Consider the following 108,462-nt stretch of genomic DNA (forward strand, 5'->3'; position numbering starts at 1 on the left):
CACAGAGGGAGCCGATATTTCTCCGAAACGTGTTGTCAGGAGTGACATTTCTGAATGACCTAGATCACAAACCCACTTAAACATAACAAAATATGTTTGCTGAGTGATATTTAGTTTTAAATCAAATAAAATGACATAGAAGTGAACAATCCCACTCTAAGAAAATTGCACAGCAATCAGGAGGCAGAGAGAGACCAGCAATGAACAAATCCCATTCAGTGTAAAATGAGAGTCTCCCAGATGGCTTTGAATCCTATTCTGTGCTGTCAGTAATAATCTGGTTTCCTCCGAGAGATGGCTTTTGTAATTTCAGGCGAGCCACCTGAAAGGAGTTAAACCAGCTGGATTCATTTCGCTAATGGATTCACGAAGAGGGTGAACAATTTCTCCTCACTGGACAGAAGCATAAAGGGATACAATGGTGGATAATTTAGTGCAAAGAAAGAAAAAAAAATCATTCACCAGACCATTCACTTCCAAATGCACAAGTCTTCTTAGACAGCACCTTCCAAACCCACGATTGCTTCAATCTAGAAGAAGTGTAGCAGATACACAACAACACAACCACCTCAAATTTCCCCTCTAAGACATTCATCATTCTGTCTTGGAAACATATCATTAATCCTTCATTGTCATGGGTCAAAATCCTGGAATTCCCTCCTCAACAGCATTGTGAGTCAACCTACAGCATATGGAATGTGGTGATTCAAGAAGCCAACACACCACCATCTTCTTAACAGAAACGAAGGACAGGCAATTAATGCTGCCTCAGCCAATGACACTCGCATGCATGAATGAATGAAAACAAAATTGCTTGATTAATAATAATTTTCCAAGGTTAGGGTCCTAGACCCAACCATTGTCAGCTACATCATTATTGACCTTCCCTGCATCATTAGATCAAACGTTTATTGATCATTGCACCATTTTCAAGAATGATTGCAACTCAACAGATACTGAAGCAATCCATGCCCAAGTGCATTGCGGCCTGGACAACATCAAGTCTTGAGCTGTTAGTTGGCTAGTAACATTCACGCCACACCAGTGACAGGAAATGACCATATCCAACAAGAGAGAATACAACCATCACTGCCTGACATTCAATGGCATCAACTTTACTGAATCACCCACTATAAACATTCTGAGGGTTACCATTGACCTGAAGCTGTATCAAACTAGCCATATGAATGCTGCAGCAAAATAAATAAAAGCAAAATACTGTCGATGCTGGAAGTCTGAAAATTACAGAAGTCTTAAATAAAAACAAGTGTTGGAGAAACTCAGCAGATCTGTCAGCTTCTGTGGTGACAGAAACTGAGTTAATGTTTTGAGTTTAATATGACTCAGAAAGGAGTTGGAAGATGCTTGATGTACAAGTGACAAAGGAGCAAGTGAAACAAATGGTAGTGTGCCCAGAGCAAAAAACAAAGGTAATGATAATGGTGGCAAAGGAGTGATAGACTTGTAAAATAGGTGTAAATCTTAGCTGTGAAAAGAAGAAAATAAGTGTGCTGTGCTGAGACCAAGTACTGTGACTACAGGAACAGGACAGAGGTGAGGAATTCTGTAGTCAACAACACATCTGCTAACTCCCTAGAACATTACCAGATGAGGAATGTGATAAATCCCCTCCACTTTCCTGAGTATGTGTGACTCCAAGAACACTCAGAAATTCACTTGATTAACAACCCATCCACCAACTTAAACATTAACTCCCTCTGCACCAATGCACATTGCAGCAGTTTTTACCAATTACAAGATGCATTGCAACAATTTAGCAAGGTTTCTTCAACAGAGCGTTCCAAACCCACAACCAATACCACCAACAAGAACAAGGGCAATGTCACCATCCACAAGTTCCCCTCGATGTCACACACCATTCTGAATCAACACCATCGCCATTGCCTCGGTTACTAACAGTACTGTGGGTGTACCCATGCCACATGAACTGTAGTGGTTCAATAATGTAACTCATCAGCCCCTTTTCAGCAGCAACTAAGGATGAGTAGGAAATACCGGTCTAGTCAATGATGCCCACATCCAATGAATGAACAAAAAAAAACTCTTTCAAATGCTGAAACTCATTTGTGTCTTAATTACCTTCAAACCTAGCAGCACTCTTCTTGCTAGTCTCCTAAACCTCAAATAACATTGACCAAACCCTGCTGCGAAATGTCAGCTTTTGTGCTCCTGAGATGCTGCTGGGCCTGCTGTGTTCATCCAGCCTCACATTTTATTATCTTCAAACCCTGCTGCGCATGTTTTACCCTATTGGCCCAATCTGTATTGACCTCCTGACCCAGTAAATTTGTAAGTTCTTCTCTACAATGCTTCCAGAGCTGTTTCTCATTTAAATGCTACAGACTCTCCAAGCCCTACTACCTTCTTGGCATTTATTTGACTCCATCACCATTGGGTTTCCCCACCTCTGCATCACTGCACTTTCAGTGACAGATTTTGCAACTTACCTTGAGATTTTTGAATTTTTCTCCCACCAACATTACCACAGTGACTACATTTCAAAATGCATTTCATTGGCTGTAAAAAAAATCTTGAGGTCATGAAAGGTGCTTTATCTAAGTGCAAGTCTTCCTTTTTAAAGTTTTTTTGAAACTCCACTTCAAAAGACTTCGGGATCAAGCTTTCAATGACCTTTTCTGTACTCTTCCTGCAGTGCCAAGCTTCTACGTTGCCTTATAACTAATTGTAGATCTCTTTGAGCATTGTTGTCACATTAAAGGCATGATATAAATCAAAGCTGCTGCTGACTTTCAAAAATCTGTGCTGTACATGTTTTACTACACTATTAGAAAACCACCACATATTACCCAATGTGATGCTCAGAGGTAAAAACCCTATAATTAAATCCATCCTAGCTAGTTCTCAGACTTCATTAAAGCTACAAAACATCTAAGGGTTATGAATGACAATGCTTAATTTTAAACAGATAAAATGTTAATGTGTGTAGACTGAAGGAATACAATATATTATCTACATTTAGAAAGTATTTTGTTTCATGTAACAAGCATAGAATCGCTATTCTATCGCAATTAATTGTGCACTACCAATGCTGTTAATTCTGTCTAATTGCCGTCAGGACTCACATCTGCAAAAGGTAATAATCCAGGAATAGCTCAGGCATTTTTTATGCTTTACTAATCAATAATGAAGCATGTGCACCACGTCTTTACATTGTATTGACTACTTAACTGAGATAAATGGTAAGACAATTGTTACATGCTTTTACTTAAATCTTAACACTCCTTTTAACCGTCATAATTTCTTCAGTGATCAAAGCTATTTTTCTAATTTTGAATGTTTAGATTTTGATATCAGATACTAGAAAGAATGATCAAAGGCATTAAATGTTGATCAGTTAAATGTAAGAAGTATTGTCGATGATTCCTAATCTATTAAGTGTGATACAAAAGGTTACATCACATGGGTTTTGCGGTCGGCAAAAAACTGATGATTCTCAGGCTAACCTCAAAGATGGCTGCCAATCACATTGAAAGATTTTCAAAAACAACAGGTTAGGGAATGAATGCTAAATGTGTGAATTTTACTTTTTATAAATTTATTGGAGAGCAAATTGGAAATTAGAGTGTATAGGGACAAATGGGAAATTAAAATATTAAACAGACAAAGGGGTAGTTTTAATATCCTTAAAAATGCACGGAATTTTATTGAAATGCATAAATGAGAAATTCCACAGGCATAAATTAATTTTTCAGAGCTAAACAGCTTGCATAACTGTAGGTATGGCATAACATAATCATTGAATAATCATTTAACCTCATTTTTAAAATGAATTTTAATTATAATTAAAATTAATTTTTTTAAAGATTGATTTTTGATGGAATCCAAGCAAGTTGGTGAGGTTAAAGATGCATATCTCTCTTCTTTAGTTTATTGACTTTCTAAGTCTTGACCTTTGCATCTCAGTCACACCGTCACTGTGTCTTTTGACCTTAGATAAAGACCTTAAAGAACTTAATGTGATTAAACAAACATCAACAGGTTCCCTTGCTTCCTTAAGTACAAACATCTGAGAACAATCTTTCCAAAACTAATCAAATAAATAAATATATTTTTCTCTCTGTGTCACACCAACCATTAATTGATCCCATATTCCCATTCATTTCAAAAAGAATGTTTTGCCAATAGAAATAACTAATAAAATATTTAAAGATAAAATTGTTTTCTGTATAGTTGTAGCACATTTTATGTTATCATCTGGATATTTCTGGTTCTCCACATAACAAACAAATCCATTGAACAAAAAAGTGCAAGCATTTCTCTTTGCAAGACAGACTGCAGAAGCAAAGGCTGCAGCATTCGCAATAACCTTCATAGAGTCACAGAGTAATACAGCATGGAAACAGGCCCTGTGGCCCAAACTAGTCCATGCTGAGCATGGTGCCCTCTCAGCTGATTCCAATTACCCACATTTCATCCATATCCCTCTAAACCCTTCCCATCCATGTACCTATCCAAATGTTTTTTAGATGTTGCTATTGTACCTACCTCAAACACTTCCTCTGGCAGCCCCTTTCATATACAGAAGTGGCCTCTCAGATCCTTCTTAAATCTTTCCCCTCTCACCTTAAATCCATGCCCTCTTGTTTTCAATTCCCCATCCCTAGGCAGAAAGACTATATGTTTTCATCCTATTCTATGCCCCTCTTGATGTTATACACCTCAATAAGGTCACCCCTTATTCTCCTACATACCAGGGAATAAAGTCCTAACCTGGCCACCCTCTCCCAAAAACTCAGAACTACTAGCCCTGGCAACTTCCTCGTAATTCTTCCTTGCACACTTTCCAGTTTAACTGTGTCTTTCCTATAACAGGGTGACCAAAACTATACACAACTCCAAGTGTGGCCTCACCAATGACTTATACAACTATAACATAACATCCCAACTCCTATACTCAATGCCTTGACCAATGTAGGCCAGCATGCTAATTGTCTTCTTCACCACCCTGTCCACCTGTGATGCAATTTTCAACAAACCATGTACTTGTACACCTAGGTCCCTCCGTTCCACAGCACTCCTCAGGACCATTCCATTTACTGTATAAGCCCTACCTTGGTTTGACCTTCCAAATTGCAAAACCTCACACTTATCCATATTGAATTGCATCTGCCAATCCTCAGTCCACTTCCCCATCTGCTCAAGATCCCTGTGTAATTTTTAATAACTATCAACACTGTCAGTGGTTCTTCCTAATCTTGTATCATCTGCAAACTTAGTAATCATGCCTTGTACTTTCACATCCAAATTATTTATGTAAATAACAAATAACAAAGGTCCCAGCACCAACCCCTTCAGCACACCACTAGACACAGGCCTCCAGTCTGAGAAACTTTCAACCGTCGCCCTCTACTTCCTACCATCGAGCCAATTTTGAATCCAGTTAGCTAGTTCTCCCTGGATCCCATGCAACCTCACCTTGATGAGTAGCCTGCCATGTGGGCATTTCAAAGACATTACGAAAGTCCATATAGACAACATCCATTGCCCTACCCTCACCTATCCTCTTGGTTACATTTCTGAAAGACTCAAACATTTGTCAGAGATGACTACCCACACACAAATCCATGCTGACTATCTCTAATCAGACCTTGACTATCCAAATGTTGGTTGATCCTGTCCCTCAGTATTTTCTCCAATAACTTGCCTACTACTTGATATCAGGCTCACTGACCTTTAGTTCACTGGCTTGTCTTTGCTACTTTTCTTGGAGCAACATTAGTCACCCTCCAGTCTTCCCGAACTTCGCCAATGGCTAAAGATGAAGCAAAAATCTCTGCAAGAGCCTCTGCAATTTCTTGCCTAGCCTCCCACAAAATCTGAGGATGAACTTGTTCAGGCCCAGCGGATTTATCTACATTAACACGATCCAAGGCTGCAGACACCTTCTCCCTGATATGCAGTCAAAAACATCCCCACTTATTTCCCTTATTTCCATAGTATCCCCGATTCTCTCCTTAGTAAACACAGAGGAAAAATATGCATTGAAAATCTCCCCCATCTCCTATGGCTCCACACATGGATGGCCATGTTGATCTTTAACAGGGCCTATTCTCTTACTCGCCACCTTCTCACTCTTAATATAGTTATAAAACCTTGGCATTATCTTTAACCTTATCTGCCAGATCCATCTGATACCCTTATTTTGCTGTTCTGATTTCCCCCTTAAGTGTGCTCCTACACTTTTTATAGTCATCTAGAAATTTACTTGAGCCCAATAGCTTAAACCCAACGTATGCCTTCTTCTTTTTCCTGAGTAGAGCCTCACTATCCTTCATCAGCCAGGGGTTTCTAAACCTGCCACCTTTTCCCTTCACACTAACAGGGACATACTGTCCCAGGACTCTTGATATCACACTTTTTAGAAGCTTCCCATTTGCCAGTTGTTCTTTTTTCCTTCAAAGACACACTCAAATGACCGCCAAATCCTGCCTAATGGCCTCAAAATTGGCCCTGCTCCAGTTTAGCACCTTAACCTGTGGATCTGTCCTATCTTTTTCCATAACTATGTTAAAACTAACAGAGTTATGGTCACTGGACCCAGGGTGCTCTCCGACTGACACTTCAGTTACTTGCCTGACCTCGTTTCCTGAGAAGAGGTCCAGTGTTGCACCCTCCCAAGTAGGGCCCTCTACATATTGATTTAGGAAACTTTCTTGGACATATTTGACGAATTCCACCCTATCTGGGCCTTTCACACCCTGGTCGGCCCAGTCAGTGCAGGGCAAAAGTATCCAACCCGTTATTCCTGAAGGTATCTGCAATCTCTCTACACATCTGCTTCTTTAGAACCAACTGGCTATTTGGGAGTCTATAATACAGTCCCAACAGAGTGACCATCCCCTTCTTGTTTCTAAGTTTTAACCACATGGCCTCATTTGATGACCCCTTAAGAATATCCTCTCTAAGCAGAGTTGTTATGTCCTCCCTTACCAAAAGAACAAATCCCACTCCTCACTTACTTAAGCTTCTGTCATGTCTATAGCTTCTGTATTCTGGAACATTGAGCTGTCAGTCCTGCCCCTTCTCTCTGAGTGGATGATCCATCTCAGGCTCCTCCAGAGGTCCCCTACAGCACAGATACCAGTCTTCACCCAATTTGATTCACTCCACATGATATAAAGAAATTGCTGGAGGTACTTTATCCACTGCAAAATCTGTGGGCCCTGACAACATTCTGGCAATAGTACTGAAGGCTTGTGCTTCAGAATTTGTCACACTCCTAGCCAAACAGTTCTGGCACAACTAAACACTGGCATCCTCCCAACAATGGGTAAAATTGCACAGATGTGTCCTGTACACAAGAAGCAGGACAAATCCAAGACACCCAATTCCACCCTATTGGTCTAGTCTCAATCATAAGAACACAAGATAGAGGAGCAGAATTAGACCATCCACCCCATTCAATCATGGCTGATATGTTTCTCAACCCCATTCATCTGCCTTCTCCCTGTATGTCTTTGATCCCCTCACTAATCAAGAACCTATCTATCTGGGTTTTAAATATGCTTAGTGACTTGACCTCCATAGCCTTCCCGGGCAATGAGTTCCACAAATTCATCACATTCCTTCTTGGCTGAAGAAATTCCTCTTCAACTCAGTTCCAGAATGTTGTCCCTTCACTCTGAGTTTGTGCCCTTGGGTCCTACGGTCTCCCACTAGTAGAAACATCTTCTCTATTCCATCCAGGCCCTTCAGTATTCTGTAAGTTTCAATAAGATCCTTCCTCATCTTTCTACACTGCATCAAATACAGACCTAGCGTCCTCAACCATTCTTCACATGCCGAGCCCTTCGTTCCCAAGATCATTCTTGTAAACTGCCCAAACGTGCTTACAATATTTCAGTTTGACCAGGGCCTTATACACCTTCAGCAATATAACTCTGCTCTTTTTTTCTCGCCCTCTTGAAATGAACACTAACATTGCATTTGCCTTCCTAGTTGCCAACTGAACTTGCATATCACCCTGAAGAGAAACCTAAACCTAAGTCTCTTTCTGTTTCAGATTTCCAAAACTTTTTCCTGTTTAGAAAATAGTCTACACCCCTATTCTTCCTACAAAATTGCATAACCTAACACTTTCCCACATTTAATTCCATCTGCAACTTCTTTGCCCACTCTCCTAGCCTTGTCCAAGGCCTTCTGCAGCCTCCCCAATTCATCAACACCACCTACCTAGCTTTTTGTGATCTGCAAACTTCGCTACAATTTCTTTTGTCCAGACTGTTAATGTATTACGTGAATAGTTGTAATCTCAACACTGATTCCTGCATAATTCCACTAGTCACCAGGTGCTATCCTGAAAAAGGATTTCCAATACTCCCTGCCATCTACCAGTCAGCCAATCCTCCATCCATGCCAGTACATTGCTCCTAACACCATGGGCTTTTCTCCCTATTTAACAGCCTCCTGAGCAGCACGTTGTCAAAGGCCTCCTGGAAACCCAAATAAATCACATCCACTGGCTCTCCTTTATCTATTTGTATGTTGGCATCATTCAGTTGGAAATACAACTTTCAGGAATAAAACAAATTTCCTTGGAAAATGTTGGATCTTCTTGGATAAGTGACCTCTTAACTGTAAAAGGAAGAAACCAGTGATAAATTTCTTACTAAATATTTCAGGTCTATGAACTTTTCATTATGTGTTTATATTTCAGACTGAAAGCAATAGCAGTATTTTGCTTTAATTTTGTATAAATTTCTTGTACCCTGCATAGTACTTTAAAAAAATTGTTAATCCATTTGTTCAGACATGTCATGACACACTTGTGGAGCAGACAGGACTTGAACCTGGACCTGAACTTGGCCTAGAGGTAGGGACACTACCGTTGCACCATTACACCTCATAGATACATTTAGTGAAGGATCTCACTGCTTTTTATTTGTATTTTCTCTTAGTTACAACTGCCCTGTTCTGTAATCTTAGATTTTGGTTACGATTTTACAACCAGCAGTCATTATTTTATTCCATTACCATCAAGCAAATGAGGACTTATATTGTGAATTGATGGCACAGTGGTAATGTCACTGCTTTCATAATGCAGAACCCCAGGCTAACCATTCTGGGGATCCTGGTTCAAATCCCTTTGCCGCAAAAGGTGAAGTTTATATTCAATATATATCTGGAATAAACAATCAGCATAATGGTTACCATATAACCAATGCTGATTGTTGCAAAAACAAAAAATATAGTTCATTAGTGTCCTTTAGGAAAGGAAATGTAACACCCTTACTTGGTCTGGCCTACATCTGACTCCAGACCCACAGGAATGAGGTTGACTCTTAACTGTCCTCTGGACAATTGGGGATGGGCAGTGCTGTGCTGAAGTGTGTGACCATGGTACAGTCAACACAGGGAGATTAACAGTATCAATACTAAGTAATTCCTGCCTTTGTGTCATATTTGCAGATGGACATTGTCTAGCTGGCTGACTAAGCACTCCAAGAAGAATGGTTAAGGAAGCTCTGATCATCGAGATTTGAAACGTTAGCTTGCTCTCTCTCTCCATGGATGCTGCCTGACCAGCTTTGATTTCTAGCATTTTCTGTTTTTGGCTCAGAAGAATGGTTGTTACATTCCACCTTCGCCGCCAATCCTGAATCCAAGGACTGATAAGTGTAACTGCGCCTATACTATTTCATTCCAGCTAAACGATAACAGGTTAAGATTTCCTTTAGGTAGATGTCAGCTATGGCTCAGAGTTAGTACTCCCAATGCTGAAGGGTCAAATATGCCTCCACAGACTTGAGCATAAGCTGCAGGTTGACACAACAGTAGAGAATTAAGATTGAAACTGCACTCATATTTAAGATGCAACAATAAACTTGGACCCTTGCTGCCCTCTCAGGAGGACAAGAGGAAATTCCATTGAACTATTTTGAGGAGGAGTAGGGAGGTTCCAGTGTATCCTAATCAAATATATCAATCAATGTCACCAAAACAGATATTTTTCTCACTTATCAAACTTTTTGGGATCTTACAGTGGTCAAATTAGCTGCCCAGCCTGTTTCTTTATCAGTAGCTTAACAATAACATAACACAAGATTCAATGTTATTTCATTGCTATCAGAGGAATTTCCTACAAAATTCAGTTAGAATTCGGGTCAAAATGGCAGCAGACTAGAATGCTCCAACCGGAGCTCCTCTGCTCCTTCTGTTATTTCACATTTCCCTCTCTTTTCTCCACCTTTTTATCTCTTTTCTCCCCCCTTTTTGGTGTTCACTGACCCCGTGTCAGGTCTCAGCCTGGTCTCTCAGCAACTCGAGGAGGGTCCCGGCCTGGTCTCTTGGCAGCTCGAGGAGGCTCCCAGCCTGGTATCTTGGCAGCTCATAGCAACTCTCAGCCTGATCTCTAATTTTAATGGTATCAGTCAAGCATTAGCTAGGATAACCTGGCCAAGGATACTTAAGTGGTTGATGGTGGATAGGCAATCGCAGACATTTAAAGAACACATAAATGAACGTCAACAATTGTACATCCCTGTCTGGTATAAGAGCAAAACAGGGAAGATGGCTCAATCATGGTTAACATGGGAAATCAGGAACAGTGTTAAAGCTAAAGAAGACGCATATAAATTGTCCAGAAAAGGGAACAAACCTGAGGACTGGGAGGAATTTAAAATTCAACAGAGGAGGTCAAAGGGCTGGATTTTGAAAGAGAAAATAGAATATGAAAGGGGCTGGATTTCGAAAGAGAAAATAGAATATGAAAGGAAGTTTGCAGAAAACACAAAAAAAACTGACTGCAAAAGCTTCTATGGATATGTGAAGAGAGAAAGATTGGTGAAGACAAGTGGAGGTGTTTGCAGTTAAAAACAGGTGAACTCATAATGGACAACAAAGAGATGGTAGACCAGTTGAACTGATTCTTTGAATCTGTTTTCACTAAGAAGGGCACAAATCATCTTCAGGAAATGCTAGGGGACAGAGAGTCAAGCATGAAGGAAGAACTGAACGATATCCTCATCAGTCAGGAAATAGTTTCTAGAAATTGATGGAATTAAAACCACGGATGTCCCCACAGCCTGATGCTATACATCCCAAAGCGCTTAAAGAAGTGGCCTTCGAAAAAGCGGATGCATTGGTGATCATCTTCAAGCATTCTGTAGACTCTGGAAGAGTTCCAATGGACTGGAGGGTAGCTAATGTAACTCCACCAGTTAAAAAGTGCGGGAGAGTATATGGGGAATTATAGGCCAGTTGGCCTGGCATTGGTAGGAGGGAAAATGCTAGAGTCTATCATTAAGGATGTAATAATTGAGCATTTGGAAAGCAGTGACAGAATCAGTCCAAGCCAGCATGGATTAACTAAAGGTAAATCATGCTTCACAAATCTTCTGGAATTTCTGGAAGATGTGTCCAGCAGAGTAGATAATGGTGAATCAGTAGATGTTGTGTACCTGGACTTCCAAAAGGCTTTTGACAAGGTTCCACGCAAGAGATTAGTGAGCAAAATTAAAGCTTATGGTATCAGAGGTATTGTATTGACATGGATTGAGAACTGGTTGGCAGACAGGAAGTTGAGATTTGGAATAAACAGGTCCTTTACAGAGTGGCAGGGAGTGACGAGTTGGGTGCCACAGGATTCAGTGCTGGGACCTCAGCTGTTCACAATATTCAGATTGTCTGAGTGGGTAAATACTTGGCAAGTGCAATATAATGTGGATGGATGTGAAGTTATCCACCTTGAATGCAAAAACAGGAATACAGATTATTGTCTGAATGGTGGCAGTTTAGGAAAAGGTGAGGTGCAATGAGAGCTTGATGTCATGATGGAACAGTCGCTGAAGGTTTGTATGCAGGTGCAGCAGGCAGTGAGGAAAGATAATGGTATGCTAGCCTTCGTAGGGAAAGGATTTGAGTACTGGAATCAGGATGTCTTGCTGCAGTTATACAGGGCCCTGAGGAGATCACACCTTGAGTATCATATGCAGCTTTGGTCTTCTAGTCTCACGAAGGATATTCTTGCTATTGATGGGGTTGAGCGAAGGATCACCCGATTCACAGGATGGCAGGATGGTCATAGGAGCGAAAACGGGGTCGACTCCCTTGTATTCACTGGAATTTGGAATAATGCTGGGGGTTCTCACAGAAACATATAAAATTCTGATGGGACTGACAGGCTAGATGCAGGAAGAATGTTCCCAATGTTGGGGAAATCCAGAACAAGGGGTCACAGTTTAAGAATGAGGGATAAGCCATTCAGGGCTCAGATAATGAAAAATTTCTCCACTCAGAAATTTGTGAATCTATTGGACTATAACTTGGTGTTATGTGACTTCTGACATTAATTAAAAATGTTAAGTCAATGAGTTTGTAAAATATGAACTCCTCTCAGACCCTGTGATATAACCTCAGTTTCAAAACTAACATTTGTAATCAGGGATGTAGTGAAGAAAATCATCATCCACATTGGATTCCTGGACTCTCAGTTGGCTACATTTTATTTTTGTTGTTAAGTATTCATTTGCGAAGATTTTCTCCATACCACAACCTTAAAAAAAGTTGTATCTATTGTATCTACTCTGCCAGTGCTTGAAATAATTGTCCCATTTAAACTAATTTCATCCTATTTCTCAAAGGAGTGGGAAGCCAATCTGTTTTATTGCCTTATAATGCAAATTATTGTGAAATGCAAAGAGGAGTTAATGATTGTTTGCTCAGGAGCATTCACCTATTCTTTTCTCGTTGGAAAACGTATGGAGCATTTGGACAGCCATAGTATATTGTGTTACTTCTTATTAGAAACACCATAATGGTTGGAAGTTTGCATAGAGCTGTTTCTGTAGCTGTCTCCAGAGCTTTGCCAAAAATTGTGCTTCCTGAACAATTAGAAGGCAGGAGGAATTTTCCCAGAGAGCCGGTATCATCTGCATTTACCAAATGTTTGAACACTGGAATAACTGGTACAATTTCCCTGGATGCATTCTGAGAAGCACTAATAAAATCTCACCATCTCGTGATGACATTGAAAAAGTGTACTCATCATAGAATCCTTAGAGTGTGGAAGCAGGCCATTTGGCCTGATGACCCTCTGAAGAACATTCCACCCAGACTCATGCCTTCTACCCTTTGACCCTGTATGTCCATGGCTAATCCACATAACCTAGACATCCCTGGATACTTTGGGCAATTTAGCATGGCCAATCCACCTAACCTGCACACCTTTGGATAGAAATTCACACAGACATGGAGAGAACATGCAAACACCACACAGACAGTCACCCAAGGGTGGAATTGAACCCAGAGCCTGGTGACGCTGATGCAACAGAACAAACCACTGAGCCTCTGTATAGTGTCCAAGTAGAAAAATCTCTCTTAATAGCACATATCAACTGCCTCCCTAAACATAGGTTAATATGTTGAACAGCTTGATCATTTAGTCTGGATAACTCAAATGCAATTCCCAAACCATGCTGAATTCTCAGATCTCAGATGGCATCTCCCTAAAGAGAAATTTGATGAAGATTCCTGCTCCTGATATGCTCCACAAAGACAAGAATTATTTTGTATTCATGCGGTTAATCTCCCTGTGTTGACCATACCATGGCAAGCCTGCCTTCCTGTAGGTAAAGCAGTAATAAATTTGACTCTAATAGCCAAACAACAACATTTGTGGCTCATTTATAACAATGGCTACTTCAGCAAAGGTACTGGAGAACAGCTCTAGAACTGTACTGGTACAAATTATCAGCGACATTGGAAGATGCAGGGAGGTAAGAAAAGTGATTTTAAAATAAGCATTTAAAAAAAAGGAATGCATCTAAATTTTAATGATTGTAGGGTCTATAAGAAGCTTAATGTAGATTCGAACAATACACATATTAAGTTGACCTAATAGAATAATTATGATTATTATTCTATGAAAGACTGTGTTCTTGTTCAGACAGATATTTTGAAGTTTATTAACAACACAAAATATTAATGCTGTTATAATACTCCTCAAATGTACACATTATCTGGATTCTGAGCTTATTGCCCAAATAGATCACTGTCCTGCATAATTCCCAATGATCTGGCTTTTAATCTGCTTGTTACTCTGCTGGTAAAATTGCACTTTTCAATTCCATATCAACAGATAAACGGAAAGATCCTATTTTTTGATTAAAGAACGTATTCGCAAATGTTCCATCTTGGTGGAGGTTACTGTGCTGCAGAGTAGGTTGGAGCTTTTTCGTCCTGGATTGTTAGCTGTAAACCTCAGCCCTGAACCGATGTGGACAGTTAGTAATAGTTAGGAAAAGTCTTCACAACTGTCACTGCTGTTGGCACTTTTTCCACAACGTGGTTTCTGGATAAAAGATCACTGCAGTGGTCTGAGTATTATTTGTTTGTTAACCCTTGAAACATATAACACAAAGACTTGGTTCTTCTTGAGACAAAAGTCTTGAAGCTTACTAACAGGATAAATAATTACACTGCTATGAGATTAGTCTTATAAAATCTTAGTTCTGTGCTTACTGACTGCATGGAGCAAAGATATAGTAAATGCAAGCAGGTTATGATCCTGCTACTGTGAGTGAGGTAGGTAGCTTTAGACTGGGAAGTCATATGTTCTGATTGTCATCTGAAGGTCCACTTGCCTGTCTGCATTGGGCTATATGCAACTGTTAATCAGATGCATTATCAAGCATTTTTAATGTTTGTGCCATGCTCCTGAATAGCAATGTGGTTGACTCATAAGTGCCCTCTTGGCAATAATAATGAATAAACATGCCAGACATCTTGTGGCCAAATATAAAAATGACTGAAGTCATCTGCTTTTCCTGCCATTAAATCTCCAAGGGTAAGTCCATGTGTAGAATTTATTTCCTAAAATAGGTACTGATAGCATTCCATACCACTGGATTGATGAAGTCCTGACTATCAGTAACACTGATGGTTCTTCATAAGCAACCCAAATCACAGGGGCATAGGTTCAGTGATGTTACATTGAAAAGAAGATGTGAAGGTTCTCTTTCCAAGATATCAGGGTAAAACCACTTCACCATGGCTACAGAATATCACCGGTCACATTTTCAGACATTGATGTTTCTGGTAGTGAGAGCAATGTAGGATTATTATCACAGGATTTGGAGATTCAGATGCAGAACAATGCAATCTTCTGGAAGGACAACAGCAGCCACAATGCTGCTTAGGGTTTGTAACATGCACTAATTAACTGCAGGATCAAAATTTCCAAAACTGCTGACCTGCTACCCGAGAGGCGCAGTTATCCTATCACTTGTTTGTAAATGTGGAACTTGGGGAGGCAATGGCCTAGTGATATTATCGCTGGACTGTTAATCCAGTGACACATGAAATGTTCTAGTTACCTGGGTTCAAATCCTGCTACAGCAGCTGGTAGAATTTGAACTCAACAAAATATTTGGAATTAACAATCTCATGATGACCATTGCTGATTGTTGGAAAACCCCATCTGGTTTGCTAATGTCCTTTAGCGAGGCAAACTGCCAATTTTACCTGGTCTGGCCTACATGTGACTCCAGACCCACAGCAATGTGGTTGACTCATAACTACCCTCTTGGCAATTAGGGATGGACAATAAATGCTGGCCTAGCCAGCGATGCCCTCATCCTGTGAATGAATGAAAAGCAACTTTCTTTTACTCCATATTCATGTGTTATGCTTTTATTCTGCTGTCTCGACAAAGACTACCAATGGATTGCAGTATGTTTTGGATTTTGATCAAGACTGCAAAGGATTTCTTTGACACTTCAACAATTTTCAAAAGGGAACTGGACAAATGCTTTAAAGAAAAATAGTATTTCATAATCACAAAGAGCAGGGGACTGTATCTGATTGCTAAACTCTTTTGAAGGGCCAGACAGGCATGAATGACCTTGTACTGTGCTATGATTCTTTTTATTCACTGGTGGCATAAGGGCATTGGTGGCTAGGCCAGCAATTGTTACCTATTTCTTTAATGTTCACATTCCTCTTAAATTTCAACCAGTCAAGATTTTCCATTCTCATCTTTAAAGTCCACATCCAAATCTGTACCTGCAAGTACATGTTATTATGAGGTTTCTTTTTTGTTAGGTTCTGCATCTATTCCTAACCTTTAGGTAGCAAACATCACCTCTGTAAGAAAATTTGCCTCCTGTATCTGAGCTGCAAGATCGCTGATTCTGCGATGTTCAGACAACCGCCCTTTTCAAAGAAGCTATGTTCAATATCAGACGAACCTCCTAATTAAAGTGGTTCAAATACATACACCACAGAATGACAGCAGATAGGTGAAAGAATAATTATTGTTGGAACCAAAAGTCAGTACCCAAGATGACTGATCTAAATTGCCATCACTGAATTACCATTTTATCCATATACAAGTAAATTTTATTTGACCTGCAGATTATCAGATTATTTTCCTTGGCAACCTTATATTAAATTCTGGACTGTAGCAGTTTGAAGTCAATACCTGGAGAAATAGATATTAAAATCAGTTAAATTTTGAAAAATACTTATGTTGCAGGTGGTATTACTGCAAAATCTATTCATCGCCAAAAGTGCAATTGAGAATTCTGGATCATTACTTCTGTAACACACCAGACGACAAAATGGAAAATTGTAATGTAGTCTTAGATTTATAAATCTTTGGTATGATTACTATATTTTTGATTTTAACAGCCTTTGTAGAAATGAAGATATTTCATTTTTTTTTCTGTGAGCAAATGAGAAATAATTGATGCTTGAAAGATCATTCAAACAAACTTTGCACAACTCACTGGTAATTGTTATATTTATTCATCCTGGTAAGTGTAATATTTTAAGTTCTGAACATCGATCAGAATGAATTTCACTAGATCGAAGCTACATTTTAGAGAACCGACAAAGAAACATGATATCATTGAACATTAAACTGTAAAACTTGTATCTGACACGCTTCATATGAAGTACGCGTGCATGCATGCATTTGTTTATTCGCTTGAATTTGATAAATAAATGGAAAGGCGCTTGCATGAGGAAGGGAACAGAGAGCTCACAGACAGACCATTTATTGGAACAGTTGTGAAAACAAATAGGATATGTTGGAAAGAGAATTTGTGTAATATTAACAGCCTTCAGGAAAAACAGCAAGTTTGAGGAGGTAGAGGTCTGGAAGAGAATTGTTATTGCAATTCAAACTAACAGGGCCCCAGCAGTGAAGTTACTGAAATCTTTATTATCTTAGTAGTTTGAATAATAAATTCAAGCCGTATTCAACAGTTAAAATGTTTTACTGTTTTTATTCATTAAAATACAAAAAAATGAATAAATAGAAATAATGGGTCTTATGTGGTGCCAAATTCAGCCCCAAAAAATCTTCAGACACAGAAAACCATCAGCTTGATTGAAATCATCTTTGCTACCAAAAACTCATTGAATCTTATTGAATGAAGGCATGGTAATAAAGTTTTATCCACAAACCTTCCTGTTAGCTTGTAACAGGGGTATTTACATTTGTCTCTATGAAGACATTGTTTCAGAAAAGGAAAATTAAACTTTACATTGAAACCAGCAGAATGTTCTCATGCATTCCAGCTTTAGTACTACAACAGCAATCTTTACCACAAGAAAGATTCTAAAGATTCAACAACAATTTTAACCAATTAAGAACACCACAAAATGAGCGTAGTACAAGAAGAACCAAATCATGAAAATAACCAACAACTTCAAGTGTCAATTAACAATCAAAAAAGTGCTACAAAATTCACTAGTACTAATATGTCCATGAAAAAAATTTAAGCTTTGAGATCTATTTGATGGATCAGTGAATTGGCAGGCATGGCTAGTTCAATTCTTAAATTTCAAACAGCTTCTGGATTGAACACTAAATCAACTGTAGAATGGGATAGCACTCCATGCAAAAAACAACATATCATGGGTTACAAAGACAACAGATTGATGAGAAACAAATTATGTTTGACAGCCTCCTCACAGTTTTTGATCAGTATTTCATTTCATGAATAAATAGTATACTGGCGAGATCACTCTTCAATACAACTCCCAGGAGAGTCTGTTTGTAATTTCACTAATGATTTGACTATACTATCTGGACCATAAAACTAAAGAAACTTTTATCAGGAGCTCATTTGCAATAAAATTGTCATTGCCTTGTTCAGTAAATCAGTTATATAACTTCTTCAATTGAAGAGATCCTAATTCTTGAAACAGCAGACCAAATAACTGTGTAGTGTAAAAAAACTATGAAGAAGCATTATGCAGCAAAGATTTCACCTAATTAGATCATTTCACAGATGCTATTGATTACTTAAATCCCAAGAAGTGATCTAATCAGATAAGGCAAGCATCTGAACAATAAATTGCATGTGACACCATCAAAGCAAAATCCTAATCAATCTGATACTGCAGTGATTTATGCTTCCAATATCCCATGTCAGCAATAACAAAACCATCCAGTCTTCTACTCAGAGAATTCACTCATTGTAGCAAATGCAGTCACTTCTCAAAGATGTGCTGCCGACTGGAGAACACACCAAACCAAATCATTTCAAGAGGTACATTCATGCCTTGGAACAGAAACTTGAAGAACAATTTCATACTGCAAATGACCAAACTTATTTACATGAAGAACTACAATGCATGGATGGTTTTTTTCACTTTTTTCCCCTTGGGGTACTAACATTGACAACTAATGCTAATAATGCAGAAGAAGTATAACTGTCTTACACTTCTCATACATTCCTGCAGTTACATTGCATAAATTCCTTCGTCCACATCAATTGAATCTCTGGTACAACAGAGGCTAGTAGAAAACAAACAAAATCACTAAAGTTTATTTCAAGTCTCTCCATAACTTGTAGTAGACTTTCCTTACACAGATGAATCAATTCAGAGACTTGGAGAGGGATGGGAGAAATGAGGACAAAATGTACAGTAAATGTAACAAGAAGTAATCTAGTTAACTTATTTGAGAATATGTATAACTGTCAATCAAGATTTATGACAAGGAGAAATGCTTTGGAGATTTGGAGGGTAGATGTTGAGTAAGGGTTCCAGAACCCTGGAGCAACCTTGCAATGATGTCATGGAGCTGCACCTCACTGGTTATAAATAGAACAGTGTGCGCAGGGTTACAACACTCTAGAATGAGCAGGAAACTTATGAGAGCACGTGGACATGAACTCACAAAGATAGATAGATAGATAGATTAACTCTTATCTAATACAACTATAAATTAATGTCTGCCCAGTGAAGTGGTTGAAGCCACGTCGCTGAATGTTTTTAAGGCAAGGCTAGATAAATTTTTGAACAGTGAAGGAATTAAGGGTTATGGTGAGTGGGTAGGTAAGTGGAGCTGAGTCTCAAAAAGATCAACCATGATCTTATTAAATGGCGGGGCAGGCTCAAGGGGCCAGATGGCCTACTGCTGCTCCTAGTTTTTGTGTTCTTATGTTCTTACATCTAGGATTGTCGTGTGTAGCAGTATTTCGTATGAAAGTACAATAAATAGTGTTACTTTGAAATCTACGCCCTAAAGCGGTTCTTGATTATGTTATTTCTTCAAACAGTCTGTCTCAAACAAAACCTTATAAAGTGACATCAAACCACATGATACAACTCACCATCCATATATGTTCTTGTATCAACTGATCTGCCTTGATACTGATCATAGTAAGATAGATGGTACACTGGTTTGAAGGGGTAGAATGCAAATTAAGTGATCAATATATTATCACAGGGCTTCCCAAAGTGGGGCCACAAGCTGGAATTTTGGGGCAGTGGTGTCTGAGGCAGCAATGACCACCATGTAGCTCCAACCAAGTTATAAATCTGTGCTCTCTCTGTAACATGCCCTCATTGGAGTGGTGACGTTTGTTAGCCTCATCCAGAACTTAACTTTGAGGCTTAAGAGTCCAGTGTCTCTTAGTACAAGGATTTTCCATACAAAACTTTCTTGCAAAATATTAAGCTGTAAGTTACAAGCACGGAAGTGATGTGCACACTCACTTTTCCTACATTTTATAAAGTGCAATTGCTTTTAGTCAGAATCAACCTCAATTTTGACTCGCATTGATCATTATTTTGTAAATTGGTTCAGTTCTCCCATACAACGAAAAAACTTTCCTTCTTTGTACTTTATTTTAAATTGTCATGCCAAAATTTACATACAAACAGAAATATATGGGCCCATTCATTATTATCAACACAACTATGAATAATGGAACAGGTCAAATATCTTGGGAATAATTTTCTAATTGTCCCATGTTTCAGAGCCAAGAATAAATATCTTAATTTCAAAATAATGGCAGCAATGTCCAACTTAACATTGTTTAAAAATCCAACTATCCATGTAGTTAGCAGCTGTTCCAAAAAGTGATTTATATTAAGCTGTAATGCTCAAACCATGAGTTAACACCCATGAGATACATTTCCAATAAAAGTTTCATTCCTGACATATAACTGAGTATGGCCGATGTTTAAACTCTACCAGCTGTTCTCTCTTTAACCACATAGTGAGAATCTTATGCTGTAAACAAAGCTGTTCTCTAATAACTGCACAACCCCCAATGAACAAGAAAACCCAAACTTAATAATTATAACCCCTTGCTGGTACAACAAAGACAATGGATCCACGTTTCTTTGGTGTTTTGCTGTAAAGTTGCATAACTGTGTAAATCTGTAATGTTACTACATTGCAGCATCTTAACCTGTGGTAAATTCAGCTGTAATCCAATTCATCATTTGGAGCTATTGGCCTGACATTCCGAGGAGGAGCAATCACGGTTAGATTGTCAATCTGTTCCTACTTTCTTGTGTTAGGACCGAGCTCCGCATTCCTCACCACCAATTCCGATCCTGGCTCCTTTAGAAATCATCTAACTCCAGCTGTTCCCTTGAAATGCAGGACAGCCCAGGGAATTCATGCCCAATAGATGCCACATTGTGTGAAGTCCCAAAGCTGCCTGCGTGTAATTATTCATTATCACACTACTGACAATCCCTTCATTCAATGTGAACACCCACTTCTCCGACCTTAGCTACCACCAACACTGATCTTTCCCTGACTGACTCTGATTGTCTGTTCCATCACCTCCACTTCCACACCAAAGACAGTGATCACCTTTCCCTCACCCCCAACATTGATCACTCACTGACAGTATATTCCTCCCTTCAACATGCCGCAAAAATGCTTACCCACTCCATGACCTCACCCTCAATAATGCCAACTGCTAGGCTGGGCAGGAGCCACAGATTCCAAATGGTGAGGGGAAGATCAGGTTCAGAACTGTGGATGTCAGGTCAGTGGTGAGGGCTGTCAGGGTGTGGGGTAAGAGGGTCAGGTCACTGTTGTACAGGAGGGCTGTTCGAGCAAGGTCAGGCCATTGGCAGAAAGATTTGAAGAGGAAGTGGTGGGGGGATTCATCAAGCTGGTGGGGAGGTGGGGAGGTCGCTTTGAGGAAGTGAGGGGAGTCAGGACAAAGGTGAGGGATGTGGAGTGGGTCAAACAGGTCCAGAAAAGTGTCAGGTCCAAGAATGGGACAGCAAATTGAGGACAGAGGGAGATCGAGGTCAGTCTGGCAGAAGGTTTCAGTCTGAAAGGTCTGTTCCAGTGGGTTTGGGTGGGATGAGATCAAGTCAGGTCCATCTATGGGTGTGTCTGATCGCTGATGGTTGTCAGAGCAAGTGTAGGTGGGAAGTTGGGGGCATTCCTCATAAAGCTATCCAGGGTTAGACCAGGTTTCTAATCGTCTAACATTTCCCGCACAACTATTAGCTTCAGTGGGGAAGAATCTTCTAAACTCTTTGCCTTTAATGGACTGATTTCGAAGGTTCCAAATGCAGGGAAACAGCCCAATGGAAAGTTCAATTTCCTGAGCAATTCCCATGAATTCAGCTGCATCAGGAATTCCACATGGTCCCAATGCACAACTTCAGACTATACTGCTCCTACAACACACTGGCCATCAGATTAACCGGGCCCTATTTCCTCCTCTACAACATTTCTCACCAACGCCTTGACTTCAATCCCATTTTGACGAAAACACTTTGATGCATTTGTCATCTCAATACTCCATTCCTCCCATATTATTCGCACATGCCATTTATCCATTCTGACTAATTACTAAATTCTACAGTATAAAGCATTGAGTTCTTTTCTTCATTCAATATGTTTCACTGTTGCTAATTTATTTTATTATCTGATTTATTCTAAGCCAACAATGTTTCAGAATTTAATCTAAATAGATCCTAAGAGAACATATTGTGGATTATTTCTGGGAATTGTTTTTATACATTATTCAACTAACTTTACTCAGTGGAAAAATAGCCATCCCAGGAATCTGTCCAGTAAAGCTTCTTTGCGCTGACTCAATAGATAGAACATACTTGCTCAGTGAAGGAGACCAAAATTGCACACAATAATCCAGGATCAAAATCAGAAATTACTGGCAAAACTCAGCAAGTCTGTAGAGAAAGCAGAGTTAACATTTCAGGCCTATTGACTCTTCTTGAGAATGCAATAAACCAGGTGTAGTATTACCAATGCCCTGTTCAATTGAAGGAAGACCTCTCTGCTTCTGTACTTGGATCCTGTCTATTTGAAAACCAATGTACAGTTTGACTTTGCGGTGACTGGAACCAGGTGGACCCATTGATTACAAGGTCCTTGATTTGGTTTGTTAACCTGGGCCAATCAGGAAAGTCCAGGCTGACCAATATTAACAGGGGATGGACTCTGACCTGGCTGGCCACAGCCAGTGTAGTGTGCACCACTAAATAAAATGGGATTTGGTGATGGGATTCCAGCTTCTGTGCAGTTATTTCAGTGGTGACAGGAGAAAATGGTATATACCTGAAGAACAGCTACTTGCAATAGTTGTCTTGGGGTTGGGGTAAGGGTTTCTGGCATCATGCCTTTATTTGGAAAGCTTGTCTTGTTTGATCCTGCTGCTAAAGACTGCGCCCAGTATATGGAAAGAATGCATTTTTTTTCTGGGTAAATGACATTGTAGCAGATGAAAAGCAACAAGTAATCTTTCTGACTGCTTATGGACCTGCAGCATTTTTGGTTATAAGGGACTTAACTTTCCTGGGAGGTACCAAGCACTAAAACTTACCAAGAGTGAATGGAATTGGTTAAGGAATATTACAAACCCAAACCTCCTTTAATTCTGAGATGCTTTCTGTTTTATTCATCTGTTAGAGAACTGGGGAAATCCATATTGGGATTTTTGACTAAGTTAAGATGTTTGGCAGAGGCTTGTGATTTTGGGTTAACCCTGGAAGAGATGCTGAGACACTGTTTGGTATGAGGGATTATTGATGCAACCATGCAACTGGCTTTGGTCATGTAGACTTGAACAGCAAATAAGTTCTACAAGGGCCTGACCTGAGTAAGAAAACTCATAGGCTGGTACCCAGGAGAGTGCACATCCTGGAAAGTCCCACTTTACATGTTGGGTTGGAACAACTAAATTGCTTAATGACATCCAAATCAGAATCAATTAAAATAAATGTTCGGTTACATGGTCATGCTGTTATGTCTGTGGTCGCAAAAGCTGTCTTTAACAAGGTTTGCTCAGGTCTCCAACCCTTAAGTTTGCACAAGACCTCAGCCAGACTGAGAATGTACACTGGGGAACCATTGCAAGTAAAGGATATGACTTTGGTTCCAGTCTCCTAATGAGAAGCAGTTGGTGCAGTTACCACTGATGGTAGTAAAAGGCTCTGGCCTAAGTCTATTGGGGTGGAATTGGTTGAGAAAGATTCACCTGGATTGGCTCAATAACTATTGACTAGAAAATGGCTGCCCAATCAAATGGTAGTGAAATATCCAAGAGTATTTCAGAAAGGCGTTCAGCCTATCAGTGGCCAAAACTACTTTAAATGCTGACCAGAAAACAACTGAGATTTTGCAAGGCCTGCCCAGTGCCATTTTCCTTGTGGGCAAAAGTAGAGGCAGAAATTAGGAGATAACAAAATGTGAGGCTGGATGAACACAGCAGGCCAAGCAGCATCTCAGGAGCACAAAAGCTGACGTTTCGGGCCTAGACCCTTCATCAGAGAGGAGGCTGGAGAGTGATGGTATCATCAAACCAGTGCAGTTTGCAGAATGGGCAGTATTGGTCGTACCAATTGTGAGACCTGTCAGCTCAGGTCGCTTTTGTGGGGATTATAAGCAAACTAGCCATAATCACTTCTCACAGCTGGATAAATACCTAATCCCTCGCATAGAGGATTTATAAGCAGTTACGAAGTTGGACGTGAGCCATGCTCACTTGCAATTGCAACTGGATTTGAAATCCCAGAAGTACACTACAGTTAATATCCATTCTGGTTTATGCCAAAATACAAGGCTGTTATTTGGAGTATCATCAGCCTGTGCTCTTTTCCAGCAGATCAGGGAGAACATTTGACAAGGGCTACCCCATGTTGCCATTTATTGGGATGATGTACTAATAACGAGGAAGCTCAACAAAGACAATTTAGAGAACTTGGACATAGCGCTTATGCATTTCTCCCAGGTAGGCATATGCCTTAGAAGGGAAAACGTGTATTTCAGGTGCCCCAATTGATCTATTCAAGTTAGAGTTGAGAACTGAGTCACACCCATTAGATGATAAAGTGATGGCAATCAAAGGAGCCCTGGCTTTCACATCTGTACCAGAGCTCAGGTCCTTCCTTTGATTAGTTAATTATTACAGAAAATTCACATGTAACCTGGCACCTTACACCTACTATTGAAAAGGCGTTAGCCTTTGAAATGGCTGTGTAGTCAATAAGTAGCCCTTAGGGAAGTGAAAAAGCAGCTATCATCTAAGGTAATGGGAACTGCAGATGCTGGAGAATCCAAGATAACAAAGTGTGAAGCTGGATGAACACAGCAGGCCAAGCAGCATCTCAGGAGTACAAAGGCTGACATTTCGGGCTGAAACGTCAGCCTTTGTACTCCTGAGATGCTGCTTGGCCTGCTGTGTTCATCCAGCTTCACACTTTGTTATCATCATCTAAGGTGTTGACCCAGTACAGCCCGAAGTGAAAGGTACTGCTGACGTGCAATGCCTCCCCATACAGTATTGAGGTAGTGTTGGCTCACCAGTGGCCCAATGGCGAGGAACACCCAATAATGTATGCCTCCTAGACTTTGGCTGAATGCAATATGCCCAGATAGAGAGAGAAAGTTTGGTCATCTTTGGTGTGAGGAGGTTCCACCAGCACCTTTTACAGAAGGTTTGTCAGTTTAAGAAATCTCAAACCCCTGGTAGGGCTACTGAAGGAAGACAAAGCGGTACTGCCCATAGCCTCCAGTAGAATTCAGCTTTTGGCCCTTTATTCTCAGTCTGTACAAGCACAAGTTAGACCATGCAGGAAGCCAAATGCCACTTCCTTTTGGCAGATACTCCCCCCATGGTGCCTCCCCTGGAAGAGTCCATTCTGGTTTTAAACTTCCTAGCCACCCTACCAGTCACTGCTGATATGATTGTGGGCACAAAGATCCTGTCCTTGTGAAACTAAGACAGCTGGTGGTAATGGAGGAATCAGAAGGGCCATCACAACCAGGATTGAAACTGCTCTGGACCCAGTGAGACCAATCACTGTAGAGGATGGCATATTACTGTGGGGAGCAAGGCTGGTTGTCCCAAGTCAAGGTCATCCCCAGATACTGGCTGAACTCCACAGGGTCATCAGGGGTTTCCAAGATGAAGATACTAGCAAGAAGCTGTGTCTGGTGAGCAGGGCCAGATACCAACATAGCTGCGTTGATGGTGTAGTGCCCAGAGTGCAAACAATTGCAAGTGACAGTGCTTCCACACTCATGGAAAGGACCAGGCAAACCTTAGACTTGGTTTCATGTTGACTACGCCGGTCCTTTAATGGGCTCAAAGCTCCCAGTCATTGTGGGTGCCCATTCAAAGTGGTTGGATGTGCATAATGTTCATTTGGCAAACTCAGGAATGACAACTGAGAAGCTGCAAGCATTGGGTACATAAGGACAGCTCCATATCACCCATCAAACGATCTAGCAGAAGTGATCCAAACCTTGAAGGCAGGCTTAAAGAAACAGCCTAAAGTGTCACTTGTTATCAAACTGTCCCAGATCCTGGTGTTCGATCATAACGCCACTCTGCACATTACTGCAGGGATAGCTCCAGCAGTGTTGCTAATGGGGAGAAGACTCCGCACCAGGTTAAACCTGATATTCCCTGACCTGGGGTGGGAGGGTGAAAGTGCACCAGGATCACCAATGCTGGCCACATCTCTCCTCCGAGTGAGAGACCATTTAATTCAGGGGAACAAGTTTGGTGCTGGAACTATGGAAATAGCCTTGTATGGGTATGAGGCGAGGATGAGGAGAGATCAGGTCCCATAACTTACAATTTTCAGGGAGGTGAGGTAGTTCTGAGTAAACCTGTGGATCACCTGAAAGGTGTTACCTCTTAAATGGAACAGGACCAAAATTATACCTGGCCCCTCAGAACAGCCAGGAGGCTGTCAGAAACTGCAGGTTCTCTCCCTCCATCTAACGTCAAGGAAATCTCCAACCAAAATGGATGCAGCCTCATACCATTACCACCAGAAGAGGAGGAAGCTCCTGAGATGCTCCGCGCAAGAGACAGGCCACGATCCGGTACACCACCCCTGTCAGAGTCCAAATCAGAGGATCCAGACCTGAGCCGAAAACATTCGAGGAAATTGTTACATGAGAGAACAGGCCAACATCCCCGGACCTGCAGGGGGGAGGAATGTAACAATTGTCAACAAAGATCCATCTGGTACCAATGAGGTCCTTAGGATCTAGGCCCGAAACGTCAGCTTTTGTGCTCCTGAGATGCTGCTGGGCCTGCTGTGTTCATCCAGCCTCACATTTTATTGTCTTCCAATCTGAGGAAGGGTCACTGGACCCAAACGTTAACTTTGTTTTCTCCTTCACAGATGCTGCCAGATTCCACTTTTGTTCCAATCAGGAAAGCCATGGCTGACCAATATTAACAGGGAATTTGGAATCTGCACAGTTCAGGGGACTGACTCTGAGCTGGCTAGCCATAGTCAAGGGACAGGGTACAGGTAAGTAAGGGGTGACTGGGCTCTGTGTAGTTTTGTCATTTTACCATGTGTAGGCTTACTTTCAGCAATGGTTTATGAGCACATGAAGATCTTCTGCCTTTGCCAATCCACCAACATTTACATAATTATCCTGTCTGTGCTTTTTTTTCTACCAAAGTGGATAACCTCACATTTATCCACATTGTATTGCATCTGCCATGCATTTGCCCACTTACTTTACTTGTCCAAACCTTTTGTAATGGCTGATTTGTAATCATATCAACCATGGGCCCTTTAGGAAAAACAATCCACTCAATTTATCTAAGAAAGCACTGTTAGAATAATTGACTTCTTCAATGTTGCTAAATGTATTGCTTATGGCACAAACATCTATGCTAGAGTATAGCACAGTAATGTGGTTATGTTGTCAAAATAACACTTTAAAATTTGAGAATTTATCTCTAATTATTAAATATGGGAATAAGTGTATATTCGACTGTCACTATTAACTTCAATAGTACTTAATTGTATTCAACTTGATTCTGACTTCCACAGAACCTTATTTATTTAACTGCCATTTGTCAAATGATTATCTCTGATCAAGATGAAATAACTTTCTGATACAAAAAAACTATAGTGCATGATACAAACTAACAAATACTACAAGGACAATTTTTAAAATGTTGTAAATGCTCAAAGCACAATGGGGGAAAAACGTCATTGTACATTAAATCCACACAAGAAGCAGGAAATTCCTGAGTGAAATCATTTGAATGATTAGTAAGCACAAAAGCAATTTCTGTTTTCTGCTTAAATGCTGAATTTAACCAGAATTTTAAATTGACCAACACTTGTTAAAACGATGAAAAGGAACTTAATTTAAGCAACACTAGGGTGATCATGCTCTTCGTCTGTAGTCATGAGAAAACAATAAATTTAACTCCTGAATATGTGCACAAATTGTCAAAGTTTTATTGCATTTTGCTTAGAAAATTGCAAAGTATAGTTCTGTATTTAATCTTAATGGGGAATTTCAAGACCCTTTCAATCTTTGTTTAAAATTATTTGTGAAAATATTTAACTTTTTATTAGGCTTTGATACTTTCATATCTGGGCATAAACCCATGTAATTTGCTTTTCTGACTGTGCAAACATCATGCAATTAAATCACAAATCCTGTAAATTTCCACCTATAGATATAGAGCACATTAGTACAGACGCCTCTTGGTGGCTTAACTGTTAAAGCTCCAAGTTTGACCCTATTCAAACTATCTTTGCTGGAAATGAAGGTGGAGGTGGCAATTGGCTTCAATAGCCATACATAAAAGACCAAGACAAATCAATCAGTGTTTACACTTCTGATCTAGAGAAAATGGTGAGTCCAATAAGGTACAGTTCCTTTAGTCTCGTGTTACTTTCACCCAAAAGTCCAAGAATACTGGCTGGGATTGAGGGGCACACTGGGTTATCCATTACAGCTATGTACAATGTTAAAAAGCCTGATTTCTTATCATGTCACACATGGAAAAATGGCAACTAGAATTAGGTACTGAGAAAACAACAGCAGAGTCTGGAAAACCATTCCCCAAATGCCAATCACAAATTTCAAATAAGGAGAACTTTGGGGGGGGGGGTACTAGAGAGGGGGAAAAAATAGATTGTCGACTATGCCCTTTATAAATGCTTTAAAACCAGAGAAATTTTCACTACTTTGAGAAAACAAAGTGAAGTCCATGGTCCCTATCCTCTCTATATCATCAAAATAAACACTTTGGATTCTTGAGGCATACCTATTTATGCCTCAGGTTATAGTGAATTTACAGTTGCCCCCCCTAACTTAGATACTTCTCAGTCCCATCACTTTTACTTACGTAAAATAGATCTCATTCCACCAATACGTTCTTTTTTTGATTTCTTTTTGGATGGCCATTAACCTGGTGGCACTGTTTCCAGTAGATCATTAACAGCCCTTTGTTTTAGGAAAAGATTTGCTGACTGGAATGTGCAAGAATCAGAGTTGCACAGTTTTTAAAAATTGTTCTAACAGAATCATAGCAAGAAAAAATACATTTTTTTAAATTAGTGTCTGTCAGAAGGGCACACAAATTGATTTTTTTTCCCCTGTATTTCTGCTCTCACCACTTTCCCTCCTTCCCAGAGCCCCAGTTGAGTTCCCCTGCCCTTATCTCACACCTCAGGCTCTACATTCATCAAATGGAATCTCTACCACTATCAAGCACATTTCCATTCTGCTTTCAGCCTTCCTAAAGGGCCATTCCTTCTAATATCCTCCCACAACCCTTTCCAGAGACTAATTGCAGCTTGGAGTTGAAACAACTGCTCTTAGCTCCTTGCTTCTCACCTCTTCAAGTCCCCAAAAATTAACTCCAGCTAAAATAGAAGTTTGTTTTGCTTTCATTTAGTAAACTGTGGTCACTACTTTTTGGGCACAGGGTAGAAGTTAGATTGCCATCCGGCAAGCATGACTGAGCTTCTAGTCACCTGTCACTTTAATTCAGCACCCAAATCCCCCACTGAACTTGGCCTCCACCATTGCTCACATGAGATTTAGTGCAAGCTCAAGAAACAGACTTGAGATTAGATACTTTTGCATCCTAATGCACTCAGGAGAGAAGAACGATTTCTTTCCATAACCTTTCACCCATTTTGTTTTTGAATGACAGCTATTGGTTATTCTGCTTCTATTTAAACTTCCTTCCAGGGCCATCTTGTGTTTCTTAACTTGTCCCATTGCCATCTATCTTTTGCCTTGCTCCATCATCCCTTTTGTAATTTAGTCTCTTCTGCCTTCCACCCCATCAGCAATCTTTTCTATTTGTTCAACTCCCCCTCTCCCATTCCTTGGGGCGAGGGTTCTGAAATAAATAGGGAGAGAGGGGGAGGCGGACCAAAGTTGGAGAGTAAAGAAGATAGATGGAGAGGAGAGTATAGGGGGGGAGGGGATAGGTCAGTCCAGGGAGGACAGACAGGTCAAGGAGGTGGGATGAGGTTAGTAGGTAGGAAATGGAGGCGCAGCTAGAGGTGGGAGGAGGGGATAGGTGAGAGGAAGAACCGGTTAGGGAAGTGGGGATGAGCTGGACTGGTTTTGGGATGCAGTAGGGGGAGGGGACAAGCTGGGCTGGTTTTGGGATGCAGTGGGGGAGGGGGAGACTTTGAAGCTTGTGAAGTCCACATTGATACCATTGGGCTGCAGGGTTCCCAAGCGGAATATGAGTTGCTGTTCCTGCAACCTTTGGGTGGCATCATTGTGGCACTGCAGGAGGCCCATGATGGACATGTCATCGAAGGAATGGGAGGGGGAGTTAAAATGGTTCCCGACTGGGAGGTGTAGTTGTGTATTGCGAACCGAGTGGAGGTGTTCTGCAAAGCGGTCCCCAAGGTAGAGAAAGCCACACTGGGTACAGTGGATACAGTATACTACATTGGCAGATGTGCAGATGAACATCTGCTTAATATGGAAAGTCATCTTGGGGCCTGGGATGGAGGTGTGGGGGCACGTGTAGCACTTCCTGCGGTTGCAGGGGAAGGTGCCAGGTGTGGTGGGATTGGAGGGGAGTGAGGAGCGGACAAGGGAGTCATGGAGAGAGTGGTCTCTCCGGAAGGCAGACAAGGGTGGGAATGGAAAAATGTCTTGGGTGATGGGGTAGGATTGTAGATGGCAGAAGTGTTGGAGGATGATGTGTTGTATCCGGAGGTTGGTAAAGTGGTATGTGAGGACAAGGGGGATTCTCTTAGGATGGTTATTGTGGGGACGGGGTGTGAGGGATGTGTTGCAGGAAATGTGGGAGACACGGTCAAGGGCATTCTCGACCACTGCCAGGGGAAAGTTGCGGTCCTTGAAGAACTTGGACATCTGGGATGTGCAGGAGTGGAATGCCTCATCCTGGGAGCAGATGCGGTGGAGGCGAAGGAATTGGGAATAGGGGATGGAATTTTTGCAGGAGGGTGGGGCGGAGGAGGTGTATTCTAGGTAGCTGTGGGAGTCGGTGGGCTTGAAGTAGACATCAGTTTCTAGCTGGTTGCCTGAGATGGAGACAGAGGTCCAGGAATGTGAGGGATGTGTTGGAGATGGCCCAGGTGAACTTGAGGTTGGGGTGGAAGGTGTTGGTGAAGTGGATGAACTGTTCGAGCTCCTCTTGGGAGCAATAGGCGGTGCCGATACAGTCATCGATGTAACAGAGGAAGAGGTGGGGTTTGGGACCAGTGCAGGTGCAGAAGAGGGACTGTTCCACGTAACCTACAAAGAGGCAGACATAGCTTGGGCCCATGCGAGTACCCATGGCCACCCCCTTTGTCTGTAGGAAGTGGGAGGAATCGAAAGAATTTGTTGAGGATGAGGACGGGTTCAGCCAGGCGGATGAGGGTGTCGGTGGAGGGGGACTGGTCGGGCCTGTGGGACAAGAAGCAGCATAGGGCCTTAAGGCCATCTGCGTGAGGAATGCAGGTGTATAGGGAGTGGATGTCCATGGTGAAAATGAGGTGTTGGGGGCCAGGGAATTGGAAGTTCTGGAGGAGGTGGAGGGTGTGGGTGGTGTCACAGACATAAGTGGAGATTTCCTGGACCAAGGGGGAGAAAATGGAGTCTAGATAGGTGGAGATGAGTTCAGTGGGGCAGGAGCAGGCGGAGACAATAGGTCGGCCATGGCAAGAATAAGAAGAGTTGGATCTTATACAAGTACACCCAGTGTTTCTCAATATTAACATTTTTAAAGTTTCTCACGCTTTAAAACCTATTTCTTCAAGTCTAATGATGACAGTTATTAACATCATATTTCCCTACATTAAACTTAAGCTGCCAACTTGTTGGCCACTCTCAACCTGCTTCTCTGCTTACATAAAAACAGAAATTTGCTGGAGGAGGTCAGTAGGTCTGGCAGCATCTGTGGGAAGAAAGAATTCCTGTTTTGAGTCCAGTGACTGACTCTTCTTCAGTCTCCTGACTGGAAACATTAACTCTGCTTTCTTCCCACAGGTGCTGCCTGACCTGTTGAGTTTCTCCAGCAATTTCTAGTTTTGCTTCAGATCTCCAATGTCTTCTGTTCCTTGTTTTATTTCATGTTTGACTGTTTTAGCCTGTTTGTGTGCCCTTTATAGCTTCTATGTGGCTGACCTTCCCACCCGCGCCCACCTGCATTGTCAACAAACCTAGACACTTATTACTCAACCTCCCACCCAGGTCCTGTTCTCTATGGATTACTCCAGTACTGCCAACCCATTTTTAACTGACTATTAGCACCCATTCAGCATTTGTCTCTCACTCTCTCTCGTGCGCTCTCTCTCAACCACCACCTTGCCCCACTCCAATCATCAACATAAATACCACCAGCTGCTTCTGTTCTGCCAAAGGGTCACTGGACTTGAAACATGAACTTTTTTTCTCTTAACAGATGCTACCAGATCTGCCAAGTTTCTCCAGCTCTGTTTTTGTTCTAAGTGTATTCTTGTCCAGGTATGTAATATCACACCTCTGGAATAGGTAGGAATTGGACCAAGGCCTCCTGCCTCAGAGTAGGGCACTACCGCTACACCACAAAAATGCTTGATCTTTCAGTCTAAGCCATTCATACAGACTCTAAGTAGCTGTAGCTCCAGCACTATTTATTTTGGCACTCCACTACTTGCAGGCTCCCAACTCAAAAATGTTTATCTACTCTGTCATGAACTAATCTGGGCCTGGAGTCACATGTAAGATTTCCTTATCTGATGGACGACATTGAACCAGATGAGATTTAAGAACTGATGGAGACCACAAAACTGAGACTCCTTCTTTGATGCAGATTTATTAACTGAATCCAAATCAAAATAGCTTTCATTCTCCTAGAGCATAAACTTTGTCTATGCTAATATATTAGATCCAACTCAATGAACTCTTTCTCCTCCTGTGTACTTTTATGCAGCACCTTATCAAATGTCATTTGGAAATCAACTCTACTATATCCACAAGCTCCCCTTAATCAAACATTTCCTTAAAACCTGTTGACTCCAATCGTATGATAATTTTTTTGAGTGCTCTGTAAAGGCCTCCTTAACAATTGATTCTGATTCTCACACCAGCTGACATCAAGTTAACTGGATTATGAAGCTTTTTATTCTATTTTTTTCTTTTTATTTGCAATGTGATCATCATGGGAAAGATCAATATTGGTTGCCCAACCCAAATTGCATCCTTGTGCCTTGCTAGATCACTTCAGAGGCCTGCTATGAGTGAACTACATTACTCTGGGCCTGGAGTCACATGTAAGATTTCCTTATCTGATGGACAACATTGAACCAGATGAGATTTAATAACTGATGGAGACCACAAAACTGAGACTCCTTCTTTGATGCAGATTTATTAACTGAATCCAAATCAAAATAGCTTTCATTCTCCTAGAGCATTAGCCTGGGTCTTTTATCAGTACAGTAGACTGATAATTTATTAGCATTGCACTATCTCCCTCCTTTAATGTACTTTATATAGTTTAACATGCACTCCTTAAACATTAATTCCTTGTTCTTTCCATACCCCAACCTCCTTTTTGTTTTGAATGAATTTCCTTTGATTCATTTCTATAAACTGACACTACTTCATCATAATAAAATGTGAGGCTGGATGAACACAGCAGGCCAAGCAGCATCTCAGGAGCACAAAAGCTGACGTTTCGGGCCTAGACCCTTCATCAGAGGCATCTCTGATACTACTTCATCATAACACTGTGTTTTCATAAACCATTTAATACACGGCATAGAGGACAGCACCAAACCTCTTCTCACCTCATACTCATACACCCATGAAGTGTCACTGGACAGTAGTGAGTGAAAAGAATCTTAGTAGGCCTCTCCCTTCTTATCCTTGTAACACTGATTACAATAGTTTAACTGTGAATGAGGCCGTTTTGAACCTGAAAGGATTAACTGATGAGATACTCCATCTAGAATCATAGATTCCAACTAGACCATGCTGACCATTTCCCCAAACTAAACTCGTCCCAATTACCTGCATTTGGCCCATATCCCCCCGCCCCCAACCCCCCCCCCCCACCCCCACAAATATTCCCTATTCATGTACTTACCCAAATTTGTTTTTAAATGTTGTAATTGCACATGCACCCACCACTTCCTCTGGCAATTCATTGCACTTACAACCTACTTTTTTTTTAATTAAAAAAATTGTCCCCCAGGTCCTTTCTTAAATCTTTCTCCTCTCTCCGTAAAAATTTTCCCCATAGTTTTGAACTACCCCACGGAGAGAAAAGAGCCTTGCTATTCACCTTATCAATGCCCCTCATGATTTTACAAACACCTATAAGGTCGCCCCTCAAGGTCCCAACCTATCCAGCTTATTTTTATAACTGAAACACTCTATTCCTGGCAATATCCTGATAAATCTTTTCTGAACCCTCTCCGATTGAATGATATCCTTTCTAGAGCAAGGTGACCCAAACTGCTGAGAGTGCTCCAGAACGGGCCTCACCACCATCCTGTACAACATCAATTCGATTCAGTCCATGTGATATCAAGAAATGGTTGAAGACACTGGATATTGAAAAGACTACAGGCCCTGACAACATTCCAGCAATAGTATTGAAGAGTTGTGCTCCTGAACTTGCTGCTCCCCTAGCCAAGCTGTTCCAGTAAAGTTACAACACTGGCATCTACCTCACAATGTGGAAAATTGAGGTTGGTTGGCCCACTGGTTTTTTCGCAGAAGTTTCATTACCATGCTTGGTAACACCCTCAGTGCAGCCTCAGATGAAGCTTTTGGTGTGTTTTCTCACCAGTGTTTTTTTAAACTCTGGGGTCCGTTGAGATGGATTGCCTCACTTCCGGTTTTCCTTTGTAGTGGAATGTATACGGAGTCGAGTTCAATGTGTTAATTAATAGCATGCTTCATGGAGTGCCACGCTTCCTGGAATTCTTGTGCCTGTCTCGGCCTAGCCTGTCCCAGGATCTTGGTGTTGTCCCAGTTGAAGACGTGGTTCTCCTTGTCCATGTGGATTGAGACGAGAGATTATTGGTCATGTCTTTTTGTAGCCAGTTTGTGTTCATGTCCTCTTGTTGTTAGTTTCCTTCCTGTTTGTCCGATGTAATGTTTCTCACAGTCTCTGCAGGGAATTTTTGTAGATGACATATTGGTCCTGTCCATGGCGAGGAGTGGGTCTTTAGTTTGGGTGAGCGATTGACGTGGGCTTGTGTGCCACCCTGATGCCCAGTGGTTGTAGGAGTCGTGTGGCGAGTTCCAACGTGTTCCTGATATAGTGTAGTGTGAATGTGTCAGGGTGTGTAGTCTCTTTCTCATGCTGTTTGTGTAGGCACCTTATGACCCAATTGTTTGGATATCTATTATCCTTGAAAACCTGGAAGAGACATTCTTCTTTCTCTTGGTGTAGTTCCATGTTGTTGCCCCTTTAAATAGTGTTCACACGCAGCTTTGTGTGCGCTGAGATGGTTACTATTGAAGTTCAGTACCTGGTCTGTAGTTTTTCAGTGCAGTTTCATTTGAGGTTCCCATTTTGTCTACTGCTCTACCAAGACATCCAGGAATGGGAGCTGTTTGTTCTCCTCAGGTGAATTTTATTCCGGTGAGGGTGTTGTATATAATTTTTTGTGTGACAGGTATGGTAAAATTTAACCACACTTTCATGTAATCAAGGGCAGTCCACAAACACTAGAAAGGACAGCCCTTCCGCAAGTCCAGCCAAAACTGTGGATACACTGCGTAGGTGAGACCTTTGTCATTGTTAAACTGACCAAATTAGGGGAGACACACAAAGACTGGTATCTGCAATGTTGGGGACCATGGGGAACCTTTCATGTGGCACTTCTGCAAATTCTTCCAAGTTTAATTTTTGCACTGATGCACTGGACTCACCCATATTGCAAATGGGGATTTTAGTGGAGCCGCCTCCTTCAATCAGTTGTTTTAATTGTCCACCACCATTCATGGATATAGCAGGACTGCTGATCTTAGATCTGATCTGGTAGCTGCGAAATCACTTAGCTCTATTTCTTGCTGCTTGGAATGCAGATTGTCCTGTTTTGTGGCTTCATCAGGTTGGTGTCTCAACTTTAGGTTTGCCTGGTGCTGCTCCTGGCATATCCTCCTGCAACCAGGGTTGATTCCCTGGCTTGAGTGTAATGGAGTAGAGGAAAATGCCTGGGCAAGAGGTTAGAGGTGGTGTTTGAAGACAAAAATTGTACTGTTATTATATAATTTTAAAAAGTGCAGGTCATGATGGAAAATATTTGAGGGTCACAGGCCAAAGTGAGAAGGCTGTCAAACCACACATGATCCTTGGTTTTAAAGGGCACAAAAGCCATGGAGTTGTGTTCAACCATTAAAAGACACTGGTTAGGCTGCAGCTGGAGTATTGTGGCCTATTCTGGTCTCCACATGTTTGTGAAGGATATCTAGATTACAAAGATGTGGCGGAAGAAAACGCCTGGAAATAATTTATGTGGCAAAATTTGAGAAACTGGTTTTGTTCTACAGAGATTGCCTTCTTCCACAAGTTCCCAGTGGAAGGAGTGCATATCATATACAGCACATACAGCAGCAAGTCATCAAGCCTCAAGTGAAAGCACCATCTAAACCCACAACGTCTCACATTGTGGAAGGACAAGGGTAGATGCTAGGAACACTGCTAGCTGCAAGTTTCTCCCACACCCTAAACCACACACCATTCTAATTTGGAACAATATCACAGTTCCTTCACTATCAGAGTTTAACTTCTGGACTCCCCTTCCTAACAGGTACACTACTTGGATTGTAGCTGTTCAAGAACATAGCTGTTTTTTTCCAAGAATTATTATTAATGGGCAATAAATGCTAGCTTTGCCAGCAATTCACATATCCCTTAAACAAATGAGCAAGAAAATCAAAGTATTTTTATAGAGTGAATAAGGAAAATTTATTTTCAGTGACAGGAGGATCAATAGCCAGAGGACACAATTTAAGGCAGTTAGCTAAAGAATTAGATCAAAATAAGAAATTATAAACCTGTAATGCATTGCCTAAAAGATGACACAAGCAGCTTTTAATAATAATGATTAAAAAGATAAGTATTTAGTGGGAAGAGGGTCCAGGCCCGAAGCGCCAGCCTTCCTGCTCCTGTGATGCTGCTTGGCCTGCTGGGTTCATGCAGTTCTAAACTTTGTCATCGCACTTATAGAATGCTTCTGCACAACAGCTGCAAGAGCCATTAATCTAGTACCACGGGAAAGATGCTTTGTGCTCTAGGGCATGGACCCAGCTCATTGAAACATGGAAACAGAAAACAGAGCAACAGCAGGTCTTTCACACTTCAAGCCTATTCTGCCAATTCATTACAATCAGGGCTGATTATCCAACTCCATCATCTATTCCTGTTTTCCCCTATATCTTTTGATCACTTTAGCCCCTAACTACAACATTCAACTCCTCCTTGAAATCACACAACATTCTGGGGTCAACAGCTCACTGTGGTAGAAAATTCCACATGTTCACCACTCTCTGGGTAAAAGCATTTCTCCTCATCTGTCCTAAATGGTCTCCTCCATATCTTTAAACTGATCCCTCATTCTGCACTCTCCCACCATTGGGAAAATTCTGTTATGTCTATGCTTGTTGTATGGTTTTTTCTGCCCAATTTGCATGCCTTTCTCTGGGCTCTAATACAATCTCTAGCACCCCTTGTAAGCCATAGTGCAGACGCCTTTCTACTTGCAGTTTTGCACCACCAAGAAAGAAACAATTCTTGCAATTCACCCATGAACACTTTGCTTTCCATTGCTTTTCCTCTGTCATCCCTTTAAGCAACATTTCCCAGTCTATCATAACCAACTTGGTGTCACATTATCGTAATTTCCTCTATTTACATTCAGGACCCTAGACTCAGAAGCAATTATATCCTTATCCATCTTAATGGGGAATTCTATCATATTATGGCTGTTCATGCTAACGGGGCCCTGCATACCCACATTACCAATTATTCCTTTTTAATTATGCAATACCCAGTCTAGGATGGCCTGCCCTGTAGCTGGATCCTCAAGTTAAAGCGATTGGTCCAGTAAACTATCCTATATACACTCCAGGAATTCCTCCCTGTTGTATGGTTACCAGTTTGATTAATCTGCATTTAAATTGGGCAGAAGTCACCCAAAATTACAGGTGCTCCGTAAATGCATGCATCTCTAATTTCCTGTTTTAACACCTTTCCCAAAATAACCCCTACATTTTGGGGGTCAATAATAACCTCCAGTAATGTTTTTGCCCCTGTGTTGATCAGCTTTGTCCATAGAGTCCACAGCATCCAAGCTGATAACTTTCTTCACTATTGCATTAATTTTCCCTTTAACTAGCAATGAAAATCAACCTTTTACTTTGTCTGTCCTTCCTAAATATTAAATACCCCTGAGCATTCAGTTCCCAACCTAGTCACCCTGCAGTCATGTCCATGAATTCCCACCTATATCAGACCTATTTTCATTTATGTGCGCAATAAATTTGCCCACTTTATCATGAATGCTCCCTGTATTAAGCACAATATCTGAAGACTGATCTTTTTAACATTTCTTGTCCCACTCCTGTTACATTTCACTGTGTCTCTGTTTGATCCCAGCCCTGATTTCTCTGCCTGTCACTTTTTTTTCTTATTTCCCTTTCTGTCCTGTCTATCCTATCCTCGATTCCTCTGACTCCTTGCACAGGTTCTCATGCCCCTGCCATTTTAGTTTGAGCAAATTCTGCATCTAGTGGAGTCATAGTCCTGCTCAGTACTCCCAGAACTGGTCCCAATATCTCAGGAACCCTCCCCCTCACATTCTCTCTTCAACCACGTGTTCATCCGTTATCTCATGCGCTTTCTACCGACGAGTGCAGGTAGACAGGATAATAATGGCAACATATCAGATGCTTACCTTCATTAGCCAGGACTTGGCGTCTAAGAGCAAGAAAATCTTGTTGCAAGTTTGTAGACCATTGATTAGGCCAGAGATGGAATAATATGTGCAGTTCTGATAGCCACACTAATACGGTGGGTTTTGATTTCCTTGGAACAAAGGAGGTTGAGACTTGGGGACCCCAAATTGAGGTACTTTCCTGACAATTAAATTCCCTACAACTATTGTATTCTCACACTTTTTTAACTCCTCCCTTGTGCAGTAGAGCCAGTTGTACAATGAATTTTGCTGTAATTTGTCTCCCAAGAGGCCTATGGACTGGGCCGCATTTCATCTCTGGGCTCTTCACTCATTCCTCACCTTCAATTTATGCCCTTAGGTTTTAGATTCATCTGCTCTGGGGGAATAGATTCTCACAATCTACGCTGTCCATATCTCTCAATTTTGTATACCTCAATCAGATCACTCCTCTGGTCCAAGGAAAACAGCCTATCCTGTCTCTCCTCATAATAGACTTTTCATCCCAGGTAATATCCTGGTGAATTTCCTCAGCACTGTCTCCAGCGTAAGCATATCCTTCCAGAACAGCAAACAGTGTTCCATCTGTCAGTCAGAATCTGCCTGTCACAAGAGGAATGGAATTAGGGGCATCAGATCTTGACTCTTTCTTCCTATGTGGTTTGTTCTGCTTCAGCAATGACAGAGGCAGGTATTCCAGATGATGGAAGTGGGTGGCACAACTATGCGTGTCAGTGGGGAGGTTTCCCAATCAGGTGAGTAAGCAACACAGTGCATGCAGGGCAAGTCGTGTGACAGATTGGTGTGGGTGAGGGTGAGTAGAGATGGGCATGGGAAAGTATTAGCCTTGGTGGAAGTGGATGCACCAGCAGAGGTAGATTGCGTGTGATCTACCTACACTGGTGGAATGAAGGAGGACATTGCTGGACATTCTGCCAGACAGCTGAGTCTGCTCTAACCAGGGTGGAAACAGTGGACCTGGCTGACATGGCCTGGTGACAGGTCCTCCACTGCTGGTCCTTAGAGGTCAGAATTGAGTGTGTACACCACCCTGTGCAGCAGGACCACATCCATTTTGCGCGGTTCCGATTTTCCTGTCTGCAATATCCTGAGCAAGTGTCAGAAACCTTGCAGAGCAACTCCGGACTGACCATGCTTCTCCAAGAACTCAACAGTCTTTTAAATATGGCACCAGTGCCAGGGTTGCAAGTCATTTCGGGATCACCAGTGAGTGACAAAATGCTCTGGTAACAGCACATGGTAAGGTGGGCCAGAAACTAGATGAGAAACCTAACATGCTAATGCCAATTTGTGTGTTCAGTTTGTTGAGCTATGTTGAGAAAACTTCCTTTGCCTCACAATGAGAATTGCACTTAGCGAACAAAAACAAGAATTTAGACTACCTCAATTTTATTAATTTATAAACTTCACAGAAGTAAAAAAAAATTAAATTAATTTTCACTCTTAGCAATTCCTGTAAAATACAAGTGGTGAATCTATGTAAAAATGTGTTGTTTTTCCATTGCAGTTTAATGCCACTCAATGAAACACAGGTTTCAGATTCCTCGAGGTGACAAGAATCATAATTGGCACATAATGTGTATTTTACATCTGAGAGATAGCCTGTTCGATTTAATGTGTGTTAAATAACTAAAGAAGCTATATGAAATCCTATATGAAAAGAATGTACTTCAATATAGATCTATACATATGTAGGATTTGTTCTTCTGAATTAGCTGCATTGTCGATAAAAGTACAAGTAGTAATCCGTGAAGAATATTCCAGCAAAGTTCTGATTTGTTCTGCAATCTGCCAGACCCTATACGATAGAGAAATACTCAATGATTAAGCAGGTAAAGATACAATTTACATACAATTTCTGTTTTGACACGTGCTGCAGTCCGATCTCAGCTTTTAAGTTAGTTGCAGATGGACTTACTGGTGCTGCAACACGGAAATGGTACGTACACTCGTGGAGATGTGCCACTGGCAAGAACCAGAAATGTTGGTACCCCTGCAGGAATATTTAAAAATTTAGTGAGGAGAAGGAGTTCACAAAACACTAAAAGGCGTAAAATACATTTTACGCAAGCCAAGAAAAATGTAGTATTATTTAAATATTTTATAAATTACTTAACCAATTGCTTCAGACATGCATTTTTTAAAACCCCTGGCAGTTCAGTTGCACGCTGTGTGCGTATATATACAGGAACATAAGCAGTAACAGCAGATGATCAAATGGCCTATCAAGCTTGCTTTGCCATTCAATATGAACATGGCGGATCTTCAGCATTAATTCAATTTACCTGTCTGCCCCATACTCCTAGAATTCTACAGAACAAGAGTCTTTCAATCTCAGCCTTGAATATACTGAATAATGGAACATTCACAATACTCAATGAATTCCAAAAATCTCTGCCCTAATGCTCGAAACTCCATAGTCATTGCGAAAACAATCACTTGGTACCTAACCCTATCAAGCTCCTTTCGAATCTATCTTGTATAAAGGGTGACTGGCCAGAAGAATTATATTACATGCGGAAATACTTAAATTTGCTTGTGCATACCCTGAAAACCACAAGTAGACTGCCACTACTGGATCTCCTCATTGAAATGAGGATAGCTTTCTAAGCATGCTTATCTGGGCAGAATTTAGAAAACTTCCACATATTAACTCTTAAAAAAGTTTTTAGGAAGTGACAAGACAATGGTGGGCCATTGGGATCCAGGGAAATTTGGAAAACAGGACACTGACTTAGCTGATTGACAGGAAACAGAGGGTGGTGGTCGAGGGATGTTTTTATGATTGGAAGCCTGTGTCCTGTAGAGTTCCGTAGGGATCAATGTTGGAATATATAAACGATTTAAACTTGAACGTAGGGGAGTTGACCAGTACGAATCAGGATGATACAAAAATTGGTGCAGCGGTAAATAGTGAGGATGATAGTCTTACTTTAAATTACAGGAGGTTATGTACCAGCTGGTAATGTGGGCTGATCAATGGAATTCAATCCCGATAAGCGTGAGGTAATGCACCAGGGCAGGACAAAGGTGGCAAGGGAACACATGACCTTGGGAAGCACAAAGATCAGAGACCTTGGCGTGCAGGCCCACGGAGGTAGTAGTTTTGCTCAGCACAGACATGATGAGCTGTAAGGCTTTTTCTGTGCTGTAGACCTCTATGACTCCAAGCCCTCAACTTGCTTCACATTTGGTAGCAACGTTACTGAAAAGAAATTAATTTCTTCAAGATGTTACGTTACCAGTCTGACTTTTGAGTTAATACTAAATTTACAGTGATGTTCACATTAATGCAGAACCTATTACACAACAGGAGCTTTTATAAACGATCTTCTGGGTCAGAGAACAAGGAACTCCAACAGAAGTTGTGCATTTAGGTAATGGTTAAGAATTTGAATGTATCCATAGAGATATTTTTCTACCAAAGTTTGGACATGTTTTTTGCTAATCTTAAAAAAAAGATTAGCACATGACAATGTTATCCAAGTAAATACCCCTACGATCAGCCTTGGCTAAAACTGAGATAGAGAGGTTCCCCAGGAAGGAATCAACAGTGACTGCTCCCATGGATATACAATGGAATATAGAACATAGAACATAGAACAGTACAGCACAGAACAGGCCCTTCAGCCCACGATGTTGTGCCGACCATTGATCCTCATGTATGCACCCTCAAATTTCTGTGACCATATGCATGTCCAGCAGTCTCTTAAATGTCCCCAATGACCTTGCTTCCACAACTGCTGCTGGCAACTCATTCCATGCTGTCACAACTCTCTGTGTAAAGAACCCGCCTCTGACATCCCCTCTATACTTTCCTCCAACCAGCTTAAAACTATGACCCCTCGTGTTAGCCATTTCTGCTCTGGGAAATAGTCTCTGGCTATCAACTCTATCTATGCCTCTCATTATCTTGTATACCTCAATTAGGTCCTCTCTCCTCCTCCTTTTCTCCAATGAAAAAAGTCCAAGCTCAGTCAACCTCTCTTCATAAGATAAACCCTCCAGTCCAGGCAGCATCCTGGTAAACCTCCTCTGAACCCTCTCCAAAGCATCCACATCTTTCCTATAAAAGGGCGACCAGAACTGGATGCAGTATTCCAAGTGTGGTCTAACCAAAGTTTTATAGAGCTGCAACAAGATCTCACGACTCTTAAACTCAATCCCCCTGTTAATGAAAGCCAAAACACCATATGCTTTCTTAACAGCCCTGTCCACTTGGGTGGCTATTTTAAGGGATCTATGTATCTGCACACCAAGATCCCTCTGTTCCTCCACACGGCCAAGAATCCTATCCTTAATCCTGTACTCAGCTTTCAAATTCGACCTTCCAAAATGCATCACCTCGCATTTATCCAGGTTGAACTCCATCTGCCACCTCTCAGCCCATTTCTGCATCCTGTCAATGTCCCGCTGCAGCCTACAACAGCCCTCTATACTGTCAACGACACCTCCAACCTTCGTGTCATCTGCAAACTTGGTGACCCATCCTTCAATCCCCTCATCCAAGTCATTAATAAAAATTACAAACAGTAGAGGCCCAAGGACAGCGCCCTGTGGAACACCACTCACCACTGACTTCCAGGCAGAATATTTTCCTTCTACTACCACTCGCTGTCTTCTGTTGGCCAGCCAATTCTGTATCCAGACAGCTAGGTTCCCCTGTATCCCATTCTTCCTGACCTTCTGAATGAGCCTACCATGATGAACCTTATCAAATGCCTTGCTGAAGGAGAATGATAGGAAAAATTGCAAAAACTATAAAAGTAGAACACAGTCAGCACTGTGGACATCAGATTATCAGCTCATTATTAATTGAATTTGTAGTGTAACATCAAATTTAAGCCGAGATAACAAAGTGTGGAGCTGGATGAACACAGCAGGCCAAGCAGCATCTTAGGAGCACATAAGCTGACATTTTGGGCCTAGATCCTTCATCAGAAAAAGGGGAATGGGGAGAGGGTTCTGAAATAAATAGGGAGGGGGGAAGGCAGATCGAAGATGGATACAGGAGAAGATAGGTGGAGAGGAGACAGACAAGTTAAAGGGGTGGGGATGGAGCCAGTAGAGGTGAGTGTAGGTAGGGAGGGGACAGGTCAGTCCAGGGAGGACAGACAAGTCAAGAGGGTGGGATGAGGTTAGTAGGAAGAAAGTTGGGAGGTGAGAGGAGGGGACAGGTGAGAGGAAGAACAGGTTAGGGAGGCAGGGACGAGCTGGGCTGGTTTTGGGATGCAGTAGTGGGAGGGGAGATTTTGAAGCTGGTGAAATCCACACTGATAACATTGGGCTGCAGGGTTCCCAAGCGGAATATGAATTGCTGTTCCTGCAACCTTCGGGTGGCATCGTTGTGGCACAGCAGGAGGCCCAGGATGGACATGTCATCTGAGGAATGGGAGGGGGAGTTGAAATGGTTCGTGACTGGGAGGTGCTGTTGTTTATTGCAGACTGAGTATAGGTGTTCTGCTATCCCCTCCCTACCTCCCCACCTACACTCACCTCTACTGGCTCCATCCCCGCCTCTTTAACTGTCTGTCTCCTCTCCACTTATCTTCTCCTCTATCCATCTTCGATCCACCTCCCCCTCTCTCCCTATTTATTTCAGAATCCTCTCCTCCCCGCTTTCTGAAGAAGGGTCTAGGCCCGAAATGTCAGCTTTTGTGCTCCTCAGCCTGCTGTGTTCATCCAGCTCTACACTTGGTTATCTCGGATTCTCCAGCATCTGCAGTTCCTCTCTCAAATTTACGCCTGCCAAGTTTGGCTTCAACTCATGCAACAATCACAATCAGAACAAAAAACAGGAGCTGTAAGTTGCTGTATAGACCCTCAACCCCATTCCATCATTCAGGAAAATGATGTCTGATCTTACTTTGTCCAAACCTCCACCCTTCTGCTTATTCCCCAAAACCCTTGACTGCCCTGCTTCAAGAATCTGTCTTGAATAACTCCCACCCACCCAGGTTTTCTGAGGTAGAGATTGCCAAAGATCCATGACTCTCAAAACAGAAGGTCTATTCCATTGGTTTTCCTAATTAATTTCTTCTCCATTTACTTCAATGTCATCTTGAGTTAAGGATATCCTTGAACTTCCACTCTCTCTTATTTATAAGCTTCAAGCATGGGAGTCATTTTCCGTTAGTAGTAGTGAAACCAAGTTTTACCCCATGACCACATGTCTGCTGTAAAGAGATTGCAAATTGGACTGCATCAAAATTCAGGCAGGATTTCATTGCTACATAAATCTAATGGGATCAGTGGCAGGACTGCAGGACATTGTCCTCCAGCCATTTTTTTGCATTAACACTGTGAGCTGCAGGCAGTTCTGGGCTCGGGTAAAGTTGGCTGGTCCCAAGATAGATCGTTACACATGGTCGATGAGATCGTAAGGCGAATATTGGAGCATGCAGGCAATTGGCAGACAGGGCAAGCAGCGGTTTACAAACTTGACCTGGAAGAGGGTGCAGAGACCCTCTGAGTCTCCAAGATACACATTTCACTTAAGGCGTCGTACAAAAGCAATTTTTTTTCAGTTACTTGGCAATGAATTTCAGTGTTAAGTGTAGGCTAGCATCTGTAAAGCAAATGCTGAAAAGCTCAGTCAAACATTTCCTAAGTGAAGATAATTTCTAACATTAAAATGTATTCTACCAGATTTTGCTGAGATCTCAAGTGTAAAAATTTACCTGAGACATTTCTTGTGATGCACCCCTTTTAGTCAGTTTGGGTTCAGGTGTTACACATGTGTCACCAAGGTTCACTTTACATTTGTAAACAATCACTGGTGCTGTGGTGCTGCAAAGTATAAGTTGGTTAACATTTTAACACTAATTTATACTAATGCTGAGTAAGTCTTTCTGACATAAATTTCATAAAATACAGGTGACCAAAATAGTGGACATTTTTCTCCAATGAAGGATAAGGGAGGGCCACAAAGCTGTGGTAAAACAGAAGACAAATAATTTGGAAATGGCTACTCCTCCCTTCCTACTAATTAAATAAAGCACAAGAAAGTTTCACAAAGCAATCCATCCTAACATTGATGAGCCCAGCATACTTGTTTGCAAATTATTTGTAAATTGCAATTCTCTAACCTATGCACACACAGAACAGTCTAGTTTTGTTTTGCAGATCATGCAAAAAGGCAGTTAAAATTACAGCAAACGTAGGTCGCATCCTCGCTCATTTTAACTGAAAAATTGCTGCTACAATCAACCTAAACTGCACTTTTAATAGTGTTGCTTCGGCTAATACGGCTACAATTCATCAATAAGTTGAAATATCAAATGTACACAACTAAAATTCATATGTTTAGAATTAAGCAAATTGTGCCACCTTGTAACAAATGTTACTTAGTATTCCAAAATAGAAGAATCCACTCAGCGCAATTAGAAAACTTGAATATTCTTAAAATCCATTAGATTATAAGAAGCTTCATCAAATAATTCATTTCAAACAGCAAATTTGAATCAAGTTTAATCCATAAGTACAGACGATATGTTTACCAACAAGCATTAGTACATGCAGGCTGGCTTAAGATTTGATTAGGAAAGAAAATACAAATCTTTATAATTGTACTTACTTCATTTCCAAAGTAATTCTCATATCAATAGGTGTATACTTGTTGATTGGAATTATGTAACTAAAGTTGCCATTCCTGAATGATGAATAGTGAAAAACAAACACTAATTTGACAACAAATTACAGTCGTCTAATCAGTTTTGCAAAGCTCAAACAAAATTGTTAAACTTAGAAGATCCTTTTTTTTGTCTTTGGAATTCATTCTACATAGAGTAAAAATGGTTTTAACAGGAAGTTATACTGTTTAAACAAAAAGGTTCAAGTGAATTTAGCCCTCTCATCTCTCAAACAGAGATGAAGATATCCTTTAAGTGGCATGTGATTGCACAATCCAATGTGACCATAATTGGTATCATTTGATATGCATCCCTTGAAAGCCTTATGAATTGATTATGCAATTATAATCCAAGTTTAAAACTGAAACACTTGGCTTTCAAACACCTATTTTCCCCAAGTTATTCCTCACTCACCACTCTGCCAGATTAGCAATCTAGATATCTTCTGATCAACCTTGTCTGATATTACACAGCTCTGGAGAGGGTGAGGCTTAAATCTGAGCCTCCTGGCTCAGAAGTAGACACGTTACCACTACACCAGAAAAGCCCCAAATTCATAATCTTTGCTACAGATAGACTAAGAATTAGCAAATTAAGCTTGTTAAGTGGGGTGGACCAATTATGTTCCTGCCACATGAACTACTGATTACAAATGCAATGAAAACAAATCCATTGGAAAATGAAACAAAACACAGGTTAGAAATAAACACAAAAGGTTATCTTGAGAGAAAAAGCCCTTCTACAAAACAAAATAAATGAAATGAGGACTAAGAAACATATGAATATAATTAGAACGGGGAAAAATTATTCTCAAGAATTAATGAGTTGAATGAATAATATGTGTCTAACCTATCACAAATACATCCACGTCCAATTTAAATTTCAGTTAACATTCTTTTGATATTTTCCCAAGTGACCGTGAATGAGGAAAATCATAAAATTAAAATATGATTGCCTTCTGAGAAATTAAACAGTTTTATCAATAGTTTAAAGTGACTAACCCACAATGAATTCCTTTAGCACAGTAACGTTGGTCAATTTGTTGCTGACTTTCCATAACTCTTATTGATCTAATGGATGTATCAAACCCTATTAATATCAAAAACAAACCAAAATCAGTGAAATTCAATTTGCAAATCAATTTTTCAACCAACATAAAAGCTCAATATCAACTTTACTGCAAAGCATTTCACCAAACGACCCAACCATTCTTAGTCAGCTCTGTGACATACACATTTCTTTAGAGTTCTTAAGTGACAGTACACTGTGCAGTAAGTATAAATAGCAATAAAATACACATTTTCATGCGTGGAACAATACAATGAAAGTTGACACCAAATTGATATATTTCAGAAAAGATCATTCAGTCTATCAAGACTTTTGTACTCAGAAGTCCAGTAATGATTCTTTTATCACATACTTCAGTCTACATGAGGGAAAGCCAAGTTCTGCTCACTTATCATCTTTTTAGTTTAAAACCCAGCACAGTAATATCATTTATCAAATGTATCATATAATACAGTAAACACATTGACTTGACACACATAGATTAATTGTTTCAATCTCATCTACGGTTATTTATTATGTGAATTGATAGCTGAAGACCTTTGTCCAAGTCACAGTGTGAAGTTGTGAAAACCCACTTTAGACGTTGTTTAGACTGATACACTAATATTAAGTGAATTGGGTAAACTTGGAAATGCTGTCAATTCCAACAGATCACATCTGCCTATTATCATCCTGGAAAAGTTTCAATGTATATCCTTATTGCCCATTAAAGTATCTTCTATCTTTCATCAACTATGCTTCCCATTACCAATCTTTCTCTAGAGATTTATAAAAATGTTTGCTGTTTAAAAACAAGCGGCTGGCTTCTGCTGCCTCTATAATGCAGTGTATGATCATTTTCAAATTCCAGTGTTAGGGAAACATCTGAAATAGATTGTTTACGAAAAATGTAACTAAATTATCAAATAGATGATTCATAACAATATTTAATCATAATAGAGCACCATTTGATAAAAAAAAGTTACCAATTTGTTATTGAAGACAGTAAAGCAAACTAAAGACTTAACTTACAGTCACTATTTTGAATCCCCTTCGTATTTATTTGGCTTGTTGCCAGTTCTGAAAGAAGAATTCAAGACCCTATTATGTATCATTTATGAGTGCAACACACACAATACAAGCATCTTGTGATTTAATGAAATCTAGGAATTGAAAATGAATTATAGTAGAATGTATTGAATGTAAGAAGCAAAACTCATCTTGTGTAGGAAAAAGGCGTGCACACCTTATACCAGTTTCAGTGGTGTTTAAACTCTATGACTGTGAATAGTCAAATAAAGGTTTAAAAATCTAATGGCTCAGACCAGCCATTCAAAGTCACACAACTGAACAAAAGTTCATATTAAGCCACATAGGAAATATTGAGACAGATTAATATTTTAATGTAGAACCTTAAGGGAAGAAAAACGAGGAAGCAGAATGTTTGAAGGAGAGATGATGATGAGACAGCCAAAGGCACATTAACCACTATGGAGTAATTGAAACCAGGATGCTTCGGAACCCAAAATTGAAGGAATACAAATACGTAGGAGAATTGTAGGATTGACAGAGTTTGCAGAAATAGTTTGTGGTAAGGCCATGAAGTAATTAGGTCACAAAAATGGAAATTTTAAAAAATCAAAACATAGCTTAACCAGGAAATATTGTAGGTCAGCGAGCATAGAAACAATGGACCTTTGCAAGTTAGGAAAGGGGCAGTGTTGTGGATGACCTTACATTTACAAAGAATGGAAAATGTGAAGCTGGGCAGGATGGATTAGAACGGCCAAGTCTTTAAGCAACAAAGGCATAGATGCACAGTTAGCAGAAGATGAGTTGAGACTAGAGTCGGTGACCATGTAGAGGTGGAAATAAGCAGTCTACTCATGGCATAAATGTGATCATTGGCATCAAATTTAATGACGTGATAAATCAATGTTGTGAGCAATTTCCATCAGCATTAATCAGTAACCAGGAAGAGAAATGGATTCAGTGGCTAAGTAGGATGGACCAAAGATTTTGGTTTTGTTTGTGCTAATATTTAATTGGAGGAAATTTCAGGCCTTCCATTGTTGGATGTTGGGCAAGTGGGCCAACAATTTAGTGATGATGGTGGGGTCCGGAGAGGGGCCATCTTCGATACAAAGGGATCTTTTGAGCAGTTTAGCCATCCCTTTGAAAATGCTGACAATCAAAAGAATGAGATGGTGGCCTGACATGAACTGAAACTTTTCCCACACACCGTACAGCATGCTCTGTTAAATTGATGTATTGTATTTGATAAAATACATGAAAATGCAGAGAATATGCCCAAATAGGATTTCTTCCAGAAAAACCAAAATAATCTTTCCTTTGCAATAAAATAGCAGAAAGGTTAACTTTCACCCAAACAGAGAAGCAAAAAATATTGTGCATTCTTGAAATAAAAAATAAAAGCAGAAAGGATAAAAACTCAGTAATTCTAGCAGCATTTGTCAGAGAGGGAGAAAGAAAGTCAATGTTTCAGGTCCGTGATCTTTCGTCCGTGATCTTTCATCCAAGCTGAAGTGTCAGAAATGCAATAGGTTTTAAATAGGTATGTGAGAGAAAGAGAAAAGACGGGGAAAAAGAAACAAAAAGGCAAGTTTGAGGTAGGGCAAAGGGCAGGATAGACAAAATGGGAAACAATTTTATGGAACAAAACCAAAGGGGCTAAGATATATCAAGAAACAAAATGTGTTTCCAAAGGTCGTATGAATAACAAAATAGCTGCCATCTGAAGAGAAAGTAAACAAGGATAGTGAGCAGAAAAATAAATCAACAGGAAAACGATGTGAAATGGGAGTAGGGTGACAACCTCAAAGCGATTAACTCAAATGTTGAGTCCATTGGCTCAGTCAAAAGATGAGGTGGTGTATCGTGGGCTTGCATTGAGCTTCATTAGAATACCATAGCAAGCCAAAGACAAAAGGTCAGAGGGGAAGAAAGGGAGAATTAAACTGACAGGGTAACTGACAGCTCGAAGTCACACTTGTAGACTGGTAGAAGTGTCTGCAAAGGTTCATTCAATCTGCATTTGACCTCGCAAATGCAGAAGGCACTGTATTGTCCACAGTGAATTCAGTAAGCTAAAATGGAAGTAGTGCAAGTAAATTGCAGTTTAATTTAGGAAGAGTGCTCTGGTGACTTTGGTGTGAAGGGAGAAGGCAAAACAATAGATGCTGCATCTCTTGCACTTGCATGGAAAGATTCACTGGAAAAAGGATTGGAGATGATTGGGTACTGCAATAGAGTATCTGGGAGGTAAATGTCCATTCAGAATGCTAAAGAGAAGGAAAGTGGCAGCTGAATTTGGTGACAGTATCATGCTGGAGGTCGACTGGTGTATAGATTGGATAGTGAGGATAAGGATTCTGCTGGAAAAGACAGATTGGAAGTGGGAATCACCCCCATATATCTCCTACTGCATTTTCATTTAAAATCTGGTAAGCCGAGAACATGTGTGTCTACATTAGGCCATTTTAGTTAGTTCGCCATTTTCAGTATTTTCAACAGGAGGTAAACTGGTGAAAGAATCCCTCTGAACCAAATCTCACCTTGTGTGCCCATGATCAGAAATCTAACCATGAATGCTGAAGTACAGCTTCTATGCCTTGATTAAAAATACACCGGAGGCATTCTAAACAATTGATACAATGCACAGCTTAATTTCTGAGCACTTGTTTCTCCAACATTAAAAATTCATAATGGAAGAGTCTCGTTTTGGTTGGTGGCAACAATAATAAATACAAATGCATTATTTACATCTATTTCTCAATGCATCGGTTCTAAAACTTTGTGTAAAGTGTAACATCCACCATTTCCCAACATGGTCCTAAGTTACTTGCCGTTTCAAACACCATAATTATTTACAGCTGGAAATGAGGTTAGGACAGATGTGTTATAAATTCTCTGGAGCTTACCAAGAGAACAGAAAAACAAAATCCAGGAGAAACTATACTGGTGCACCAGTAAGACATTTCATTAAGTTAATGTAGTGATGCACAGTTCAAATTTGTTTTCTATACATAAATATATTCAAACAGCAACACTTCTTGAGCATTATAAACAGCTCAAATTGTGGTCTTCATCATCACTATTACTCATTGCATTATGGAAGTTTAACGCAATCCAAGATATGTGCTGTACTTGACTCATCCTGATTCCCAGGATAGGATTCCTGTGAAGGCCCTTTATAATCATTCTTAAACAAATAAAAGGTAAGTTATGTTAACAACTTTTGTCTGTTTCTACCCATCCCTAACAAAAGAGTGGAGTTGCCTTCATTATGTATCAGCAATAGATATTATTGCATTAAAGTGTGCAGTTGGGAATTCAATACATGATACACGTCCTTAAAATCAACTACAGGCAATGCAACACAAGTGCCATCAACTATTGAGATAACAAAGTGTGGAGCTGGATGAACACAGCAGGCCAAGCAGCATCTTAGGAGCACAAAAGCTGACATTTTGGACCTAGCTTTTCTAATGAAGGGTCTAGGCCTGAAACGTCAGCTTTTGTGCTCCTAAGATGCCGCTTGGCCTGCTGTGTTCATCCAGCTCCACACTTTGTTATCTCGATTCTCCAGCATCTGCAGTTCCTATTATCTCTGCCATCAACTATCGGTCTTCTTGGAAAAGACAATAGCATAAATATTTTTAAAATGTAAATGCTCATTTCTTTTAAAAGCGAGGGAATCATAAAATCTTACTTGGTTGAAAATAGTTTTGCACAAGACCTTTGGCAATTCTCCTCTTTCTCCAATCATTAGAGATGTCTTTCCTTTGTAATTGAAGTGCACAACAGTACACAGTGACACAAGGTAGGATATTACAGAAGCTTATTTCACGTTGGGGAATTTCAGTGATTGCTGTTGTATAAACTGAGCTTGCATTTTCTGCTAAAGAATAAGATGAATGAACCATGCTTATGTTACAATATGTTTGATAACGTTTTATTAAACTATATAACACTTCAAACGCTTTCAGTGAAACAACTTACCTGACAATGTTGTATATGTTATAAAGGTAGCATACTTGTTAGTTGTAAACGGCTTGGAAATAAAGCTGTAACAGTAAACATAACCAGTGAGTTAACATATTTTTGGGAAATCTTCATTTACTTTAAAACTAAACATATCGCCAACTGAAGAGCTGACTTCTATTATCTTAAAAACAGCAGTGTGGGCAGGAAATGACCATGTTGTTCTGTAAACAGCAGAAATTTGCAGGCAGTTGTAGTGACATATTAAAAAGTATTTACCTTTCATTCAGCTTGTTAACAACACCTTGCTCTTCATTCAATGTTAGTACGTAAAGTGCAGATATCAAAATCACACTGTCACAAAAAGAATGTGTTATTTGTCACATAGCTAATCTATAAATAAAACTCTATAGATAGACAATTAACCTTTCTTACATGCAGTTAATTTGGCTTAGGTGTAAATAAAGGATTCAACTGATTCAACTTACTTATGCCCAAACTGTCCGAATTAAAAGCTGCTATTCTACTGTCGCTAACTGTTGCCAGAGCTGGGACACTGTTTAAATGCAACAACCCTATGAAAACATTATAAGAGAGCTGGACATTGTATTCTACAAGAGGTAGAGTTATCAGCATCTTTTACTTAAACTCAGAAACTAATATTGCAGATATGCATGCTTGATTTTCAGAAAACAAATGAAATATGGTCATACAAATAACCACTCCTCATCTATTGTTATTTATGGAGCCATAACAATTGTAGTATTATATATGCACTGTCCATCTATCAAGAGACAAAGATTCCGCTGACACTAACGCTGTTAAAATCAAATTCTAATTGACATGAGGAGGAAGTGTTAGGTGACGCATTTGAGGTGGTTAAACAAGGCAAAGGAATAAATGTTGAGGGATCTTAAATGTTCATAGATCCTTGAAAGTAGCAGGATAGCTTGTTAAGTTGGTTGAAAAGGCATGTGGAGTCATTTCGTTTAATAGCCTAGAAAATGAGATAAGCAACGTTATCCTGAAACTATAAAAATAATCAAAGGTCACAACCTAAGTACTGTTTGTAGTTCTAGACTGGAAAATTGCAAGTAAAGACATACTGGATAGGCTAAGACTGTTATCATTGGAACAGAGAAGACTTGGGGAGATTTGATTGAGATTGAACCTCAAAACATTGGTTTGTAGGTGCGGTGGGTAATTAAGGCGGCAAATGGAATCTTGTTTATTTGCTAGAGAGATGGAATTTAAAAGCAGGGAGGTAATGCTGTAGCTGTACAGGGTGCTGTTGAGGTTATAACGAGTACTGTCTATGGTTTGGGTTTCCTTAGTTGAGAGAGGATATACTGGCATTGGAAGGCATGCAGAGGAGGTTCACTAGGTTGATTTTGGTGTTGAGAGGGTTGGCTTATGATGAGAGATTGAGTAGCCTGGGTCTATACTCATTGGAATTTAGAAATAGGAAGGGAGATCTGACAGAAACACATAAAATTATGAAGCGACTAGAAGGCCCTGACCCAAAATGTTGACTCTCCTGCTCTTCGGATGTTGCCTGACCTGTTGTGTTCCTCCAGCTCCTCACTCTATTGACTCTGACACAGCATCTGCAGTCCTTGCTATCTCCAAGGGAATAGATAAGATAGAAGCAGGAGGTTGTTTCCATTGGCAGTTGAAACTAAAACTAGGGGGCACAGCCTCAAAGTAAGGTGGAGCAGATTTGGGACTGAATCGAGGAGGAACTCCTTTACCAAAAATATTCTACGGAATTCCCTGCCCAATCAAACCGATGAGGTGATCTCATTGAATGTATTTAAGGCAAAGACAGATAGTTCCTTTAGTGTTGAAAAAGCTAACAGCCATGGTGAGCAGGCAGGTAAGTGGAGCCGAATCCACAAAAAGGTCAGCTTTGATCTTAATGAATGGCAGAGCGGGCTTGATGGGCCAGATAAGTAATAGGAGCAGGAGTAGGCTATGTTCTTATATGAAAAATTGTGAGGGGCTTAAAAGTGGCAACAGGGCTTATTTACTTTAGCCGAGTTCGGGCCTTTGGGGCATTGACTTATAGAAAGATTAGAGGTGTGATGAGGACACATTTTTCACCCAGAAAGCAGTAGGGGTCTGTCTTCAAAGATAGTAGGAGCGGAGAACCTCAGCTCATTTAAAAGATGTCTGGTTGCATACCTCAAGTGTATTAACATAAATGTAATGCTGAAAAATGCTGGATGGCTAGTGCAGCTACAATGGACAAATGATCTTCTGTGCTGCAAGCTTTCTATGATTTCGATGATAACCAGAGGTTTTTCTCATGCCACAATATGAAGAATGACCATACAACCAGCATCAATGAGACAATTTTCTGACTCATCCAGTAAACCTTGCTTTCATTGGATACAAAATTTTAAAATGGTGGGAAGGAGCACATATGTGGGAAGTTACGATTTAAATTCTTTCACAAGATACAAGTGTCACTGGTTCACAAAAGAATTCCCTGCCTGTGGCTAGCTCTTATAGCCACAGTGTTTATATGGCTGACAGTTCAGTTTCTGGTCAATATTAACCCCAGAATTTTAAAATGAGGGGATTCAGCGATGAGAATGCCAATGAATGTCAAGGGGACTTGGTTGTATTCTCCCATTTTGGAATTCATCATTACTTGACGTTTGTATGGTGAAAATGTTGCCTTCCATTTAATGGCCCAAGGGTGGTTGGTGCCCAGTTTTGCTGCATTTGGGCATATCCTGCTTCTGTGTCTAAGCGGTCACAAATGGTGCTGAATATTTGTGAAAACACCCACTTGTGATCTTATGTTGGAGGAAAGGTCACTGATGAAATAGTTGAAACTGGAACACTACCCTAAAAAGCTCCTCAGGATTGAGATTATTGACATCCAAAAAACAACAACGTCTTCTTTGGTGCTAGGTACGAGTCAGGATTGAAGAGAGTTTTCCCCAGTTCCCATCAATTCCCGTTTTGCTGGGATTCCCTAATTCCACACTCAGTCAAATGCTGCCTTGGTGACCAAGGGCAGTCACTCTGACCTCACCTCGGGTTCAGGTATTTTGTCCACATTTGGACCAAGGCAGTAATGAGGTCATGAGACGAAGGATTGGCAAGTGCCAACTCAGCATCAGTGAACAGATTAATCATTTTTCCCTGCCCCAGTAAAGCAGCTTTCTCCAATCATCTACTTCTAAGTTTTTAAAAATAGCATCATCTAAATACTACTTCATGTTGTTACATCTTGTATTTTTAACTTTGTGGCATTTTGCACTAATTGATGAATACTAAACTAGATGTTGCACACCTATTTACTGTAATAGGAGGTTGCTTGCAATCCTGGTCAGGAGAAACAGTGAATAGATTCTTCATTAGAAGATAATATGAAAATGGAAGATCATTTCTTTATTTACATTGCTGCAATGGATGGAGTAAAGAGCAGCCATTGACAAGATTTGGAATGGATTGCTTCTCTCATCCAAGAAACAGTAAGCAGGATGTTATAAGTAGAACAGCAAGTTAAATATGTTTTCTTTAACTCCCTGGCTGGGGTAAAAAATAAAGAGTTAACAGACCAGGGGCTGCTATCATAGTCTTGAACTAGAAGCTAAAATATGTAGAACTTTGATGACATATTGAGAAACTGCTGCATAATATATACCAGGATTAGTTTCTTACCAAAACGCCATGAGACCCAATAGAGACATGATGACAATATGGAAAACCTTCTGCAGCGAGCAATGTTGGTTAAAGTAGGCCTGGATTACAAATAATTTGAAAAAAGGAAACTGTTTTTACATTGAGATTAGCCAACTTTCTAATACCAGAAGCCTCTGTAGAATTTTAAGAAAGGTCAAGTTTCACAGGTAGTTTAAAAGATTACATGTTACTAACAAGAAAATTAACATGTTGAGCAATGATACCATTAAAAATTATATCATTTTCATGCATTAGGGAAATACAAAACAAAATTCTAGTGAAAATGGAATAATACACTTGCGCTGAATTTCACCTGCGATATGGGTAATACATGCAAGATTGTGTGTGAGAGAAATGATTCTTCTGGAAATTTTGATAAAGCCACACTCAAATGGTTTATCAGAAACTAATCCACATGCTATTGCCTCAACAACTTTACTCCGTGTCTTTTCAAGAACACTTCCTTAATCCATTTTCACAATTTGTGTGTTGGCTTCACCAGTCAACAAGATTTGAATTTAATTTAATTATTAGGATGTACCTTTTTCTCTATTGGTTTTCAACTGGAAGCAAATAAGTCAGGTATGAATAAGGATGTAATCTAATATGGCTCGGCTACAAGGCAGGATGGGAGGCTGGATAAACATAGAACCGGGAGGAGCAGCACAAAGATTTGATGCTGATTCTAAATTTTGCCAACTGCAGGAGACCTTTCAATGTGGAGTTATGACTACAATGTAGCAGGAAACTAGCTGTGCATGTTATGTAGGCAATTCACAATGAACCAAATGCAATCAAGTGAGATTTAGTGCAGTGTTCAGAATTGAATGAACAACACATTGGGATCACAGGCATTCAAATTCCTGATCACAGCCTAATCAGAGCTGCCTCCAGTGTGCTTTGAATGGTGGGAAGGAAGGAGAAATCCAACTCTGGGGCAAGAGGCAGAGGTCCAAACTTAGGGGAAAAGAGCAGCTCTGCGGAGCAGAAATCCGCGGGCCGAGAAACTGAGGGACGAGAGTCAGTGGGTCATCTCAAAGGAGAATGGGAAACAGTTCTCAGGATCCACGGTTTCAATTGTGGCCATGGCTTCACAGCACTGCAGGTGTAGGTGTGATGCTATAGTGTCCAGCTGGATTCATGGGAACCAGGGAATAAAGTCCTGCAAGGACATTGTGCGATAAAGGACAATAGCATCAGGGTGACGGATCCAGCCAGGCTTACCGCAGCAGATGTGTCATAAAGTTGCATTGACCTTTTATGTACCTAACTCCTTCCAGGGATCCACCGGACACAGGTGTGCAGGAACCCTTGGCAACTCATTGCTGCACTAAAGACATTACCAATGCATAGATCAAGATGAGCAGAGAGTTTGTGTACTATCAAACTGACCCTAACAGCCAGGCAGAGAAGTCCATTGGCTTCATTGGGTCCATTGCAGTAATTTCTCAAGTGAAGTGTGTAACAGATTGCATGCATGTGGTTCTCACAGCTCTTTCAAATCAGCTGTTTTTGCTGCTGTACTCATAGGCTTTGATAGTCTCATGGTTGCTGACATCCATTGCTATCCCCATCCAGGTTTCTTTGCTCTGGCAGGAAAATGCCATCTTCCAGGCAAAAAGGAAAATTAGCTTCCATCTTTCATTTGCAGCCTGGAGGAGAACCTGCACCTTGTGTTTCCCATAGGTGTGTTGGCAGCAGCCTGCTTGGCTCCTCAGTTGAGCTAAAGTGGGTAAAGGGTCTTCAGAATGGCTCAGTGGAGCTTGAATATTAAGGGAGCACTGTATGCAGGCCAGTCAGTCCTTTTAAAGAAGTCAGTCTCTTTCTTTCTTCCAGAGTCAGGTGGTGCTAGGTTCAGTGCTTCATTGCCCATCCCAGACTCAGTACATCAATCCACATGAATTGGCTGACCGTCTCAAGACTGCAGTTGGTTACATTCTCTGATTGCAGATGGAACCTACTTCTGGCTTCACTGCTGAGACCTGCACAACAGGAATTAACATTAACCTAGATATGCGTACACTATTTTGATGCAGGCTTTGGGCTGGAGTTTTGTGAAGTTTAAGATGACTCCGAGGGATTTAAAAGTTGGAGGATAGGACCTGGTTGCTGAAGTCCCAGCTTCCTTTTCTACTAAGAAATTGGCCCCATTTGCATCAGATTCTATTTGCAATGATCAAGCAGACAACAGTTCTACCTGATCAAGGAGCTTTCTAATGTGCAGTAAGGAAGCCAAGTATTAATAGAATAAGTGCTCTTTAAGTGTAGTTAAGATCTATATAACTGTCATGTTTTGAAGTCGTTTTTGAAATGCCCTACTCTAATTATTTTCTTTTTCTGCCCTATTCTATTTTTTTTAAAATACATAATTTATCATCACACACAACTGAATAACTTTTCCACCACCAAATCACCATGTCCTTTTTTTGATCTTTAAACTTTTAACCATCACCAGTAATCTTCCCAGCAGCCAATTTGAAGTTTACGAGCAAAGCCCATTATGGGCGATGCAAATCATCAAAAATGAGGGGGCGCCGGTATGGAGCGAGGGAAGGAACTAAATCAAAATCGAATTGGAGGAGGAAATAAAGGACTATATGCCCATGTGGTGCCTAGCTCTCCTTAAAGGCATCGAAAGCATTGATGGACAACACATGTTATTTCTCCTATAATACCCAGACGTGAACAGAACAGCAGAAAAGGGACAAAACAGTCGGCAGATATGACCCTCTTCACAGTCCGCTGCCTGAGCCTGTTTATAGCAAGCCTGGTATGCCTACTTTGCAATTTTTCACTTTTCTTTAGTATTATCACACACAACGGAACAGCTTTCCCAACTCGAAATCACCATGACTATTTTTTGGGGTTTTTTAAAAACTATTAATGATCACCAGTAATCATCCTACTCTAGCTATTTTCTACTCAACCTGTTCAAAGATGCTGTTACACACTTCTGGAGGAGGTGGGACTGGAATTTGTTATAGGTGGCCCTGGAGGAGAGGTGCAGTTATGAGGGCAAAAGGACGTAACAACCTTCGTCTCACTTGTTTTAAAGTCCCAGGGAACCTGCCCCCTAGAGTTACCTACTCTCAGCACTGGGCTTCACCCTCTCCTGCATTCACAGTCCCACTCCCTCATAATTCTGATACAAAAATCCTGGAATTTCAAACAAAACCTCTTCCACAATGCTCACCTCTCCACAGGAAAGGAACTCATGAAATAACATCATTTATACATGCTCACACATACCCTGTGTTTGGCCATAACAGGCTTCTTTGGTGTCATTGTGCTTGTCCGATGAAATATGCTTAAAAAGAAAAGAAAGTTAACGAATCTGAGCTTCTCTTTTGACATGCTAAAAAAAATCATTTTTAAGACAAAAAAAATGCATGCTACCCAGCAAATTGTGTTTGAAGAGTCATGTATCTGCAACTCAGCACATGATTGAAGATGAAGGCTTGGTCACATAGGAATTGAGAAATGGAATTGGCTGGGTTGAAGAGAAAGGTGGGGTATAAGCAGGATAAGAGAGTGTGATAGATAGTAATAACTGCTGATGCTGGAGCCTGAGGTAACACTGTGGAGCTGAAGGAACACATTAGGCCAGGCAGCATCAGAGGAGCAGAAAAGCTGTCATTTTGGGTCGGGACGCTTCTTCAGAAATTTCTGAAGGATTTCTGAAGAAGGGTCCAGACCCAAAATGACAACTTTCATGCTCCTCTGATGCTGCCTGGCCTAATGTGTTCCTCCAACTCCACACTGTATAAGGGTGTGAGAATAATGTAGGAATTCACAATGGAGACCTAGCAGTGAGTTTGGCTTTAATTTCCCTTCATCCCATGTAAATGACTTTTAAAAAAGTAGCTAGAATTGGCAAGATTTTAAAAAAAACCACAATCAGCCACACTAAACTCCCAACTTTCCCCAGAATAAAAGGAAGCATTCAGCAGGATGCCAGCTTCTTGCAGAGATAGAGTTTCATGGATTTGTACATGAACATCTGAGGTGATGTCACTGAGATCTCAGAACTCATATGCTCACGCTCTAATAAGCTGTTGGACACTGCACAGCATAGGACTCTGTGTTGATGCCTGAACCAGCATAGTGCAATAATAAACATGTCGTTTAATAGTTACTAAGAAGTCTGGACTGAGCTTAAACGAGGACTCAAAGAACCCACATAAAAACACAATCATGCATTCTCTCAATCTACGATCTTATTTATACATTTTAAATAAATAAAACAGAGAGAAAGGAAAGGTTTTTAAAAACATGATGGTCACAGAAATTTGAGGGTGCATACATGAGGATCAATGGTCAGCACAACATCGTGGGCTGAAGGGCCTGTTCTATGCTGTACTGTTCTATGTTCTATGTTCTATGAATAAAGCTAATATTATCTCTGATTTGAGAAAGAATACAGAATATCACGGGCACATATTCATTGTTGTGATGAATTATTAATATGCTGTTTCACACAGCCAAATGATGTAATTAATCATATTATAGAATATGTTTCTAGCAATATTTTAGTAACTTTTACAAATTAGTTGAACAGTATAACAGTATATAATTGTAATACTACGATGCAATGGTCATAGAAATAACCTGTTAAACAAAATGCAACCTTTCTTTTAATTTTTTTTGCTACATTAATTTAGTTTCCCTCTCTTTTGCTGCATGGACACTCATCCAGCTTCACGGCAAAGAGGACTTTGGCATTCCCCAGATAATTTTAGTGTGAGTGATTGTCCATTGACTGATATTAGACTACTTTACTCCTCTTAACATCAGCCTTCCGTAAGCAATTTCAGCACCAAATACCAATAATAATTAAGATGGGAACTTCAGAGAATTGCTTCATTCCAAAACCTGGGAATACATGGTCATTTTTGTGGATTTCTCTCTTCTTCTGGCTCGACTTGCCAAATCACTACAGAACTATGGAAATTCTTATGTGGTCAAATGCCACATTCTGCAGTGAAATTGCCCACTTAGGGCCACAAAGATAATTCTTTTTTCCTGTGAAGTTCATTAACACAGGACATAAATTGCAAAGTACTCGGGAATCTTTAACTTGTTTGTCTTCTCTCTACCTATCATCTTCTCTATCCATCTTCGATCCACCTCCCCCCGTCCCTATTTATTTCTGCGCACTCTCCCCTCCCCCATTTCTGATAAAGGGTCGAGGCGCGAAATGTCAGCTTTTGTGCTCCTAAAATGCTGCTTGGCCTGCTGTGTTCACCCAGCTCTACACTTTGGTATCTAGTATACACACCTGCCGTGTTTATCATTTGTCCTAGATTTCACACTCCCAATCCACTTCAGCTTGGCAAGATTTTTGTTCCAGACTTCTAATTCTTGAATTCTTTTTTCAAAGTTGTCAGTTAGCTTACATAATTCTTTCACTGCTCCCACATTCTCCATGAAAATCTGTTCCTGTGGGAAATAAACAACATTCTCCTTCAGCTGACAAAAAAAGGGGAGAAATCCACAAATCTGCACAACAGTTGGAGTAACAGTAGGACTAATAGCAGCATCGATTTTCTTTACAATCATTAACCCCCAATCAAATGTCTTGTAAACAGAGAGAAGGCTTAAGTTGTCGTCATGACAACCACTGGGCTAAAAATATTCGAATGAGAATCTGCTTTAACTTAAGTAACTTTTATGTGTGTTTGATAGTTCATTCATAAGTTCCCTATGTGTGCGTTTGGTATAAACAATGGTGGTATCAAAGTAAATTTGCTGGATTTGTTAAGGCTGGAATCATATAAAATGAGTCTTTTCAAGGTGATGGTCTGAATAATAAAATAGAATACAAGAGGAGTTTTAAAGCCGCTGAAATAGACTGACAACTAGTGCAGTGAATGGAGTCTTGGTAAAGCTGTTCAGTACAGGAAAGAGAATATTCTTAATTAGAGAGTGCAGAAATGCAAAATTAATTTTAATGCAGGAGAATATTGAACAAGCCTTGGGCATGATCTTAAGAAAACAAATTAAGTTGAACAAACATCCTCTTGTCTTAGTCTTTTGTGCTAAAGGCAGGTCTTTTGGAGCATGCTGGAGTAAATTGCAAACCATATTTATCTTAGAATGAAAAAAGGCTGAAACCAATAAGCAATTATCGTATTAGAAGTTAACAATTTCACATTCTTCACAATGAGTACTTAAACAATGTTATAAAAATGAATGAGTGAAAGGTGTCTTACAACTCTACATTCATTTGATCTTCATTAGATATTTGTAAATGTCGTAGCGTGCAATCTGGCTTTAATTTCACTAAAAGTCTCAACTAGTTTCTCAATTATCAAATACAAATTGGGTTCCAATCACTCCCTTGTGATTTTTTTTCAGAAGATCTTTCATGGCAAGCATATGTCCAAACAGTTTTGTTAACATGCTGACAGACAGCTTTTCAAGAGAAGAATTAAAGAATTAAACTCAGGCATCAGTGTTGATTCAAGTACTAACAGGCTAAATGCCAAGGAGTCTGTGGATTGAAGTCAAAGGAATTGCCAATATTTTTGAATGATTTGTAATCTGAAATAGTCACAAATATTAGAAAATCCAAATTCTATTACTTTGTCAACCATGAGGAAATTCTCTATTTTGTCACCATTGGTATAGGTGATATCCCCGACATCCCTTACAGCAGTTGGTAGGATTTCCTTCACTTCCTGCGCTATTATACCTGTTTAAAACAAAGATCATTAGGCATGAAGCTTGCTAGACTTGAAGATTACACCATGCAATTAGCATTATAAGCATTTTTATAAAGTCATTATAAAAGTGAACCATATTAATGTATTTCATTCATATTTCAGAATTAGATTAAAATTTTATAAGTTGTTTTTAAACCTGATATTGATTCAACAGTTTAATATTTTATAATCTCATCTTAAAGATTGTCATATGTAAAAGAAGTCCAGTTTCCTTAATTATTGGTGTAGCAAGCATCACTAAACGTGACATCAATTCAACACTGGTTTACTTTTAGCCATTGAATTAATTGCATCCCGCTGAATGAACAAATTTTCTACAACAGTATCACATCCCGAAATAAACAGTGTGTTGGTCAAACAAATTAAATTCCATCTTAAGGAATTCAATACAGTCACAAAATATACCAGCATATTTGTTGTTATTTAATCATAGAATCCCCTATGGTGTGGACACAGGCCCTTCAGCCCAACAAGTCCACACTGGCCCTCAGAGCATTCCACACTGACCCATACCCCTCTAACTCTCATAATCTACACACCTCTGAATACCAGGGGCAATTTAGCCTGGCCAATCCACCTAGTCTGCACATCTTTAGGACTATGGGAGGAAACCTACGCAGACACAGGGAGAATGTGCAAACTTCACACAGACAGTCGCCCGAGGGTGGAATCAAACCCGTGTCCCTGGTGCTGTGATGCAGCATTGCTAAACACTGAGCCACCATGCCGCCCTCCCCTAAAGTGCAGGTTTGATATTTACATCACCTCCTCCATCTGGTAGAGTGGTCTATATTCTTATACCTCAATTGAGTAGTATTTCTGAGTTTCTTGTTAGATTTATTAGTGACCTATACTGAAGGCTCCTAATTTGAGACAGCCAGAAATCTTCTCAAACTTTTAACACCCAGAAAACAAGAGATACTTTACATGTAGCAAAAGCACCAAAAGATGCTGTGTAAATGGTAACAAAATGCTTTTGGAGAAACTGTTTGCAAGGACAAGAAATTAAGATAAATGGGCAAAGTACTACGGTGCAAGTGAATGGTTAAAATTTGTTCCTGACCAAAATGTATACAGAGACATCAATTTTCCTAGCTCATTAACCTGCCATTACTAGTTTCTGGATTCTGTATACGCTATGTATTTCCATGACAGGTTAAAACAAACAGGATGAAGTGGGAATTTGTCACATAATACATTAGTAGAAGGGGTAAGCTATGTTGTTTTGGCAGCACAGTAACAAACAAGTGCAAAAAAGGATACAAACTGAGAGATATTAACTGACAATACAGTTTGATAGAAGATAAATTAACCCAGTTACCCCATGTAAAAGATGTAGAGATTAACCATTATTGCAGCTATGTGTGAATTTTCAACTATTGGAGAATGGAGGGGGAGGTGAAGTAGATACACCATCATTGCTTTCAGTGACTGAGTTCTGAGAATTTGACTCAGCAGCAGTAAAAGGAATGGTAATGTAGATCCAAGTCAGGATGGTGCTGCTCGGACTGGAACTTGCAGATGCTGATACCACCTTCCCTGACCCCGCATCATCTTGGTGGAAGAGTTTGGGTTTTATAAGGTCCTGTTGAGGGAGCCTCAGTAAGTTATTGCAGTACATCTTGCAGGTAACACAGCCTGTGCTATGTCTGGCAGTGGTGGAGGGAGTGAATTTTGAAACCAGTAGAATAGGATTCCCAATAAGCAGGATACTTTGTCAGATTTTCTTGAGTGTTGGTGGGGTTGCACTATAGCCTGTTCTGCCAGGTAGGTGGAGAGTATTCCACACTCCAGTTGATAATGGGAATTGCAGATGCTGGAGAATCCAAGATAATAAAGTGTGAAGCTGGATGAACACAGCAGGCCAAGCAGCATCTCAGGAGCACAAAAGCTGACGTTTCAGGCCTAGAACCCGAAACATCAGCTTTTGTGCTCCTGAGATGCTGCTTGGCCTGCTGTGTTCATCCAGCTTCACACTTTATTATCTTCTATTCCACACTCCAGCTTTGTTTTTTGTAGATGGACAAAATCGTGAGTTAGGAGGCAAGTTACTTGCTACAGAATGTCTAGCCTCTAGCCTACACTTTTACCAACGGTCTCATATGGTTGGTCTAGATCATTTACTCGTCAATGGTAATGTCTTGTTACCCTCTCCCACCCCAGCATGTTAATAGCAGGAGATTTAGTGAAGGGAAATGGTTTGCTTCTCTCATTAGAGATAGTTATTGCCTCGCATTTGTGTGGTGCAAATGTTACTTGTTACTCAACAGCCCAGCCTGAAAGCTGTCTGGTCTTGCTGCAAATGGAGCTGGACTGCTTCAGTATTTAACAAATCACAAATGGTGCTGAAGATTGTGCAATTATCAGTGAACATTCTCACTTCTGACCATGGGATGCAGATAATATGACTCTACTTAGAAAAAAAAATGAGTAATATCATAATTATCAAATAAGATGAAACCAAATTAGATCATTACACAAAACTACGACACAATTATAATTGATAATGCACATAAAGCAAGTGATCCCTGAACATTAAATATCTCATGTGTAGAAATGGGAATTAGTAATTCTGTCCCTCTAGCCACACTGAAATTATTATGATCATTATAACCCCAACCTAATATGGTTTCCTGTTGTGATATGCCAATGATGCAACCATTAGACAAGCAAAGACAGATTACAGACAATAGTTTTGTGGTCTGTCCTCTTTACCAATTAAATGCTTATCACACTGGTGCCTGTAGTCATGTATGTCACTTACTGTATTTGCTTTTACATGCGCCCATCACACCAAATTAACAATAATAGCATGAAAATAAGATACTCTATGGAATATTTTCAGAACACTTAATAAAACTGAGCCATATTACCAGTCTCATGAGGATGGTCTACTCCCATTTTTGATGCAAAGTCAGGCTTGTAATCGTACTCCACCAGCCTCATTTGTGTTATCCGTTTTAGTTGTTCTGTTGTATCAACCTACAAGATAAAATGCTTGCAAGGAATCAGGTCCTTACATTTTGTAGAAGTCACGCAAAGACAGCTTTCCATGACAGTACTGGCAAAACTGATTGTAAGGCATGAAATTCTGAACATATTAAAAGATTCACATTTTTCTTCCTCTGGAAGAAGCTGTCTACTCTTTTAGTGCAACAGCAGCAACAATTTCTTTCACTTCCCTAATAGCAAGCTCTCTCAGATGTATGCGCTACCAGAAATGTTTCTGATGACCTTACTCTTCAGCAAAGTAGGTTAGAATGTGAGGGAAAGGGAAAGAGAGAAAATGCCCTCGTTCTGACAGCTGACAACTGCACTGAAGTAGTAAATCAATTTCTTTGTACATTGAATGCGTACTCACCTCATGAATGTTCTGTTTAGCTCGCATATCAGATGGATGCATGACTGATCCCATTACCTTTACATTACCACACACAACCAATGCCTCATCTGGAGTATCTGTATTGATTCCCACTTGACCATGGCAGATAATTGTGTTTGGAGCATTCCCTTGTTGCCATGACCCCACACGTTCATTTTCAAATTGACTAGGATTTGAAGCCTGAAAGACGTCAAAGTACAAATCTTCAAATTCCTGAACGGGAGCTCTAGATATTATATCAAGACACAAGTAATCAAGGAATAATTTTGTGCAACTTTTTATGTGTAAAATTAAATTACAAGACCATTGCTATCTTTTCTTTCATTGCAAAAGTAACATTTCAAGATAATCCTTCATAACATGCAGAAATGATTTTCTTTCATTGCATCAAGCAGCAAAATTAATCCTGACTAATACCACAGTGTTGTTTGTAAATACACTGGTTTTTCTTTTACTCTGGTTGTGAACCAAAATGGGAAAAGGGATTCAGCCTTACAAACTTATAAACAAGCAACTTTACAATTCGAGCCTTCCCTATTATTTAGTAAGATCATGGTTGATCTGATTTTAACATCAACTATATATTCCTGATAATCTTTCATTCCCCAGTTAATCAAGAATCTATCCACTTAAGTTTTCAAATATTTAAAGACTTTTCAACACTGTTTTTGAGCAAGGAACTCTCAAAGACTCTCAAATCTCAAAGAGAACATGTTTCCTCACCTATATCTTATATGAGGGCAACAGCAACCTATCTTTGTGTGTCATCAGCAAATTTAATTACAATACCTCTGGTCCCTTCATCCAAATCATTTTTATGTAAAGAGTTGAGGTCCTAGTACCAATCCCTGCGGCACACCCCTTGTGACTTCCTAACAGCCTGAAGGCAACTCTCTGCTTTCATTTAACTAGCTAATCTCCTATCCATGCCAAGTTGTTAACCCCAACACGATCTTTAACATGACATCAAATGCCTTCTGGAAATTTAAGCACAATGAAACCACAGGTTCTCCTTTATCCACAGGACAAGTTGTATCTTCAAAGAACTCGAATAAGTTAGTTAAACAGGATTTCTCATTGACAAAGTCATGTTGGCTCTGTCTGTTCACTTATCTGATCTACCAAGGAAATTGGGGAAAGAGATGTTGCAGTTTTACAACAAGTTACTGGAACACACTGGGAGTTGTATTTGTAGCGTTGCCTTCCTCCAGTATTGAGACTGGTACAGAGAGATGATGCTGGAGACTCATCAGTGTGTGTTCAGGGCAGTTTTGTCCAAAGGCAGACTGTTGTTTCTTTCAACCAGGACTGGTTGACAACACATTTCAGACTGGCTCCTGGACAGGTGAACATTACTGCAGCAGAAAGCCTCAAAGCCTTGTAAAAAGACAACACATCTCTTTCCATACAGAACAGTAATAAAGAACTGGAAGATAGCTAGCTGTTTTCACTCACCATTTGCTTATTAGCCACTACTTGTAACCACTGATGGAAATACTGAACAATTAGTGTGCCAACTGCCCTCTGTCTTCAGGAAAGAATTGAAAGGACTTGGAAGAATAAGACCAGACACTAGAAGGACTTAGAACAATAGTCATAGACTCTGAAGAAGCAAAACGACAACTCATCAAATCCCATGAACTAGTGCTATTGGACTCTGTTCTTCTAACAGTTTTTTTCTTCAACCAATACCATCTATGTTTGTTCTATTCCTCATTGCCTATCTGCATGTGTGTAGAGATTTAAGGAGGGGTAGAGTTATAAGTTGATAATTCATATTTTGTTTGCCCATGCTTAGAACTGATTTTTTTGTAATAAATAATTTTGGGTAAATACAGAAATCCGGTCAACAGCTTCCGTTAATCTGAGTTCATCAGAAAGGGAAGTTGAGGACTTTGTGTAATTTGATGAAAGCATTTAACATTTTTCATGACCCTGGGGGTAATTGCATTCAAGTTTCCTTGATATGCTACTATGCAAAACCAAACTGCAGTTGTGGCTTTGTACAAATGTGAAGATATTTTATGAATAAAGTATAATTTTAAAATATAAAAATCACCACACTGTCCCAAATGGGTCTGGACTTGACTGGCCCTAAATAACTGCTATTAGACATGACCAACAAAAGCATAAATATGGTTTAAAAATATACACTTGTGTTCAACCATAATAATGTGATAACGATTGAAATTTTGTTTAAAAAATCTTGACAGCTGTTGTTGTCAGTCATTTCATTATGTTTTTGCCTTTTGATAAACGTGAGACAAATGATCCAATTTTAAGTTTTAGCTAAATAATTTTATATAATTTTCTATTTTATTCAAAGTTATTTTGGTAAACGCAGCTGAATTTCATCATACTTACCCGCACAATTATTTTTTCAGATGCGTGAGCAGCCAATAAATAATTCTGGTTTTGACTGCCTGCATACAGACCAACTACTAGCATAAAGTATCTAAAACAGGACAAAGTCTGATTAGAAATACATCCTTTCATTATTAAACATTGGCCATTACAATGAGTTCAGTGATCATTTTTCAAAATCATTAACATTGAAAAGACAAAAATTGAGATGCAAAGAAACAATGAGTACTTGCCCAACAGGTTTATCAGCAATACTTTCTGTTGACCTTCCTTTCAGGTTGTGATTAATACAGTGTGTCAAACAACATATCTATGCTGTCTCTATATTTTGTTATATATAGATCACATATACCTTTGATCAGGATTAGGTTTACCCTTCTTCCTCATGTTGTTTGCTGTTGTTTCACCAAAGTGCAATCTTCCTAAAGTTACTTTTGTGGTTTGGTTTCCTGGCAAATCAATCCTTATTCAAAAAAAACACTGAATTCAGTATAAACCATGAAAGTTTCTGAGTAAAATGCAAGCTAATTGTTAGATATTCTATCTAAAATACTATTTAACAGAAACTTGCAGATTTGCAGCATTGAATCGACCTGGATATCAAGCTCTTTACAATAGAATCATACAGATACAAGAGTATAAAATTGTGAAGCTGGAGGAACACAACAGGCCAGTCAGCATCAGAGGAACAGGAAAGCTAATGTTTTGAATTGAGAACCTTCTTCAGAAATGGGGGAAGGCTAGGTGGCTCTGAAATAAATAGAGAGGAGGGTTGGGGCTGGAGAAGGTAGGTGGGCTGGCGATAGGTAAATACAGGTAGGCAATGGTGGGGGTTGGTCAGTAAGGTGGGAGGAGCTGATAGGTGGGAGAGAAGACGGACAGGTCAAGGTGGTGGGGATGAGCAGGAGGGTTGATCATGGGATGAGGTCGGGGTGGGGAGATTTTGAAGCTACTAAAGTCCACATTGAGACCACTGGGTTGTAAACTCCCAAGGCGGAATATGAGGTGCTGTTCCTCCACTTTCCGGGTGGTGTTGTTGTGACACGGGAGGCGGCCCAGGATTGACATGTCAACCTGGGAGTGGGAGGGGGAGGGGGAGGGGGAGGTGAAGTTGTGACTGGGAGGTGTTGTCATTTGTCACGGACCGAGCGCAGGTGCTCTACAAATCCTTTTGTCACAAGTATTTCTATTACAACTTGACAACATTTCACAAATGTAAGGAGACACTGCAGTTAAACAGAACCCAAGCAGAATTGAGAACTATGGATAATAATGCCAGCTTGCTCAGCAAATTATAAACCAAATGCTGCATTACTTCTGGTATCAGCAATTATTAAGTACTAGGTTCCAAAATACTTTATTTTATTTGGAGTAATTCTGTTGTGTTTGGTTTAGTAGTGAGTGGCAAGTGAATGATTCTAATCAATTACACTTGTCTGCAGAATATTTTTTATCTTAAGCTTCAACCAATAGACATTCAAATAAGCACCAATGCTCTCTACAAGGAATCTTAGATATGTGAACAACATAATTAAAGGTGAGTCTTATTTCCAACAGGATTGAAGAACTCTCATCAAGTCTTGATCAAGAAGTGTGTCTTAAAATGTGTTTTTAGTCATTTATAAGATGTGGGCTTTGCTTGGTCCAGAAGGCAGGTAAAATTCAATTGTGTTATTGAGGGTCTGAAGATGCATTTAATCGTAGAATTCCTACAAAAATCCCTTTGGCCCAACAAGTCCACACTAACCCTCCAAAGAGCATCCCACCCAGACCCATTCCCCCATCCCTGCATTTCCCATGACTAACCCACCTAACCTAAACATCCCTGGGTACTACGGTCAATTTAGCGCAGCCAATCCACCTACCTTGCACATCTTTAGACTGTGGGAGGAAACTCACAGAGACACAGGGAGAATGTACAAACTCCACATACACAGTCAGCCAAAGGGGAATCGAAGCTGGGTCCCTAGCACTGTGAGGCAGCTATACTGACTACTGAGTCACCTTGCCGCCCAGAAAAGCACCTTTTTTCCTCTAAAAGATATTAGTTAACCAGATCTCTAACTATCAACAGTGATTACATTGTAACCATTTGGTTTCTATTGAATTCTAATTTCATCATTATTGGGATTTGAACCCATGTTCCCAGAATATCAACTTTAAGTTCTGGATTATTAGCCCAGTGACATTTTCACACTGCAACTGTTTCCCCCTGAATCTTGTAAAGAAAGTGACAGAAAGGAAATGCCAGGTAGATCTAAGAGACAGAAAAAGTATTTCTAAAATTTCCATTAAATCTCCAGTAATGTATAAAAACTGAAGGGATGAGATTCCAGATGTGTAAAATGTTGATTTTTCAAGAGGAGATAAGTTACATAGGACTTAACACATTGTTCAGACTTGACCGGACAAATTCTTCCAATGAGTTTCTAGTCAGTGACTACTTTAAATTCATACATCACATTTCAGTCCCAGAGATTCTGCTCTCTGCTGTAGGTTAGGAGCAGGCCAAAATAGACAAGACATTCCTGATTTGTGCATTTAATGTCACAAATTTATTGCTGGAAACTGCTGTATGGCTTACTCTTTAAAACAAAATGTAATCTCCGATTGTAACTGTTTTTCTGTATATTCGAGGCTTTAGCATAAATTGGAAAGGTAATTATGTCATACAACTCAAAAAAACGGCAATAATATGAAGCATTTTACCTGACTGGATCAAAAGGTTTCTTGCTCCGGTCTGATTGAGACTGTTCAATGGTGATGATGATCTGATTTGTGGTCTCAGCCTGCAAAGAGACATTTCAATCCTGTAAATACTTCACTTGTAAGTATGAAAGGAAATATTACAAAGTTACACAGGAAAAATTAGCTGAAAACATCAATAAAAAATTATGGAAAAAATAATTAGTGTGCAGAGTGGCAGACTTAAAAAATGCAAACGAGGGTATGGTGTCTGAAGATGATGAAATTAAAGTACTTCTGGTTTATTTGCAAAAATATTTGCACAAGAAATGTAGAGAAAAATATTAGAATTATGGTTACAGTTGAAAGTTGATGCAGATTGAAACAAGTGTTACAGCCACAAGAGAGGTCATAGAGGGGAGCTTGTCGAAGTTCAAGGCAGATTACCATTAGAATCAGTAAAGGGAAAATTGATACTGCTCGAAAGAGAATGTAAATTACAATGGTACAATGAGCTGGCTATAATAAATTGGGGAATGTTACTTAAAGGGATGATGGTGAATGGACAATGACAAGCACATGGATAAACTACAATTGTCCATTCCTGTCTGCCACAAAAACAAAAAAGGACAGGTTGCTCACCATGGCTAACAATGGGAATTAGGGGTGATATTAGATCCAAGGCAGGGGCACACAAATTGGCCCAAGAAAAGCAGCAGATCTGAGGATTGGGAGCAGCTCAGATTTCAGCAAAGGGGGTCAAAGGAATTGATTAAGGGAAAAACAAGAGCACAAGGGCAATGTAACAGGGAACATACCTAAGAAGCTTTTATAATCAGCTTGTATGTAAAAAGTAAAATATCAGTGAAGAACAAAGTAGATCCTTTACAGTCAGAAACAGGGGAATTTATAATAGAGAACAAAGATGACAGGCCAGTTAAACACATTCTAGTTCCATCTTCACAAAGGAGGGCAGAAATGATATCCCATGAACATTGGGGAACACAGGGTCTAGGAAATCAGTACGAATAGGGGAATTGTCTTGTAAAATCAATGGAATGAAAAGCAGATAATTCCCCCGAGCCCAATACATTTCAGAGTACTTAAGGAAGTGGCCCTAGAAATATGGATGCATTGCTGGTCATCATTCAAGATTCTAGAACCATTCCTATGGATTGGAGTGTAGTCAATGTAAATCCCCTTTTAGAAAAGGTGGTAGAGGTAAAACACAATTGCAATCTAGTTACCGTGACATCAGAAGTGGGGAAATTACTGGAGTCCATTACAGAAAACTTCAGAGCATAGCACATGAAAAATAGTGACTGGATCGGTGAGAGTCAGCATAGATTCATGAAAGCAAAATTGTACTGCACAAATCTACTGCGATGTTTGGGTGATTTAACAAGCATAGCTGATAACTGACAGCCAGTGGATATGGCTTGGACTTAGATTTTCAGAGGCTTGTGAAAAGGCACATAATCAATTAGCATGTACAACTGAAGTGCATGGGATTGGGAGTACTTTACTGACATTATTAGAGAACTGGTTGGCAGAGGGAAACAGAGTTTCCAAGTGGCAGGCAGTGGAGAGATTTAGGTACTGAATGGATCAATGCTGAACATCAGCTATTCACAATAATATATACAAATATTTTATATTAGGGAACTAAATGCAATGTCACCTAGCTTGCTGGCAACGCAAAGCTGGGTGGGAGGGTAAGCTGTGAGGAGGGTGTAGAGATGCTCCTGTGTGATTTGGATAAATTCAGTGAGTGGGCAAATGCACGGCACATCAAGTATAATTTATATAAATGTAAGGTTATCCACTTTGGCAACAAATAACAGAGGGGCAGATTACTATGTGAATGGAGATAGATTGGGAAAGGAGGAAGTGCAACAAGATCTGAGCATCTTTGCACACCAGTCGCTGAAAGTAAGCATGAAGGTGCAGCAGACAGGAAGGTGGAAAATGCTTTGTTGGTCCTCTCAAAGTGAGGATTGAAAACAGGAGCAAGGATGTCTTGCTGAAGTTGTATGGGGCCTTGGGAAGAGTGTTGTATGCAGTTTTGGACTCCTTATCTAAAGAAAAATGTTCTAGCTATGGAGGGAGTACAATGCTGGTTTATCAAACTGATTCCTAGAATGGCGGGGCTGGCATATGAAGAGAGATGGGATCAGTTAGGACCAAACACACTAGGCTTTAGAAGAATGAGAGGGCATCTCCTAAAATGTTACTAAATTCTAACGGGACTAGACCAGGTAAATGTGAGGAGTGTTCCAGGTCACTAGGGAGCCCAGAGGAAAGACTCACAGTTCATGGATACAGGGTTGGCCAATTAGGACTAAGATCAGAAGAAACTTCTTTACACAGTGAGCAGGGAGCCTGTGGAATTCTCTGCCTCAAAGCAAGTGAGGCCAAAACATTGAATGTTTTCAAGAAGGATTTATATAAAGTTCTTAGGTAGAGCTAAAGAGATCAAAGGGTACGGAGAGAAAGAGAGAACAGGACATTGGGTTTGATGATCAACCATGATCTTATTGAATGGCCAACTCCAGCTCCTATTTTACATACTTCTATGTTAGGTTTTTAGCAAAATGTACAATAGGGATGGGAAGGAACAATTTTTCAAAACAGAAGAGGAAAGGAGTGAGAATAATCTGAAAGTTACTGGCTATGAGGGTGACATCAGGCAAAACCTCGAACGATGTGTGAAAATGAATTGAATAGGCACCTGAGGAAAACAACTTGCACAGTTCCAGAGATACAATTGGGATTATAAAGCACGTTGGATTGCTTGAAAGAGCTGGCATGGACCCAATGGTCTGAATGGTCTTCTGCAACCATGGTAATGATTCTCAAGTGGTTTTCTACCAGGTATAGAACTCAAGTGCAAAGAGTAATTTACATTTGTTTTACAAATTAAGAACAACAAAACAAAATAGAAAATACAGAAACATGTTTTTGTTTAAAAAACAAAAATAGCTAATTGTGTGGAACAAATCATCAGCATGGATTCCAAACAATAATCTTTAAAGGATTTCAAGGAGGAGAAGACAGGCTTCTTTCAATGAATGGGGTTCAGGATAAACAGAAATATACCAAAAAACTGCAGGGGATATCCAGACGAAACAGCCAAGACTGCCCGTTACCGTTTTCAGCTAGTGTACTGGAGCATTTCAAAGAGCAAAAAGAAATGGTCAGAAAGAAAAATAATAATTTAATGATTTAGAGATCACTGTGGATCAGAATTTTCCACTTGGATAAACTCTTCATATTCCTACATCTGCTAAGTCACCAAGCACATAGCACCCACAGAAGGGATATGAGGATTTTTTGTTTCGAAAGTAATGATGTGAAAGTCTCATTTTCAGGGTGGTGACAACAGGGTCAGGGGAGTCTGCTTCTCAGGTGGGTCACAAGAGATTTGTTGCTTTGCACAGCAGAGACCAGCTACTACAAAATGCAGCCAGTAGCCTCGTAAATTATTCTTCAAATAGTGTTCAAAAAGGTTTACACACCATGCAATTGATCACTCCAGCTTTGCAACTCTTTCACTCTCAAAATGACCTGCTGTCACCCATAGCAACACTGAACATCAGGCGCTCACAAGAATCCTTCTCAGCCAGCCCAATCACGTGAAAATTGTAGGAAGATACTTCCACTCTCTTGTACAGCTGCTTGGAAATTACAGAAGATTTGCTAAATCAACTTCCAAAGTTCTTGCCCAACTCCATTTGAGTTGGCAGGTTCTTATTATTTCAGTTTAAAAGCCTCATAAGTATGTAGGACAACAGGAACTTTACCATCTCTTCAGTTCACAGAAAAAACAATGAATGTGGCAGTTGCTGTTGATTTGCCTTCAATTTCTCATGAATAATAATAGATCGGATTCAGTTTAGGTTAGTGCATAGAACAACTTCACTTCTTCCACTTTTTTCCTCTCCCCACAAGGTCTGTATATTTTTACCAATCATTAATAAAAACAAGTCATGTTAAATCTTTTTTAAATGTTGATTAGGCGTCAACTAACTGAGCAAGATTTCAGGTCAGAGGCAGAAGGGGTTTACTAGAATGGTGTTACTGATGAAAGACATCAGTCATATGGTGGGATTGGAGAAATATGTATCATTCTCCTTCCAGTGCTGAATCTCAAGGAGAAATTGCGAACAAGTTAAATCAACTGCCAAAGCAAATAAAATTTTGAAACTCGCCTTTGCTCCAAAAACCTTCAAGAAGAATTTTTCAACAGGTTTAAGGCCCAGAGGTGTTTTAACATATTTTGGACATCCAATCAAACTGACACGAACTGTGACCTGAAAATGGTTCTTCTTTTGGCAAACAAATGAATCATCTACTGTAGAAAAATTGAATCCTTTGTCCGCATCTACTCTATAGCCTGGAGCAGGTCTAAATATAAAGACAAAGACAAGAAGTGAAAAGTTGACGTGTGTAAACGAATAATCCTAGTCATAACGAAAAATGACTTGAAATTATTTTAATGAAATTGAACAAAATGTTTTCTAAATGTTTTGTAGCAATAATCATCAAGATTCAAGCAACTCCTCAAGCTATGATCTGTTTTTCAAAACCACTGTACAAAATATGATCCAGATAAATCTAATTTTTCTTGTACTCCTTAGTCTAATTATTAAAGTATAACGTTATATTAAAGGCATAGATCAACAGCTGACAGTCTTACATTTAGACTTAAAAGCTTTAAGTAGTAGGCTGAAATAATAAAAAGAAAATGTGCTAGCAAGCAGCAAGAACCTGACATTGAAATTGAAAATATAAGAATTATACTGTGACATTTCCAAAGGCCACAAGCAATGGCCCAGGTTTTGTGGTCAGCGGTGAAAGACCAGCACACACTTTAACTCGAAAAATAATGTTCATAAAGTTATACAATGTTCTACTGTGCAGTATCTCTCTTTACAGAGTGTGAATTCAATCATAAGGGATCTGTTGAGACTGGAAGTAGGGCAGACAGAAGGAAACTGATCAACCAATCCAATTGAAGAATTCCCACAGATGGAGTGGAGTGAATTTAATTGGCTGAAGATTGGTCTTTCTGATATTGGGACCTCAGGGATGATCTGAGATGGATCACCCACTTGGGACTTCTGGCAGAAAGAGGATGCAAATGCTTCTATCTTACTTTTTGCGCTGACAGTTGGGCACCTCATGAACAAGGTTCAAATTGTTCATTCATTTATTTAGTGAAAATAGAGGTATCACAGAATCGTTACAGTACGGGGCAGCCATTCAGTCCAATGTGCTTGCACTAGTTCTATTATCTCAGGCCAGTTTCCAGCCTCTTCTCCATTTCCATGCTGATTTTTCATTTTCGTTAAAATCCTTTTTGGTTTGGAGCTGTGAGCTGAGAGGTGAAGGTGATCTTTGGACTCTGAGCAGTTTGTTTTTAAAAAATAATCAAGCCAGGCGTGCAAGTTAATTGTTTGTGCAAGAATCAACCTGAATATTCTGGTTCCAGAGAAGCATTATGCCTAAACAGATGGCAGATGTTTGAAAGTTAGCAGGGACCTCATAGGGAGGCAAACAGTTTAACCAAGAGAAACTAAAGTTTTTGAACGGGTTTTTGAACGGTGTTTAAGTCAGAAGGGTTGTTCCTGCCAAAACTACAGAAGAGAAGTTTAGCTGTTCCCTGGTTATCTTTCCATTATCAAATTATTAAAAGTTTCAGAGGACAGAATCTCAGTTATATGTAAATATTCCTCAGACCCTACTGGAAGCTCTTTGTACTGACCAATGTCTTCAGAAACCAAGCAAGACATAATCTCATGTGTCTGAAAGATTATAGATTATGAACTGGCCAATTACATCTCGTGTTTTTCATTTGCTTTTTCCCTTAACTGTCTGTTTGACATTGCAGCAGGGGGAGCTAGAATCGAATAAGATTGACTTTAAATCAGAGACATTAATTAGATTACTTCGTGGTTTAACCTTGCTCTGTTAAAAACATTATTATTAATAACTTGTTACTTATTTCGTTTGTTGATTATTCACAGTCTGGTACTAGTTATTCAAACAATCTGGTTAGGAACTAAGGGACTCAATTTTGAGGGTCATTGAGTATTTTAATTTTACTGTGTTGTAAAAACAGGGGTAGGAAGGCTGATTCGATCTGGCTGCCTATCTCCATGTCTTAAAATAACGCTGTCTTGAATAGCTCTACTGAACCTCCCTCCACCACACATCCAGGCAATGTATTCTATATCCTGACTTCTTGCTGTGTGAAAAGGTTTTTTTATTTCTCACAACACACTTGTTTCATTTGCCACATCACTTGAAAGTAACTTTAGCCAAGAACATCAAGAAAGTGCAATCATAAGACCATAAGACATAGGAGTGGAAGTAAGGCCAATTCAGCCCATCAAGTCCACTCCGCCATTTAAATCATGGCTGATGGGCATTTCAACTCCACTTCCCTGCACTCTCCCTGTAGCCCTTGATTCCTTCAGAGATCAAGAATTTGTCAATCTCTGCCTTGAAGGCATCCAACGTCCTGGCCTCCACTGCACTCTGCAGCAATGAATTCCACAAGCCCACCACTCTCTGGCTGAAGAAATATCGTCTCATTTCAGTTTTAAATTTACCCCTTCTAATTTTAAGGCTGTGCCCACGAGTCCTAGTCTCCCCGCCTAACGGAAACAACTTCCCAGCGTCCACCCCTTCTAAACCATACATTATCTTGTAAGTTTCTATTAGATCTCCCCTCAACCTTCTAAACTTTAACGAGTACAATCCCAGGATCCTTAGCCGTTCATCATACGTTAAACCTACCATTCCAGGGATCATCCGTGTGAATCTCCGCTGGACACGCTCCAGAGCTAGTATGCCCTTCCTGAGGTGTGGGGCCCAAAATTGGACACATTATTCTAAATGGGGCCTAACTAGAGCCTTATAAAGCCTCAGAAGCACATCGCTGCTTTTATATTCCAACCCTCTTGAGATAAACGACAACATTACATTTGCTTTCTTAATTACAGACTCCACCTGCAAGTTAACCTTTAGAGAATCCTGGACCAACACTCCCAGATCCCTTTGCATTCTGATTTGCGAATTTTCTCACTGTTTAGAAAATAGTCCATGTCTGTATTCTTTTTTCCAAAGTGCAAAACCTCACAATTACTCACATTGAATTTCATCAGCCATTTCCTGGACCACTCTCCAAAACTATCTAAATCTTTCTGCAAATCAAGGAGGGTGGAGGTTAGGAATAACAAGAAAGATCAGAAAATTTTGGTGAATGTAGTTCATAAACCCCTAACTGCAGTTAAACTATTGGACAGATAAAGCGAGAAATAATTGAAACTTATAGCAAAGGTAGTGTTATTATGAAAGTAAATATGGTAAATACTCTTTTTAGGTTCATCCATTCAGCAGTGATTTAATGTTGACTTAATCAGTGATCTTGCAATAACGTACCCTCCGATGGAGCTTGTCATCTCTAGCAGCAACATCTGTACTTCCACATTTAATTATGCATATGCAGACCCCTGAAGTTGATGTTGATTTTATCCAATAATGATGGTGATATTGAAAACATCATAATAGTATTAAAGCAAAGTCTGGGTATATTGTTTCAACATCTGTGCTACTTGCAAGATTTGTCGAAAAGATGTTTAAAGTTGTAAGTCAAACATAAATACATAATGGGTACTTACAATTCATTGTAACCACTGTCATACAAAGTTGCCCAATGATTAGGTTGAAAATGGTGCCATTTCAAACATGGATAGCTCCAGTCCATGCAACTTCCATTTTGACTGTCATCATCATAACCGTAGATATCGGTGCTATGTTCTTTAGAATCTATTATTGAAAAAATAAAAATGAACATTCAAATTTTAATATTTCAAGTGATAGACTAGATTAATTGTCTGCAGAAGATAAATGAATTAATTACATAGTCATTCTGCAGCAGCCCATTGTGTCTTCAATATTTTAATTACCACTGCAAACCAAAGTGAAGCAACAAGGGCCTTGTGTTAATGACGTGGTCACATCAAGAAAGAACATTGGCTGAGAAGGCCAGGAAAGTAGAATCCATATGGGAGAAGATTACGAACAACAAAGTCGTCAGGAAATGCTGGTGAATGTAGTTTACAAGTGCTTAACTGTAGTTGAACCACTGGACAGGTTAGCACAAAATAATTGGAGCTTCTTGCAAAATCTGTGTGCAGGTCATGTCTTTTTAGTTTTTTGACTTTTAAAAATTGTGGACTGCAAAAACTGTTTTCAAAACAAGATTTACCAGGATGGATGCGTAATTTCACAGCAAGGTATTTCATACCTGTTGTGAACTTTTTTTTGTGGCTTGGGTTCCTGTAAATGGATAGGTGATTAGGAACCAAGGCATTGTTTAAAGCTGATTGGTTCTCAGCTGAGTAGGCAGGAACTGGAAACAACTTACAGAAACAGAGAAAAGCATAGAAGTGTATGCAGTTGTTCTCTCAGAGAAGAGCTGCCTGTTCTCTGCAGCCAAAAATTCAGTCTAAACCTGAAGAAAACCAGTTACTAGCCCTGCAGCAATTGTGGTAAGAGATAGTAAGAACTGCTGATGTTGGAGTCAGAGATAACACAGTGTGGAGCTGGAGGAACACAGCAGGCCAGGCAGCGTCAGAGTAGCAGGAAAGCTGATATTTTGGGTGGGGACCCTTCTTCAGAATTTTCTGAAGGAGGGTCCTGACCCGAAATGTCAGTTTCCCTACTCCTCTGATGCTGCCTGGCCTGCAATTGCTGTGAACTGTGATTTTTGAATCGACAAATCAGAGACAATTTCTGAGTCAGTCAGCCACTCTGTACTTCTTACAAACCAGTGAAACCATCTAGAAAAGTACAAGACAATAAAATGTGAGGCTGGATGAACACAGCAGGCCCAGCAGCATCTCAGGAGCACAAAAGCTGACGTTTCGGGCCTAGACCCTTCATCAGAGAGCTCTGATGAAGGGTCTAGGCCTGAAACGTCAGCTTTTGTGCTCCTGAGATGCTGCTGGGCCTGCTGTGTTCATCCAGCCTCACATTTGATTGTCTTGGATTCTCCAGCATCTGCAGTTCCCATTATCATAGAAAAGTACAAGTCTGCCCAGCCAATGAATGATTATCCCATCATTAGAATCATGAATCAAAGACCATTGAAGCAACTTTACACAGCTTTTCTATTTCCACTAAATTTATTGTCTGAGTGTCTCAGTGAGCATTTTCATAGAATCAGATTCCCTACAGTTGGAAAAAGGCCCTTCACCCCAACAAGTCTACACTGACCCTCAGAACATGCCACCCAGATCAATCTCCTATAACCCACCTAACCTACACATCCCTGACAACTATGGGCAATTTAGCGTGGCCAATTCACCCAGCCTGCACATCTTTGGACTGTGGGAGGAAACCAGAGCAGCCAGACAAAACCCACACAGACACGGGGAGAATGTGCAAACTTCACACACAGTTGTCCAAGGGTAGAATTGAACCTGGGTTCAAGGTCTTGTGAGGCAGCAGTGCTAATCGTTGGGCTACTGTGGTGTCACATTAAATTAGCAGTATTTTATGCCAATGGTTCATACCTGTTTAGCTGTAGCTATGGTCTGGTTAGTTGAAATAAATATAATTTAGTACAAAAACCTGGTCCATGCTTTCTGTCAGCTTTGATCTAAAAGTCAGGCAGATGGGGATACTGTACATTTAATATTTGCTCAGGCTGAAGTAACGGAGGGGCCCAGTTTATGGTGCACTACACCACAGGGGTGCAGCATCAAAGTATGAAAGAGAAGTCAGGAGAATGAATGATGGTTGCCTACCAACACACTGTAAACAGAGCTGCTGCTCAGCTCTCCATCACCAGCCTGCAAGTGAAGTATTTAGAAGTTTACAGCCATTAGCAAATTCAGCAGTTAGCAGATTTCAGTGATAATCTCCTTGGTGGACAGCAAACATCTCAAACATCAGTTGTTAATTAGGTACAGGCAGGAAAACTGCACCCTAAACACCATGGAGATACAGCCTCCTCCTCCTAACAGCTAACGCTGCCATTAGGCTCCACTGGTCATTCTCCCAATCATGCTGGATTCTAAGGGAAAGAACCTACAAATTCACCCAATGTATGGAAGCAATTGGTTTGGGCAGAAGTCTTTAATACAGCAGAGGAATATTTTATCACATGCCACTATACTTCATACGGACATCTGAAAATTAAAACAAAATAATAGAAAGTACCGAAAATATGGAGAATTATGGCAAAATATGAGCAATAAACCAGCAATTAAACAGTACTGGTGAGGGATAGGGGATCATTCAGCTTGCTTAACATTGTTTTTGGCTGAGGAAAAATAAAAGACTGAAATATGGGGCTAGAAAAGAGCTAAGCAAGTGAGAAAACAGGATGTCACACTAATTGACGTAATAATCTATCCATTTTCCTGGCATGCTCTCCAATCCATTTACCTACACAACTTCTGACAAGCTATACATCACACGGTTGTGTATGGATAGCAGATAGCATTTTGGATCCCTATGAATACTTGTATCTTCTGACAAATGGCTGTTACCAAGTCCAATTTCACATTATGACTACGCAAACACAAGAAGAACAAGAGGCGAGCTAGCACTGTGGAACTATAGTGTATCAAAGAACAAAACTACTCCAAGAATAAATCTTGATTTACATTCAGGTATCCAAAATTGTTACACTATTAAATTACATCACTTTCACAAATGATCCATTGGGATCCCATGGTCAGGTCAAGTTTCCTGTGAACTGGAAGCTTTATACTTATACCTGCCATCCAATAGATAGATTGCCTAAGAATTAAAAATTATTTTGAGGTATTGGTCACTGAAGATCATATGACTCACCAATAAAATTCTGACCATTCTAAAGAGGTAGTAAATGTTGCATAATCACACTATTACACATGCTAAAACTAGAAACCAGTATTGTGAACAAGGTAATACATGAAGCAGTAGACATTGCAATAAAAGTAAGACATTTGTATTAATCTAGAATGCTTCCTCCCAAATGTGTCATTATGGGAGATAGTGGCTGTCGACATTCCCTGTTTTTATTAGAATTTTTAAAAATCAAATGTCCTGATGAGGAAGACAACTTTGATCTAGAGCAAAAACAGAAGTTGCTGGAAAAACTCAGCATGTCTGGCAGTATCTGTGAAGAGAAAATCAGAGTTAACGTGGTTTTTACAAGTTTGATCTAATTTTGATAAAACTGTTTTAGAAATGAAAATAAACAATTAATAATGTAATCTGGACTTCACAATGAAATGTTTCAACAAAAGGCTCAAAATTCCAGGCTGTTTCAGACAGCACGCAAGAACCAGGCTAGGTTAGAATTGTAAATTAGCCTAAACAGAAATCCATCGTGTTACATGGTGAACTCCCACCCTAAAAGCATTGTGGGACTATCCACAGCAGATGAACGCAGCAGCTCAAGGCTGTAACTCACCACCAAGGGCAACTTGAGATGGGCAATAAAAGGCTGGACTAGCCAGCCACACCCACATCCTGTTATCCTTAAAAATGCTACAGGCATTATTAATATTGAGAGATCAACAATTATAAAGTCATAGTCATACAGCACAGAAACTGACCCTTCAGTCCAACTCATCCACACTTGTTTCTTCTCAAAAAATCCCCTTTGAGTAATAAACACTGTCTACATCTATATTTTAGCTTTGCAAAGGGAGAATACCCACCTCAGCAAGTAATCTATAACCTAATCAATTTTCAAACCAAGCACAGAACTTCAGGAGTAAAAGTTAGCTTACTATTAGGGATTCTACAGATGGATCTGATCAATTACATACAATGGTCATTTCACTGTCACTGACCAAATAATCATTTGAAGAGATGCAGCTAACTTTCTAAAATTAATTCTAAATTAAATCAAGTTAAATAGTCTAAACTTTAATAAAATTAATTTTGATTTCTAAATATCTTATTCAAGAAGTTCAAATTTGCTGGCAAATACAAATGAAAATTTTAAAACATCCTGAATATACCTACTGTTGCCTTCTTGACTTTGAATATCATTCCACATCTCAATGGTATTCTCACATAATTCTGAACGCTTCCTCTTTTTTGAATGCTGAATTAAAAATCTAGAACAGAGAATTACTGTCAAATATCTGTAGATTATGTTTTGCAAAATTATAGATTTTATGAATGACATTCCCAGTGCAAACCATATCGCAATTACTTACAAAATAAAAACTGACAGAACTATAAATGCTGTAAATCAGGAACAAAAACAGAAGTTCCTGGAAAAGCTCAGCAGGTATGGCAGCATATGTGAAGAAAACAAAATCAGAGTTAACGTTCCGGCTTTGGTTCTGACGACCCGAAACGTTAACACTGATTTTTTTTCTTCACAGATGCTGCCAGGCGTGCTGAGCTTTTCCAGCAACTTCTGTTTTTGTTGCAATTATTTACCTCTACTGGACTAGCCATTTAATTTGATTGTTTGGTTTTAAGTCAAAGGTATTTCAGTATGCTAAACTGTAACAATACTGTGAACAACTAGAAATGTATTAAAAACTTTGTTTAATCACCCCACAATGTCAAACTCAAATATAATATCCTGTGCTAATATTGATATAAATGTTACTCACTCAGAGTGGCAATTGGCACTCCCTGGAGCAGGAAGAATCGGGAAATCCACATAGCTGGGTGGTTCTGAAGTTTTGTTTGCAGGGATATCTGCATCAGGTTTTATAAAATATTCACAAAGTCCAGTTTGTCTATGTTGTTGCGGCAAGTTAGAATGAGTAGGCAGCACCAGCTCAGTAAACCTACATGGAGTGTTTGGATGGCTCTCTGAAGACTGATTTGTTTGGGAATTAAATCCAGCTCCGTGTGGACCGCCATACTGAATGTCTAAATGAGAGAAAATTATTCCAGCATAGTCCTGCTGAAAAGCATTTCTGCCATTTTCAAATGGAGTGTGAGATGAAGGAAAACAAAGCTAAAGTTACATTTTAAATTGTACAGACACATGCAAGGTCAGCAATAGAAGTCTACAGATGAGGTTATTTGAACTCTGACATCTAAGCTGGCTTTATACATAATTCAAAACTATTCTCTCTGCCGTATTCTCTATCAGAGCTCCACATTTCAAGTATTTATTCAATTTTCTCTCTAAAGGTGCAGTGGTTCTTGTTCTGGTCTGTAACTATAGGAAAGCATTCCAAACATTCTCTCAATAGAAAATTCTTCTTAAATTCTGTTGCCAGTTAGTAATCATGTTCAATCGATATCTACTCATTAATCACAATGCTCAAAGAAATAAATTCTCTTCTTTTTTCTGTCACGGAATGTAAGCATCAACGTGAAAGTCAGAGATAACAAAGTGTGGAGCTGGATGAACACAGCAGGCCAAGCAGCATCTTAGGAGCACAGAAGCTGATGTTTCGGGCCTAGGCCCTTCAACAGAAAAGGGGGATGGGGAGAGGATTCTGAAATAAATAGGGAGAGAGGGGGAAACGGATCAAAGGTTGATAGAGGAGAAGATAGGTGGAGAGGAGAGTATAGGTGGGGAGGGGGTAGGTCAGTCCGGGGATGTCGGACAGGTCAAGGGGGCGGGATGAGATTAGTAGGTAGGAAATGGAGGTGCGGCTTGAGGTGGGAGGGGGGGATAGGTGGGAGGAAGAACAGGTTAGGGAGGCGGGGATGAGCTGGGCTGGTTTTGGGATGCAGTGGGAGGAGGGGAGACTTTGAAGCTGGTGAAATCCATATTGATACCATTGGGCTACAGGGTTCCTGAAACCTACAGGTGGCATCATTATGGCACTGCAGGAGCCCCAGGATGGACATGTTGTCTAAGAAATGAGAGGGGGAGTTGAAATGGTTCGCGACTGGGAGGTGCAGTTGTTTAATGCGAACCGAGCGTTAAGTGTTCTGCAAAGTGTCCCCAATCCTCCGTTTGGTTTCCCCAATGTAGAGGAAGCCACACTGGGTACAGTGGATACAGTATACCATATTGGCGGATGTGCAGGTGAACATCTGCTTGATGTAGAAAGTCATCTTGGGGCCTGGGATGGGGGTGAGGGAGGAGGTGTGGGGGCAAGTGTAGCAAGTGGGGGGAACGTGCCGGGCATGATGGGGTTGGAGGGGAGTGTGGAGCGGACAGGGGAGTCCTGGAGGCAGTGGTCTGTCAGGAAGGCTGACAAGGGTGCAGATGGGAAAATGTCTTGGGTGGTGGGGTCGGATTGTAGATGGCGGAAGTGTCGGACGATGATGCGTTGTATCCGGAGGTTGGTGGGGTGGTACGTAAGGACGAGGGTGATTCTCTTTTGGCGCTTATTGTGGGGGCAGGGTGTGAGGGATGAGTTGTGGGAAATGCAGGAGACACGGTCGAGGGCGTTCTCCACCACCGCGGTGGTGGGGGGGGACATTGCGATCCTTGAAGAACGAGGACATCTGGGATGTACGGGAGTGGAATGCCTCATCCTGAGAGCAGATGCGGCGGAAGCGAAGGAATTGGGAATAAGGATGGAATTTTTGCAGGAAGGTGGGTGGGAGGAGGTGTATTCCAGGTAGCTGTGGGAGTCGGTGGGCTTGAAATGGACATCGGTTTCTCAGTGGTTGCCTGAGATGGAGACAGAGGCCCAGGAAGGTGAGGGATGTGTTGGAGATAGTCCAGGTGAACTTAAGGTTGGGGTGGAAGGTGGAACTCATCCCTCACACCCCGCCCCTGCAATAACTGCGAAAAGAGAAGTTTGGGGTCATGCGCTGAGGCAGTAATTGCTGCCCATTTCTTACAGCTATACAACTGTCGTACCACTCAAAGGTTTTCACTGAAGAGTTACAACAATTTTCAAACTTCAAAGTGAGATCAGAGCAGGGAGGAAGTTTGGGAAGTATTTGAGTAGACACCTAATAAACCAGAGGCCTGGACTATAATCCTAAGATGGTAGGTTAAAATCTGCCTATGGCAGTTTGAAAATTATAATTCCATTTTTAAACCTTGAAAATAAAAGCTGTTATCAGAAAATTGAGCTGTTGGAAAGCCTAGAACCTGGGGCACAGTTTTAAACTAAGAAGGATGCCATCTAGAACAGAGGTAGTATGAGATACTTTAACAAGAGTGTTGTGCAACTTTGGAGTTATCTACACCAGGGACTGTGAAAGCTTAGACTTTGAAAATGTTTCAAGTAGAAATTGATGGACTTTTCATTACCAGTGGTGTAAAGGGTTACAGGAATGTTCAGGGTAAAAGGCAGCTAAGTCATCAATATACTGGCCGGGATGTTTGGTAGAACTCTTCGGGAGGGTTTAAACTAGTTTGGCAGAGGGATGGGAACCGGAGCTACAGTTCAGAGGATGGGGAAGCCCATGTACAGGCAGATAGACCAACCAGAGAATCTGTGAGGAAGGATAAGCAGTTGATAGGGCCAAGTGGCAGTCAGTTCAATGAGTTGAGGTGTGCCTACGTCAATGCAAGAAGTATCAGGAATAAGGGTGATGAACTTAGAGCATGGATCAGGACTTGGAACTACGATGTTCTGGCCATCATGGAGACTTGGATATGACAATAGGCAGGAATGGTTGTTGGATGTTCCAGGGTATAGGTGTTTCAACAGAAATAGGGAGGGTGGGAAAAGAGGTGGGGGAGTGGCATTGCTAATCAGGGATGGTATCACAGCTACAGAAAGGGAGGTTGTCAAGGAGGGTTTATCCACTGAGTCAGTTTGGGTGGAAGTCAGAAACAGGAAAGGAGCAGCCACTTTGTTAGGAGTTTTCTAATAGATCCCCCAGTAGCAACAGATGCTGAGGAACAGATTAGGAGACAGATTTTGGAATGGTGCTTAAGTAATAGGGTTGTTGTCATGGGTGACTTCAACCTCCTTAGTATAGACTGGAACCTCCTAAGTGCAAATAGTTTGGATGGAGCAGATTTTGTCAGCTGTGTCCAGGGAGGATTTCTGACTCTATGTAGATAGGCCGACGAAAGGGGGAGGCCGTATTGGATTTGGTGCTCGTCAATGATCCAGGCCAGGTGTCAGATCTCTCAGTGGGAGAGCATTTCAATATAATGATCACAACTCCCTGACCTTTACTATAGCCATGGAGAGGGATAGCTGCAAGCAGTATGGGAAAAGTATTTAATTGGGGGAGGGGGAATTATAATGCTATTAGTCAAGAATTGCGACCAATTGGGATCAGGTGTTCTCAGGGAAATGCACGACAGATATGTGGAGGTTGTTTAGGGAGCAGTTGCTGCAAGTACTGGATAGGTTTGTCCCACTGAGAAAAGGAAAGGATGGTAAGGTGAAGGAACCTTGGAAGACAAGACATATGGAACACCTAGTCAAGAGGAAAAAGGAAGCTTACTTAAGGTTGAGGAAGCAAGGATCGGACAGGGCTCTAGAGGTCTACAAGATACCCAGGATAGAACTGAAGAAAGGACTTAGGAGTGCCAGAAGGGGGTATGAGAAAGCCTTGGTGGGTAGGATCAAAGAAAACCCCAAGGCGTTCTATACTTCTGTGAGCAACAAGACGATGGCCAGAGTGAGGGTAAGGCCAATCAGGGATAGTGGAGGGAACTTGTGTGCAGAGTAGGAGGAGGTAGGGAAGGTCCTTAATTAATACTTTGCTTCAGTATTCACCATTGAGAGAGATCTTGACGTTCATGAGCACAGCATGAAACAGGCAGATATGCTTGAGCGGGTTGATGTTAAGAAGGAGGATGTGCTAGAAATTTTGAAAAAAATAGGGAAAGATAAGTCCCCTGGGCCAGATGGGATATACCCAAGGTTGCTACGGGAAGCGAGGGAAGAAATTGCTGCCTCTTTGGCAATGATCTTTGCGTCCTCACTGTCCACTGGAGCAGTCCAGAAGATTGAAGGGTGGCAAATGTCATTCCTTTGTTCAAGAAAGGGAATAGGGATAATCCTGGAAATTACAGAACGGTCAGTCTTATTTCTATGATGGGCAAATTATTGAAGAGGATTCTGAGGGATAATATTTGTGATTATTGGGAAAAGTGCAGTTTGACTAGAAATAGTCAGCATGGCTTCGAGAGGGGAAGGTCATGCCTCTCAAGCCTTACTGAATTCTTTAAGGATGTGACAAAACACATCAATGAATGTAGAACAGTGGATGTGGTGAATATAGATTTTAGCAATGCATTTGATAAGGTTCCACATGGTAGGCTTATTCAGAAAGTAAGGAGGCATGGGATTCAGGGAAATTTGGCGGTCTGGATACAAAACTGGCTGTCCAATGGAATGGTGGTAGTAGATGGAAAGTATTCAGCCTGGAGCTCAGTGACTACTGGAGATCTGCAGGGATCTGTTCTGGGACCTCTGCTCTTTGTGATCTTTATAAATGACTTGGATGAGGAAGTGGAAGGGTAGGTTAGTAAATTTGCTGATGACACGAAGGTTGGTGGAGTAGTGGATAGCGTGGAGGGCTGTTGTAGGTTGCAACAGGACATTGACAGGTTTCAGAACTGGGCAAAGATGTGGCAGATGGAATTCAACCCAGAAAAGTATGAAATGATTCATTTTAGAAGGTCAAGTTTGAATGCAGAATACAGGGTTAATGGTCGGATTCTCGGCAGCATGGAGGGAGAGAGAGATCTTGGGGTCCACGTCCATTGATCCCTCAAAGTTGCTACCCAAGTTAATCAGGTTGTAAAGAAAGAGTATGGGGTGTTGGCTTTCATTGGCAGGGGAATTAAGTTTAAGACACTTATGGTTATGCTGTAGCTCGATAAAACCATGGATAGACCACACTTGGAATATTGTGTTCAGTTCTGGTCACCTCATTACAGGAAAGATGTTGAAGCTTTAGAAAGCGTGCAAAGGAAATGTACCACGATGCTGCCTGGACTGGAGGGCAGGTCTTATGAGGAAAGGTTGAGGGAGCTAGGGCTTTTATCATTGGAGCGAAGAAGGATGAGAGGTGACTTGATAGAGGTGTACAAGATGACGAGAGGCATAGGCAGAGTGGATCGTCAGAGACTTTCCCAGGGCAGAAATGACTATTACGAGAGCGCATAATTTTAAGGTGATTGGAAGAAGGTATGAGGAGATGTCAGAGGTAGGTTCTTCACCCAGAGAGTGGTGGGCATGTGGAATGTGCTGCTGGCAGTGGTAAGTGGGGTCAGATACTTCAGAGACTTTTAAGCAACTCTTGGGTAGGCACATGGAGGATAGTAAAATGTAGGGTATGCAGGGTACATTGATCTTAGTAGGATAATAGGTTGGCACAACATCGTAGGCCAAAGGGCCTGTACTGTTCTATGTTCTAGTGTATGATCAGCCATAATCATGTTAATTGTGGGTCAGGATGAATTGCCTTCTGCTACCTTCGGAAGGCCAAACGAAGCATTAAAATAGGTTCATTGTCACTTACAGCATTGCGAACTTGCACTCATTCAAAAGTTTCATTTTACTAACAAAATTCAACATTAGTCACATGGAACTACATTTTACTTGTTACGTACTTCGCATCTGTGGAGGTGAACAGTGCTCAGGTACAGAATCCGGTGGAGAGTCTGGTAAAGTTCTGTATTAAAGAAGAAACATTTATCTTAAACGCGATATATATTATAAACAAACATCATGCTGCTATGTTTTAGCTTCACATCAATGCAGGCATGATTATACAACATATAGCATAGATCAGCAATTGGAGAGGATGAGAGAGAGAGAGAGAGAGAGAGAGAGGGAAAGAACATATAGACTGAAATTTTTAAGTATCTGGGAAATCAACTACATTGGAACTACTCGATATATTATACAGAATTATAGATTACAGACACAGAGAGAGAACATTCAGCTCACTCATGCCATGAAACTTTACCAATTTAACTGATTCCACTTCCTGCATTTTTCCTGTAGTTACAGGACTGGTGCTCTTCCAATTCCCTTTTGCAAACATATCTCAACTAGGCTCTCTGCCAATGCACTTCCAGATCCTAGGAACTCTGCATAAATGTGCCCTCCTTTTTGTGTTATCTTTAGTTCTTCTCCAAATCTCACCTTTTTTGATACCTTTGTGGGTTTATGAATGTTGCTATTGCCCATCTCGAAATACCCCTAAAGAAAGTGATGGTGAGCTACTTTCTTGAACCATTGCAATCCATTTGCTTAACGCAACTCACAACACCATTAAGGATGCAGTTCCAGGATTTTGAGATAGCAACACTGAAGGAACAGTGACTTCCTAGTCAGGATGCTGTGTGGCTCAGAGGAGAACTTGCAGGTGGGGGTGTTCACATATTTTGGCTACCTTTATCCTTCTAGATGGTAGCGCTCATGGGTTTGGAAGGTGCTGTCAAAACATTGTCTTAAATCAGTGTCCTCTGATTCTCATCCTTTCTTTCACTGGGATCAAATTCTCTCTTGAATCTGCCAAACTGTGAACACTACAATCAAAATTTTTCTGAACTTTCTCTTCTCCAATCTATCCTTCTAACTGTCCTCATAAATCTTTTGTGTGCTCTCTAAAGCCTTCACATCCTCACCAAGACGTGTGGTTGCCCAGAACCATACAGAGCAGTGTAGTTGAGGCCAAACCAGAATTTTATAAAAGGTGCATCATAACTTCTTTAGTTTTGTACCATATGCGTCCATTTTTAAAGCCTAGGATTACATGCTTTTGCAAAAACATCTTTTCTTAACCTGCCCTGACACTTTCAATGATTTGTACACCTATACTCCAGATTTTTCTGGTGTTCTACTAGCCTTCCTATTAAAATGTAATTTAATGCAGAGAAGTGTCAAGTGATACATTTGCCATGTGCCCAACTAATTCCACCAGACTGTCTATGCTCTCATGACATCTGTCACTACCACAGGTTTTCTGTCATCTGCAAATTTTGAAACTTTGGCTCATGCACCCAAACCTGGATCATTAATATGTAACAAGAAATGCAGTGACTCAAGTACTGATTGCAGGAAGCCCCATTGCATTCCATCGTCTACCCGTAGTTATACCTCTATTCTCCAGTTCCTGTCACTCAGACAGCTTTGCATCCATTCTGCTAGTCTCTTGTATTCCAGGTTTTAATTTTGCTAATAAATATATTACCCTTAATCAGATGCTTTTGGGAGGTTTGTGTCACATCAATCCATCACCATTCATTAATTTTCCTGATACCCTGATCAAAAGTCTCAATTAAATTGGCTAAACATGATTTTCCTGTCGCAAATGGGCACTGATTTTCATTGATCAATTTATCCTTGTTCAAGTGATTGGAAATTTAGTCCTTGATAACAAGGTGTGGAGCTGGATGGACACAGCAGGCCAAGCAGTATCTTAGGAGCAGGAAAGCTGATGTTTTGGACCTAGACTCTTCAGAAATGATGAGCATTTCTGATGAAGGGTCTAGGCCCGAAACATCAGCTTTCCTGCTCCTGAGCTGCTGCTTGGCCTGCTGTATTCATCCAGCTCCACACCTCGTTATCTCGGATTCTCCAGCATCTGCAGTTCCTATTATCTCTGATACAATTTTAACCCCACCGCGAAGACTCTTTTAAGGATGCCTAACCTGAAGAAATTACCCTCCTCTCTCTGGACAAACCTCAAGGGATCTCTCTCACTTCAATGCTCTTGTAATCCCCATTTCTGATGAAGGGTCGAGGCCGAAACATCAGCCTTCCTGCTCAGCCTGCTGTGTTCGTCCAGCTCCACACCTTGTTATCTCGGATTCTGCAGCATCTGCAGTTCCTATTATTTGAGGCAATTTAGTCCTTGATTGTCATTTCAAGATGGTCAGTATCTCAAGCTTCCACTCCTACTTCCCTGTGCAATCTCTCCTGGTGATTTTTGTTTAGATACGTTGAAGCAACCAGCATTTCTAATAAGCTCTTCTTTACCAATTTCTATGAGCCTGTGTGTATCTCAACGACATCGTTTACCATAATTTTGGTCATATCATCTTCCTTAGTAAAAACATTTGCAGAGTCCTTATTTAGCACCTCAGTCAAGTTCTCAGTCTCCACATGTGATTATTCTTTTTGGTTTGCAATTGGCCCTACACCACTCTTCCTACTTTTTGAGAGTTTATGGAAGACCTTTGGATTCAATTTTGTGTTAGCTCCATTCTCCCATATTCTGTCTTTAGTTCTCTTGTTTCCTTTTTCATTTCCCCCTCTAAGCTTTCTATATTCAGCCAACACAGAATTTACAGATATAAACACATCATTCAATCAGCATTTTGTCCACAAGGTAATTTAATTGGCACAAATTTTACTTAGAAGTCATCATTATACCTCTGTCAAATACAAGTTATAAATATAATTACGGTAAAACCACAACTGCAATTCAAAGACAGGTCAATATACACATGAAACATATCAGTAATGCTATTAAAAATATTACTTCCATGAGTCATGCACAGCATCAACTACTTACACGGCTCCTGAATCCAAGTCATTACTGATATATGCTTCCAGCATACTGGTATCAACTAAGGGATTCTCTAATGCTCCAGTTACATCCTGACCTGAGTGGGGAAAAATGAATTATTGCTACATTGTACAATAAAGTTTATTTTATAATGCAGACACTAAAGAATATTCATTAACTTAAAGGCTTAAATATCAATCCAAAACTATAGGATATACCATCACATTTTCATTTTCATTCAATTTATAATCTTGCTTATTTTAAAAAAGCAAAATCATTTTCCCGTCAGGCAACTAACGTATGACTGGAGGACATGATAAGAATAAACTGGTTCAGGACAAACTGGGGACTTTGCATAGCCAACCTGCATCCCTGGGCCCACAGTACAAACCCCTTATGCAGGTGTAAAGAGATGCAAAGAATGTATCTTACCAGACAAGCAGGAATCACTAAGCAATTACAGTGCCTAATCACCTTAAATACAGCAAATAAGGAGTCTGCCACTTAGCTTAAAGGATTTACATTCATTACCGAAGGTCAGGAAAGTTGCTGCACAAAATAACTGTCCAAATGAAAATGGGGAATGGGTATCAATAAAATGAAACAATGGAAAGGATCTTAAGGTTATCAGGGGCAAAACTGGGGGTGGGTAGATTTTTAAGCCTCCAGGAAGAACAGTAGGGTGGTAGAAGATGGAAGAGTTAAAATTATTTAAAAACAAAACTGGAAAACCTGATCTCAACCCTCAGAGATGTGCCTATTTTCAGGTTAACTGGGAAAAGCTAGGTGAGTAACTCCATCATGACATCCCAGTCAAAAAATATAATGTTTAAGGAAGACCGCGTGTATGAGATTTTTGCAGTGATTAGCAGTTGGTGACTGTCAGGTTTCCTCACGTGTCAGGAAACTTAGCCCGTGGAAAGAACTGCCGCCAGCAACAGGTAAATGCATTCACAGTACTGCTGATGGATCAGGATGAGCTGGAATATTTTCACCAGCCCATGTAAGTCATGGCCAACAACACAGCCCATGTCTCCTGACCAAAAATCATCTCAGAAGTACCAAGTTTAATCAAGAATGCACAAACTCCAAGGAGTCAAGAAACTGGCACCTCTTGTTTAACTCTTCACTTGCATAAGAACTTCATGCATTGAAAGACGAAAGGTTCCCATAACTATCCAGCTGAAAATAAAACAATGGCGGACACTAAAATCCACAAAGATACTGTGTATCACTCACAACAATCTTTGACCAAAAGCAGAAATAAAGCAACAGATTGATAATAGCAAGTATACTAGAAACTGTTCCCTCTCCCAGATGCAACTGCAGAAACCAGCAGCAGTGAAAATGCAGAATAAAGTAAAATAAAAAGAGAAAAAAAAAATCAGTTTTCACTAAAAAGTCAAGATCTGCAAACTTCACCACAGTTTAACAGAAAGGCGGCTGAACAATTGGGTTGAGATCTTTTCATTCTCACAACCCAAGGGATTCTTAAGATTTGTAACTCTATTTCTTTCAATTTCCAGTCTGCACCACACATCCCTTTCTTCCCCACTGCCCCTGTCACTTCTATGTAATTCATTCCCAGCATTTGATTTTGATATTACATTTGATTATATTTTGGAAGGGAACTGCAGACAAACAAACGTAGGAACAGCAGTAGCCTGTTCAGCCCTTCAAACCTGTTCCGCCATCTAATGTGATCACAGCTAATGTGAGGCCTAATTCCTCATACCTGGCTTTGGCCCATATCCCTTAATACCTTTGCTTAACAAATGTATCTATCTCAGATTTAAAACTAACAACTGATCTAGCATCAACTGGCACTTGTTCCAAACCTCTATCACGCTTTGTTTGTAGAAGTGCTTCCTAACATTTTTCTTGAATGGTACCACTTCAATCCTCAGACTATGTCCCCTAGTTCTAGGGATCCCAACCAGTTAAACTTCTTTATCTACCTTGGCCTTTCTTGTTAATACATTGAAAGTATCTGTTCCCATTTCACTTACACCATGGAATTGGCTCTCGTTCATTTTGACCTGCTTAGTGAAGTTTAATGGAAGTAGGATAGTTACATCCTAAAGAAAAAAGAAAATGTTGCGACTAATCAAGGGATTGTTTCTCTCCAAACAACAGGGGCGCTCTATAACCACTACTCACCCGGTTTATAGCAAATGAGAGCCGTGTCTGAGGCATTCCATAGGCAAACAGAATTGGAGTGAGGGAAACAAATTTTCCTTTAAATGTCACTTAGGAAAAAAAACAAAATTTTAAGTATTTGAGTCAATGTTTGAAATTAATGCTTTGTAGGAGAGGGCAAAATTAGTTATGTAAAACTAAAAACCTCACTTTTAAGAATTAAAAGTCACAGCTGAGCACTTAGAAGTAGAGTTCAACCAGAAAGCAAAGAAAACAGAAACTGCAAAGCAGATGGCAAAATTTCTAGAGGTGCAAAGCAAGAATAATGAATCAGATTAAATTAAATCTGGAGTTGCAGTGATTAGAAATAGAATTCCAACTGGGAAAAGTGGATTCCAGGAATTGACAGTGACTGAATGACAGGCAGAGACCAACAGAAAGTTTTAAGAAAGACAGCGAAAGAGTTCCAAATGAAACAGCTTAAGCAGAGAACAGAGACTTAAGACAACTCTGATGAGGGAAAGATACCTAATTCAGACTTCAGGGCTGAAGCATTCAAGTGTGGCCATTTACTCCCTACCTTTAAAGAGGAAAAGGTGGATACCCTCTAAATCTCTTTTAAAAGTTAATTGTTGTGCACTGCAGTTACAGGGCAATCTAACAGACAACATTTCTACTTGGCTACACAGCATAACAATCAGCATACCCATGCTGTTTGCCACATTAATTTCCAGTTCCAGTAGTCGTATAGACCTCACAGGTCCACACAGAAGGAAAAAACAAAGTAGCAGGAGTGCTGCTAATAGTAAAGGCTCATGAGGTTTACTCCTTCTTACCCGAGGAGAGTACACCTACAAGGGCAGCAAACGAGTGCCAGTTAGTGCCAGGGGTACACAAGTCAGTCTATACCCTGAAGAAATGGTCTGATCAGACTCACCTAGTAAAAGAACAAACTAAGGAGCTCATTTTGGACCATTGGTATGGACATTTAAAATTGAAACTACCTGTGAGAACCTTTAAGAGATAAAACCCCTCATGAAAGGGTATTTCAAAAACTCCATACTCTTTCCAATTCAGGCTGCTGTTTAGGAACTGAGAGCAGGAGGGTCCAAACAGTAAGCAAAATTTGGCTGATGCCTAATGGCAAACAAAATGACCCATTAACCCAGGTAAATTGGACCCTGCGAGCTGTCACTGCTTAGTGAGATGCATTGAGGTAAATACCCCAGAGACTATCTAGTGAGAATGAGATGTCAGACAGAGACGACAGAACTGTCCCTGGGCATTAAAAGGAAGAATCAGATGGGAAACAGGGGAGGGGAAAATGGATCTGAGCGTTGCTACTACAGGAAACCAGGGCATGGAAAGGAAAATAGTTGGCTTCAATGATCCTCGGAAATTCAAATCTAGAAAAAAACATTAAAAATACGTTACAATTAAGTTTTATTGCACCGGGGTTGTGGGGGCGGCAGGAAAAGCTATGACTGAAACATTTACATTCGTCTTCAGTCAGAACTGTATGACATTTACCTCTATTCAAAGTGTATAATGGAACTATTAAAGGAAAATGAAAATCATCATGGAAATCAAGTATTCAACAGCATGCTGCTCCTTCTGGATTTGGTTACCTTTTTGAAACAAAACTTTTAAAAACATTATTCTATCAGATTAATACAATTGACCTCTATTAATCTGTACAGGAAGCAGCAAGTAAATTAAAGCCATATCAATTAGAAAAGCAGATGTTTTGGTCAGGTAGGTCTGCCATCTATTTTATCCTTCACTACGATTTGTGACAGCTACAGAATATAACTATGGTCTAAAAAAGTACATTGAAATGTAGTTCACCCTAATTTATACAAAGTCATGATGGTTGGAAGAAGGGTGGCAGGCAGAAGGAAGACAAAGTATAAATTAGAAATCGAGATGACTTGGATGCATCGTTGAGCCCCTCAATTAGCATCTTAAACATGCTGCATCCTTCTGGATCAGTTAGGATGATATTCACTGGAGTTTAGAAGAATGAGGGCTGCAGGGAATCTCACAGAAACCTATAACATTGCAACAGAACTGCACAGAGTAAAAAGCAGGAAGGATGTTCCTCGTGACCAGGGAGGCCAGAATCAGGGGTTGCAGTCTATGCAGGCAATTTAGGACCCAGATGAAAATAAATTTCTTCATCCAGCCAGTGGTGAGCCTATGGAATCTGTCACAGAAATCCAGATATAGTTCTTAGAGCTACAGGGTATGTGGAGAAAACAGAAATACGGTGCTGACGGATGATCAGTCATGATCATATTGACATATGAAGCAGATTTGAAGAACCAAAGAGACCAACACCAGCTCCTATTTTCTAAGCTTATGCTTCCAAGTTGTCCTCATTCCAAAATCACTTTGTACTGATTACACAAGTAAACAAAATTTAAACGTCAGAGAACATTATTCTAAAATTTCTTACCTTTAAAAAACTGTTGCAGCGCTTCATTTTCCCCTAAAACATCCATTCGATAAGTCTTAAGAGCTCACAAACCTGAAACTTTTCTCTAAAAGCTCTTCAACAAACTCTTAGGTCCTTTAGCTGTTCAAAAAAGATTACATTCCCAGCTTACTGGTCAAGAGGTATGTTTCAACATGGAACATTTCTGTATACATGCAGCTGAAATAAAATTCGTTTTCAATCTCCCCACACAATTCACCCTTGTCCAATTATTGTATTTCTAATTGTAATGTCTGACAGAAAATTGCTAAATCTTCATGATGATGCGCAATATTCCAAGACGGTAAAGTATTTTGAATAAGCCCTTTGTCGAATAGTCTCAATAAGCTCACTTAATACACAAATTCTTTCCTTATTCTTAATACTTCGACCTTTGACCAGTACCTTCAAACCTTTTTTTCACTTATCATTACAGTGCAGGCAGGACACAGCAATTTACTTTTATTGCATAGGCGGCAAAACTATTACATAAGTTAACAAACCGTGCACTTTGTTAAAGTGCACTGCTTGTTTCATAGTTACCAAGGTCATAACACTGACAATAATGAGATATGAAAGAAGGAGAGTTGAAGGGCAAGAACAATCAAGGTGACAAGGTTACTTATTTTCAGAAACAAATCAATAAACTGTTAAATGAAAAAAGCGAGAATAGGAGACTCAGTCATGGATGTCTACAACACATAAAAATCACATTTGATCTATCGTGCCTGTGCTGGTCAAAAACAACCTAACTATTCTCATCCCATTTTTCAGTACTTGGGCCACATGGCCACGAATGCCTTGGCATCACAATTTACATCTGTTTGTCTTTGTTACCATAAAATGTTTAAGAAACCGAGGGCTACTATTTATATCCTCACTTCCACATTGTGCCATCTTGATTGCTGATATCCCAAAAACAAACATCTGATTATATTTCTGGTTAAAATATTGAACTGAATAAGTTAATTGAATCACAAGATGACAAAGTCAGAATCCTCGACTTGCATTTCTCTCCTTTTAACAAGGATCAATAGTGTGAGATGTTAGTTCTTGTACATTTTTTTGCATACAATGCAACAAAATTCCTTAAACATTAATGCTTGATTTATATTTGTGCATTGTAGTCACATTTTGTATCAGGTAAAGAGCAGGGAAGTTTACACATTGCCCAGGCGATAGCAACAACACAAGTTGAATAGTGTACCACTTTCAGTTCCCTTAAATGGTAAAAATAAATAAGAAAGGCTGAGTTCTCAGATTTTTTTCTTGCCGATCGATAGACTTCCCTTCATTAACAACTGGCAAATGTAAAAGCACAAAATTCAGACCAAAAAATTTTTATCATGCAGATTTAATTTGGAACTTACACTATGGAATAAGTCATCAAAACTGCATAATGTACTCACCAATTCTAATGTAAAATTTGCACTATTTCCGAACCTATCATTTTTATTTCACTAAAACTAAAAAATTATTGCCAACGCTTCCTTTTCCTTCCTTGCTTCACTCAACAGCCTGGGATACATTTCATTCAGTCCTGGAAATTTATCTACTTTGAAATCTGCCAGATCATTCAGAACCTTTTCTCAGTCAATGCTAAATTCTTTCAAGTACATCAGTCTGTCTCCTTGATTTCTACAGTCACACCATCTCACCAATGAACATTGATAAAGTATTCATTTAGAACCCTACCTATGTCTTCTGGTTCTGTGCATTAGTTCCGACTGTGGTGCTTGCTCTTTCCCTAATTATCCTTTTATTGCAAAAGCACTTTTAAAAACCCAGCGTTTTCCTTTATTTTGTTTGCTATTATTCTTTCGTACCTGCTTTTTGTTCTTCTCATTTCCTTTATAAGTTTCCCTTGCACACTCTGTAATCCTCTGGGGCCTCTGCTGTTTTAAGCTCTCAATATTAGCCAATTCTGTATTATCAAATCATTTTAAGATTTCACATGCCTCAATCATACTTCAATCATCTAAATCAGGTTTATGCAACTTACCATTGTATTTCACCTCTCCAGGCCCAGCATATTAGCAAATTAGCAAAACACCCTTGCAAAGATTGATATATCCTTCAAATGCCCATAACCAAAAGTCTTAGAGGATCTGACTGATGACATATTCAACAAGCGCAGCTTTGTCATATTTGTTTTCCATCACTCGAGATTATGGCCCAATGTTCTATCAGACTCTCCTATACTAGTACATTGGAAGTACATTAGTATTTTCTGTTGTTGGTCCAAACATTGACCTCACACTTGGAATGTCAATTTCCATAGCTTTCCTACTCAATTAACCAACCTACGTTGCTTTGTAATTTGTGAACGGCCTTCACCTGCAAACTTATATATAATGCTCAATTTCTTCAAAACAATTCATATTTATTGCCTCAGGCAATTTCAAATTTGCCTTGATAGAAATAAATAAAAAACATATCTTATTGTATAAACACAAGCCTTAATATAAATTCCTACGTGTTAACCATACATGGGTCACAGCTATATTACATGCATTGTTAATGACACTGCTCTTTTCATTATGTACAACAGGAATTCCACGCAATCACAGGTTTTAAATTAGGCAAACCTTGGAAAGTGTCAAGCAATTTTGAATATTCATACAAGAGTATAGGTGCATATTAATTCTATTAGAATAATAGTATAATAGAACAAAAATCTACCGACATAGCAATGTTCAACTCAAAAATGCACATGGTCACTCTTCCAGCAACCAACCACCTTTATCTCCTAATCCTGAGCAATGTGGCAATCTTCCCTCAGATCAGAAGGATAACAGCAACTGGCAAGCTATTGAAAATAATTAGCAGCATCCCAAGCCTCCATTCCTTTCTGTGCCACCAGGTGATCAACTTTTCTAACTGAAATCTGTGACAATGCTGCCACTTGAAAAAGGTTATTTTGTCCTACATATTTTTTGAAGAGAGGTTGTAAAGGCAGAGGTGCCAAAGTGGCTAGGGAGTCAGACTGAATTAGCAGTGATTTTTAAAAACAGTTTAACTATGGAAGGGCAGCGGCCAGTTCTCCCAGTTCGAGGTCTAATTTTTTTAGCTGTAGCAGTCACAAGCTATGGGAGTACCAGAAGAGTTGCAAGCTTCCGTAAATGATTCCTAACTAGCTTTCTCTGAAATCTCTGGTTGTTGTTCCCTCCTACTTGTAAGAATCTGTGTTGAATTTACCATTTTGCCAAGATGTGTGCTTACGGGATGTTACTACATTGCAACAATTACTTGAGTTAGAACATAGAACAGTAGAACAGTACAGCACAGAACAGGCCCTTCAGCCCACAATGTTGTGCCGACGAAGTTGAGTTGCTGTATCAGGTCAGTTAAGTTTTGCAATAGTTGCTACTCTAAATTCCACTCTCTTTTGTTCGTGTTTTAACTGTAGTATTAAAACAAACTGTGTTTTGCTTAAAGCCAAGTGGTTTGACCAGTTGCATTACACCTGGAACACCCACTTCACATCTACTTTTAAAATAAGGCTGGGGTCTTGGCTATCTTTCTAATCTATTTTGAGGGCAGTCTGGCTTGGTCCATAATATATATTGAGTACATTTCACTTGTGTTAAAATACTCCACAACTGAAAGTGAGAGAGATAGAACAGTTTTTCCGCCGCCTTCGCCTCCATGCCTACTTCTTCAACCGGGAACCTAACCCTCCCTCCACTGACCCCTTCACCCGCTTCCAAAACAAGTCCTCCTCCTGGACACCACCCCCAGGACTCCTACCCTCCCTCGACCTCTTCATCTCTAACTGCCGTCGAGACATTAACCGCCTCAACCTCTCCACCCCTCGCACCCACTCCAACCTCTCCCCCGCAGAACGGGCAGCCCTCCGCTCCCACCCCAACCTCGCCATCAAACCCGCAGACAAGGGTGGCACAGTGGTAGTATGGTGCACTGGCCTCTACATCGCTGAGGCCAGACGCCAACTCTCCGACACCACCTCCTACCGCCCCCTCGATCATGACCCCACACCTGAGCACCAAACCATCATCTCCAACACCATTCATGACCTCATCAGCTCAGGGGACCTCCCACCCACAGCCTCCAACTTCATTGTTCCCCAACCCCGCACGGCCCGTTTCTATCTCCTTCCCAAAATCCACAAACCTGCCTGCCCTGGTTGACCCATCGTCTCAGCCTGCTCCTGCCCCACCGAACTCACCTCCACCTATCTGGACTCCATTTTCTCCCCTTTGGTCCAGGAACCCCCACCTACGTCCGTGACACCACCCATGCCCTCCACCTCCTCCAGGACTTCCAATTCCCTGGCCCCCAACACCTCATTTTCACCATGGACGTCCAGTCCCTATACACCTGCATTCCACATGCAGATGGCCTCAAGGCCCTCCGCTTCTTCCTGTCCCGCAGGCCCGACCAGTCCCCCTCCACCGACACCCTCATCCGCCTAGCCGAACTCGTCCTCACCCTCAACAACTTCTCTTTCAATTCCTCCCACTTCCTACAGACTAAGGGGGTGGCCATGGGCACCCGCATGGGCCCCAGCTATGCCTGCCTCTTTGTAGGTTACGTAGAACAGTCCCTCTTCCGCACCTACACAGGCCCCAAACCCCACCTCTTCCTCCGTTACATTGATGACTGTATCGGCGCCGCCTCTTGCTCCCCAGAGGAGCTCGAACAGTTCATCCACTTCACCAACACCTTCCACCCCAACCTTCAGTTCACCTGGGCCATCTCCAGCGCATCCCTCACCTTCCTGGATCTCTCAGTCTCCATCTCAGGCAACCAGCTTGTAACTGATGTCCATTTCAAGCCCACCGACTCCCACAGCTACCTAGAATACACCTCCTCCCACCCACCCTCCTGCAAAAATTCCATCCCTTATTCCCAATTCCTCCGCCGCATCTGCTCCCACGATGAGACATTCCACTCCCGCACATCCCAGATGTCCAAGTTCTTCAAGGACCGCAACTTTTCCCCCCACAGTGGTCGAGAACGCCCTTGACCGCGTCTCCCGCATTTCCCGCAACACATCCCTCACACCCCGCGCCCGCCACAACCGCCCAAAGAGCATCCCCCTTGTTCTCACACACCACCCCACCAACCTCCGGATACAACGCATCATCCTCCGACACTTCCGCCATCTACAATCCGACCCCACCACCCAAGACATTTTTCCATCCCCACCCGTCTGCTCTCCGGAGACACCACTCTCTCCATGACTCCCTTGTTCGCTCCACACTGCCCTCCAACCCCACCACACCCGGCACCTTCCCCTGCAACCACAGGAAATGCTACACTTGCCCCCACACCTCCTCCCTCACCCCTATCCCAGGCCCCAAGATGACTTTCCACATTAAGCAGAAGTTCACCTGCACATCTGCCAATGTGGTATACTGCATCCACTGTACCCGGTGTGGCTTCCTCTACATTGGGGAAACCAAGCGGAGGCTTGGGGACCACTTTGCAGAACACCTCCGCTCGGTTCGCAATAAACAACTGCACCTCCCAGTCGCAAACCATTTCCACTCCCCCTCCCATTCTTTAGATGACATGTTCATCATGGGCCTCCTGCAGTGCCGCAACGATGCCACCCGAAGGTTGCAGGAACAGCAACTCATATTCCGCTTGGGAACCCTGCAGCCCAATGGTATCAATGTGGACTTCACCAGCTTCAAAATCTCCCCTTCCCCCACCGCATCCCAAAACCAGCCCAGTTCGTCCCCTCCCCCCACCGCACCACACAACCAGCCCAGCTCTTCCCCTCCACCCACTGCATCCCAAAACCAGTCCAACCTGTCTCTGCCTCCCTAACCTGTTCTTCCTCTCACCCATCCCTCCCTCCCACCCCAAGCCGCACCTCCATCTCATACCTACTAACCTCATCCCACCTCCTTGACCTGTCCATCTTCCCTGGACTGACCTATCCCCTCCCTACCTCCCCACCTATCTTCTTTTCTCGCTATCTTCGGTCCGCCTCCCCCTCTCTCCCTATTTATTCCAGAACCCTTACCCCATCCCCCTCTCTGATGAAGGGTCTAGGCCCGAAACGTCAGCTTTTGTGCTCCTGAGATGCTGCTGGGCCCGTGTTCATCCAGCCTCACATTTTATTATCTGAGATAAACCACGAGTTGGAATTGTCACAGACTACTAGATGATTAACACTACAATACTGAATTAAGAAATTGCTGTGCTTGTACTGTTAAAATGAGTTAATTTAACAGCAAAAATTTCTAACAATTTTTGTAATAGAAGCGTGCTTACCTTTCTTGAATGCTGTTCAATTTTATGGCCCAGAAAGGAAGTAAATTACGGAGACTCATGGGCAGTGAGCTTTTGAGGAATTTTTAAACATTTAAAAATCTATTCGTTCAAAAGATCAGGTTAACATCAGGGAATATAAGGAAGGCAGCAGGCTTTGAAGGAGTGGTTTGGACAGAGTGGTCCAAATGGAATTTGTTTTGTATATTCTTAATGACTAAGTGTTGGTTCAAACCTTAAGTGAAAACCTTGGGCCTTCATTATATTGTTTTCCCCAAATTCCACCAGCTTCTTCAGCACCCCACCACAACTTTTCCAACTGAATCCAATTTACTAAGAGACAGTTGTAAGATTGGAAGAGCCTCTATAGTCTAGCCCTGTTGGGTTCATTGCCTGATGTCAGAATTCTCTGTACCCTTCTTTCCTTCTCTCCACCCCAAAAAGCAAAATTTATTTAAATGATGAGCCATTGCAATTTTTTCTCCAATACAATCAAGAGTTGTAATTCTTTTTTGAACAATGCTGTGTTCATTCACCCCTATTGTTCCTTCGTAATAGCTGGACAAATAGTTTTTTTCCCCCCCATTGGCATATGAGAAGTGTATCAGCCCATTTAACGCCAACTTCAACATTAAATTTCCTTACTTCTAGGTAAACAGACCCAAGTACAAAGAAAGAGAGACTCAAGGCACCTTAAGTATTTATTAATGCCCTCCAAAGCTAATAGTAGCTGCATTAGAATTGTTTTCCTTTGAAATATTTTGTTCCTGGAAGAAGGAATTGCACTCTACTTAATTCCTCAGTGATGTACTAGACTTCTTAATAACCAATCATGATGTGAGTGTGCCCAGTGATATAGTATACAATTGACCTTAAAGTTGTGGAAAAACCCTGGATCATAGCCCTAAAACTTTCAAGATGTTGTTGAAGTCTTGTTTTCACAAGATTACACCCTTAAAATACATGGGGAACAAGTAGCAGCATTTTGTTCTCCACAAAAAAAGAAATCACAACTGTTGTGTAACAGGAGCGGCCATTAGGCCCATTTTGCCTGCACCAGTTCTACTCCAGAGTGCCAATCTCCTGCCTTGTCCCTATATTTGGATACAAATGGTGGAGGGAAAAATCATCCAAAGCCTTCTTGAATGTCTCAAATGAAACTGCCTCCACCACCATTTCAAGCCAGAGCATTCCATACCCATAACTACTGTGAGAAAAAGTATTTTCCTGTATTGCTTTTGTTTCATTTGCACATCCCTTTAAATTGGCACCCTCTCATTTGTTTAACTTGTGGAACAGTCCCTCTTCCGCACCTACACAGGCCCCAAACCCCACCTCTTCCTCCGGTACATTGATGACTGTATTGGCGCCGCCTCTTGCTCCCCAGAGGAGCTCGAACAGTTCATCCACTTCACCAACACCTTCCATCCCAACCTTCAGTTCACCTGGGCCATCTCCAGCACATCCCTCACCTTCCTGGACCTCTCAGTCTCCATCTCGGGCAACCAGCTTGTAACTGATGTCCATTTCAAGCCCACCGACTCCCACAGCTACCTAGAATACACCTCCTCCCACCCACCCTCCTGCAAAAATTCCATCCCCTATTCCCAATTCCTCCGCCGCATCTGCTCCCACGACAAGACATTCCACTCCCGCACATCCCAGATGTCCAAGTTCTTTAAGGACCGCAACTTTCCCCCCAGTGATCGAGAACGCCCTTGACCGCGTCTCCCGCATTTCCCGCGACACATCCCTCACACCCCGCCCCCGCCACAACCACCCCAAGAGGATCCCCCTCGTCCTCACACACCACCCTACCAACCTCCGGATACAACGCATTATCCTCCGACACTTCCGCCATTTACAATCCGACCCCACCACCCAAGACATTTTTCCATCCCCTCCCCTGTCTGCTTTCCGGAGAGACCACTCTCTCCGTGACTCCCTTGTTCGCTCCACACTGCCCTCCAACCCCACCACACCCGGCACCTTCCCCTGCAACCGCAGGAAATGCTACACTTGTCCCCACACCTCCTCCCTCACCCCCATCCCAGGCCCCAAGATGACATTCCACATCAAGCAGAGGTTCACCTGCACATCTGCCAATGTGGTATAAACCTCTGATGAAGGGTCTAGGCCTGAAACGTCAGCTTTTGTGCTCCTGAGATGCTGCTTGGCCTGCTGTGTTCATCCAGCCTCACATTTTATTATCTTGGAATTCTCCAGCATCTGCAGTTCCCATTATCTCTGTTCAGAAATAACTTCTTTTTTCTCTACTCAGCCCACGTGTGGCTTTCAGAAACCCCGTCTGATTCCTCTAAGTTTTAGAAACTGAAAGAACTGCTGATGCTGTAAATCAGGAACAGAAACAGAAGTTGCTGGAGAAGATCAGTAGGTCTGGCAGCATCTGTGAAGGGGGAGAAAAAAAAAAATCAGAATTAACATTTCAGGCCCATTCTGAGGAAGGATCATGGACCAAAAAATGTTAACTAACTTTTTTCTACACAGATGCTGCCATACCTGCTGAGCTTTTCCAGTAACTGTTTTTGATCCTCTAAGCCTTCTTCTTCTCAGGGAGTCCCAATTCTTCAATTGATCTTCAAGACTGAAGTGCTTCATTCCCAGAACTACTAGTTGTGAAAGTAAATTAAAAATATTTTTACTTTAAAGGTGTCGGAGTGGATTTGTAGTTTGTTGTTCTGCAGACATTTCATTACCTTGCTGGGTAACATCAGTGCAGCCTCTGATGAAGCGCTGGTGTGTTTTCCCGCCTGATATTTAAATGGGGAACTCCAAATGCAAGTACACAGAAAAGCCACTCTCACGGACCAGTTACTGAACTTCAACAGTAACCATCCAAACACACAGAAACAAAGCTGCATGTGAACACAATTTAAAGAGGGCAACAACACACTGCAGCAACATGGAACTACACCAGGAGAAAGAAAAAATACCTCTTCCAGGTTTTCAAGGATAACGGATATCCAAAATACTGCGTCAGATGATGCCTACACGAACAACAAATCGGGAAGATACCACACACCCTGACACACTCATCATGCTACCCTACATCAGGAACTAACCACAAGACTCCCAGGACCACTGGGCAGAGTGGCACACAAGGCCACATCAACCCTACGATAACTGCTCACCTGGACTAAAGACCCATTCCCACCATGGGCAGGACCAATGTCATCGATAAGATCCCCTGTAGAGGCGGAGAAACACATCGGACAAACAGGAAGGAAACTAACAACAAGGGTACACACACACCAACTGGCTACAAAAAGACATGACCAATACTCACTCATCTCAATCCACATGGACAAGAACCACTAATTCAACTGGGCCAACACCAAAATCCTAGGACAAGCCAAGGAGAGACAGGCACGGAAACTCCTAGAAGCCTGGTGCTTCATGAAGAAAGCCATCAATAAACACAAAGAACACGACCCCAAACACACTCCATTGCAAAGGAAAACCAAAAGTAAGGCAATCCATCTCAACAGACTCCAGAGTTTAAAAACCAGGCGGGAAAACACACCAACTCTTCATCGGAGGCTGCATTGATGATATTACCCAGCAGGGTAATGAAATGTCTGTGCAACAACAAACCAGCTTGGGGAGCCAACCAACTTCAATATTTTTACTTATTAAAATATTTCTGATGTCCAGTATTTTCTTTTATGTTTTACAGGTAACAGTTGTAAACCCAGTAAGAAGCTTAAAAACATTAGGGAAGGGGAGACCAAAAACAGCAAAGTACAGACCTGTCAGCAGTAGGGAAAACACAATATTATAATAATGGAAATGATAAATGGATTGTGAATGGTGTTTGACAAAGCTGTTTGAGTTTTTATTTATGAGGATGTTGCTAACAGAACCTTAGGAAAGATATTATTGGCTTCAGGCAAGTGAAACAAAGATTCAGTAGATTTTTTCCTGGAATCACAGTCCTGTTCTATGGAGAGAGATTGGGGCAACTGGGCCTGTATTCCAGATTATGTCATTAAAGCTTACAAAATACCTAGTAAGGGATAGAACAGGTCAGAGGTTTCACCTGGTTAGGGAGTTTAGAACCAGAACACAATTCTAAACACTAGCAAAGCCACTTAGGACAGAGATAAAGTTTAAGAGTCTTTTTATCTCTCTGGGGGTAGAGAATTCTAGTGCATGTTTAAGGTAGAGATCCAAAGATTTCTAAACACCAATGACAAAGAGAGATACGGGGACAATGTGAGAAAAAGGAATTGAAGTGGAAAATGGACCATCAGCCATTGTAGAAACATAGTAATAGCTACTGGAATCTCCCAGTTTTATTCGATGTTTACATGTTTTAGTTTGGCCAGTTAGGGCACATTTTCTGTAAAAATAGTATGGCAGAATAAGAAATGAAGCAAATGGTATTGAATGGCAGAATAGGCTAGATGGTCTGAATGTTCTATCACTGCTATGTTCCCAAGACATTTGTTTTAAATTGCTGATTGCAATATTAAGAAATCGACATTTCCCTAAATCTGTACCAGTTGAGAACAGATTCAGAGAGGAATATCATTGTGACTGATTATCCTGAAATGGTACAGCATAGAAATAGAAATGAGCAAATGATAGAATATCTCTCCTGAGATGCTGCTTGGCCTGCTGTGTTCATCCAGCCTCACATTTTATTATCTTGGAATTCTCCAGCATCTGCAGTTCCCATTATCCTCCTGAGATGCT

The 108,462-nt window shown here is 40.6% G+C and overlaps 1 protein-coding gene across 3 annotated transcripts; it reads right to left on the reverse strand.

Moving 5' to 3' along the window:
- Positions 1 to 40,396: 40,396 nt before the first annotated feature.
- On the reverse strand, positions 40,397 to 97,875 carry LOC125460994 (myelin regulatory factor-like protein). 3 transcript variants are annotated; one of them, XM_048549252.1, is made up of 26 exons: positions 97,480 to 97,875; positions 95,043 to 95,131; positions 92,889 to 92,979; positions 89,974 to 90,035; positions 84,134 to 84,398; positions 83,529 to 83,623; positions 79,178 to 79,325; positions 75,701 to 75,896; positions 71,514 to 71,593; positions 69,157 to 69,267; positions 68,805 to 68,895; positions 66,420 to 66,620; positions 65,932 to 66,040; positions 62,918 to 63,027; positions 61,612 to 61,772; positions 59,583 to 59,640; positions 56,313 to 56,392; positions 52,914 to 52,988; positions 52,653 to 52,717; positions 52,363 to 52,551; positions 48,663 to 48,710; positions 47,585 to 47,672; positions 46,529 to 46,603; positions 45,633 to 45,741; positions 40,871 to 40,945; positions 40,397 to 40,750 (listed from the first exon to the last, which is right to left on the reverse strand). In XM_048549252.1, the coding sequence occupies exons 3-26, from the start codon at positions 92,930 to 92,932 to the stop codon at positions 40,664 to 40,666; spliced, it is 2,622 nt and encodes an 873-aa protein (XP_048405209.1). In that variant the 5' UTR covers positions 92,933 to 92,979; positions 95,043 to 95,131; positions 97,480 to 97,875; the 3' UTR covers positions 40,397 to 40,663. The 3 variants fall into 3 exon arrangements, with proteins under 3 accessions (XP_048405209.1, XP_048405207.1, XP_048405206.1); XM_048549250.1 differs by lacking the exon at positions 95,043 to 95,131 and having other exon boundaries at positions 52,363 to 52,548; XM_048549249.1 differs by lacking the exon at positions 95,043 to 95,131.
- Between the last annotated feature and the right edge of the window lie 10,587 nt (positions 97,876 to 108,462).

Source organism: Stegostoma tigrinum, chromosome 18 (assembly GCF_030684315.1).
Source record: "Stegostoma tigrinum isolate sSteTig4 chromosome 18, sSteTig4.hap1, whole genome shotgun sequence".
NCBI lineage: Eukaryota > Metazoa > Chordata > Chondrichthyes > Orectolobiformes > Stegostomatidae > Stegostoma > Stegostoma tigrinum.

Excerpts from the sequence above, each read along its gene's own strand:
- LOC125460994 (XM_048549249.1), bottom strand. The coding sequence starts at position 97,525 with ATGGATGTTTTAGGGGAAAATGAAGCGCTGCAACAGTTTTTTAAAG. Across the intron at positions 84,399-89,973 it reads TTCACCTCCACAGATGCGAA|ACATTCAGTATGGCGGTCCA; the intron begins GTACGTAACAAG and ends TCTCTCATTTAG. Across the intron at positions 40,946-45,632 it reads CATCACAAGAAATGTCTCAG|GGGTACCAACATTTCTGGTT; the intron begins GTAAATTTTTAC and ends ATATTCCTGCAG.